This window comes from Manis javanica, chromosome 8, assembly GCF_040802235.1.
Source record: "Manis javanica isolate MJ-LG chromosome 8, MJ_LKY, whole genome shotgun sequence".
NCBI lineage: Eukaryota > Metazoa > Chordata > Mammalia > Pholidota > Manidae > Manis > Manis javanica.
The window spans coordinates 38484290-38628468 of NC_133163.1; the positions used below are offsets into that span (position 1 = coordinate 38484290).

At 36.7% G+C, this 144179-nt stretch overlaps 2 protein-coding genes and 1 long non-coding RNA gene across 4 annotated transcripts; 1 reads left to right on the forward strand and 2 right to left on the reverse strand.

The window, feature by feature from the left end:
* Positions 1-12241: 12241 nt before the first annotated feature.
* On the reverse strand, positions 12242-57317 carry SNAPC1 (small nuclear RNA activating complex polypeptide 1). Of its 2 annotated transcripts, XM_073242287.1 has the most exons (10): positions 57106-57317; positions 54741-54900; positions 54435-54575; positions 53684-53788; positions 45333-45491; positions 43731-43799; positions 42988-43050; positions 40227-40377; positions 19151-19249; positions 12242-15238 (listed from the first exon to the last, which is right to left on the reverse strand). In XM_073242287.1, exons 1-10 carry the CDS (start codon positions 57231-57233, stop codon positions 15186-15188), a joined length of 1128 nt encoding a protein of 375 aa, XP_073098388.1. In that variant the 5' UTR covers positions 57234-57317; the 3' UTR covers positions 12242-15185. The 2 variants fall into 2 exon arrangements, with proteins under 2 accessions (XP_073098388.1, XP_073098389.1); XM_073242288.1 differs by lacking the exon at positions 54435-54575.
* A 6119-nt stretch (positions 57318-63436) lies between these two features.
* LOC140850740 (uncharacterized) lies at positions 63437-87997 on the forward strand. The gene is made up of 2 exons (XR_012133802.1): positions 63437-66159; positions 87635-87997. It is a non-coding gene; the product is annotated as an uncharacterized lncRNA (long non-coding RNA).
* On the reverse strand, positions 68727-105765 carry HIF1A (hypoxia inducible factor 1 subunit alpha). Its single transcript, XM_017672141.3, has 15 exons — positions 105384-105765; positions 87664-87854; positions 87070-87215; positions 86902-86986; positions 83120-83232; positions 82303-82505; positions 78647-78753; positions 77358-77505; positions 75384-75604; positions 74431-74717; positions 72898-73020; positions 72353-72771; positions 71116-71224; positions 70548-70674; positions 68727-70064 (listed from the first exon to the last, which is right to left on the reverse strand). Exons 1-15 carry the CDS (start codon positions 105416-105418, stop codon positions 69913-69915), a joined length of 2466 nt encoding a protein of 821 aa, XP_017527630.1. The 5' UTR covers positions 105419-105765; the 3' UTR covers positions 68727-69912.
* Between the last annotated feature and the right edge of the window lie 38414 nt (positions 105766-144179).

Consider the following 144179-nt stretch of genomic DNA (forward strand, 5'->3'; position numbering starts at 1 on the left):
GGATCCCAGTGGGAATTAGCCCAGCCGTGGGCTAGACGCTGAGATGACACCCCAGGGTCTGAGGGAGCTCCCTTTTGACTGTGTGGGCCAAAGAACAACCTAGAACAACACAGGAGTCCTTACTGAACAGTCCTCAGAGCCCACATGAGGGAGACGCTGATGCTCTGACTGGGCACCACGTCCAGAGCCAGTACATCTGGAGTGGGACTTGGTGGCATTGGTTTTTTTGTTGTTTGTTTTTCATATTTGTCTGTTTTTAACACAAGTGATTCTGAAGCACATGTCTATCCCACAGAGAACTGGCTCTTTGGTCTTTCACAACAGCCCTCTGTGGTAGGTGCAAAAGCAGTAAGACTTGATATGGATTACACAGGGAAAAGGGGGAAAAGATGACCCTGGAGTTTTGAAGCAATTTGAAACTCACAAACCAGAGGTTAAGCTGGTTTGGGGGTGAAGATGGTGAGTTGGGTTTGGACCCATTTGAAGGATCAGTAGAACATTTATAAGGCTCTTTATTCATTCATTGAAGCTACTTTTCTAAGAAAGAGGAAAATGTTAAGTTCAATAAATGGTTTCTGAATGACTGACCTGTTAAGTGGCAGATTTATCAGCCTGGAGCCAGATGTCAGATGCGAAGGGGCTGAGGAATAAGGAGATATCAAAGAGGTGAAGGCCCCAAATACAGATAATTCTCACAAAAAGTTTCTAAAGGCAAGGAACAAAAGGGGCTGGAGAGCTTCCAGGGAGAGCAGGATTGAGCTAAGACTAGTTTCTGTTTGGTTTTTTTCATACAGAGAATTTTTTTAGCAGGAAAGATATTTCAGTCAACATATTCACATATGTAAAAAGAAAAAAAAAAAACCTGTTCAGCCCAAGTCTCCATTCTCTCAGTTGTCAGGAAACTTGATTTTAGTCAGTTCAGAGTAAACTCTGTCAGTTCAGGTTTTTCTTAGGGAATTTATTTTGCTCTTCCCACTTTTTCTTGGGGTTGCCTCCAAGTTGGAGGACAGGGTTGGGTAGCATCAGAGATGGTGAGATGTGTGTAACCCTCAGGCCTGTGTCCACACTGTGATGGACCTCTCTCTTCTGTCTGGACTTGGGAGGCCACCAGACCTCCTCAGTCATGCGTGGCCTCCAGCCGTCAGTCCATGAGCGCACATCCACAGCTCCGTCCTCTCATCCACACCCAGAGCCACTCCAGGGCTGACTTTTTCTCCCGGACTTTCCCATTCCTCCTGCAGGAGAGTATGACTATTTGCCCTTGCTCTTCTGAGGAAATGGGGAAATCTATCTGTGAAAGAGGTCTCAGGCCCTTTTGAGCAAGCCCAACAGCCATTCCTTTCTAATCATTCCCCCATTGTGGTGGTGAAACGGAACTCTGCATGGTTTGCCAACAAACCTTAAATATGACATGAGACAAAGGTCCCCTTAGGTCTCAATTTCCCCAGCCTCTCTGCAAGTTCTATCATCCACCAAGTTCTTGGCAACAGGAGTGGGAGGAGTGGGTATAGGATGTTTGCAACTACATGTACCTGCACAGGGGGAGCTTAAACAGTAAGAACATATTACCTCATGTAGCAAGGAATCCAAAGGTGGATGGTCCCATGGTGTGTTTAGCATCTCAGTGATGTCAGTGAGAACTCAGACTTCCCATCTTCCTACTCTGCCATCCGCAGCCTGTCAGCAGCCGTTCCACTGATGACCACAGTAAGAGCTCGCTCAGCTCAGGATGTCATAGCCTTACCTGACACTCCACAGGTTAGGGGAGAGTATTCCTTCTCATCCCTCTCTTTTTAATCAGGGAAGACAATCTTTGTAAAAAGTCCACAAAATCCTCCTCCATCTACTCTAGCCACAATGGGAGCTGGAAAAGCAAGTGTCTGTGATTTTCAGCTTCTGTGACAGGAGGTGGGTCCTGTTAGCCAGGAAGACAGGTAGAAAGGGCTGATGGGTATACCATCAATGTTTGCCACTGTCTTCTCACACCCCAGTAGAATCACAACTCATTGCTCCTTTATGATCCCTCCAGTCTCAATGGCTGAGGAAATCCATCTCCTAAGGGGCCAGAAAATTGACTTTAAAAGTGGACCTTATCTTCTGAAAGGCAAAAGCCAAGAGTTCAGCTCCTTTTGTTCTCTACATAAGATAATGCTGTGGATGCCAGGGTCTAATTAGAGAAGGGGAGACCCACGTGGGAAATGAAATTTCAGGAATGAAAAATACGTAAGTCAGTATCAAGCTAGGATTCTCTAGCACAGTACAAGAGGGAAAAAGGAGGCATTGGAAAAGCAAAATCTAAACTACAAAGAGAGGCAGAAAGAGGTGTTAGATAAGAGTGGCTGACATCACCAGTATAGGCAGAGTTCCACCTTAGAAAGGCCCAAATTCAATCTCAGAAACTTAAGTTGATAAAAAGAAAGTGATGACAGAGAAGACAAGTAGTGATTCTATAGCATCTCACTATGCTGATGGACAGTGACTGTAATGGGGTTTGTGGGGGGGACTTGGTGAAGTGGGGTACCTAGTAAACATAATGTTCTTCAGAAAAAAAAAAAAAAAGAAAGTGATGATGCCAAAGGATTTTGTGGTTGGAAGAGGGAGATTGAGGGAGTTCCCAGGTTCTCTGTGCTGTGTGGTCCCCAGGTTCTCTGTGACATAGAACATTTGCTTAGTTGCCAAGGAGGAAGGGAGCAAAGATGAGGTTGAGGGCTTGCAAGACTAGCAAAGGTTTTAAGCTGCCTCCATTAGGAAGGTGAGAGGAATCTAACGGATGAATAGAAGAGAAGGACTTCGAGCCCGCAGTGAGGCCCTTGGGTGCACAGGAGGCAAGGCGGCCATTTGGAAGCTTTCCCCAACATCGCTGGGAAAAGCAGGGGGACTTGAAGGCCAAAACAGGGAGGAGTTCTAGGTTACTTGATCCCTCAGTAGCCAGCCACAGGGGTGTTGGAGGACAAAGTGAAGCCACAACAAGAGTCAGGTGGTACTGGAGAATATAGAGGGCCCCAGGGATCTGGCAAATTGTTGGCGTCTAGGCCTGTATTTACATAAAGGGGGTGGGGACAGAGAAAGGACAGGACCCAGAAACTGCTTACCAAGTGTTTTAGCTAAGGTAATTTATGATGATTGCAGGCCCCTTCTGACTCATTATTTGCCGTAACTGAGATTCAAATGTCACCACCCACGTTGCTTGAGTCTATTTCCAGAATAAGACAGGACAAGTACTTCTTAGACACACTGTGTGGAAACTACCATATAGGCTCTCTGACCCTTGGTTGATGACCACATCCTGTTGTTGTTATTAACTCTGGCCATAAACCAGAAATGGACACAGAGAAAGGTGAGAGGCTGCATCACCAGAGACCATTTTGAGTTGAAATAACTATTGCTTTCTTTGTTAGAGTAGATGAAAATAAAAAAATTAATTTAACTGTGATTAGCACATGTAGCTTATGAGCTAATGAACATTTTATCTGACAAGAGAGGTTTTTATTGTTCTGTGGAAAACTTGCTTCTCATTTTCATTCAGTCTCTCATCAGAACATTCAAATATGACATAGATTATGGTAAGAAACAAATAAACCTTTTAAAAAATAGCCAGTAGGTAATAAATAGCATCATGTTCTAATTTAACCCTTGCACGTCACACGAGGAATGGGCAGAAGAAGTAAGACAGAACTAGTTAGGTGGAAGTCTAGTCTGGAAAGTGGAAGAAAAGGCCTGGATCATGGCCCTGCAGTTTGGTGCTTAAAATTCCAGCACTCACTGGGAAGATTCAATGGCTTAAAATCAGAAAACCATGGCGTTTATTGTTGCCTGTTTTCCACTGCAGGTTGCGTCTTAGTTGATCCATGCATGATGCAAGTAAATGTTTAAGGAATCTGTAAAGTATGAATTTTGAAGTAAGGAAAAATAACCAGTCCCAGGAAAAAGTAAGAGAATCTGGACACAAGCCAGACAAATAGGTCAAAAATCATTTGCTGTGTTGTTCAAAATTCTTTATGAACACAGCATTAATTTCTTTTGAAAGTTATTGCTTTTTGAAAGTACTTTTCAGCAGTCATTAAGAAAAAGTTAAAAAGTATGCAATCACCTCATTTCAGAAAGTAATACAGTTACAGAAATAGTACTAAAAAAATCTCAAGCAACACATACTCACCCTGGGGTCAAGTATGTCTGGAGGAGGGAGAGTGCATGGGCCAAGGAAAGCATCCTAATGGTTTTCTACATTGGCCAAAGGTAAGCCTAGGCCTGCGTTCACCAACTATGGGCCTCAGACCACCTGGCCCAGAACCACCTGCAGAACTTGTTAAAAAGGAAGATTCTCAGACCCCAGACAGCATTTACTGGATCAGAAGCTGTAGAAATGAGACCCTAGATCTGTAGTTAACTGACCACGCCAGGTGTTTCCAGTATAACCTAAAACTGGAGAACTTCTGACCCAAAAAACAGCAGGTTAATAAAACCACCTGGAGATCGGGAATTTCAGTCCTGGAGTCCCTTCTTTAGTCTTCTCCATCTAACAATGGAAACTGAAAGTATTGATAAGCTGCTAAATACTGAGAATTCTATCACTAGAAAGCAAATTCAGTGTTAACAAACATTTTCACTAAATGGCTCTTACTTACATCTAATTAAAGACATCCATTTAAAAGTTAAAGTCCATTCTTTTTCCATTCCTCACAGAGACCTAGTCACAATTCTCAATCATTAATTTCTCATATGGTAATAAAAAGCTCCAAGAGTTATGGGATCACATAGCTGCTTTTTTGCTCCAGGCTAAGTAACTTCAATACTTTGTCAAATGCTTGTTTGTTTTAGCTGAAATAATAAGATATGATTTTTCAAAGCTGTGTTTTATTTAAGGAGTAAACTGTTGGACAAGGAGGGTTTATGGTCACCAGGAAATAAAACATTTCACTTTACCTGTGTTTAATTTTTTTTTCCATTTGATACAAAAGAACAGAGCTGGGTAACTATAAGGGGAAATGTAAATTTTAAAGCATTGATCTGCAATTTATGGGTTTAGTAAATCATTTCTTGTATTATTCTCCTTAGTTTTATTTTCTAACCCTTTAAACATCTTGATCTCTCAACCTTGTGCTCCGCTCACTGAGCCATTCTGTCTGTTCCCAGGCAAACTTCAGCACAGAAAATTCCACTTTCCATCCGCCCTGCATCACTTCCAACTTAATCTGCAACCCACCTCTAAAATTTGCCCTCTATCTTAATCCATTTGGCTGCTGTAACAAAAATACCATAAACTAAGTGGCTTAAACAAACATTTATTTCTTACAGTTCTGGAGAACATAAAATCCAAGATCAAGGCACCAGGCACTTGGTGTCTGGTGAGACTCTGCTTTCCAGTTCAGAGAGGGTCATTTTATGGCTGCGTTCTCACAGGTGGGAGGGGCAAGGGAGCCCTCTGGGGTCCCTTTTATACAGGCACTAATTCCATTCATAAGGACTCCACACTCATGATCTAATCACCTCCCAAAGGCCCCACTTCCTGCACCATCACACTGAGGATCAGGTTTCAATAGATGAATTTGGGGGGGACATGACATTCAATCTATATAGCACCCTCAATAAAAGCAGTAACCTCCTAATGGCCAAACCTGAAAGGTAATTCTCAGTCTTTATCATATCATACTGCTGCATATGACACTACTTATCACTTGAGATTCTATTCCCTTGGCTTCTGCAACACTTCATTTTCCTAAATTTTCTCCTACATTTCACATCATTATCAGTAGTTCTTTCCCAAGGCTCCTCTCCTCTGCAGATTGCACTTGGATTTGGTGCTGCATCCTCAGTTCGTCCCATCTGACTCACTGCCTTGGTGTCCTATCATCTGCCATGGTCTCAGTGGCCAAGTCTTTGTAATACTCATGCACTCTCCCAAGATTCAGACTCATGTGGGGGTTAAAGTGTAGGTTCCACAGCCAGAGGATATGGGTGCAGTAACGGCTTCATCCCTCATGAGCTCTTGAGATCTTGGGCAAGTTACTTACCATGTTTGTACCTTTGTACCCTCTTCTGTAAAATGATGATAAATTAATACCTCCTGGGATTTCCATTTCTGGCAATATGACAAATCAGATTATTTTCAAAAGGTATTCTCATTCTTCCTGGGTAAATCACTACAAAATCATTTTAATGAATCCTTGTACTCACTAGAAAGTAAGGAAAATTGCAAGGGTAAAAAGAAAACAATGAACTGAAACTAGAGCAGGAGGCTATAAGTCCTAAGGGTGAAACAGAGTTGACATGGGAAGTCCTGCCAACAAGAGAGCAAACTTGGAGCCTAACATGAACCACCAAAGACTTTAGAGGATCCAGAACAGTAGTGTGCCTGGATCATAGCAGTAGCAAACATAAGTCCTCTTTGAAGGAAAGCATCCCAAAGTAGGCCAGTGGAATTCCCACATGTGAGATTCAAGAAAATATCAGTGTCAAATAAAAACCACCATGAGTGAAATGAAGCAGAAATTACAAATTATTGAGTTGTTGAACTATAGATATTGAAATTATCAGATAGAATGTAAAATAATTGCTTGAAATATTTAATGAAAGGTGAACTTAAAAAATTGATCAAAGAACAAGAGTATCAAAAGTATCTAGGCAGATATAAAAAAATCTGAAAAATGAAAAAAACAAGTAGAAATTAAAAACTGAATGGATAGAACCATGGCCTGGCTTGGACTTAGTTCCTCTTGGTGCCACAAATTCCAACCTAGAGAGGGTTATCTGGAAGCCCACACCTGCCTTGTTTTATTTCATATAGTCAACCAGACTGTATAAATTGCTAGAGGTACTCTCCTAATTTTATCAAAGTTGGTATCAGAAAAAGTATGTAAATCCACCAAAAGACAGAGATTTCTGACTGTACAGACTTAATTATGATCATATAACATTTTCCCCCCACTTCTACATTTTTCATTTCCTTCTCTGAAGCAATGAGTACCAGTTAGAGACCCAGAACCATTATAAGGAGATACAGTCCCTAAGTCTGTAGAGTGTAGTTTTGTAAATGAATTGCATTTGTAAATATAAGGGATTTTCAGAAAGAAGGCTAATAGTTATTTACTGGAGCAATATGTATGTGGGTAATTTTGTTTGTAATTAGTATTTGTTAGGTGTCAGTAGTAACAGTAAAGAAAATAAGCTGTATCTTTCAAATTGTTAATTAATCTTTAATTGTAAACAGAATGACTTTCCAGACATTTAGTCTCTAAATAAAGGACAGGGTATTTCATTTTTTAAGTACAATAGTAAGAATTTGTGCCTGGAAAAATTTATAGGCAACTAGTTGATGTTTACAGAGAGAATAACTTCAGCTAATCAAGTGTAATAACATGGTGTGTGAAGTTGGCAAGAGGGGCAATCTACCAATTATGCTCCAAGAAACTAAGAAATAAATCAACCATTAAAACATTAAACAAAGGCAGAAGAGTTAACAATTTGTGAGACTTCAGAAAAATTCATTTCATTTAAATTATACACTAACAAGTTCAACACATCTTGTGGGTGCTTTTTAATTATTTTTTAAATTGAAGTATCATTGATATACAATCTTATGATGGTTTCACATGCATATCACAGTGGTTCACCCAAATTATCAAACCCTCACCCCCTCTGTTGCAGTCACTCTATCAACATAGTTAAGATGTTATGTCATTACTTGTCTTCTCCGTGCTGTACTGCCTTTTCCATGACCTACCTATATTGTGAGTGCTAATTATAGTGCTCCTTAGTCCCCTTCTCCCTCCCCAACCCCTCCCCTTCGGTAACCACTAGTCTCTTCTTACTGTCCATGAGTCTCCTGCTTCTTTTGTTCCTTCTGTTTTGCTTTGTTTTTATACTCCACAAATGAGTGAAATCATTCAGTATTTATTTGTCTTTCCCTGCTTTATTTCACTGAGCATAAAACCCTCTAGATCCACCCATGTTGTTACAAATGGCAGGATTTCTTTTCTTTTTATGGCTAAATAATACCACATTGTGTGTGTGTGTGTATATATACATCTTCTTTATCCATTCATCTACTGGTGGATACTTAGGTTGCTTCCATATCTTGGCCATTGTAAATACTGCTGCGATAAACACAGGGGTGCATATGTCTTTTCAAATCAGGATCTGGTTTTCTTCAGGCAAATTCCTAGGAATGGAATTCCTGGGTCAAATGGTATTTCTAGTTTTAGTTTGAGGAACTTCCATATTGCTTTCTAGGTGGTTTAACCAATTTACAATCCAGTCAACACTGTAGGAGGGTTCCCTTTTCTCCACATCTTCACCACCATTTGTTTCTTGTCTTTTGGATGGTCGCCATTCTACCTGATGTGAGGTGGTATCTCACTGCAGTTTTAATTTGCATTTCCCTGATGATTAGCAGTGTGGAGCATCTTTTCATGTGCCTGTTGGCCATCCATATTTCTTCTTTGAAGAAATGTCTTTTCAGATCATCTGTCCATTTTTTAATCAGGTTATTTATTTTTTGGGTGTTGAGGCATATGAGTCCTTTATATATTTTGGATGTTAACCTCGTATCAGATAAATCATTAACGAATATATTCTCTCATACTGTAGGAAGCCTTTTTGTTCTGCTGATGGCATGCTGTGTGCTGTATGTGTGCTGTATTGCGGAGTATAAATGTTCTGTGCTGTACAGGAGCTTTTTAGTTTGATGTAGTCCTGGTGCTGACTTTTCTAAAAATAGTTAGTTGAAGTTAACATATAGCCCAATTAATTAAGTACTGTGGTAGTAAAGTATTTGAAACAGCCTATAAATAATGTAATTATATGAAGACTTTTTCATTTTTATTTATCTTAAAAATAAGACTCCTATTTATCTTATTTATCTTAAAAATAAAGTCTCTTTCCAAAGTGTTTGTAGGAAGACTGGTGCATATAAAAATATTATCCTCAAAGCATAATCTGTAATAAGCCGGATGATCAGATGATCAGGCTTTTTAGCTTGCAACCAAAAGCAAGTTAGTAACATAATCTGAGTATTCTGTAGTGCTTAGCATTTTGGGAAAATTAACTTCTTTGAAAAATCAGGATTTTTAATATTTTAGAAGTACACCAACTTCTTTGAAGTCATTAGGTTAGTACTGTTACCTGTGGAGTTGCTACTATTCATCCCTGAGATCATGTCTTGAGGATGACAAGAATGAAGCTGACAGACATGAGTACAGAGCAACCAGCAAAGCTTTTAACGAATGAAAGAGGGCAAGGAAAAAGGTTCCCGCTGAGTGGGAGGGGTTCCAAGGGTGGATGCTGTTAGGGCTGCGGTGTCTAGAGGTTCATGAGCACAAAAAGGGAGAAATTCACATGATTGGCTAAGGCTGTTGCTAGCGTCGGACTGGGATCAGAAGACTCACTTGTTTCTCAGGCTGAATTTTCCAGGGGGCGTTTGTTTACTGTGAAGCCTTGACCCTAGTTCCCTCGTGACTGCACCTTACCAGGGCCTTGAGCTCTATCTGCCTGCATCCCACAAACACCTGCCTCAGTATGACACTAAGTTGTAATCACATATCACTTGGGTGACCTAAATGACTTAATAAACTCCTGAAGAATACTAAGTAGAATCTTGGTAACCTAGGAGACACTCTGGGCACAGATCCACTGGAGAAGGTTCAGGAACTTCTGGATAAATAAGAGGCTACCCTCTCATTCCTCTCTGTGATAAAAATCTGTAAGGGATGCAACCCTTGAAAGACGGAGAGATCCATATTTGTACAACTTCACTCTGAGTGCACATTCCTGTCCATGGAACAGGAAAGGCAGAATTCGGGCAGAAAGCCTTAGTCCTACCTAAGCAGTCAGAGATGGAGTTTGGGCTATCATGGTGCTTAGGTGTCGAGACAGGAAATTCTTGAAAGGAACAATTATAGAGAGGGCAACACTAAAATGCAAGCCTAAGATCTGTGGCCTCAGATCTTAGGCTGCAAGCAGAGCAAGAACTCCAATGATTCAAGGGCAAATAAACCACTGGAGAGCTGAAAATGGTTAGCAGGTGTTTCAGCAGCTGCTCACTCAGGGGTCTCCTGAGTTCAGAGTTCAAGCCCCACCAGGATAGAGTGATGTGGCACTTTAGGCTGTGAAAATTTCAGAAGGGCTGCACCTTAGAAATAAGTCACATGCCAGGATTAAGATATTAGCCCTAAAGCTAAAGACAAAAGACAATTAGGTCCACCCTAACAAAGTCTACAACCAAACCTTTACAAGTTTAAGATGTCAGTAATTTAACTGCTTTCTAGAACAAAATCAACCCTTTAGAGGCAGATAACAGAATCCAGAATCTCTAACATGTATCATCATATAATAAAAAATTACTAGAAGAGAAAGAAGTAGGAAAATGTTACCCAGCCAACATAAAAAAATCAGCCAATAGAAACACATGCACTGATGACGCCAATGTTGGAACTAGCAAAAACTTCAAAATAACTAGGTTAAGTATACTAAATTATCTGTAATAAAAGACAGATATAATAGTAAAGAAATGGAGAATTTCAGAGGAGATATGAAAACTATATAAAAGAACCAAGGGAATATCCCTAAAATTGAAAAATTCAACAAAAAATTTTAAAGTTATTGGTTGAGATTAACAGCAGATTGAACATATGAGACGAAAGGATTTGTGAACTTGAAAACAAGTTAAAAGGAATCATCTACTCTTCAGCCTGGAGAGAAAAATTACTGGGGGGAAAAAGCCACAGTGACCTGTGGGACAGTATCAAGAAGTCAACACACATGTAATTGGAGTCCTAGAAAGAGAAACGTGCAGAAAAACACATACAATATGCTGAGAAAACAAACCATAATAGGCACATAATATCAAACAGCTAAAAACTAAAAAATAAAGAAAAAATCTTAAAAGCAGCAAGAAAAAGGTACATCATATACAAGGGAACAACAGTAAGAATGAAAACTCACCAGAAACAATGAAGGCTGAAGACAATGGAACAATCTTTAGAGTGCTGAACAAAAGCTGTCAACCTAGAATTCTAAATCCAGCAAATACATCTTTCAAAATGACGATGAAATAAAAACCTTTTCAGAAAAACAATAGCTGATAGAATTTTTCTCTGACACAACTGAGCCACAAATTAGTATTAAAAGCTCTTGAGACTGAGGGAAAATTATCCCAAATGTAAGCATCGACTTGCATGAAAGAAGAGCACCATAAAAAGATTCAAATGTGGCCAAATGTAATACATTTTTTATTTTCTTTCTTGTTTAAAACAGGAATAAAAATATATAATGAGGTTTATAACATAGAAGTAAAATATGTAACAATATCACAAAAGACAGAAGGGGCTTTAAATGGAATTATATTAAGTGAAGGGCATATATCCCTATTTACTACAGGTAAACTTTTAAGTCACAGGTGCACATTATATTTCCAGATGAATCCAGGCAACCTAATCCCAAGCAAATCTGACCCCTGAGCAATTCCTCTTAACCACTGTGCAATGCTGCTCTTTGTCAAGTGAACATTTTTGCCACTGCTTGATTACAACTTTGCAATTTGACAATAATGTATAACATTATTATCATTTCAATCAAATTATGAATAGACTGATAAATCCTTAAGATTCTAAAGGCCAGTCCTGCTCACAGACTCTTCGAAGGAAAGCTGCCAGAGTTGGGTCCTTCCACTTAATTTGCTGTACATTAGGGCTTACAATCCTGCTACACTGGCCACAGTTGATTGTACCAAGGATCTACACCATAGTTAAGGGCAGTTATCTTTTGGATGGACAGAAAGAAGGCCAAAATGACCCAGTAGAATAATCTCTGCTCATTCAGGTGGCTCTCTTTTGGATTATAACTAGTAGAGTCCATCAGACCCTCTTTAAGGGACAGTAAAAGCAGGAGAGTGGGAAATGTGCAGAGAAAAGATGGAAACACATGCATATTGTGACTATGTAGCAATGGACATCCATTTCAAAGATGAGCACAGAACCTGGCCACTGGAGCTGTTGTACTCACTACATGGCAAAGAGCCATTTTTTTCAACTTTAAGAAACTGTGCTTCTAATGAGATGGCCACTTTACTGTCCTCCGTATTCTTAAAATAAGCCTCCACCATTTAAGATAATGTGAATGGGCCTTTGTTCCTTGCAATCTAAAGAAGCCCATCCAAACATACCTTTTAAAAAAATCTAGACCTGCAGTATACATACAGCACATGAAGACAAAACACTTCAGGCATAAAACAAAACACAAAAAGGGGTTATACAGCCTGAAGCTTTTGCATTTACTTTAATAAAGAAAATTTTTTAAATGTTCAGTGAAAATTACTACATAGTTGTTCAAAAGTTAAATGAAAATGTGAATAGTTAAGCACCCACAAAGTCCTCTTATTGCCATTAAAAAGCAAGCATTCTTCAATATGTAATTTAATTCAGGAACCAGGGTAAAAATAACTCTGTTTTCCTAGGCTCTTGACATCAAAGCTAAAGTGATTTTCAGCTCATAAAGTTTTTTTTTTTAAATAAAAACCTTTTTTTTGTTGTTGACATCGTTAATGTTCAATTACTTGAACAACATTGTGGTTACTAGACTCCCCCTATTACATTAAGTTCATTTTTTTTCATTTTTAAAGATACATCAATTAAATATATTTTCTCTCTTTAAATACAGATGAAATCTCTTTTTGACATAACCAAAATAGGCCACTGGGAAGAGGATATATATTGTATAGTTAATTCAAATAGAAAAAAGGAAACAAACCATTAAAGACACTCATTAAATCGTCATTTGAGCCAGGAGAGTGCTATCTCATATCAATCTGAAGATCTGTGTAAACACATCAGCTTTCAATTATTATGACTTACAATCACTTCACAAATCACCACATTAAGCACTAATCACTCTGGTTTTCTTGGCATCCAAGTACTTTATAAAAGTTTACACTTTCCAGCCGTAATTACTTTGAAGTTTAGCATTCATAGCCCTCACATTTTCAAAGCACTATGCAGTTCTTAATATTTTTTCACAAGTTAGTAAAATAGTTAAGTATTATCTTGCATTGACAGCTGAGAAAAGGATTTAAACAAAAAGAAATGAATTTTTTAGGATACATAATGGCAGAACAAGGATACAAAATTTTGACTTTCTAGTTTCTAGGTCAGAATATTACAAGTATTCAAACCATTTAGATAAATGGGTTTTTAAAGCATTTCCCTATTATATCACTGCACTGGAAATCCCTATAGAAGACAAAGTCTTTGCCTAAAAGTTGCTTCATTATCTCTTTTGTTAGTAGAAAATACCTTGCAGATGGTACAATTGTATCTGTATCAGGGAATAAGCAATTTAATTGGGTGTTGAAGAGATTGGGAATGTTTCTCCACTTTGAATATATCCACTCACAGTTTAGAAAATCTCTGAGGCATTGAGACATTATAAACCCAGATGGGATCTAAGGTGTGCTTACAGCAACATAAACCCCAAACAGTACCATCAAAGAAAATGAAGACAAGACATTATGATTTCTCACAGAAAGCTGCACATTTCCAGGGTAATTTTATTGTAAGAAATAAATTATATATAAAAATATGTAATTATAAAATTATAAATTATAAAATATTTTCACTTCATTTTAAAGTGAAAAATATTCCCCTAATCAGCTCCTTTTTGTGTTCCACTTCTCTTATTCATGGCTTGTTTATTCAGACTTCATATAAACATGGTATATAACACTAAAACTACTATAATTCCAATTTTCAACTCTGAACATTACTTTCTATATTAAAATTTCTGAAAGTGGTATGGTTTTAAAATACACATTGTGGTTATGAACACTGCACATTCCCTCTTTCCTCACAAAACATTAACTTGGTAAACATTTAACATTACAATCATGTATTTATGACTTGATGCAGCTATTTGTTATAATCAAGTTGACAATACAAATGGCTTAATTTAATAAGGAGCTTGTATTTCAATACATTTTAATTCTGAAAATCCACTATAAACACAAACATTTCTATCTGGACTTTGTTCAATAAGCTTCATCTTCATGTTTAAAACAACTTTATCAAGTGATTCCCACCTTATATTCACAATATATTCACAAAAACTTTCTATTCAGCTAAAGCACTGCAACTGTCAGATACAATGACATAGCAACTCACATCTGCTGAGTACAACTCTGTTACTTTTATCTACCTACATTTTCTGCTAAGATTCAGGTGGTACTCAATTGACAACAGTTACAAAGACTGATAACAAGTATAAGGGAGGTATAGAGAGTCCCTCACAAATACTGTTAATAGGAATGTAGACTGGTGGTCTATTGGAGCCCAATTTGACAATGATTAACAAAATTGCACATGAACACACTATTTGACAAATCTATTCATGTGTAAATTTATACAATTTAATCAACATACGTGAGCCAAACAATATGCACAAAGGTCACATCACAGCACTGTTTGAAATACTGAAAATTGAAATGAACCTGTGCAGAAAAGGTGACACAGGACTTCAATATTCAAGTGTACTTTATGTATTGACTAATCATGATAGATGTATGTATATGCCGACACATGCATTGCTATACCTATACACATACATGTATACATACATAAATGTTAGACCAAAGGGAGCTTTAAAACAAGCACCAAAGAGTATTTAATTCATGGTGTAAGTAGAAACTGAGCTTCCTAAGTTACCAATCACATAAGTTAACCACGTAAGTTTCATATATTAAAAAGTAAAGCAAACAAGGCAAAAATGTCATTGCACTTAACCACACATCTATCACCAGACTGTAGATAAAAAACGATTTGTCATTTACATGTAATAAGCATTAATATTTCAAGAAAAAATATTTTAAATAGAATAATTAATATCAGAACTGCAGTAATAGTATAACAAAACCTTTTAGGAAATAGTAATAATCTGAAAATAGTATTATTTCTATTACATTCTAAATCAAATTTTATCTCTATTTATGTGGATTTCCTAAAAGAAAATGTTACAATTAAATTTTGAAGTATATTCTTATTCTCATTGTTTGTACTTTTATTCTAGAACTATGTTAAAGTATTGCTATTTCAAAGAAATAACCTACAGTTGCACAGATGAATTATTTTTAACACAGGCAGTCTTCCTTTTCAACACATAACATGTAAATCTTTTCTTCTGTCAGAAAGCTCAAAATGAAAGCTCTACACCAGTCTCTTTGTTCTGCATTTTCTTTTCCTCTTGGGTGCAGTGAATTCTAAAGACATAAAATAAATAGTCTGTCATGCCTAAAAAAATAATACTTAACTGATAATATATATTTTACCTATATAGATTTTTAATTGGTATTAAGAATGCCTTTACAAAACTGAACAGCTACATGCAAGAGAATTAAGCTGGATTATTTTCTAACTCCATACACAAAAGTAAACTCAAAATGGATCAACGACCTGAATGTAAGTCATGAAACCATAAAACTGTTAGAAGAAAACATAGGCAAAAATCTTTTGAATATAAACATGAGCAACTTTTTCCTGAACATTTCACCTTGGGCAAGGGAAACAAAAGCAAAAATGAACAAACGGGACCTCATCAAGCTAAAAAGCTTTTGTACAGCAAAGGACACCATGAGCAGAACAAAAAGGCATCCTACAGTATGGGAGAATACATCTGTAACAACAAGGGGTTAACATCCAAAATATACAAAGAACTCACATGCCTCAACACCCAAAAAGCAAATAACCTGATTAAAAAATGAGCAGAGGATATGAACAGACAATTTTCCAAAGAAGAAATTCAGATGGCCAACAGGCACATGAAAAGATGCTCCATATCACTAATTACAAGGGAAATGCAAATTAAAACCACAATGAGATATGACCTCACACCAGTTAGGATGGCCAACATTGAAAAGACTGGGAACAAATAATGCTGGCAAGGATGCAGGGAAAAGGGAACCCTCCTACACTGTTGTTGGAAACATGAACTAGTTCAACCATTATGGAAAGCAATATGGAGGTTCCTCAAAAAACTAAAACTAGAAATAACATTTGACCTGAAAATTCCACTCCTAGGAATTCACCCAAAGGAAACAACTTCTCATATTCAAAAACACATATGCACCCCTATGTTTATTACAGCACTATTTACAATAGCCAAGATATAGAAGCAACCTAAGTGTCCATCAGTAGATGAATGGATAAAGAGGTGGTACATATACACAATGGAATACTATTAAGCCATAAGAAAGAAACAAATCCTACCATTTGCAACAACATGGATAGAGCTGGAGGGTATTATGCTCAGTGAAATAAGCCAGGGGAGAAAGACAACTACCAAATGATTTCCCTCATTTGTGGAGTATAACAACAAAGCAAAACTGAAGAAACAAAGCAGTAGCAGACTCAAAAGCAAAAATGAACAAATGGGACTACATCACGCTAAAAAGACTCACAAACTCCAAGAAGGGACTAGCAGTTACCAAGAGGAGGGGTTGGGGAGAGCGGGTGGGGAAGGAGGGAGAAGGGGATTGAGGGGTATTATGATTAGTACACATGGTGTAGGGGAGAGGTCACAGGGAAGACAGTGTAGCACAGATAGGACAAGTGTTCACTGTGGCATCTTACTACACTGATGGACAGTGACTGCAATGGGGTATGAGGGAGGAGACTCAATAACATGGGTGAATGTAGTAACCACATTGTTTTCCTTGTGAAATCTTCGTAAGAGTGTATATCAATGATACCATAAATTAAATGAATGAATGAATGAATGAATGAATGAATAAATAAATAAAAGGTTTTCAGTGGAAAAGAAGAATGCCTTTACAGCAAAACTCCAACAAGAAATCTTAAGCTTGACATATACATGATTTTTTTCCTGAAAATTGGTACTGTAGCTGAAACTTACTAATATACATCCAAGTTATCCTAAATCCTACTCAATAATAAGATACTATGGAATTGTTTCATATGGGTATACCCTCTCTTAATTAGTATGGACCAGTGTGCCAAATGTGAAAGTATCTAGGCCAGTGCTGAGATAACTAAGATTTCCATTTAATTTCACTTAAGCCTGAAAATGTAATCCAAAACACAGCACCATCATCTTTTTGGCTACCACAGCATATGCCATAACTAACTCTCAAAAAGTGTCCTTCTAGAAACAGTTGCGAACTGTTACAGATCATTAAAAACCAAGAAAATAGAAGATACAAACATGAAAATTATTAAAGATATCAGAAATGTTTACCACCAATGACAAAAAGGGGAGTGACAGGAAAAGGAATGAGAAAAGACAAGGAAAAAATTAAGAGGAAAAACAACATATTCCTGGAAGACAGCAGTAGCTCGGATAGAGTGCAGCAGGCAGAGAGAGCAAACTGTCCTGAAGAAAGCAGGTCTGAGGTCTGGAAAGGATATTTTTAAAAAGATGAAAATGATACTATGCCTAATGTGTTTGGATATACCAAGAGGAGATATATACAACTGATGAAGAGTTTGGATAAATCGGTGATAAGTACATAGAAAAAAATAATAAGGCAAAAAAAATCATTAACTGTCTAGGGAAAACAATAAATGTAGATTAAGGAAGTATCATAGTATATTACATGGCTCTATTGCCAACAATGTTTTGTAAATGCTGAATATTGATATAAATAACAACAGTTACACTGGGAGGGTGGGGGCTGGGGAATACACAATGTTTGGTGTGGAGGTGAGAATATATTAAAGAGAACTAAGCACCATCTTCAGTGGTAAGTCAACAGATGATCCATAGAACTGAAATATGAAGAAGCAGCAATATAAATATTTAAATATTTATTTAGAGAGATGGAGGTTAAATTCCAAAATAATTAGTAAAGAGTTAAAAGTGGTTGTCTCTGGGGGTAAGAAACTAGGGTCAAAGTCAGAAGACTGTGGTTTCTTATATAATGGTTATTATAAAATTATTGGAATTAAGTTATATGTACATGTAGCTATGATTTAATGAAAACAAAATTTTTAAAAATCACAAGCTGATAGATTTAGGAATAGGACTTGCCTGGTAACCATAAACGTGTATGCGCATGTTAAATTATTTACTCACAATAAAAGTCACCAATCAAGACTAGATGGAAACTACAGTCTGAAACTCACCATAAGATTGTAAAGGACTGGTTTACTGACATAAATCTCAAAGGCACTCAGATTTCTGAGGGAACAAACAGTCCTTGTAAATTGGCTCTTCAGCGCCCTGTTTCTCTTTATATAATTAAATGGGTTATTTTTCTCCCACACTAAACTTAATCTTTGACCACATAGACTGATCTGATTCATTCAACAAATATTTACTTAGGTCCACTATGGGCAGCTGTGCTCAGGCCTACAATCACTGTAATGAAAATAAAATGGTTGTTAAGTTTTTGTGGTGGATATCTATACCACTGTACCTAACTAAATGCTTGAAACACAACAGGCACTCAATACATGCTTGCTGAATGAACATAGGGCCAGAAAGAAAAAAAAAGTCATGAGGCGTTTTTCTTAATATACATTATGTTCACCATCACTGATGGATTGCCAACTATCAAGCCTAGCTTGATATATATATATATATAGCTAAATATAACTTATTCTCTGTACTAGTGTAACACCAACATAGATAATAGCTAAACTGCTGTTTAATAAACACTACAAATTACGAAAACCACAACAAAAAAGGTATAGCTATTTCAATTCATGTTGTTCAATTTACCGTTATGTATTACAATCATCATTCCATAGGTGAAAATTTACATATACTAGAATATCAAATAATATTTTTTAACAATAAATCTTTTTTTAAGCTATATCCAGAAATACATATTTTGTGAACCTTGCCCTTCGTTAGGATACATATTCAGGCATCTTCATGCTTAGGGATATTACTTACTAATAATGTTATTTTCCCTATCTTTCACCTCTCACCTTGACTGAGCACTGCCTTTCCATATCCACTTATTTATTGTATTATTATTTACTTTAAATGTCAGGATTGACAGTATGATTAATACTGAAATCCTCCAATGGGTCAAAGATAAATGCATCACCAGAACACAAAACCAACCATCATACTCTTCAGGGTTCTAAACCTTGATGATCCACGAGCATAACTTGCTTTCCATTAATTTGACAAAATTTTTCCTTACCTGTTTCATTAAAACTTTCATTCTCCTCTTCCTCTTCTGTAATTACAGGCATACTCAGATTTAAAATTTTATCTTTCTTGTGTACATTCTGCTTGTCATCTGGAAATAGAAAAATGATTTTAGGTGAAAACAATGTTAATCTTTGAGAAAATTTGTTATACAAATAATGTAAATATTACAAAAAAATCAGATTTTGAAATTAAAAGCTAAATATGCATTTAAAAGAGAAATGTGCATTTTAAATATGTATCTTTTCTAAATATTAATGTATTTTATCTACACTTTGAAAATAGTCTCTAATTCTTCGATTACAATAAAGAAAATAGAAGAAAGGGGGAGAAACAAAATTAGCCAGACATCAATATCTTATTCCATCTTTAACACACACAGCATGGGTTAAATCTGCAGACAGCAGGAAATAATTATGTGGTTACTTCAACTTTACTAATTAATCACAATTTAAAGTTAATAGCATTGTTTTTGAATGCAGAGACACTTTCTTTTATCACTACAAATGCTCCACAAGACATAACTCTAGTCATAATTTGCCACTGACTTTCCATTTTCCAATATATTAGAGGTTTTCTACATCAAGCCTCTGGTGCCTGAAGATATATCCTAAACAAACTGATCAAACAGCATTGTCATATCAGGTCTCATTTACCACAAATATTCATGTCCCAAGAGCAATCTTCCACAGTCACTCTTTATTCTTTATGTTGCTTTATTCTTCCCCACAACATTGTATTACCTGATATATGTTGTTTCTTTATAGTCTGCTTCCTCCCACTAGAATGTAAGCTTCACAAGAATAGATTCTGATTTAAGTTGATGTCTCCCCAGCACTTAGAAAAGTGCCTGGCATATAGTAGGGCCTCAATATTTATTAAATATTAAATATGGATTCAACTCTTTTATAATATAATTGTTTTATACAGTACAGATGTTAGTAAGTACCAGACATCACAGGAGGTAAGAATTACATGAAAATAAGTTTAAGCTTTCTGTTCAGAACACATATACACTAGGATCTTAGTGATATGATTTTATGGAGTGAACAGATTAATCTAAAATAGAGTTGAGTAAACTCTAGCAATAACCTTCCCCTCTAAACACAATTCAAATTTACTAAATTAATACCAATTTCCCATTAAGTTATTAAAATAGAATTTTACCTTCACTTGTAAGTCTTAGTATTAATTACAATAATTTTGTACATGATTTTTAAGATGACAGATAATCTTTTATGACATCTCTTTCCACATGTAATCACATTTTTTAGCTGTTCACAAAATTATAATCAGTGCAATGAACTCCAAAAATTGCTAATACTGTTCTTCACAATCTTTCAGCGTTGTCCATATACATCAGTTTTTAATGGTTTTGAGAAATCCACATTTACAACCTAAGAGGATCTATCCAACAAAGCCAAGTTAAAAACTGACGGCTGAGAAACAAGCTTCATCTAGTCACGTGATTATTAACTACATCTTAAGAGTTATAGTTCTACAGTAAATAAGCAAGTTTAAAAAATAAGAAGCAATGTTCTCTAAAGCTTTTAAAAACAGATACAGTATAAACCAGTGGAACAGAATAGAGGGCCCAGATATAAACCCAAACATTTATGGTCAATTAATATACGATAAAGGAGCCATGGATATACACGGGGAAATGACCACCTCTTCAACAGCTGGTGTTGGCAAAACTGGACAGCTCCATGTAAGAGAATGAAACTGGATTACTGTCTAACCGCATACACAAAAGTAAACTCAAAAATGGATCAAAGACCTGAATGTATAAGTCAGGAAACCATAAAACTCTTAGAAAAAAATCTTTTGGGCATAAACATAGCAACTTCTTCATTAACATATCTCCCCGGACAAAGGAAACAAAAGCAAAAATGAAAAAGTGGGACTACGTTAAACTAAAAAGCTTCTGTACAGCAAAGGACACCATCAGTAGAACAAAAAGACATCCTACAGTATGGGAGAATATATTCATAAATGACATATCTGATAAGGGGTTGACATCCAAATTATATAGAGCTCACGCACCTCAAAAAACAAAAAGCAAATAACCCAATTAAAAGATGGGCAGAGGAGCTGAAGAGACACTTCTCCAAAGAAGAAATTCAGATGGCCAACAGGCACATGAAAAGATGCTCCACATCACTAACCATCAGAGAAATGCAAATTAAAACCACAATGAGATATCACCTCACACCAGTAAGGATGGCCAACATCCAAAAGACAAACAACAACAAATATTGGCGAGGATGTGGAGAAATGGGAACCCTCCTACACTGCTGGTGGGAATGTAAATTAGTTCAACCATTGTGGAAGAAAGCAGAGTGGAGGTTCCTCAAAAAGCTCAAAATAGAAATACCATTTGACCCAGGAATTCCACTCCTAGGAATTTACCCTAAGAATGCAGCAGCTCAGTTTGAAAAAGACATATGCACCCCTATGTTTATCTCAGCACTATTTACAATAGTCAAGAAATGGAAGCAACCTAAGTATCCCTCAGTACATGAATGGATAAAGAAGATGTGGTATATATACACAATGGAATATTATTCAGCCATAAGAAGAAAACAAATCCTACCATTTGCAACAACAGTGGATGGAGCTAGAGGGTATTATGCTCGGTGAAATAAGCCAGCAGAGAAAGACAATTATCAAATGATTTCACTCATCTGTGGAGTATAAGAGTAAAGAAAAAACTGAAGGAACAAAGCAGCAGCAGACTCACAGAACCCAAGAATGGACTAACAATTACCAAAGTGAAAGGGACTGGGGAGGGTGGGTGGGAAGGGAGGGATAAGAGGAAAAAAGGGGCATTACAATTAGCACACATAATGTAGCCACTGGGGGGACACGGGAAAGGCAGTATATACAGAGAAGACAAGTAATGATTCTATAGCATCTTACTATGCTGATGGACAGTGACTGTAATGGGGTATGTGGTGGGGACTTGATAATAGGGAGAGTCTAGTAACCATAACGTTGTTCAAGTAATTGTACATTAATGATATCAAAACAAACAAACAAACAAATAAACAAAAGATACAGTGTCTCACCCACCTATATGCAGCCAAGAACCAAAAAGTGAACATTTACCTCAAAGTGCATATATTAGCTAAAAATAGAGAACTTCACTCAGAGGTATGTTCCTCAGAACTTAATTACATTTATTTTATATAAAACTGAAATGAATGGCCAACCAGTTTCTTAAACCATTACACTTAAGAAGATGCAAAGGGCAAAAAAAATTGCTACAAGCCTGCACGCTGGGATCAGAAAGAAGACACCCACCACAACAAATATGACAGAGAAGCTTTTTAGTAAATAAAAAAACAGTATGAAAAAATAAGACAAAGTCTGATTGCAGCATGAAGACATAAACTGCCCTATACACTGAAGATACTTCTTGAGAGAGAAAAAGATGGCGACATGAGTAGGGTGGCAGAAATCTCCTCTCAAAACCATATATATTTTGAAAATACAGCAAATACAACTATTCCTAAAGGAGTGACCAGAAGATATAGTACACCATCCAGGCTACATCTGCGAGAACCCAGCATCTCACAAAAAAGGTAAGATACAAAGCCATGACCCAGAGGGACCTGAGCACTATCCCCACCCCAGCTAACCAGCGAGAGGAAAAGAATCAGAGTGGGAAAGGAGTGGAACTGCAGGACTGCTAAATAACCAGCCCTAGTTATCTGCCCCTGGAGCACAGACACATATTACATGGTGCTCTGGATTTTAGAGGAGAAGAAAAGCAAAATCCAAGACTAAGATTGTGAACAGGTTCCCACAGCCGGCTGCCCTGGGACAAAAGAAAAGAAAGCACATTAAAAGTCTTAAAGGGACAAGGGTTTAATAGGTGGACAAAATAGTCCTGGCATGCTCAGCCCAGCAGGCTGGGAACTTTAAGGAACTTCAGGTACGCTAACCTCTTGGATGGCAATGCAGCCCCGAGACCCTCACAGTGATAAGCAGCCTGTCATTCATTCCCCCCACTGGCACTTCAAGCAAACAGGCTGACCTGCCATTGCTGCAGAACAGCCAGGGAGCAGCCCCACCTACAGCAACCACACAGCTTAGCAGAGGCTTCTCCCTGCACACGGCTAACTGGCCCAGACCCAGGGGCTGCTCCGTGCTCGCAGTTGACTGGCACAGACAGTGGAGATGGGCACAGAGTACAGAAGGCACAAAGGGGCTCTGTTCTTGGAGCAGAACATGCACCACTCACCTGCAAACCACGCCAGTGCCCTAGGCCATCCCGAGGACCACCCTGCCCCCAGCAGCTCAGGGGATTAACCCAGAGGCTACTCCATGCATGTGGCTGATCAGCACACAGACAGTAGAGACAAGCAAGGTGACCAGCAAGCAGGAAGGGACTTTGTTCTCCCAGCTGACACATGCACCACTCGCCGGTGACGACTCCCATCACCATGAAAAGGCAGAAGAACTTTGTTCAATCCAAAATCCCTCAAACACCAGAGAGAGGGCTTGGTGAGACTGAAATCACCAATCTTCCTGAAAAAGAATTCAAAATAAAAATCATAAACATGCTGATGGAGCTACAGAGAAATATTCAGGAGCTAAGGAATGAATTCAGGAGGAACATAACAGAAATGAAACAAACAATGGAAGGATATAAGAGCAGACTGGATGAGAATGGAAGAAGACTGTTAATGGAATAGAAATCAGAGGACAGGAATACAAAGAAGATGAAGAAGAGAGACATAAAAGGATTTTGAGAAATGAAAGAATAGTAAGAGAATTGTGTGACCAATCCAAATGGAACAATACTCTCATTATAGGGATACCAGAAGAAGGAAAGAGAAAAGGAAAGTGTTTTTGAAGAAATAATTGCTGAAAACACCCCCAAGCTGGGGAAGGAAATAGTCTTTCAGACCATGGAAGCCCACAGATCTCTCAACACAAGGGACCCAAGGAGGACAACATCAAGATCCATAATAATTAAAATGGCAAAGATCAAAGACAAGGACAGGGTATTAAAGGCAGCCAGAGAGAGAAAAAAGATCACCTACAAAGGAAAACCCATCAGGCTATCATCAGACTTCTCAGAAGAAACCTACAGGACAGAAGGGAATGGCATAATATATTCAATGCAATGAGACAGAAGGGCCTCGAACCAAGAATACTGTATCCAGCAAGACTATCATTCAAATTTGAACGAGGGATTAAACAATTCCCAGATAAGCAAAAGTTGAGTGAATTTACCTCTCACAAACCAGCACTCCAATGTATTTTAAAGGGACTGCTCTAGATGGAAATATGCCTAAGGTTAAATAGTTGTCACCAGAGAAAATAAAACCACAGCAAAGAAAGCAGACCAACCAAATACTAACTAAATGCAAAATAAAATCAGCTATCCACAAAATCAGTAAGAGAAACACAAAGAGTACAGAATAAAACACATAAAATATAAAGAATGGAGGAGAAAGAACAAGAAGGGAGAGAAATAAAGAATCATCAGACTGTGTTTATAACAGCAAAATAAGTGAGTTAAGTTAGATGGTTAGATAGTAAGGAAGCTACCCTTGAATGTTTGGTAACAACAAATCCAAAGCGTGCAATAGCAATAAGTACATATCTATTGATAATCACCCTAAATGTAAATGGACTGAATGCACCAATCAAAAGACAGAGTAACAGAATGGATAAAAGAGCAAGACCCATCTATATGCTGTCTACAAGAGACTCACCTCAAACCCAAAGACATACACAGACTAAAAGTGAAGGAATGGAAAAAGATATTTCATGCAAACAATATGGAGAAAAAAGCAGTTGTTGCAGTACTTGTATTGGACAAAATAGACTTCAAAACAAAGAAAGCAACAAGAGACAAAGAAGGACATCATATAATGATAAAGGGGGCAGTCCAACAAGAAGATACACCCATTATAAATATCTATGCACTCAACACAGGAGCACCTACATATGTGAAACAAATACTAACAGAATTAAAGGAGGAAATAGAATGCAAAGCATTCATTTTAGACTTCAACACACCACTCACTCTAAAGGACAGATCCACCAGACAGAAAATAAGTAAGGACACAGAAGCACTGAAAAACACATTAGAACATATGGACCTAAGAGATATCTATAGAACGTTCCACCCAAAAGCAGCAGCAGGATACACATTCTTCTCAAGTGCACATGAAACATTTTCAAGAATAGTCCACATACTAGTGCACACAAAGAGCCTGAATAAATTCAAAAAGATTGAAATTCTACCAACCAACTTCTCAGATCACAAAGGTATAAAACTAGAAATAAATTGTACAAAGAAAACAAAAAGGCTCACAAATATGGTGGCTTACAAACATGCTCCTAAATAATCAATGGATCAATGACCAAATTAAAACAGAGATCAAGCAATATATGGAGACAAATGAAAACAACATCACAATGCCCCAACCTCTCTGGGATGCAGAGAAGGCAGTTCTAAGAGGAAAGTATATAGCAATCCAGGCCTATTTAAAGAAGAACAATCCCAAATGAATAGTCTAACATCACAATTATTGAAACTGGAAAAAGAACAAATGAGGCCCAAAGTCAGCAGAAGAAGGGACATAATAAAGATCAAAGAAGAAATAAATAAAATTGAGAAGAATAAAACAATAGAAAAAATCAGTGAAACCAAGAGATGGTTGAGAAAATAGATAAACCCCTAGCCAGATTTATTAAGAGAAAAAGAGAATCTACATACAATCAGAATCAGAAATGAGAAAGGAAAAATCATGACAGACACCACAGAAATACAAAGAATTATTAGAGAATACTAAGAAAAACTAAATGCTAACAAACTGGATCACCTAGAAAAAATGGACAACTTTCTAGAAAAATACAACCTTACAAGACTGACCCAGGCAGAAACAGAAAATCTAAACAGACCAATTACCAGCAATGAAATTGAATCAGTAATCAAAAACTACCCAAGAACAAAATACCTGAACCAGATGGATTCACCGCTGAATTTTATCAGATATTTAGAGAAGACATAATGCCCATTCTCCTTAAAGTTTTCCAAAAAATAGAAGAGAATGGAATACTTCCAAACTCATTCTATGAAGCCAACACCACTCTAATACCAAAACCAGGCAAAGACACCACAAAAAAGGAAAACTACAGACCAATATCCCTGAAGAACATAGATGCAAAAATACTCAACAAAATATTAGCAAACTGAATTCAAAAATACATCAAGAGGATCATACACCATGATCAAGTGGGATTCATCCCAGGGATGCAAGGATGGTACAACATTCGAAAATCCATCAACATCATCCAACACATCAACAAAAAGAAAGAAAGAAACCACATCATCTCCATAGATGCTGAAAAAGTATTTGGCAAAATTCAACATCCATTCATGATAAAAACTCTCAACAAAATGGGTATAGAGGGCAAGTACCTCAACACAATAAAGGCCATATATGACAAACTCACAGCCAATATCACACTGAACAGCGAGAAGCTGAAAGCTTTTCTTTGAAGATCAGGAACAAGATAAGGATGCCCACTCTCCCCACTTTTATTCAAATAGCACTGGAGGTCCTAGCCACAGCAATCAGACAACACAAGGAAATAAAAGGCATGCAGATTGGTAAGGAAGAAGTTAAACTGTCACTGTTTGCAGATGACATGATATTGCACATAAAAAATCCTAAAGAATCCACTCCAAAACTACTAGCACTAATATCTGAATTCAGCAAAGTTGCAGGATACAAAATTAATACACAGAAATCTGTGGCATTCCTATACACTAACAATGAACTAGTAGAAAGAGAAATCAGGAAAACAATTCCATTCACAACTGCATCAAAAAAAATAAAATGGCGGAGCCAAGATGGCGGCGTGAGTAGAGCAGTGGAAATCTCCTCCCAAAACCACATAGATCTATGAAAATATAACAAAGAAAACTCTTCCTAAAATAGAGACCAGAGGACACAGGACAACATCCAGACCACATCCACACCTGCAAGAACCCAGCACCTCGTGAAGGGGGTAAGATACAAGCCCCGGCCCGGCGGGACCCGAGCGCCCCTACCCCCGGCTCCCGGCGGGTGGAAAGAAACGAGCGCTTTTTTTGGTGTGTTTTTTTTTTTAGCGAGTGCTTTTTGGAAGCCTTAAAGGGACAGGGACCCCAATACCAGTGAAACAGGGCAGCAAGATCGGTCAGCGGGTGCCTGAGACCGGCGCCTGAGGACAAAGAAAATCACGTGTTTTTTCCAGTACGGGGGAGGCAGGGTGGCAGGACCGGTGAGTGGGTGCCTGAGACGGGCGCCTGGGGACAGGGAAAATCGTGCGTTTTTCCCTTTTTTTTTTTTTTGCCAAGTGCTTTTTGGAAGCCTTAAAGGGACAGGGACCCCAATACCAGGGAAACAGGGCAGGAAGATTGGTGAGCGTGTGCCTGAGACCGGCACCTGGGGACAAAGAAAATCGCGCGTTTTTCCCAATACTAGGGAGGCAGGGCGGCGGGACCGGTGGGCGGGTGCCTGGGGCTGCGCCTGTGGACAAAGAATATCGTGCGTTTTTCCCTTTTTTTTTCTTTTTATTGGCGAGTGCTTTTTGGAAGCCTTAAAGGGACAGGGACCCCAATGCCAGGGAGGCGGAGTGGCAGGACCGGTGAGCGGGTGCCTGGGACCGGTGCCTGAGAACAAAGAAAATCACACGTTGTCCCCTTTTTTTGGCGAGTGCTTTCTGGAAGCCTTGGAGGGACGGGGACCCCAATACCAGGGAGGTAGGGCAGCAAGACCGGTGGGCGGGTGCCTGGCGGACAAAGAAAATTGCGCATTTCTCCCTTTTTTTTTCTTTTTGGCTAGTGCTTTTTGGAGGCCTTAGGGGGACAGGGACCCCAGTTCAAAGGGAGGCAGGGCGGCAGGGCCAGTGGGCAGGTGACTGGGACCAGCGCCTGAGGACAAACAATGTTGCAAGTTTTCACTTTTTTTTTTTTTTTTGGCGGGTAATTATTGGAAGCCGTGAAGGGACAGGGACCCTGGTGCTAGGGAGGCAGGGCAGCAGGAACAGTGAGTGGGTGCCTGGGACTGGCACCTGAGGACAAAGAAAATTGCGCAGAGGGAAACTTTTTTTTTTCCCCTCTTTTGTTGTTGCTGTTGTTTTGGTTTGGAGAGTGCTTTTTGGAAGTCTTAAAGGGGCAGGACAGGACACTTAGACCAGAGGCCCAGAATCTGAGGATCTCTGAGCACTCTAACCCCCTGGGCAACAGGGAGCACAGAGGACCCTTATGGAGATAAATAGCCTCCCGGCCGCTCCCCGTCCAACGGGGCTCCACCAATTTGGAGGAGCATCCCCAGCAAGGCCACGCCCACAGCAAAAGCAGAGATGAACTCCATAGCAAACGGGCAGGTAGCAGAAGTCCTGTCTGCGCAAGCTGCCAAGCATAGGCCACTGGATGTCGCTATTCTCCCAGGAGAGGAAGGCTACAAACCAACAAGAAGGAAAGTTCTTCCAGCCGTCACTCATACCAGCTCTGCAAACTATCTCTATCACCATGAAAAGGCAAAACTACAGGCAGACAAACATCACAGAGACAACACCTGAGAAGGAGACAGACCTAACCAGTCCTCCTGAAAAAGAATTCAAAATAAAAATCATGAACATGCAGACAGAGATGCAGAGAAAAATGCAAGAGCAATGGGATGAGATGCAGAGAAAAATGCAAGAGCAATGGGATGAAGTCCAGAGGGAGATCACAGATGTCAGGAAGGAGATCACAGAAGTGAAACAATCCCTGGAAGGATTTATAAGCAGAATGGATAAGATGCAAGAGGCCATTGCAGAAATAGAAGCCAGAGAACAGGAACGTATAGAAGCTGACATAGAGAGAGATAAAAGGATCTCCAGGAATGAAACAACACTAAGAGAACTATGGGACCAATCCAAAAGGAATAATATTCATATTATAGGAGTACTAGAAGAAGAAGAAAGAGGAAAAGGGATAGAAACTCTCTTTGAAGAAATAATTGCTGAAAACTTCCCCAAACTGGGGGAGGAAATAATTGAACAGACCACGGAAATACACAAAACCCCCAACAGAAAGGATCCAAGGAAGACAACACCAAGACACATAATAATTAAAATGGCAAGGATCAAGGACAAGGAAAGAGTTTTAAAGGCAGCTAGAGAGAAAAAGGTCACCTAAAAAGGAAAACCCATCAGGCTAACATCAGACTTCTCGACAGAAACCCTACAGGCCAGAAGAGAATGGCATGATATATTTAATGCAATGAAACAGACGGACCTTGAACCAAGGATACTGTATCCAGCATGACTATCATTTAAATACGATGACGGGATTAAACAATTTCCACACAAGCAAAAGTGGAGGGAATTTGCCTCCCACAAACCACCTCTACAGGGCATCTTACAGGAACTGCTCTAGATGGGAGCACTCCTAAAAAGAGCACAGAACAAAACACACAACATATGAAGAATGGAGGAGGAGGAATAAGAAGGGAGAGAAGAAAAGAATCTCCAGAAAGTGTATATAACAGCTCAATAAGCGAGCTAAGTTAGGCAGTAAGATACTAAAGAAGCTAACCTTGAACCTTTCATAACCACGAATCTAAAGCCTGCAATGTCAATAACTACATATATCTCAATAGTCACCCTAAATGTAAATGGACTTAATGCACCAATCAAACAACACAGAATAACAGAATGGATAAAAAACCAAGACCCATCTACATGCTGCTTTCAAGAAACTCACCTCAAACCCAAAGACAAGCACAGACTAAAAGTAAAGGGATGGAAAAACATATTTCAGGCAGACACAGTGAGAAGCAAGCAGGGGTTGCAGTACTAATATCAGACAAAACAGACTTCAAAACAAAGAAAGTAACAAGAGATAAAGAAGGACACTACATAATGATAAAGGGCTCAGTCCAACAAGAGGATATAACCATTATAAATATATATGCACCCAACACAGGAGCACCAGCATTTGTGAAACAAATACTAACAGAACTAAAGAGGGAAATAGACTGCAATGCATTCATTTTAGGAGACTTCAACACACCACTCACCCCAAAGGATAGATCCACCAGGCAGAAAATAAGTAAGGACACACAGGCATTGAACAACACACTAGAACAGATGGACCTACATCACAGACATCTATAGAACTCTACATCCAAAAGCAACAGGATATACACTCTTCTCAAGTGCACATGGAACATTCTCCAGAAGAGACCACATACGAGCTCACAAAAAGAGCCTCAGTAAATTGCAAAATATTGAAATTCTACCAACCAATTTTTCAGACCACAAAGGTGTAAAAGTAGAAATAAATTCTACAAAGAAAACAAAAAGGCTCACAAACACATGGAGGCTTAACACCATGCTTCTAAATAATCAATGGATCAATGAACAAATCAAAATAGAGATGAAGGAATATATAGAAACAAATAACAACAACACAAAGCCCCAACTTCTGTGGGACTCAGAGAAAGCAGTCTTAAGAGGAAAGTATATAGCAAGCCAGGCACACCTGAAGAAGGAAGAACAATCCCAAATGAATAGTCTAACATCACAATTATCAAAACTGGAAAAAGAAGAACAAATGAGGCCTGAAGTCGGCAGAAGGACGGACATAATAAAGATCAGAGGAGAATAAACAAAATTGAGAAGAATAAAACAATAGCAAAAATCAATGAAACCAAGAGCTGCTTCTTTGAGAAAATAAACAAAATAGATAAGCCTCTAGCCAAACTTATTAAGTGAAAAAGAGAATCAACACAAATCAATATAATCAGAAATGAGAATGGAAAAATCACGACAGACTCCACAGAAATACAAAGAATTATTAAAGACTACTATGAAAACCTATATGCCAACAAGCTGGAAAAGCTAGAAGAAATGGACAACTTCCTAGAAAAATACAACCTCCCAAGACTGACCAAGGAAGAAACACAAAAGTTAAACAAACCAATTATGAGCAAAGAAATTGAAACAGTAATCTAAAAACTACCCAAGAACAAAACCCCAGGGCCAGACGGATTTACCACGGAATTTTATCAGACACACAGAGAAGACATAATACCCATTCTCCTTAAAGTGTTCCAAAAAATAGAAGAGGGAATATTCCCAAACTCATTCTATGAAGCCAATATCACCCTAATACCAAAACCAAGCAAAGACCCCACCAAAAAAGAAAATTACAGACCAATATCCCTGAGGAATGTAGATGCAAAAATACTCAATAAAATATTAGTAAACAGAATTCAACAGTATATCAAAAGGATCATACACCATGACCAAGTGGGATTCATCCCAGGGATGCAAGGATGCTACAACATTCGAAAATCCATCAACATCATCCACCACATCAACAAAAAGAAAGACAAAAACCACATGATCATCTCCATAGGTGCTGAAAAACCATTTGACAAAATTCAACATCCATTCATGATAAAAACTCTCAGCAAAATGGGAATAGACTGCAAGTACCTCAACATAAAAAAGGCCATATATGATAAACCCACAGCCAGCATTATACTGAACAGCGAGAAGCTGAAAGCATTTCCTCTGAGATCGGGAACCAGACAGGGATGCCCACTCTCACCACTGTTATTTAACATAGTACTGGAGGTCCTAGCCACGGCAATCAGACAAAACAAAGAAATACAAGGAATCCAGATTGGTAAAGAAGAAGTTAAACTGTCACTATTTGCAGATGATATGATACTGTACATAAAAAACTCTAAAGACTCCACTCCAAAACTACTAGAGCTGATATCGGAATGCAGCAAAGTTGCAGGATACAAAATTAACATACAGAAATCTGTAGCTTTCCTATACACTAACAATGAACCAATAGAAAGAGAAATCAGGAAAACAATTCCATTCACAATTGCATCAAAAAGAATAAAATACCTAGGAATAAACCTAACCAAAGAAGTGAAAGACTTATACTCTGAAAACTACAAGTCACTCTTAAGAGAAATTAAAGGGGACACTAATAAATGGAAACTCATCCCACGCTCATGGCTAGGAAGAATTAACATCGTCAAAATGGCCATCCTGCCCAAAGTAATATACAGATTTGATGCAATCCCTCTCAAATTACCAGCAACATTCTTCAATGAATTGGAACAAATAATTCAAAAATTCATATGGAAACACCAAAGACCCCGAATAGCCAAAGCAATCCTGAAAAGGAAGAATAAAGTAGGGGGGATCTCACTCCCCAACTTCAAGCTCTACTACAAAGCCATAGTAATCAAGACAATCTGGTACTGGCAGAAGAACAGAGCCACAGACCAGTGGAACAGATTAGAGAGTCCAGAAATTAACCCAAACATATATGGTCAATTAATATTTGATAAAGGAGTCATGGACATACAATGGCAAAATGACAGTCTCTTCAACAGATGGTGCTGGCAAAACTGGACAGCTACATGTAGGAGAATGAAACTGGACCTTTGTCTAACCCCATATACAAAGGTAAACTCAAAAAGGATCAGGGACCTGAATGTAAGTCATGAAACCATTAAACTCTTGGAAAAAAACATAGGCAAAAACCTCTTAGACATAAACATGAGTGACCTCTTCTTGAACATATCTCCCCGGACAAGGAAAACAACAGCAAAAATGAGCAAGTGGGACTACATTAAGCTGAAAAGCTTCTGTACAGCGAAGGACACCATCAATAGAACAAAAAGGAACCCTACAGTATGGGAGAATATTTTCATAAATGACAGATCCGATACAGGCTTGACATCCAAAATAGATAAAGAGCTCACACACCTCAACAAACAAAAAACAAATAACCCAATTAAAAAATGGGCAGAAGAACTGAACAGACAGTTCTCTAAAAAAAGAAATACAGATGGCCAACAGACACATGAAAAGATGCTCCACATCGCTAGTTATCAGAGAAATGCAAATTAAAACTACAATGAGGTATTACCTCACACCAGTAAGGATAGCTGCCATCCAAAAGACAAACAACAACAAATGTTGGCGAGGCTGTGGAGAAAGGGGAACCCTCCTACACTGCTGGTGGGAATGTAAATTCGTTCAACCATTGTGGAAAGTAGTATGGAGGTTCATCAAAATGCTCAAAACAGACCTACCATTTGACCCAGGAATTCCACTCCTAGGAATTTACCCTAAGAATGCAGCAATCAAGTTTGAGAAAGACAGATGCACCCCTATGTTTATCGCAGCACTATTTACAATAGCCAAGAATTGGAAGCAACCTAAATATCCATCGGTAGATGAATGGATAAAGATGTGGTACATATACACAATGGAGTACTACTCAGCCATAAGAAGTGGAAAAATCCTACCATTTGCAGTAACATGGATGGAGCTGGAAAGTATTATGCTCAGTGAAATAAGCCAAGTGGAGAAAGAGAAATACCAAATGATTTCACTCATCTGAGGAGTATAAGAACAAAGGAAAAACTGAAGGAACAAAACAGCAGCGGAATTACAGAACCCAAAAATGGACTAACAGGTACCAAAGGGAAAGGAACTGGGGAGGATGGGTGGGCAGGGAGGGATAAGGCAGTTAAGAAGGGGGTTATTAAGATTAGCATGCATGGGGGGGAGGGAGAAAGGGGAGGGAGAGCTCTACAACACAGAGAGGACAAGTAGTGATTCTACAACATTTTGCTATGCTGATGGACAGTAACTGTAATGTGGTTTTTAGGGGGGACCTGATATAGTGGAGAGCATAGTATACATAGTATTCTTCATGTAAGTGTAGATTAAAGATTAAAAAAAAAATGAAAGAAAGAAAGAAAAGGGGGATTACTCCTTGATAGGATAAAACTATTGGTAAATCAAAGATTAACACATGCTTTAAATATCCTTAATGTTGATCACTTAAAGGGTGTCAGATGATCAGCTATGGAGGTACTCTTTTCTGATAATATGCCTTTCTCTTAATTAAAAAAAAAAAAAAAAAAGCAGGTCCTGTGTGCTGACCTCCAATGAGTTCTACATAGTGGTATAGAGGGCATGTCAAAGTGTGGGCAAAGGGTCTGTTTGTTTCTATGCAGAAGATCAAGGCCTAGTTTGGCTACCCAGAAAATGAACTAAGATACGATATGAGGAGGAGCTTCCAGCATCAGCACTCTCTGGAGGACTTGTGCCGGGGGATGATCATCAAAAAGCCTCCACAGGGATCCTGGCGATGCTGCGGTTGTGGCTGCATCCAGCCCACCGTCTCCTGGACTTGCCATAGGAATGAGGAGATGTCTAGGCTGGCATGTGCATACAGTGAGACAACGAATTTGACCGGATCTGTACTGTTGGAACTCAACCAGGAGTTGGGAGGGGTGCAAGTTGTAGCACTCCAAAATCTTACGACTATAGACTATCTACGGTTAAAAGAACATATGGGATGTGAACAGATCCCAGAAATGGGCTGCTTTAATTTGTCTGATTTCTCTCAGACTGTTCAAGTACAGTTGGACAATATCCATCATATCATAGACTAATTTTCACAAATGCCTAGGGTGCCTAAATGGTTTTCTTGGCTTCACTGGAGATGGCTGGTAATTATAGATTTGCTTTGTTTATGTTACCGTATTCCTATTATGTTAATATGTGTGCGCAAGTTAGTTAGTAGTTTAAAACCTATACATGCTTAAGGTACTCTACAAGAAGATATGTCAAAGAAATAATCAATCCTCCCATGTTTTCTTCCATATGCTACCTGTATAGCTTTTCTTCTTCCTTCCTAATTACAACCCTTAAATAGAATTCGTGCCTTATATCGAATTTACCGAGTATCATAATTCCTCCAGGTGGTAAAGATACCTCGAGACAAGTGCTGGGTATAGAAGCCACAGGGCATAAATCTGCAAAGAAGTAAAAAGCTAACATTTTCAAACAATATGGCTTCTCTCTCACTTACCAACTTTACATTTCCCTGTATGGTCCCGGAAGATGACTGGTTAGCCAGAGATGGGTAAGATTCCTCAAGGGAGGAACAACCAAAGACAGGCACAGTTGCAGGGGGGCCATCAGGTGAGAAATCGGGGAACAACAGTGGTGAAGCTTAGAACCTCACCCCTGTTTTGAGAGAAAGCTTCTGCATCCGTGGATGTTTTATTGCCCTTGTCTAGCTCGGATTAGCACATAGTCTACAGGCACACACCTGATCATCTACAATTGCTCTCTTACAACACTAAACTATGTTTTCTACCTTTATCTTGCATCTACCTACCACTTCAGCAGTTTATTAAAAATAAAAAAAATAATAATAATAAAGGGAGAAATGTGGGATCCACATATAAATCAAGTATAAAAATCAAACGAATATTCATATTTGACCTGATTGTTTATAGTTCATAATGTGTGATCAAAACCAAAAGTTTCTGTGATGACTGCCCTTGTACTGTTCACCATGTAAGAACTTATTCACTATGTAAGAATTTGTTCACCATGTAAGAACTTGTTCGTTATGCTTCAGAAGATTGGAGACTGACGAGAATTAGGCTTGAGATGGATTAATGATTGTGCATTGAGCATTGACCCCCCATACAGAATTTTATTGTTGTTAACAATCATTTGATCAATAAATATGAGAGATGCCCTCTCAAAAAAATTAAATAAAATAAAAAATTAAATTAAATTAAATTAAAAAAAAGAATAAAATACCTAGGAATAAACATAACCATGAAAGTGAAAGACCTATACCCTGAAAACGACAAAACATTTAACATGAAAAGGAACTTCCATTTTATTTCTTTACTATCTTGTACTTGCACCTCCTTTGTTACTTAATCACATTTTTAAAAAACCTGTTTTTCAAGGATGTAAGAAAACAGTTTGATAACCTTACCTCTCCACTGTACTTGTATGAAGTAATGTTCATTATTTTAAAAAATGTTTGTGCATGTTTCTAAACCTAAGTATCTTTGATACCTTAGAAAAAACATTTCAATCTACCAGAAGTTAATTTTTTATATATAATCTTTTCCTCATGTCCTCTGGTTAGGTTCTTGTTGTTAAAGAATTACTAATATACATAGTAAAATTCACGATTTTTAATGTACAGATCCAGGAGTCTGGACAAAGGCACAGTTATGCAATCACCACTGCAATCAAAAACTGAACAGTTCCATCACACCAAAAATGTTCCTTGGGCTCTTTTACAGTCAACACCTCCCTCCACCCCTAGTTCCTAGCAACCAATGATCTGTTCTCTGTCCCTATAGATTTGCCTTTTCCAGAACTTCTTGTAAACGGAATCAAGTAGGATGCATCCTTTTGTGTCTGGCTTCTTTCACTCAGCACAAAGCATGTTATTGCACCTATCTGTAGTCCATTATTCCTGGGCAGTATTCCACTATATGATTATACCACAGTTCATTCAACCCATGACCAGCTGAAGGTATTTAGACTGTTTACAATTTTTCAGTTATGAATGAAACTGTAAAAAACATCTGCATACAATTTTTGTGTGAATATGAGCTTTCATTTCTCTTGGTTAAATATCAAGGACTACTGGGTCACATGGTCATATGGTAAACGTATGCTTAACTTTATTAGAAAGTGCCAGTTTTCCAAAGTGACTTGACTGTACCATTCTGAACTCTCACCAGAATGTCTGAAGGTTCCTGTTGTTCTGCATCCTTATCGGCTTTTGTTATTGTCAAATTTTTTGTTTTTTTATTTTTGTAGCCATTTTTATAAGGAATAGTGTAATGTCACTATGGTTTCAACTTGCATTTTCCTAATAAGATGCTAAGCATCTTTTCATGTATTTATTTGTCATCCACATATTGTGTTTGAAGTGTCTGTTCAAATCTTTTACCCAATTTTTAATTGGTTTGATTATTCATTACTAAGTTTTGAGAGTTCTTTATATGTTCAGACCTCTTATCAGGTTTGTATTATGCAGATTTTTTTTCTCCCAGTCTGTGGCTTATCTTTTCATTTTCTTAGCAGTGTCTTCCAAAGAATTTTAATGTTGAGGAAGTCAAACTCATCAATATTTTTTTTCTTTTATGGTTTGTGTTTTTTTGTTATAAAAATCTTCACACAACCCAAGATCACATTTTCTGTTTTCTTCTCCAAGTTTTACAATTTTTGGTTTTATACTTAGTTCTATTATTCACTTGGAATTAATTTTTATATATGATAGGAGGTATGAATCAGGAATGTGTTTTTAACAAATGGATATAAAATCGTATCAGTAACATTTATTGAAGAGTATCCTTTTTCTACTGAAATGCTTTTGTACCTTTGCTGAAATAAAATTGACCATACATGTATGGATCTACTTTTAAATTCTCTATTCTTTGCCACTGATTTGTGCCCATCTTTTCACAAATAGCACATTACACTGTCTTGATTTCTGAAGCTTCATGGTTATTTTTCAAAACTGTTTGGGCTACTCTAGTTCATTTGCATTTCCATATAAACTTAATAACCAGCATTGTTAATTTATTCAAAATCCTGTTCAGATTTTTCACTGGGATTGCGTTTAATCTACAGAATAATTTGGGATTAGTTGATATCTTAATGGTACTGGGTCTTCTAATACATGAAAATTTTAGTTTTCAGCACACAGACCCTGCACATTTTTTGTTACCTATATACCAAAGTAATTTGTTTTTGCTGTTTTCATGTTTTTTAAAAATTTCAATTTCTAGTTATTCACTGTTAGTATAGAGAAATACTAATACTAATACTAATAACCTTGCTAAACTCATTTATTAGTTCTGGTAGTTATTGTGCAGATTTTTTGAGATCTTTCTGTGTATAAACTAATTTCATTTGTGAGCAGACATAATCCTTTCCAATCTAAATGTCTATTATTTCCTCTTGTTGCCTCACTTCACTGGCTAGGACTCCAGTATGATGTATAGGCAACAATGAGAGCAGTCATCCTTGCTTTATTCCCAATTTGTGGGGAAAATAGTGTGTCACCCTTACGTATAATACTAGTTGCAGTTTATCACAGCAGTCCTTTATCAGGTTTAGGAAATTCCCTTCTATCTCTAATTTGAGCAGAGCTTTTATCATGAATGGATGCTGGGTTTGTCAAATACTCTGCCTATATATGTTGAGATGATACACAGTTTTTCTCCTTTATACTGCCAATATGGTGAATTATATTCCTGGGATAAACCACAGTTTTGTCCTAATATATTGTCCTTTTAATGTCCTGTTGGATTCAATTTGCTAATATTTTGTATATGATCATGAGAGATATAGTCTTTGTCTTCTCTTATAATTTCACTAAGCTAGTAACTATTCCCTCTTGTGTTTTCATAAAGAACAGAATTAACATTATTCCTTAAGCACTTGCTAGAATTCTCAGTGAAGCCATCTGGGAACTTAATTTCTTTAGTAAACATACAACTACTCAGATTTTCTATTTCTTCTTGTATTGGTTTTGGAAGTCCATGTCTTTTAGAAAATATATCCATTTTATCTAAGCTGTCTAGCTTACTGGCAAAAAGTTACAATTTTCCCTTATTATCCTTTTAATTTCTGTAAGGTCTGTAGTTGTATCCCTTACCTTACTAAATTTTTTATTCATAATTTTTTTCAGTGAATTATCTTTAGGATATTTTTTAGGCATAAAATCAGTCATTTGCAAATCATGATAATTTTGTAGCCTTTCTTTCTGGAATCATTATCTCACTTCACTCTCCTGTCTACATTATATCAGAATAGCCCTTCAAGAGCAATGTTAAACAAAACTGTGATATTTTTATGCCTTGCCATCAAACATAACGTAGCTTTTGGTCTAATAACACACACAAATATACACATCCACTTTTACAAATTAAAGATACAGCCATCTATTTCTTTATGTGGAGCTAGAATCAGCAAACTATGTCCCCAGGCCAAATCTGGCCTACTGCCTATTTTTGTATATATAATTTTTGGGGGAAAAAACCCCACACACATTTATTTATGTATTGTCTCTGGCTACTTTCACCTTACAGTAGCACAGTTAAGTCACTGTGACAAAAGGTCATAGCCAAAAAGCCTAAAATATTTACTATTCAGCCCCTAACCAAGAAACTTTATTTTTCATCAAGAATGGGTGCTGGATTTTATCAAATGTGTAAACTTGGTTTAACTATTAAAATAAATTCACATTTTCCCCTTTAACCTATTTAAATGGCAAATTATATTGATAGGTTCCTAACTGCCCTGTATCCTAGAATGAATGTACTCAGTCAAGTTGTTTTGTACATGGGATTCTTTTGTCATCTATAATTTAGGATTTTTTAGTAATACTTATAAATGAAATTGGTCTAACAATTCTCTTCTCAATATCCGCTAACTATGTAAAAAGAACTAACAAATCCTGCTTTTTAAGTATTTCTTGATTATCCTTATTATGTTTGGCATCTCCTCTAAATTCTCAGTGCCTGTCAGGCAACTGTCTAAGAACTTAGTCATATCTGGACTGTATTAAAGATATTTAACTTCAGTTCTCCCTCTGCTGCTTCAATACAAGAAAAACCATGTTAAAAGGCTATAACGTATCTTCACATACTACTGTAGTAGATGGGAGTGTGTTTTATATTAGGCATTAAGTATTTACTAATGTTTCTAACATTTTTTTTCTTGAGCTTACTAATCAGATTCCAAACTTTACATATGGTGAATCTATATTATTCATGTAATTTTAAAAATTCAACTATTACAATACATAATTTCTTTAAGAACCAAATACCAAAGGTAATTTCATAGGTACCGTATTTCAAAAGAAAAGCAGGGACAGCTTAATTAGTGCAGCTAAAGGGAAATCTGGTTTACAGAATATTACTCAGCATGTCTTATTACACATGATTCAGACACAAAAATCACTAATAAGCTATCCTCTGAATAATTCTAGACTGATTCAATAATTATATAGCTATATCACTTTTGGATAAGTTATTTAAATCTGTATGAGTCTAAACTTCTTTATCAATGAAATAATAAATTTGATGACTCCTAAAGCCCCTTTAACAAACAGTGAGGGGAGGTTGTAAATACGACCCATTTTCCCTCATTGAGTTGCAAAAAAGACTTTAAAATATTACCTCTGTTTCTGGAAGACATCTTCCTTCCTGCTGATTTTAATGTTTCTTTGTTCCTTTTTTTTCTACTTGCTTTGATCTGCCCTTGGCCAGATGCAGAATCAGAATCAGAAGAGTCAAGTTTGACTTGACGATGCCTTCTTGACTTAGACGCCTTAAGAGTTAGAAATCCAATTAACCACAATGAATCATAAATGAATCCCAAGTGACAGATAATTAAGGGAAAGACAAAATACATAAAGATGAGGAAAGATTTACAGAAATGGTTGACATGAAGTACCTTAACATTATCTGACTTAATTCTTGTCACATGTACATACTCTACCCATAAAACAGGAAAAGTTCCCTGCAGCTGTCATCATCATCTACTTATGCTGGGTAAAAACTTAGTTGTTGAGTTAAAATATGCTTGCAGTTACATGACTGGGAAATGGAAGTATAAAGGACAAGTACTGTGTTTACTGTCTAATACCATTCTCCCTTTCTCCTAATAATATTTTAGGCTCCTTAGTTACCACCAGGTGTTTCAAATGAACTACTTTATGTATGGCTCTAGGTATGGTCATGTGGCCCCATCAAGTCAAAATAAGTTTCACCTACCCATGGCCACTGGGATTTGTTCAGGGCTGGGCATATGATCTGTATCACAGCTGATATGATTCAATCTTAGAATTCTGTGTAACTATCAGGAATAATTCTCCCTCTGCCCTGAACCTAAGGTAGGAACATGCAAGACTGGAGCTGTCATGAACAGCACATGAAAACCGTGAAAGCCACACAAAAGGTGGGAAGTGGAGGGGCAGGTCAAAAGCTTCTCCGTTGCATCCAGCATTCCTTATTTGCTTAAGCAGAGTCCTGACTGACACAGGAATTTTCAGTTAAAGCCATACATGCAGTGCAGGTATTAACAAGTGTTAAAATGCTACAAAGCGTTGTCTACCTCAATAAAGAAAAACCCACAACTGGGCAGTAACACACCCTTACAACAATTTATGGGGATTATAATTTGATGACTTAATGATTTTAAAGTATTTCATAATGTTACATTATGATTAATCATAATATATATTAAACATCAATTAGCACTATAGTATGGAAATAGTTCTGGTTAAAAAGAATTTGGAATAATTAATTTATCAGCCTTGGTGCTTTCATTCAACAATAATTTATAGTCAGTTTACTGTGGCATAGTGAATATGAAACACTTAACTAATCTATAGTCACTTTTAATTTTTTATTTATTCCTTTTTATTTCTACAACCAGAAAATGAAAAGTAATTTCCTACAGAACAAAGACATTCTTAGACTCATGAACAAAATTCAAGAAAAAAATAAGGGATAAGGTATAAAGCACATAAATTTATCAGTGTTCCCTCCTAAAACCCCACCAAAATGACAGTAAAGGAATAAAAATGAATAAACTCACAACAGAGATAATAGGAAACAATGCAGTTGTAAACAAAACAATAAAATTTTGGAAGTGCAAAAGTGACAGCTTAACAGAATGAAGGAAGCTGAAACCTAATTACCTGAATTGAGGAAGGTACTACAAAGCAAACTGATCCAAGGGGATCAGAAATTGGAGTCATCAGAAATGAAGCTAAAAAAAATGGGTAGGTATACTGAAAATCTACATAGGTTACAGTGTCCCATTTCCCAATCTCCAAACTAAACAACTGACCTCCTATAAAAAATGGGTTCCTCTTTGGAGAGGTAATAAACCAGAGAAGCTGTAGGCTTGACGAAACTGGCTTAGCTAAGGGGATAAGTCCTCCTACTGAAAGTAGAGAGGGTAAGTAGAACCTGAATAAGGAAGGGTAAGTCCCTTGCCGGGGTGTGTAGGCTCCCTTATTGGCAGCCAGACTTATTTACCTTTATCCTCCACCAGATAAGGAAATGGAAGGTTGCTCTCTGGTAAAAATGACTAGATTCCAAGAAAAAGAAATACTGAGGTTAAAAAGCTGATCACCACATGACCCCTCTTAAATATGATCTGAGGACCTTCAAACATTTGAAAAAAAGCCTTCAAAATGAAAGACAGAAATCACAATATACAAAAATAAGAACTCTGAGGGGAAAGGAGGAAACTTCAAAAAACATTTGTTAACATTCTCAAATAAATAAAGATACATATTGCATCCAGAAAAAATATATGTATTTTTTAATTGAGACTCAGAGAAGAAGGCTAATAATGAAAAAATGTCAGCAGAAATAAAAAATTCAATGTAATGGTTCAGAAAATAATCTCCTGAAAATATAAAGACTGAAAAAATAAAGGTTCAAGAAAAGAAAAAGACCAAAAATGCGGCAAAGAATACTATCAAAGAAACAAAAAAAGTCCTCAGAACTGAAGGCTATCATATATAAAGGATGCCCATCATGAGAGCCAAAGACAAATGATGGGAAAAGACCTACACCAAGTTACATTACCATGAAATCTCAGCTCCTGGGACAAAGAGAGAATGCTAAAAATTTCCACAATCAGGAATACTAGAAGCTGGGCAAAACTAAAGAACAATGGCATCAAAATCCAGGTAAATACCAGAAGAAATAGCTAAAGAAAAAAAAACTGAAGATGGCTGCCTAATGAGATTAGGAATAGTGGTACAAAGTGGTGGAACAGGAGATTGTGGGCTAATATAAACTAGACAGTAGTATTAGACTTTCTAAACTATGTACATGTATTACTTTTATGCAAAATAAAAGTGTAATTTAAAAAGCAGCAAGTCAATTTCTAAATTATCTTACTAAAGAAATAACTTACCTGAGCAACAATTGAAAATGCTCTTGATTTTATTTTTGCTAATGATTCTGCCCTTTCACATCTCTGGAAGTAGAAATAAACAAAAAGAGGAAAAAGTTAAAGCATAAACATTAAGTGAAATTACGAGACCTGAGACAGAAGGTAGGGTAAAAGAAATGAACATTTCCTGGACACATGTTGAGTACAGACACATACACACACATCACATTCTCACAGCAGGTGTCATTAAACCATTCCCATAGCTACTGATGGTTTCATTCAGGATCGAAGGAGAATATGAACAAAGCCTTGGAGATCAGGCCATTCCACCCTTGTCTGCCTATAGCCAAAGACGGATCCTTGTCTCATCCACTGAGATGGGTGAAAACTCTGGAGGCAGGAAGTAGTAAATAGTAGCTTGAATGCCACATTAGTTGAAAGGCTGACAGGAAGTGAGAAAAGACATTAAAAAGCCTTACTCTGCCCCAGTGAGGAACAAGGGCACCTTCCACCATCACCCTTCCCTTTTCCTGCGTAAAGCCGTTATCATCCTCACTCCCAATCTACACCTGATGGGAACTTTCACAAGGTTTCCAGTAAAGAACAGACTAGCTCTTCAGAGAATGCATGTTTCAGAATTTTCTGAGATATTTATTAGAATACTGACCAAGGCTCATGTTTAGTAGACAGAATCACAGCCACACATGAAAAGAAGCTAACCAAACTATTGGCCTGTAAACAATCATACAGTGCATTTTTCTGACCTCTGATTCTTGTAAATTTCCTTCCCTCTTTTCTTCTCCATCTTTGACTTTAGATTTTAAGGATGGATCCTGAAAAAGCAAAAAAGTTATATATACACATTTACGATTCAAATTAACTAAAAATTGCAAACCATTTCAGAACAATGAGAACCATTTACTTTTAATTACTGAAAAACTGAAAGATTATTTCATGATATTGCAGCATGGTTTACCACCTGAATTAAGAGCATGGTTAGATTTCAGAATTATCAGTTTTAAAACTCATCAATTAAAATGCCTAAATCCTCCTAACTAACGAACATGCACTTTATGTGTTAGTAAGAAAATTCATATATTCTCTGTTCCTTCAGGTTTTCAGGGTCTTATTAATGTTCATTAAAGACAGTTCATTTATTACAAGAGTACCATAACATTTTTAGAGTAAGTGTCTGGGTCATTCATGTAACTGATTTGTAGCACTTAAAGTATTCAAACATTCTAAAATACACTCTCTTATTAAAATAATATTTTAATTTTATTTTAAATTAAAATAAAAGTTATTTCCTTCTGCCTAACATCTTCTCATCACTTTCCTTGTTTATCTTTTTTAAAGTTAAGTTTTGAGCCAGCTGCCTTTATATAATGAAAAGACAAAAAGTGACAGCAAATCTTTCTGAGAGACAATAGGTAAGATAATCATACCTACTTAGCATTTGTGGAAAACACTAACACATTATCAGATACAGAGAAAGTCATCAGAAATTGCTTATTTTTCACTTTTATTTCTTTCGAGGTATTTACTAAGATAGGATTGAGAAGTGGTTTCAAGGGTAAATTTAGCAAGGCTGGGGGAGTTTAGGTTTCCAGAGGAACAGCTTCTCTAGCTGTAAAGGTTAATGTGGAACATGGGCAGCTCTAGCATCAGTGTTTGGATCAGAAAACCAAATTGAATGTTTATATTGATGAGATCTGTAGCTAAACCAAGGCAGGTAGAGCTTGTGGCAGAGAGCACAGACCCTGTCACAATGGGAGAAGCCATTATTCAGGTCTTCTGTCCACTGCAATGCAGAAAAGTGGAACTAGTGTTACCAAACCTCTAATTTGGATGTCTGGAATTTTAAGTGAAGTCCACAAATATTTAAATATTAGCAATTAATTCAAAATTTTTAAACAATATTAGAATCAACACATGCCAAACAAAATACATGTGTGTGTAGGATTTGGCCCAAGGACTACCAGTGTGCAACCTCTGGAAAATGCAAAATTTTAAAACTTGTAATAAATCTGTGGTATACGAAGACTACTTATTCCTCTATAATTATATACATTTAATTATAAAATTACATAAATTTTTTTAAATTATAAAATTATATTACATTATACAATTCATATTGTAATTATTTAATTATATATATAATCATATATAAGATCCACCTGTAAGGATAAACAGCATCACTTAACTAGTAAGCAGGAAAGCTGAAACCAGCAAAGTAAAATCCTCTAAATCTTAGCTCTACAGGAATGCAGCCACTCAACTAGGCTACCTCTCAACTTACCACCCATGTCTAGCCTTTCACATATAAACAAACATAAAGGTGAGATATCAAACAAGCAGTTGCATACCTTTCTGTCTTTGTGCCACTGCTGATGCTCCAAAACTATGTTCTTAATATTGTCAAAAAAATCGTCCTTTATCAAGCTGAGGGCTTTGTCTGGATTGGATTTATCAGCAGAAATTGTATGTTTCATGTTCTGATAATGATCATGAACATTCAGCATTTCCTAAAAGTGAAAAGATAAGTTCTTTATTTAATTTTTGAGGAGAAACTTACTGGCAAAACCAACACAAAATAAAATGACCTTCCAAAGTGACTGAGTTAATAAGGAATAACATGCTACCATATACTGAAAATAATATAATCATGCAAACAAAATAGTACAACTTTATTAATGAACAGGCTGCTTTCCAGAGATATGGATTCATTGAATTCAACTCATCAAATGTTAATACACACTGTATGGAGAGATGCTGGCGAAAGATTGATTAGTAAACATAGGATTGCATACCTGGATTTAACAAAAATTATTTGTAGTATAACATATCATTACATATCAGTAGTGATAACGAAGATCACATTTTTATTTGATATTGTCATGTCAAAGATATTTACCAGTTTTTTTTTGTTATCATTAATCTACAATTACATGAAGAACATTATGTTTACTAGGCTCTCCCCTACCCCAAGTCCCCCACACATACCCCATTACAGTCACTGTCCATCAGCATAGTAAGATGTTGTAGAATCACTCACTACTTGTCTTCTCTGTGTTGCAAAGCCCTCCCCTTTCCCCCACCCCCCACATTATAAATGCTAATCATTATACCCGCTTTCTTCTTCCCCCCGCTTATCCCTCCCTACCCTCTCATTCTCCCCAGTCTCTTTCCCATTGGTAACTGTTAGTTCATTCTTGGGTTCTGTGATTCCGGTGCTGTTTTGTTCCTTCAGTTTTTCTTTTGTTCTTATACTCCACAGATGAGTGAAATCATTTGGTATTTGTCTTTCTCTGCTTGGCTTATTTCACTGAGCATAATACCCTCTAGCTCCATCCATATTGTTGCAAATGGTAGGATTTGTTTTCTTATGGCTGAATAATATTCCATTGTGTATATGCACCACATCTTCTTTATCCATTCATTTACTGATGGACACTTAGGTTGCTTCCATTTCTTGGCTATTGTGAATAGTGCTGCGATAAACATAGGGGTGCATCTGTCTTTTTCAAACTGAGCTGCTGCATTCTTAGGGTAAATTCCTATAAGTGGAATTCCTGGGTCAAATGGTAAGTCTATTTTGAGCATTTTGAGAAACCTCCATATTGCTTTTCACAAAGGTTGAACTAATTTACATTCCCACCAGCAGTGTAAGAGGGTTCCCCTTTCTCCACAACCTTGCCAACATTTGTTGTTGTTTGTCTTTTGGATGGTAGCCATCCTTACTGGTGTGAGGTGATATCTCATTATGGTTTTAATTTGCATTTCTCTGATAACTAGCGATGTAGAGCATCTTTTCATGTGTCTGTTGGCCATCTGAATTTCTTCTCTGGAGTACTGTCTGTTCAGCTCCTCTGCCCATTTTTTAACTGGATTATTTGCTTTTTGTTTGTTGAGGTACGTGAGCTCTTTATATATTTTGGATGTCAAGCCTTTATCGGATCTGTCATTTACGAATATATTCTACCATACTGTAGGGTACCTTTTTGTTCTATTGATGGTGTCCTTTGCAGTACAGAAGCTTTTCAGCTTGATATAGTCCCACTTGTTCATTTTTGCTTTTCTTTTCCTTGCCCGGGGAGATATATTCATGAAGAAGTCGCTAATGTTCATGGTCCAAGAGATTTTTGCCTATGTTTTTTTCTAAGAGTTTTATGGTTTCATGACTTACATTCAGGTCTTTGACCCATTTTGAATTTACTCTTGTATATGGGGTTAGACAGTGGTCCAGTTTCATTCTCTTAGATGTAGCTGTCCAGCTTTGCCAGCACCATCTGTTGAAGAGACTGTCATTTCCCCATTGTATGTCCATGGCCCCTTTATCGAATATTAATTGACCATATATGTTTGGGTTCATGTCTGGAGTCTCTAATCTGTTCCACTGGTCTGTGGCTCTGTTCTTCTGCCAGTACCAAATTGTCTTGATTACTATGGCTTTGTAGTAGAGCTTGAAGTTGGGGAGTGAGATCCCCCCCCACTTTATTCTTCTTTCTCAGGATTGCTTTGGCTATTGGGTTCTTTGGTGTTTCCATATGAATTTTTGAACTATTTGTTCCAGTTCATTGAAGAATGTTGTTGGTAATTTGATAGGGATTGCATCAAATCTGTATATTGCTTTGGGCAGGATAGCCATTTTGATATTAATTCTTCCTAGCCACGAGCATGGGATGAGTTTCCATTTGTTAGTGTCTCCTTTAATTTCTCTTAAGAGTGACTTGCAGTTTTCAGGGTATAGGTCTTTCACTTCTTTGGTTAGGTTTATTCCTAGGTATTTTATTCTTTTTGATGCTACTGTGAATGGAATTGTCTTCCTGATTTCTCTTTCTATTGGTTCATTGTTAGTGTATAGGAAAGCCACAGATTTCTGTGTGTTAATTTTGTATCCTGCAACTTTGCTGTATTCTGATATCAGTTCTAGTTTTGCAGTGGAGTCTTTAGGGTTTTATGTACAATATCATGTCATCTGCAAATAGTGACAGTTTAACTTCTTCACCAATCTGGATTCCTTGTATTTCTTTGTTTTGTCTAATTGCCGTGGCTAGGACCTCCAGTACTATGTTAAATAACAGTGGGGAGACTGGGCATCCCTGTCTTGTTCCCGATCTCAGAGGAAAAGCTTTCAGCTTCTCACTGTTCAGTATGATGTTGGCTGTGGGTTTATCATATGTGGCCTTTATTATGTTGAGGTATTTGCCCTCTATACCCATTTTGCTGAGAGTTTTTATCATGAATGGATGTTGAATTTTGTCAAATGGTTTTTCAGCACCTATGGAGATGATCATGTGGTTTTTGTCTTTCTTTTTGTTTATGTGATGGATGATGTTGATGGATTTTCGAATGTTGTACCATGCTTGCATCCCTGGGATGAATCCCACTTGGTCACGGTGTATGATCCTTTTGATATATTTTTGAATTCGGTTTGCTAATATTTTATTGAGTATTTTTACATCTACGTTCAATCAGGGATATTAGTCTGTAATTTTCTTTTTTGGTGGGGTCTTTGCCTGGTTTTGGTATTTGGGTGATGTTCGCTTCATAGAATGAGTTTGGAAGTATTCCCTCCTCTTCTATTTTTTGGAAAACTGTAAGGAGAATGGCTATTATATCTTCTCTTTATGTCTCATAAAATTCCAAGGTAAATTCATCTGGCCCAGGGTTTTTTTCTTGGGTAGTTTTTTGATTACCGCTTCAATTTCTTTGCTGATAATTGGTTTGTTTAGATTTTGTGTTTCTTCCTTGGTCAGTCTTGGAAGGTTGTATTTTTCTAGGAAGTTGTCCATTTCTTCTAGGTTTTCCAGCTTCTTAGCATATAGGTTTTCATAGTAGTCTCTAATAATTATAATTCTTTGTATTTCTGTTGGGTCCGTTGTGATGTTTCCTTTCTCATTTCTGATTCTGTTGATGTGTGTTGATTCTCTTTTTCTCTTAATAAGTCTGGTTAGAGGCTTATCTATTTTGTTTATTTTTTCAAAGAACAAGCTCTTGGTTTCATTGATTTTTTCTATTGTTTTATTCTTCTCAATTTTGTTTATTTCTTCTCTGATCTTTATTATGTCCCTCCTTCTGCTGACTTTAGGCCTCATTTGTTCTTCTTTTTCCAATTTCGATAACTGTGACGTTCGACTATCCATTTGGGTTTGTTCTTCCTTCTTTAAATAGGCCTGGATTGCTATATACTTTCCTCTTAAGACTGCTTTCACTGTGTCCCACAGAAGCTGGGGCTTTGTGTTGTTGTTGTCACAATTTCCATATATTGCTGGATCTCCGTTTTGATTTGGTCATTGATCCATTGATTATTTAGGAGAGTGTTGTTAAGCCTCCATGTGTTTGTGAGCCTTTTTGCTTTCTTTGAACAGTTTATTTCTAGTTTTATGCCTTCGTGGTCTGAAAAGTTGGTTGGTAGGATTTCAATATTTTGGAATTTACTGAGGCTCTTTTTGTGGCCTAGTATGTGGTCTATTCTGGAGAATGTTCCATGTGCACTTGAGAAGAATGTGTATCCTGTTGCTTTTGGGTGTAGAGTTCTATAGATGTCTATTAGGTCCATCTGTTCTAGTGTGTTGTTCAGTGCCTGTGTGTCCTTACTTATTTTCTGCCCGGTGGATCTATCCTTTGGGGTGAGTGGTGTGTTGAAGTCTCCTAAAATGAATGCATTGCAGTCTATTTCCTCCTTTAGTTCTGTTAGTATTTTTTCACACATGCTGGTGCTCCTGTGTTGGGTGCATATATATTTATAATGGTTATATCCTCTTGTTGGACTGAGCCCTTTATCATTATGTAATGTCCTTCTTTATCTCTTGTTACTTTCTTTGTTTTGAAGTCTATTTTGTCTGATACTAGTACTGCAACACCTGCTCTTTTCTCCCTATTGTTTTCATGAAATATCTTTTTCCATCCCTTGACTTTAAGTCTGTGCATGTCTTTGGGTTTGGGGTGAGTCTCTTGTAAGCAGCATATAAGATGGGTCTTGTTTTTTTATCCATTCAGTGACTCTATGTCTTTTGATTGGTGCATTCAGTCCATTTACATTTAGGGTGATTATTAATAGGTATGTATTATTGCCATTTCAGGCTTTAGATATTTACCAGTTTTTAATGCTCAGTTAGAAATTCCTATATAATGATTCTTACCCACAATCCTCTACAGAGATGTGGTGAATTTCACAAATCTCAAAGCCTGTGTGCCTGTCTCCATAAATTTCATCTTACCTCAGTGATAAGATTGAGGATTAAAAGAAATAGAGGGTAATTTATGAGACCATTTGAGGCATTATTTACTAATTAGACCTTCCTTCCCCAGAAACCTCTAGCCAAATGGACAGGGCCATGGGATAAGGAAAAAGATAGCACACTGCAGGCAGACTTAAGAAATTGTATAAAACCTGCACTGCAACCTGGCTTGAAGACCAGCAAAGAACTATTGACACTTACAACACAGATGGCCACTGCAACACCTGAGTCATCTTCTATTCACTTCTGGTAGATTTTGGTGGAAGAGAAACATCTGTTCAAGGAGTCAGAAACACCTCAAGAGTGGTGAGTGCTCCCATATGCAGGATCTTTAAATGGGAACAGTGTGCAGAAATAGGAAGCCCCTAACTTTTTACAGTTTATAATGTGCTATACTCCCATTATTTTACTACACGCAATATAATACAGGGGGAAGACCACCAGCTAGACCTAGTTTTGAGTCTGACTTCTACCACTTGATAGATTGTGACCTTGAGCAAATCTCTCAATTGGAGAATCACATTCCACATTTGTACAGAATTAAGTAATGCCATCTAACCTGCTATAAAAGTATGAAGCAAGCTTATAGAGTATAATGTAAAGTGCTTCAATGTATAAGCTTATAAAATGAGTATAATGTAAAATGCTACAAGTATAATTATACTGCATAATGTAATATACAATGTATAATGTAAAGTGCTACAAAATTAAAGGCTTAGGAAATAAAAGAAAGTGCATGGACTTAGACATTCAAATCTAGGGTCTGCACTTCACTGTACCTTACTTAATGCAAACTAGTTAACTTCTCTGAGCCTTGGTTTCCTTTCTTTTTTTTTTTTTTTATTAGGAAACGACCAACTCCTCTGCTGCAGGGTTACCATGAATGTTAAAAAGATAACATGTAGACCAGCTAACATTGTTCCTGGCACATGTTAAAAACTCAACACATAACAGTCATTATTATAATTGTATAAATGAAGAAACACACTTAAAATTGAACTCATTGACTCAAGGTCATATTTAAGTAGCAGAGTCAGAATTTAAAATCAGATGTTTTGATTCAATCTTAATCTCTTCACTTTGTTATGTTTCCTGAATCATCACACAACTAGGAGTAGTGAGGGGCAGAATCTTGGACAGTAGTAAAGTCCTAAACCTAAGGATTATCAGCAAGAATGGGTCAAAGGCTCTTCTAGGATGAATAGAGTCAACAGGCAGTGAGAGAAAAGGCTCTCAAAGCAAATCTGTGGCAAGCCAAAGAGCCTAGAGAAAGTCAGGATGAATTCACACAGACTGCTCTGTTCCTAGATTCTGGTAGGATGTAATAGGCATCTCATAGCCTGGCTCTTCTGATTCTCCTCTCCAAACACCCTAAAAAAATACCTCTTGTGCATCACCACACCTCTATTCTCTAAATCTTCCATACCTTTTTGCTGAAAAATAAGAATTTTTAAAAATAGAAGAACCTTTAATTCAACACCTTCAGAACCTCTAATTCTTGTAGTAAAAGAGCTTAAAATAATAAAACATGTTTAAGAATGTATGTTGAAAAAAGTCAACAATCAAAAATTATAACCAAATGGAATCAAACCATCTTTTTTCATCAGAAGAATATTGATAAGAACAATGTCTCACTGTTTAAAATACTCTCTGCCTCTCTTCTTATAATTCACATCAGTGCTTCTTAGCAAATCCCTTCTGGTATCCCAAAGTCTGTCATTCTCCACAATGGCTATACCAAACTTTCTTAATTCTCAGATCCTTGAGCCCCCGTAGCCCTCTCTTAAAGTTCAGGTTATCAGGTCTGTCTGCTTTCTGTTTCTCTTATTCACAGCAAATTATATGAATCCATTTTCACCTCCTTCCCCCAAGTTTCAGAGGAAAAAGTATGCCTTCTCCTGCTCAACACTGATTTTTCCACTGGGCTCTTGATCACAGTAGACCCACTGACCTCCTCAATAGAAGGAACCTTGCTCCCCCTCTTTGACACACCCTCTCCTTCTGTCTTCTTAAATATATACTTTGTCTCTCCAATCTACAAAACTTGTAAATGATTCTCCTCTGCTAAAAAAGACAGAATTCAAATTCCCTCTGTTTTACAAAGTTCTTTTATAACATGTATTTCTCACTAAGCTGCTAGAGGACAAAGATCCTAATTCTTGTTATACTTTACTCAGATGTCTGCTAACTGATATATCTTTCTACCCGAGTCCCAGCTACGACAAGGCCTTTGCTGTCCAACTAACAGGCCCTGCAGCCACACAGAACCTTAGCTCCTTCATTTCCTAACTCAGTGTCCTCAACTTCAAATCAGGATAAAAACACTTACTTTAAAAAAACTAACAAATAATGAAAACTATTTAAAACATTTATTTTGCAGGGATGTTGTGAGAAGTAAAATAATCTACACAATACATCCTGTATAGCTCCTGCACTATACTATTCTTTAGACATTGAGTAAACAATTTCCTTCTAATGCAGTAATTCTTAGCCTTTTTTGGGGTATGAACACCTTTGAGAATCTGTAGACAGTTACAGTACACCTCACCCTATGAAGCATCCATTTGTATGACACTCAATTTATCATACAATTAAAAGGGGAGGGGGTAATACATAGACCATCTGAAGGTCAACCATAGACACCAGATTAATAATTCTTGCTCAAAAATAGTCATTTACAGAGCAGATCCAATGTGCTTTTAAAAAGCAATTTGCCACCTGAATTACAAACATCACAGATGCAACCTGACAAGCTGAACTAATAGAACATGGCAGCATCTAAAGCAAACAGAGACATTTGAGCAAATCAAAGATCTGATCCCTCTTTCACTCCTGATACAGAGAAAGACTGAATAGGGTTGGGGGGGAAAAAGCAACATTTATTAATTAAGAGTCTACTATGTGCCACATGTCATACTCAGCACTATTTAAGCATAACTAGGTTTCAATTCTTACAATTGGATGAAATAGGACTGTAATCTTAGTATTAAAGACAGAGAAACTAGAGCTCAAGAGATTAAAAAACATGACCAAGGTCTCCCACCTGTTCACACTCACTCGTGAGCTAGCTCTCTCTCTCTCTCTCTCTCTATATATATATATATATATACACACACACACACACACACACACCCATGCATATGAATTCATTCTTTTGAAATGTGAATCATTGACTAGAAGGGCATAGCCCTATAGTGGAGCTTAACCTCAGAGTAATATTTTTCCATGCATGTAAAACTCTGTATAATCACTTCTTACCCATCTGAAAAAACTTTTCTCAACATTGCACAATTCAGCATATTTTGATATATTTAGGATGTATTATTTGTGATACTTTAGAGAAATAATAAACATTCTATGACTGGTTAAAGTCATTAGAAAAATGTCAGTACCCAGTAGGTAAAGATATAGCTTCAGCATATAGTTAACAAAACAATTTTTTTTAAATTTCAAAAGCATAAAAGCAAATTTACCTCTAATACATCAGAAGTGATAAGTTTCATTACACGATCATTCGGGTCCTTAAATTCTTCTGTAACTTCAGCTCTTTGAATTTTTTTCTTCATTCTATATGACAGCTATATGACAATGTCTTTTAGTGGGTATTTCATAAGTACTGATATAAGACAGCAATACAAACTGTCAGTAAACATGGATGAAATAAAAGCAGCTCCAAGTATATACTTATGAGATAATCCATTTTACAAAGACTACTAGACTTCTGAAATAACTCCTAAAATGCCATGACACATGCTTACAAATTCAGACAAGATTCAGAAAAGATACATGATTTGCCACCTGATGGCAGAACCAGAACTAGAACCTAGGGGTCTTTCAGTCTAATATTTCCATTGTCATAGATTGATTGAGGAAATATCATATTATTGGAGGTTTCAAGTTTTCACCAACTGATACTAAAATTCACTGGTCTTCTTTCAGTAACCTCTGCTGTTTGTAAAAAGGAATAAGCAAATGCAGATGCCAAATCTAAGTTCCTCTTCTATCAATTTACTTAATAGATGGCATCCAGAAAAACTGCATTTAAAAGCAGAGATTGAATTTTTGCTTGCAAAAAAGAGTTAGTAGAAAGCACTTTCTCCTATTTTAAGACTTTCTACAAATATTAGAAACTCTATTTCTTTCCATTTTGTGGAGACTGAGGTCCTTTATGGACAATATAGCATAATTTCTCATTTTGAAAACAATCTGTTTTGAATAACATACCAATTTGGGCATCGCTGTAAAGTAAAATGCATTATCTATTCGTAGCTTCCTAAAAATATAAGCTGCATCAAAATGTTGTGCATTTATCAAATCTTGCTGAAATTTTAAAACTTCATCCCAATCCTTCAGGGCAACTCTAATCTACAAACAAAAGGAATGAAAAAGATGTTACTAAATGTAAATCTTTTTTCACAAATGTGTTATAATTTTGAAACACTGGCATTTCTATTTATATCAGTATATTGTAAAATATTGTACACATTTCATATTTCTGTTGAGGGAAAACAACTCAACAAGTATTATTACCTTTTGTTTTGGTTGACACAATTGGGTGTTATATAACCCATACAGCAGATACAAAGCACCAACTCTGATCTGGAAGGTGTAAGGAGGTAAAAAATATCTCCAAGCCAAAGCTAAAGCTTCTTTTGTAAACATGTTCTTTTCTAAATTTCTCATTCTACCACTGGAAAACAAAAAGAAAATGTATTATAACTCTAAGTAAACCAATAATGAACAAAAATTAAAGGCGGTATATTCTAGCAGCTGCTAGAAACCGGGCTTTCCACCCTGATCCTTTCATGGTTCTAGCAAAAAGACCAAATTTTCTCCTGTGCTTCTTATTCTTACACTGAGGCACAGGCATACACTAAGTAAACATGATGCATCTTCCTAAAGCATCAACTTTACTTTCTGAATTGGGGAACAAAAGGGGAAGGGTTATGAACTATTTCCGGTTAAGTATTTAAAACATTTAATATATTAAAATAACCATTGTTATGTTACAGAATAAGATACAAAAATCATATGCATTTTAATATATAATGGAAATTGTCCCCAATTCTCTCAGGGATCCATACTAAACTTCATTTTGTCCTTGGAACACCTAGGTGAATAACTTAAGAGAGCCACAACACCACATAATCCCTTTCCCACCCAATTCTGCAGGGCAAAGCTCAAGAAAGTAAAGGACCACAGCAGGAAAGCAAACTCCACTACACTCCCCAAACCTGGGCTCTTCAAGAAATAAATATACTAAAAGGATGTAAAATTTCTACTGTAGTATTGGCAACTAAAGCAATTTCTAAAGAAAATCCACCAATCCTCAAATGGTATCCACTTTTGCTCCTATTTCAGTTTTTCTTCATTAGCTAAAAACTGAGATAACCAGAAAATTCTTCCCTGAACTGCCACTTTTCAGTGGGGAATACAGTGAAAGATCATGTGTTTTGGATAGAGGCCACCTACTAGCTGTGTGATCATGGAGAAATCACTTAACCTCCTTAAGCCTCAATTTTCTCACCTATAAAAGGATAGTTACACCTGCTTTTCAGAGTTCATCTACATTAAGCTACAGATGTATTATATTTAGGAACCATTTTTAAAAATTAGTTCTCCTTTCATTAACTGTGCCCTGCAATGTACATACTTATTTAACATCAACAGAGAGAAAAAAACAGAACCTTTACATCTTATACAGCAAAACATAGTTTTAATCACAAGAACTCATTCAGCCAATTATTTAGCCTCTTCAATATTATATGCTAAAGGATACCCTATTCATCCAGTCACTATCCTTACAGAGCTGTCTAGAGGTAATAATAATAATAATAATGAACACTTAACTGAGCACTTAGAATGCACTTAACATATATTCGCTTATTTAACCCTCGGAACTACAATCTGCAGTATTATCATTGTCCCTATGTCGCAGATAATGAAGCTCAGGCAAGTAACTTGCCCAAAGTCACTGTTAGTGGACTCTGATTTCAATTCAGGCAGTTGGGCTCCATGACCTGTGCTCCTAACCACTCTACTATATATACCACCTTTTGAACTACACACTTAAAATAAAATGTGTTAAGTCGAGAGATAAAATAAGCAGAGTGCTATAGAAGAAAAAAAGTATGAACACCTTATTTGGTCTATAAAGGCAAAGGAAGACGCCTTCGAAAAACTGTCATTTGAGCTTAAACCTGAGTGAAGAAGAAGGAAAGGTCAGGTAAAGGGAGTTAGGGGAAAGCTCCAAGCTAAGGAAACGCCCTGAAGAGCCACAGCAGATGCTGGAGCAACAAAATGAGTGCATTGCGGCGGCGGGGGTGTGTGGGGGGAAGGGCTGTAGATGAAGCAGCAGCAGAGATGGGGAAAGGCCAGTGGCGTAGGCCCTTACCTACCATGTTAGGGAATTTGAGCTTTATCCTAAAGGCAATGGAAAATGGTAGGCAGGGGGGTGACAAGATCAGATTTGCACTTCAGAAAGAAAACTGGTTGTTGTATGTAAAACGAATTCAGTCGCGCAGCATTTTACCTTCCTTAGGTGTTGGCTTTCTTTTAAATGAGTTACTATAAGAGCAAGACTGGAGGAGGGCAAATGATGGTGACCTAGGTCAGGGTGACAAAGTAGAGATGGGGAGTTAGTGTAGAAGGGCGGCCAAGCAGAAATAAATATTCGCAAGGAGGTCGCAAAAGGATGCAACCGAAGCCAATGAAGTCGCCCAGGCAAAGCGCGCCCCACGGCACAGGATAAGGCGCAGAGAGACCGAGGCAGCGATCAGACACTGCCGCTTTTCTCATCCGTTGCCAGGCACCGCAATGCGCAAAGGGAAGGAAGCAACTTCCTAAGCCGCCTCTGAACAGGGAGAGAGGCGGATAGCGGACGAGGAACACCCACCAGAAGATGGTCCCGAACTTCATGCTCCTCCATAGCTCCGTGAAGTCCTCGAACCGCACGCTGTCCGTCTCCTGGAAACGGCTGAGTAACGCCTCGCAATCTGTCTGCAGGCCAGGCGGAACCCCCATGGCTGCAGAGCGCGCACACCAAACGCCAAGCCGACGGCGGTAGCCGAGGAAACCAGACTTGACCTCCCACCCCGTACGACGTGACGCACTCGCGCCCCGTGACGTATATCCGGCCGCTGCGGCTCCGCCTCCAGCCTTACGTGCTCCCGCTCTCGCAAAGCTCCCTGATGAACCTGATTGGTGTATGATGTGTTGCCAGCTTTGTTGTCCTTAACGTAAAGGGCTAGGCTTAGCCTTTTTAATTTCATTGAAAAGGTTTATATCTCAAGTGTCCTGCGAGCCCAGGATTTTAGGTCCACATTTGGCTAGCTTGTGCAAATTGGCTTTACCCTTACTACAGCCTCCTTTAAAAAGTTGACGGTTTAACTTTTATAGGTAACCTCGACCCAACGCCTCGTGGAAAGAGGAACCAAAGAAGAGGATTACTAGGAAACAGACTGGACTCTTCCTTTATTAGCCAATACCCACAAAATGTGGTGCTTAATGTGTCTCTCGCTGTAGCCCAGGCAATCTTATGCAACTACTTGAGAAGCCTTGTAAAACATCTCACCACCACCACCACTACATCCCCCTACGCTACAGTCTATCACTGTACTAAGCAGAAAATACTTATTTCATGCATTCTACCTATTTGGCTGAACTGGCTTTCTGTGTACACCACCTCTTAGTTTCTCACTGGAGCTAGATACAGAGTATTATTTTGTACTTCTTGCCATTTCTCTAATTGCAGGACATGCCATTTTTATTTAAGAAAATTGTCCTAATAAAATAGAAATGCATTGTGCTTTCTATCTGTAGATAGAGGTTCAAATCACTTAACTTTCCTGATGACAGAACTATTTCAATTTTTATATATTTTTTTACTTTATACAGAAAAACTTATATAACACTTTTGAGATAAGTATTGCAGTAAAAAAACCAAATATCTGGGTATCTTCTACCTTTGTAGGAACCAGAACATTACCAACACCGTCACATTAATCTGTGATTTCCTTCTCCATTGCTATTCCCCTTCCTGCACCACTACCTTAGTAACTATTACCTTATTTTGTTTCTCATTCTTTTGTATACTTTATCAGATGTGTATGGTTCTCTAAACAATATATTGTTTAGTTGTGGTTGGTTTTGAGTTTTATGAAAATGGTATTGCAATTATATATTTTTTGAATTACTCTTAATTTAATAATGCTAAGATTCATTTGTGTTATGACAGCTGTAGTTCATTTCATTTTCATTGCTGCCTAATATTCCATTATGTGAATGTACAGTTTATCCATTTCCTCAATGCAAACTTACATGAATTCCAAGTTTTGCTATTACAAACAGTGCTACTATGAACAGTTTTGTACATGTCTTCTTTTATTTGTAGGATTGCCAGATAAAGCATATAAACCCAACTAAATTTGAATTTCATATCAATAAAAAATTATTCATTGTTTATCCTTAATATAGTTTAACTGAAAATCCCTTATTTTTGTTTGCTAAATATGGCAATTCTATTTATATATTACAGCAGTCTAGAATATATATACACTTGAGTAGAATTGTTAGATGTTATCAGGTACAAATGTAAAACTTTAAAAGATCACATCAAATTGTTTTTCTAGAGTGGTTCAACTATTTACACTTCACTACCTGTGTATGAGAGTTCCCAATTCAGCCACATCATGTCCAAAACTTGGTATCTAATTGTGGTCTTAATATTCATCTCTCTGATTATTAATATGGTTGTGCATCTCCTCAAATTTTAAATTTTTATTCATATTCTCTCTACTGTGAAATTCCTGTTTATATATTTTGTCTGTTTTTCAATTGGGTTGTTTGATTTTTTCATATTGATTGTAGGATCATCTTACATATTCTGAATACTAAAAGGGTATTTGTATTACAACCTCCTTTTCCAAGTTTAACTTTTTATTTTTTCCTTTATGATGATTTTTGATGTACAGAAATTCTTATTTTTAATATAGCCAATTTTTAAATTCTGATAGTGTTGATCTTAGGGCCATAAGTATCTTCCCTGTATTTCATTTTTAGTTAAGCAAATACCAATAGTATCACTAATCATGAATATTCAGTGGCTTAATACAAATGAAATTTATTTTTCTTTCACATTAAGTTCAACTGATGACAAGATGGGGTGTGAAGGGTTTGCTTCAAGAAGTCTGGGGACCCAGACTGATAAAGCCTCTGCCATCTTCAGCCATTTGCTTTTAAGGCCACGCTAAGCAGACATTTAGCCTATAGATAGGGGAAGAGAGTGGGAAAGACTGCATGAGATTTTTATGGGCCATGCCTGGAAGTGGTGTACCCTCAAAGGGTGGTCTGCTGACCTCTGCTTGTCTGCAGATTGTTTATTATCTCTCCATCACCCAGTGGGACAGAAATTGAGAAAAAGTGTTTGTAAGCTTTTAATACCAGTTTGAAGGAGTAACTTTATGTCTGTTGAATCTAATAATTTTTAAATGGGCTTATATTTGGTATGACTTAAAAATTCCAATTTTCTGGTAATTTTTTAGTTTAGTTTACAAAAGCATTGGCCCATTAGAAATTAGGGAGAAATGATCCATTAGCACAGATAGTTTGAGAAGCCCTGGTGTACTCCATTTCAGTCCACATTCCATTGGCCAGCACTCATTCACATGGCCTCATCCACAGGCAGAGAGACCTAGAAATGTGGTTCCTAACTGGGCAACTTCTTCCGAGCACCAACTCCAACCTATGGAAGAGGTGCACAATCTTTGTTAAACTGTTAACATCACTGCCAGAATTTTATTCCAAAAAACTTAAAGTACTGTCTTTTACTTTTAATCCACTGTTTTCACCTAAAAATTATTTTTATATATGGTATGAGTTAAGAATCCAATTGTACTTTTTTGCATTGTTTTATTCATTGTTTATCCTTAATATAGTTTAACTGGAAATCCCTTATTTTTGTTTGCTAAATATGGCAATTCTATTTATATATTACAGCAGTCTAGAATATATATACACTTGAGTAGAATTGTTAGATGTTAATAGGTACAAATGTAAAAGTCACATATTAAGTGTGCAGGGTTAATTGAAGCCAGTACATAACTCCATGGCTCTGTACCTGTTAATATACCAAAATATTTCCATTTCTGTTAGTATATAGTTATTATCCTGAGCCTCCTTAACCCTCAACCCCACTACCCTGTCCCCAACCCTGGAATCCCTAAGCTCCCCACAACCCAAATCTGAAATAGCTAAGCCTGGCACAAAAGAGGCCTCCAGTACCCACTCCAGCTTCATTCTGTATCCGGGGTTACCATCTACTCCCAAGGGCCGATACAGATCTCACCACTAATTCCATACTCTTAATTACTACAGCTTCTTTTAAAAAAATATTAATTAAGAAGGAAAATTCTCTCATTTTAATTTTCAAGAGAATCTTGACTATTCTTGGACTTCTGTTTTTTCATCAAATTTTAAATTAAACTTGTCAAATTTCTCTAATAGCATCATTTGCATTTTGACTGAATTGCATTAAATCTTAAGTCAGTTTGGGAAGGAATAACATCTTTATCACATTGTGTCTTCCATACATTTAAGTCACCTTTAGCATCTTCATTAATGCTTTATAACTTTTCTCCAGGAACTTTTTACATGTCTTTTATTGGATTTTATTCCTACATACCTTAAGTTTTCCTATGGCTATTGTATTTGGTATATTTTACTTCCTTACATTTTTTAACTGCTTAATTCCAATATATAAAAACGCAATTGAATTTTATGTATTGATCTAACACCCATTCCTATGTTAATTATAATAGGTTTTCTGCAGATCATTTAGGTGTTCTATAGAGACTGTAACATCTGTGAATGATAGTTTACTCTTCTTTTTAATCTTTATACCTTGTCTTTCTTTTTCTCCTCTTATTTTATTTCCCTGGCTAAGCCCTCCTATACAATGTTAAATAAAACCTTTAATGTTAAATATAAATACCTTCCCTTCCCCAACCCTAGAGATTTGTTTACAATGTTCTGTAGGGGAGGATGGGCAGATGCCCTGGCTGCTATATACAAGCTCCAAGTCTCACAATTTGGGGGTTCCTCTCCTATGGTATAAACCCTGATGCACCTAGCAGTGAATATCTGGCCCTTCTTGTATAGCCCAGGGAGAGTTGGGGTATGGGGAACCAGCATCCATATGCTGTGTAGTAAATGGGCTGGTGTTTAATAAAAGGTCTGGTGTTTCTATCAGTGTTTCTATCAGACCCTTCACAGTTTTGGGCTTACTGAATACAAAAACACTTGAAATCTCATCTGAAGACAATTAATAGTTACTAATTTTTAAAAAGTTCTTGTTCTGTTAACAATTTTTATTGGTCATTTAAAATGTTCTGAGTCACCACTACCTTTTCTTTTCATGAGTTGCCACTAGCTTGATAATCTGTATCCAGGCCACACTGCTCCCCACAGGCATCTCAAATTTGGCCTCTTAAAAACTAACTTTTCATCTGTCTTCCAAATGGCTCCTCCTCCTGCATTCCCTGCATACTCCCTAGAAAATATTACAAAGATACAGAAATGCAATGCAGGAACTAGAAGTCCTCTGGCATTCCACTTCCCAATTACTGTTTTACATTCAGTCATTATACTATTCCACTGAAGAAATTTAAAATACGGAAATAACATCATCGCAGTTTTGTTTTAGAAAGGCCAGTTTGACCACAACGCAGTGTGGCAGGGATGGGGCAGTAAGAGGGGAGGCAGAGGAGCCTCAGGAAGAACTGATGAGCAGTGTTGATGGACATGGAGGGAAGGGGTGATGAGAGAATACCTAGAAACAAAAACAAAAAGACTAAGTTGTTGACTTTGAGGGGGTGATGGTACTAAATCATTGTATTTAATTTTTAGGTGTGAGAAAAGTATTGTGGTTATGTCAGAAAAAAATGCAATTTTTAGACACATATACTGAATTATTTACAAATGAAATTCTATAATGTCTGTTATTTGGTTCAAAATAATGGGAATAGGGACCGGAGGGACGTGTGAAAGTACAGATGAGAAAGCCACTAGATGATGGTGGTTGTTGAAACTGGTGCTATGATCAATGCTGAGACAGCGACATGTCGCAGGAATGGAAGACTTGCTCTCCTGGCCGCTGGGCATGCAGCAGAAGTGGTCCCTAGCTGTCAGTCTTCTTTGGGCATTGTCTTGGCTGCAGACAACTACCTCACTAAAGGGGGCATCCCACATCCAGTGACTATCAGCATGGGGGCTCTGGGTCTCCCTGTTAACTTGGGAGGAGATTAGGTCATGAGAGTAGAACTCTCAGGGCTTACTTAACCCAGGTCCAGAGCTCTCCATGTGGCTGCTGAAAGCCTTTTGGGACTGCATCTCAGCTCAGTTTCTCCCTCTGACCACTTCTGTTTTTCCCTTTCCACATGTGTTGTTCCTTAGAACACTCCCTAATAAATGACCTGCAATCTCCATCTCTGAGTATCCCAGGAAACCCAAACTGCAGGGACACTGGGGCCTCATTATACTATCCTCTTTATTTTTATTTTTTGCACACTTTTGAAAGCTTCCATAAGGAAAATTTAAGTAAAGAAAAGAACTGAGTCAGACTGAAGGTGGTGGATAAGGGTGTGAGAAGTGACCTTTAGGGCTCTGGTTTTGGACACTGGGTGGAACCATTCACTGAGCAGGGAATGCAGGAGGAGGAGCCATTTGGAAGACAGATCAAAAGTTAGTTTTTAAGAAGCCAAATTTGAGGTGCCTGTGGGGAGCAGTCTGGCCTGGATACAGATTATCAAGCTAGTGGCAACTCATGAAAAGAAAAGGTAATGGTGACTCAGAACATCTTAAATGACCAATAAAAATTTTATTTAGCCTTCAGTTGTGTTTGTCCAATTACAGCTGAATGTATTAGTACCTCCATACCATGGGAATTAACCAAACTTGTAATGGCAGGCACTATATTCTAGAATATTTACGTCACCCACGGGTCTTCAAGTAACATTGTCTTAGTTGCTGTAACAAAATACCATATACTGATTAGCTTAAAAACAACCAACATTTATCCCTCACAGTTCTGGAGGCTCAAGTCCAAGATCAGAATGCCTGCTAGCATGGACAGGTTCCAAGGTGAGCCCTATTCTGCTTGCAGATTGCTGACTTCTTGCATCCTCACAGAGCCGAAGGAATGATGGAGCTCTCTGGAGCCTCCTTTGTAAAAGGCATGAATCCCATTCATGAGGGTTCTACCCTCATAACTGATCACTTCCCAAAGGCCCCACCTTCTAACACTATCATCTTGGAGATTAGGTTTCAACATATGAATTTTGAAGGGACACAAACATTCAGAACACAGCAAACATCTTGGACTCACTCAACCCTCAGTAGTTGTTCACTGAATGAATGGATTTCACTGGAAGAGCTAGAAATTTGTCCTCTTTCCCCATTCCATTCCTCTGATCATAATTCTCTGCTCCCCAGGTCACATGAGATTCTCTTCTACCTTCCAATCATGCGTGAGCTGTCCTTGTGCAACCAGAGTGGAAGCTTCCAGAAACAAAGATAAATCAAATGGGAACTGTGCTCTGAAAATACTACGAACTTTGTAGGGGAGATAAGACATGCATAAATGATCACAGAGGGTAAAAATATGGGAAGTAATAAAGCTAAAGGTGAAGTGACATGAAGTTTATAGGGGCAGCCAATATTTGCAGCTAATTTTGCCCAGGAAGAGGCAAAGCACCTACCCAGGCTGTGCTGGCTCTTCTTCAATTTGTGGTGTTAGCAGCTCATTTGATTTGGTTTCTACTTAAAATATTCTACCAATGGACTGGGGTGTCAGACAACACTTTATTAAGACTTACCCCATGGCTTGTTCAATGCTCCAATTAAAGAGTTGTCTTAGCAGTTGTGTGAAAAGCCATTTAAAAAAAAATTTGTTTCAAAGAGCAAATAATGTTACCCAGAAATACTTGGGAAGGATTACTACATAAAATAGTGTTTCTTAATGTTTTAATACTTCAAAGGTCTCTGAAAAATAGATTTGTCTTAACAGAGCCCTAGTCTACCTGACAGGCTATATATGAAGTTTCTCAACTTTTTTAAATGCCTTACCTTTTGTGCTAAACATTACAGCCCCCCAGCCTGCTCTTCTCTGTGGGGAATCACCAGTTTATGATTTCTTTCGCATCCATAAGGCCAACATGAGTTGCAGTACACTCCTTAAATGGCACCTCTCTAATTAAACAAAAACACACAAGGTGACTGAGGTACAGATCAGTTTTTATTAGTAAAAAATATTTTAAACACCTCAACCACTTCTTTAAAAGATAAACCCTTACTTTCTAAGAAATTCTATTTGAAAATTTTCCAGGAGAAAACAATTAAAATGTAGTCAGCTGTGGATATGCAGAGGCCAGGTTATTTATTCTAAACAATACCTGGCTTTGTACTTTACAACAAACTGTGCAATCACATTTTAATTACAGATTAAGTTTAAGGCCCCAAGCTTTTCCGTATTCTGTAAACTCACCTCCTTTTTGTCCAACAAGATTATTTTCACCCAGAGGATTCTCAATAGTTGGTCTCAGTAAGATGTGGGTACACAATAAATTCAAAATACACGACAAGCCAAAAACTAAAACTGAACACCTGAGGCGGCTAAGGTTTACATTTACTTAATCAGGGATATTGCAAAGTGCTTTATATATTTATTTACTTATTTTTATTTTTTATTTTTTAAATTTTTTATTAAGGTATGATTGATATACACTCTTATGAAGGTTTCACATGAAAAAACAATGTGCTTACTACATTTACCCATATTATCAAGTCCCCACCCATACCCCAATGCAGTGTTCATCAGTGCAGCAAAATGCCACAGATCCACTATGTCCCTTCTCTGTGCTACACTGTTCTTCCCGTGACCCCCCCACACCATGTGTACTAAACATAATACCCCTCAATCTCCCCAACCTGCCCTCCCCTTTGGTAACCACTAGTTCATTCTTGGAGTCTGAGTCTGCTATTTTGTTCCTTCAGTTTTGCTTCGTTGTTATATTCCACAAATGAGGGAAATCATTTGGCACAACGTGCTTTGTATCAACTAAATCTTCGAGTGCCTTAAGGAGAACGTATTTAAATAATTTATTTAATATAATAAACATTATAAATAACTTAAATATAATGAGTATTAATAACGAACAACTCTATTTTTGACCGGATTAGTAGATAACGAATATTTTTTAAACTGTTGCGCAGTCAAGCAAACTCCAATCTGTTAGGAGACTGCAGGTACTTTTCGGTTCTACAAAGCTCAGCTTCACACCACAAAGCGTTTGCTTGCGAATTCGGGAGACAGCGCTACAGCAACACATCAAATTTCATTCCCTGACCCACGCACCCCGCCAACCGGAAAAACAAAACCACACTGATGAAAAGCCAGGCATCAGAGCTCGACAAGTCACGGAAGACAGAAGGCAGCGAGGACCCCTGGCCCGGGAGGGCCGCGCCTCCCACGTGCGCTCTCACACGTAGGCGGGCGCCCCGAGCGGCCGCCCCACGCACCACACGCGGCAGCCTCGCTCCGGCACTCAGCCCGGGGGCCGCGGGGCCGAGGGCGGCGGCGGCGGCCGGGGCTGCGGTGCTGCGCCCCAGCACGTACCGGGGCGTGACCTGCAGCGCGGTGGGCGGGGCTTGGGGAAGTTTCTCCCGCAGGCTCGTTTCGCATCCTCATCATGTAGTAGCCCCGGCACCAGGGACGGGGGGTATCCGGTCCCTTCCGCATCCTTGGTATTTTCCCCGCAGAGGTCTGATCGCTGCCACTCTCAGGCACCTGTCTTTCCTCTCCGTCCCGGAATGGAGTCAAGGGAATAAAAGAAATTAAATAGTACAAGGAGATCGGGTGTCTGGGCAGCGTCTTGGATAAAACCGTCCACTACAGGTAAGAATAAAAATTATGTCCAAACTTCTGAAAGGTGTAAACACAACAAAGTTCCAGGAGACGTTCACAGGAGAATATGTGGCAAGGTGAATGTAGCTTTTATACTTAGGGAGATAATTTACGTTATCAAATTCTATAGACTGAATTAATTCTCTGTAAAATGATCTGGGACAACAGGTTCAGCGCTAAAAGTTTGAAATATGAGCAAAGTGATTAGTGACATTTAAAAAACACGCGAGTGAGAGATTTTTTCCTTTACATTTTGTGTGGATTCCAGCTAGCAGCATGTTTTCAAGGTTTGATTTAACCAAACCTGTTGTTAGAAAAACAAAAAAAGATTCTGGATTCTTTACAACTTGATTTTAATGTTGCTGTTAGAAATTTGAACTTTTACAATGTTTAGTTTTCATAAAGCCAGTAACTTTAAATTCATCTTTTGTGTACTTCAGAGATTTGGGAGAAATTAAGATTTGTAATGGTAGCTGTGAATTTATACAAAGTTTGAAGAAAAACGTGACTATTCAGCCAGCCAGCCAGCTGTGGGAGAACCACACCACACAGCTTTTTAGTTTATCGTGCTTCTTATACACCACTTCATTTAAACTGTCTTCATAACCAGATACCCAAATCTCTAGTTCAAATTCAAACCACACCAAATAGCATTTTAGTACACTGCTTTTATTCATTTCCATTTGGCCTGACATTCCTCTTAGAACATCTGTGTCCCCTTATTTCATTACCTTCAAGGGACACAGGACCTGAGTTCCCTACCGTCTCATTACTTTCTCCTGTTTGCTACTTAAACAGATAACAATGGGGAAAAGGTTTTTAGTGGACTGGCTAGCACTGCACAGCAGCATCCAGAGAAGCACTGATGGCCAGCTCAAATGCCCTGAACTTTAGGCCCGACTGTTTTCTCATCTACAAAATGAGGTAACGTGAAAATGCTTAGCACAGTCTAGCATATTGTACTTGATAGCTGTTAGATTCATTTTAAGTCCTAATCTAAAAGCCATTGTACTCAGCAGTGTACTCTGAGGAACTACTTTTTAGTTCCCAAGTTAGTAGTGAGACTTAGAACAAATGAACAAAATACACTAGTCCTTTGACATACTTTCTTCAGGTGCGAAAATAATACTGTGGTCACTCACTAACATCAGAACCAGAGAAGGGAAAAGTGTAGGCAGGCACAGGAAAGGGAGAAGCGCTATTACAGAATTATAGCTGCTAGGACAGGGTTATACTTCCTGGATAAAAGCATTATAAACCAATTTGATGGTTTCAGAAAGTGCACAATGCTGGGAAGGAAGGCTTGTTCTGCTATCTCAAAGAGCTTCAAGCACTCCAGGTTTATTGTAGGAATGACGAAGAAGTGGGTACTTGTTTTCTTCCAGCTCTACGGTCATCTAAAATATCTTTCTCTTCTAAATTATTGTTCTCATGAGTCATTTCCTGACTTCTTGTCATTATATTCTCTGGCCACTTACTAACATTTGAAAACTATACATAAAACTCTAGTTCATGACCGAAGCTAATTTACTACCAAAATAAGCCAAATTTTTGCTATTTCAATCTAGGAATATTAAACAACTTTATTCTAAAATACCTCTAGAACTACCTGTAATTAAATGCTGAAGATCATAGTATTTGTGGTGAAGTATACATGTGCCTGCAAAATTTTGGATTGAGTCTTAGTTATTTTCTTTTCTTCCCAAATTTTCATGTAATTATAATCATGTTTTCTTTATTCTAAGATAAAAACAGCCACCTAAGATCTGTGGCTTAGTTCATTTTGTTCAGGATATGTTAATTCTGTAAACTCAGGCACAGGACTGAAGTCTCTGACACTGCTTATGTAATTTGTCCATAAAAAATAATTTCCTGTTTATTACCTTTAGGAGCAGGAATTTAGTGATTTTTGTTTCTTTTTTTTTATCTTTATGTGATTTTTTTTAGAAGTAAGAATGTATTACTTTTATAATCAGAAAAGAGATACAGCTATTTGTACTTTAAAAGTACAGGAAAAAAAATGAAGAAAGCCATTTTTGAAAAAAATAGTATTAAAACAGAAAGCAAGGTTTGCTGTAGTGTCTGTCTTATTAGAGTATAAAGACTCAAGTTTAAATCTTTGGTCTGCCACTTACTACCTTTAAGGTTTGGACAAATCTGTTCACTAAGGGTCTGAATTTCTTCATCTGTGAATGGGAATAGATTAGAAATCTTTAGAGGAACTCCTAGTAGCCCTTATAATATTATGTGACTACACAATTTGCTTCACTCATCCCATTTATGTTAAAACATTAAAATTTTGTTTTACTTTAATAGGTTATTAAATTTGTAAATGACAAGTTTCTTTTCTAAAAGCATAGTTTTTACAGTGGAACATGATAGTTATTTAACATAACATTTAGAGACACAGTATACATAAAGGTGATGGCAATAACATAAAAGGAAAAGTAATCAATAGCAATGTAATTTTCATAAAATAATTAAAGTTGTTTAACAATTTTATGAGTTGGAGGTATTGAAACAACTATAATTTTAACATATAAGCTGATCAAAAGGGGCCTGGTCCACAGAAGATGTTTATTTGATGTAACAAAAACGATACAGTTAGTGTTAGATCCAGCCACAAAAAGCAAAAGGAATGAAAATTTGTACAATGCACATAGAAAAACAAGATGTTTACTGTGACGACTAGATATTTCTAAAATAATGCTTCGAAAATTACTCAATTATTGAAAATTACTCAATTATTGAAATCTACATGAAAACAGAAGAATGTTAATAGCGACAAAGTGCATAAAATCAAACATCAAATTTTGAGCAAATTAACACACTAGGCAACTTTGCTAACAAAGCATGGTTTTTTTTTCCTTGTTCACAATCTGCTCAAAATATCTTTATACCAACAGGGTGGGCAGAACATTTAGGCATAATATCAATTACACAATATTAGCATAAATTTCCACAACTACAGATAGGATATTTTCTTTTGAGCTGGCAAAGTAACTACAGAAACATCAGATCATTTCTCTGAATTGAGAATTTTATCCAAATAAATGCCACATACCTTCCAGATATATGCATATCTTTCTATATCAAGTAAATGGCTTTACCCATTTAAATAATAAACCATACAAGCATTTAAGAATCATTATTATATGATTAACAATGTCATGTTTCAGGTTTACCAATTTCATAGGCCAAAAAAAATTTCTTCTTAAAAACTAGTTTATAAATGCAGAATATATTGCATGAGTAACTGCTGGTATTTTTTTTAAGAAAATATATTGTGCAATTGTGGCTACCATGTACTGCTGGCAAATCATTACTGTTTATGTAAAATGTGAAAAAACTGAGTAAAAATTTTTCAAACTCATCATGATGAAAGGTTACTGGCTTCTTAAAAAAAATTATATTGGCATCTTATTAAAAATAATTCAATAAGGGACAAACTCCCTAGCCCAAAATAAATAAATAAAAAGGTGCATTTTAAAAATGATGCTACTGCAATGCAATGGTTGAAATAACAAAGAACTGTGAAAGTGTGCTGTCTGTGATCTGGCATTAAAGAACATGCTAAAAAAGAGAATTAATGTAAATTAAGTAGAAAGGAGATCAAAATTGAACTAACCAAGTTTGTGCAGTATTGTAGCCAGGCTTCTAAAATTAGATATAGAAAATATAAATAGACTGCTTTAGGTAATGAGCCACCAGTGTCCAAAAAAAGGAATGAGATCATGAAAAAGCTCAGTTAACTTGATCCAAAGCTCTGAGTAACTCTTCACCCTGCAGTAGGTTTCTGCTGCCTTGTACAGGAGCATTAACTTCACAATCATAACTGGTCAGCTGTGGTAATCCACTCTCATCCATTGATTGCCCCAACAGTCTACATGCTAAATCTGAAAAACAAAGAGATGTGTAAGTAAGTATTCATTCACCTAGTCAATCAATATTGGACACCCACTATATGCTAGGTATTGGGGAAAATAAGACAAATAAGCTATGGAAGGGTTTTTAAGTCTAATGGGCAAAACCACAGCTCTAAGTGCAATGAGGTGTTACTGGTGCTATTTCCTTTAAACAAGTGTTTAAAGGATACAATGAAGGCACAATGGAGTAATCAATTTAGAAGCATAAAAATGTGTTGCAGCTTCTGTTCAGTACTGATAGCACACAGATATATCAAAGATAATTACTAAAAATTTAAACTTACGTTTTGAAATAGATATGCCTATGTTCCAGCCATTAGATAAAATGCTACCTTACTTTTTAATCTTGCTAAGAAACAAAAATCACTCCCACTTGGAGTAAAGCTCCTAAATTTAAGTTTCATATATTTTAAGTTTTTCTGTGATGTTCACGAGTAGAAAGAATGGACTAACCAGAGGGTATTAAAATAATTGTCTTTTGCTCCATTCCATTCTGTTCACTAGATTTGCATCCTTTTACACGTTTCCAAGAAAGTGATGTAGTAGTTGCATGATCATCAGGCGGCTGTAATAATGTTCCCTAAAAACAGTAAAGTTATTTTTCAATCAAAAACTTTGAAATTGGTTTAAGTTGAATAATATGTTGGCAGGTTTCTTAAATGATATTCTGTCCTAAATTATGTTTAATGTTTTCTCTCAACACTGCTATAGTAGTCATTTTGCCACTCATTTTGGCAACTGTGGCATTTATAGCCTTACTTTTTACTCAAAATACATCTTTATACAACCTTACTTTTTACTCAAAATACATCTGCATTCTTGGGAATTTTTACACCAAGAATGTATTCATTAAATGTATGTAGTTTTAAGAAATATCATGTACAGTGAAAAGAACAAATGTATAAATTTCTGAAAATATAACTAGTATTTGCAAGAAACAAGGAGTTACCTATATACATATAAAACTCACAAACAGCACATTAACTAGACTAGAAAAGCAAACATACTCTCTCACACTTACAATTCCTACTGCTTGAAAAAGGGAACCATCATGTTCTATTTTTCGCTTTCTTTGAGCATTCTGCAAAGCTAGTATCTTTGGATTTAGTTCTTCCTCAGGAATGGTAGATCTGAAAAAAAATTTAATAATGGTTGTTTTATTTTTATTTAAAAAATATCCAACTAGCTTTAAACAAAATAAATAATGCCTGTTTTCCATCATTAAGGAATATGTTATACGTAAGAGAACTTTCCTGAATACTAAAGTTTATCACCTTAAAAGTCAAAGCTCAATTTTTAAAACAGAAAATTTCCTAAAATATGCATTTCCCTATTTATAAGATAGAACTGAGTCGACGTTTGTTTTTAAGTCAGAAGATTGAATACTGGCCTTTCATTCCACCTAATATAATATACAGATACTCTTGGGACTACTGGAATGCAGGTTATGGCAGTGCTTTATCCTATTGCTGTTGATACCTAGGACTTGGTCTAGGCATGTAGAGAAGGAATCATGTATTTCCTCCACACACTATACCACTGACTGGTTAAAAGTGCTTCCTTTGACCATGCCTTAAGTGTAAAGTATGTCAAATCCCATTACAAATTATATACAGAAATTGTAACTTAAAATGTAAGTGGTGTACAGAGTTTGCTCAAACTAGCTCCACAGAAGCAGTGTCATCAATCATGCTTAGATTTCTACTGTAGCTCTTAAAAACCTATTCAACCTATAATATAGCTAATCTTCTATTAAGCATCTAATGAAAAATAAAATTATAACCATACATAAAATTTTAATAGTCAACTTGTAAATACCTACACTGAATACTGAGGATTAAAGACCAGCAAACTCAACTGGGAATGGGGAACTGGAAACACCCTTAAGTGGGAAAGGCCTTTTTTCAGATAAGCTTAAAAAAGCTCCAAGAAATGGAAGCACTGAGGATTATTAACTAGTCTGATTTAACCTTCAAGAAACTAGGCCAATTTTTATATATTAACAGAACTTATTGGCTGGTAAAGGAATTAGAAGACCTTCTACCCCCTATATTTAGATAGGTTATATGATTATAGAAAATACACAAGCCAATTTAGAACTATGACTTGAGTACTGTTTTAAGTTCAGAATTTGTATGTCAATTTTATGTTTCTTAAAGCATATACTTCAGAAAGTTTGCTATGTTATAGTTTACCATCATGTAAATTTCTCTCAAAAATAATAAAAGAACTGTAACTTTAATGTTACATATAAATACCTTTGACTCAAAGTGACAGATAACAGGTTAGGGCTCCTTGGATGAGGTTTTTCTGTCTGTTCTATGACTCCTTTTCCTGCTCTACTTGGTGAAGCTGTCCGACTTCCAGTATCACTATATAGTGATGTTGTGGCACTAGTAGTTTCTTTAGGTACATGAGTAGGAGATGGAGATGCAATCAATATTTTAATGTCTTCCATACCATCTTTCGTCACTGTTTTTAATTCATCAGTGGTGGCAATGGGAGTGGCGGTAATAGGTTCCTGCATTGGAGTCGGCTGGAATACTGTAATTGTGCTCGCACTTTGAGGGCTTGCAGAACTGCTTTCCAATGGTGACAACTGATCGAAGGAACGTAACTGGAAGTCGTCATCCATTGGGATATAAGGAGCTAACATCTCCAAGTCTAAATCAGTGTCCTTTAAAACAACAAATACATGAGTTTTTACAGTGGTCATACCTTACAAAAGAAAAACAAGTTAAACCCAAAGTCACTTTCAGACTAAAAATTAATAATGTTTAATAGAAAATATAAGTTCATATACCTGAGTGGAAAATGGATTCTTTGCTTCCGTGTCTTCAGCAAAAAGTTTCTCTACCAATTCCAACTTGAATTCATTGACCATATCACTATCCACATCAAAACAATATTCACTGGGACTGTTGGGCTGTAAAAGGTATTAAATGTGTTCACTTTTTCCTGAAGAAGCTGGCATATTTTGCTAGTTCTTTCAATTTTCAAACCAGATCTCAGAGAATACACGACAAAGACACTATCATCTACCACACTTTATCTAACTGAGAAGTTAAATTTTTGAGCTTACACTTACAACAACTGACTTTGCCAATATGTACTTTTCTTATTGTATACAACATAACATCACTTATAAAATTAAGATTAAAAGATGCATTTATGTGCTTACTCTACAGAACAAAATTCATCTAGTGATTATACTCCTATATGGCACTTAACTGGCTAATAACTAGATGACAGATCCAGTGGAATCTACTTTTGTACTGAGAGGCCACATTCCTATAGTGACCTTAAGAATCTCATATCTACTCTGGGGTTGGGTAGGGGTGGAGACTTAAGTTCTTTAACTTGCATTCACCTTAATGAATATAGTACTATTTTAGGAGTTCTGAGTAAGAATTCTAACTAGAAAACTATAGCTATGTATTCTAAGCGTAAGATTTGATTCCCCCATCTTAGCACTTTTATTAGATTTACTTCTATTACATTAAAATAAAACAAATCAAACATTTTCGTGCTAGGCTGGGCAATCAGAGCTTAGGATATATTTTCCAGAAAGCTACGTGATTTCAAATCTCTGGCTATTACTGCCAGCTTGTATCAATAAGTATTTCGTGTAAATGTATTTACTGCTTGTTTCTCATTTATGCAGTCATAATATTCAAATCTGTGTTGCCCTACTCCGAGCATATTTTTAGACATAAGAAGCTCTGAAATTTAATCCATCTAGATTTAGAAACAGAACCTATGCCACACCTTTAGTCTTGGCCCAGCCTGGCTCTAAACGATTATTTTTATTGTATTTATAGGAAAACTATTTTAAGACAGAACTTGAATTAAAAATAGCTATTCAGTATTTACTATGTTAAGACTTGGTATTTTCATGTTATACTTATCCAGAAATTTACAACAGTGATGGAAATTGGACTAAATTGGGCAAAGAGCTTAGTTAGGGTCCTTTCCTTTTTAAGCCTTGTTATTGCCACTGGACAATTCTCAACTCAAAGGGTAGTAATGTGGGCTTAGAGCAATCAAAGGCATACACAGTACTGTTCTTTGTGGATGTCTAAATTCAAGACTTCTTTTGTCCTGTTGATACAGAGGAGAAACGTTAAGTTCTACTTTTTGACTTCTGTTAAGCCAGTTCCTTCCCAATGTTCCAGACCATCTCTGAGCCTAAAACATGCACTGAGGTCTGAGTTAAGCACATGATAGCTTTTGTAGTAATTCTGTGCTAAAATTCATATAAACCCATGATATCAAGTTCACAGATACATCTTGAACACTAAAACCTAAGTTATCCTTATTATACGATAATACCTACCTCCGGTGAACTTTGTCTAGTGCTTCCATCAGAAGGACTAGCTGGCTGATTTTGAATCTGGGGCATGGTAAAAGAAAGTTCCAATGACTCTGGATTTGGTTCTAATTTTAATGCAACTTCCTGATTGAGTGCAGGATCAGCACTACTTCGAAGTGGTTTTGGAGTTTCAGAAGCAGGTAATGGAGACATTGCCAAATTCATACTTCGCAGTTTTTCGGTGGATGAGGGGAGCATCACATCATTATACAGCGGAACTTCCTCAAGTTGTTGATCATCAGTTTCTGTGTCTATAGGTCAAAAAATTAGTGTAAAGAATATCTAGATTTCAACACATATAGTTTATACCTCCTTTTACAAAAGGTCTACTTCACACAAACAAAAATATTACCAAATTTTCCTTAATCAGAAAGTTTACAGATATTATGGTATAACTATAGTCTGAATTATCTTTCCAATCTACTATTAACAACTCCTGTTAATCTATATGGGAAAAAAAATCTCTGCAATCTCAACCTCTTCATACATTTTATTCATCGAACTTTAACAGACTTGGAAATTATACTTTTCCGTTTTCAATGTCTGATATTGTGGACTGATTGCTTATTTATCCTTTAAAGCAACTATACCTACTGCCATGTAACTGCCAAATTGTGGAGAAAATATAATAGTGGGATACAAAAATTGCAGGGCAGCTGAGAAAAAAAAGTGGGAAGAAACATCTTAAGGACACTTTAAGCAAAATTTCCAACAACTTAGCAAAAACAGGAATGCTGAGAAATTATAGGGGCAAAAATATTTAAGCAAATACTTTGAAGACTATGAAAAATGAAATATGTAAGACCACATGTCCAAATGATCACCAACAAAAAAATGTCAGAATAAACTTCAGTTAAAAATGGGCTCGCAGCAATTAAAACATAGTTGAGGCATTAACAAAACAAATAAAGACCCACCACTGCCGCCAAAATCTAAAGATATGATTGTGTCTCCAGCAGCTGGGGCCAGCAAAGTTAAAGCATCAGGTTCCTTCTTAAGTTTATCAAAAAGACTACTTGTATCTTCTGATTCAACTTTGGTGAACAGCTGAGTCATTTTCATATCTGAAGATTCAACTGGTTTGAGGACACATTCTGTTTGTTGAAGGGAGAAAATCAAGTCGTGCTGAATAATACCACTGTCAAAAAAAAGAGATTAGTAATTCTTAAATGGGCATTTGACACAATTAGGGGGTGGGGGTGAGTGTGGACTCTGAAATGATCTTGTCTCTTAAAAACTTCTGCTTTATGAAAAGGAACCTTTTAGGATGCTTTAACCTATTCTCTCATACACACTTGGTTACATTTAGGGTTTAAAACACCAATATGAAATAAAGATCTATTAAAGTTCACTAAAATATTTCATTTTAATGAATAAACTTCAGCTTTCTCTTTGGGAAGAGTGGTGGTGATGACAAAGAAATGTAATACATGAAGGATACAAACAGATCTTCAAGATTTTTGTGCTTATTCATATACAATGAAATTGGCACAGAAGAACTCTTTGGCACTGATACATGAGGCATGACCTAAGAATGGGCCCAGAATATAAAGATACATAGATGAATGACCAAAGTCTTTCTAAGAGGGGTGCCATATTTTCTCTGGTGGTAGGAAACTGATATATGTTGAACCACCTACCTACAGGATAGAAGTTGAAGAGGGATGAACAACAGCTCTATTTTCATGTTTGACCTAAATACAAATTTTACTGCTCCTTTAATCAACAAATATTGTTTACCATGTGAAATGAACCAAGGACAAAGTTTAAAATACCTAACCCTTGCCTTCATGAAGATTATAACTCAGTGTAAAAGTAGATGTGCAGTTAATTGAAGTGGTAATTGCTAAAATGTGTGCCAGAGAAGCCAACAAACTGTAACTCAGGCTTAAGTAGGATTTCTTAGGCGGATTGGGGTAGGGGGAAAGGAGGACATTCCAAGTGGGTGATTCTTACATAATGGGAAAGTCACAAAAAGAACCCTTTGACACCCATATTAAAACATTAAAGGATGGTGTGAGAAGTGGCAAAAATAAAAACTGATGACCAAAGTCTTCCTAATACACAGGGCCATCGATTTTAGAAAAAGGGCTAAATGTATGAAAGCATGGGAGTACAGAAAATAATTACAATAGTCCTACAAGTAGGCAGGGGTTTATCTTGGGGGGTAATAAAGGATCTTTGAAACAATTCTAAGGAACTTGAGATGATCAGATCCATGCAAGAAAACAGCCTGGTGGTAACATGGCAGATGGACCAGAAGGGGGCAGTCACCTACTGAAACATATCAAATGAAAGAGTAGTTTATGACATCTGTAATATTCACAAGCCAATCAACTAAGAGAAGAGTTCATGAATATATGAGCCATGTGTTATGATATAGCCTTTTATAGTACTCTCACATAGAATTTCATTTAATCCTCATTACAACCTTTTGAGGTAGCTATTATCGTTTCTCCTTTGGATAAAATTCAGAGAAATTTCATTTCCCCAGTGGTCACAGAGCTAGCTAATCAATGACAGAGCTATGACACAAACCTAACTATTCTAAGGCTAGTATTCTTCCTACAAAATTCATATCTGCTTTTAGATAGCATGCACATACTAATAGCTGTATGACTAGAACAAACTAATCCATAGGAGATCTGGTATTTTTTTCAAGATATTTTTAAAAATGAGAATGAAAAAGATAGGGATAATTAGCTACTGGTAGTAGTGTAATCACTGTAGAAAGCTGGCCTGGAAACTCAGGTCAGTTTGAAAACCATTATTAAGTAGAATTCTAAAGTAAAATAAAATTTAGTTCATGTTTATAATCTTTTCTTCCTATAAAAGAACAGAGTATCCAAAGAAGTTACTTGTTCCCCCAAAATATTTATTTCCAAGCTTACCTTACAACATAATTTACACATACAATGCACTGTGGTTGAGAGTTCTTAGTGTTATATATGACAGTTGCTTGAGTTTCAACCCAGACATATCCTCCTCTTTTGGCAAGCATCCTGTACTGTCCTGTGGTGACCTGTCCTTTAGTAAACACTAGGAGTGAAATGGAAAAGGAGTCATACAGAGAAAATAACTTTGAATTTTCAACTGAACAAATATTAAATGTTGGTCATTGTTTTAGAAATGGGGAGAAATGTTTATTTTAATGGCATCAGTTGTAATTGTTTAAACTGAGAGGGAGAAAAAGCCCCAACATAGCTAAAAATGTACCTGTTTGATTCTCCTAACTCCCTAAATAAAGTCCTTTCCTGTCTGTCTTCACTTTAAATAAAATGAATGCCAGGAATGAGGGACAGCAGTGACTAAATTCCTTTGATGATTGGTATGTTGACAATATCAGAAGGACTAAAGAATGAATAATCTTGATTCCAGAAAATATTCAAGAATGTGGTACTGCTATCATTTCCGTATATTCCTGTTATAGTTTCCAGCGAACAAAAGATGCTTCAAATAGCTGTGCTCATCTCAACCAATATGCTGAGGTCTTTTGGCAACTTAGGCAATCTTAAATAATTACTGATTTGGAAGAGAAAATATTAGGTTAAGTAGTAATGATTATATCACAACTACTAGGGCCCTGACTGCAGACTTGGGCCCATTCTGTGGCTCAAGGCTAATCACACTAACTCACTGACATTCAGGCATCCCCAGTCATGTTGGGAAGTCATCATGGTTACAGATCAAACAGGCAAGTGAGAAATTTCTAAGTTTTATTTACCATGGAATCTTCAAATATACTCATAAGAGTAAAATTGAATATTATATCTCATGTCAAGTACACTAGATAGAATACATGATGTTGGTCACTTTCATATTCACTGACTGAGCAATTATTTTCTGAATGTCTTCTTTATGCCAACCTTGCTCCGAATACTTAGATATGAAGTCTGAAATTCATGCTCCAAGTCTATGAAACTTTTTTTTAAATTCTTTGTGTTTAAAATGCCAGGGAAATTTTAAGTATTAGTAAAGGATCCTGCTTTAACTGGAATTGATTATAACAAGTACAAAACATAGATTTTATGGTGAATATTCCTTATGAGGTGATCAATTAAAATACTTAGTGTAGGAAGACTGGTTAATTTTAACCAAAGGTTAGATGTATAACTGAACAATAAAGAAATTGCAAGAGTTAAATAATTAGAATATCAATGAATCCTTCCATTGTACGTACTATCATGATGAGTTTTGGTCAGATGATCAGAGTCCAAAGCATGATAATATTCATAAATTGAGCGGCCCAAAAGTTCATCTGGCTCATAGCCCATCAATTCAGTAATTCTGGTAAGTAAAGAATAAAAGAAGTTAAAAGAGAAACTAACTAATAAAGAAAAATTTTGCATCTCCAGAGAAACTTATATGCATTAATTTTATGGACAAGTGAACTGTCAAAAAAGAAGGGCATCCTTTTTTGCTTATAATAAATTTACCTCTCACCTTTAGTAACAAAAAAAATGCGGCACTATGCATTTCATTAAGTCCTCTGGATGCAGCCTGCTATCTGATCCTTTTTTTATCCCCTTCATCCAAACTCATTACCTATTTTTATCATACTTTATTGTACATAACTCTTGGTGAAAAGGGTATTAATAGGTAGAACGTACTGCTAAATTAAGTAACAATTATAAAGGTAGTCATTTAAAATGTAGATTAAACCCATAACATTATTTTCCCATAAAACCAGATTCTTTGTGTATGTGTACATGTGTGTGTGCAAAACCAGATTCTTACATACCAGTTTCCCTAAGTAAGGTTTCACTTTAGGGGATTGGTATCTACTGTAAAATTTTAGTATCAACCAAAAATATCCACACTAAGAACTAATTAAGAAATACCTATTATGTTGGTTTTGGAAGATGCTCTTATACTTAGATTTTGAAATTAATTACATAAAATTTTAGGAATTCGTTTCAGATGACATAGTATCAAATGGACTAGAAAGTAATCCAGTTACCCCTTCTGGTTCCCTGGCAGTTCTTAACAGGACAGAGACTAGATTTTATTACTCTCTATAACCACAGTCTGAAATGAAACCCATTTCACAAGAGAAAGCTGTTTTCTTATAACCATGCTAAACAGAAATGTTCACTTCTTTCCTGGGAGCAAAACATGAGTTAAGCTTTTTGATTTCTCAGACTTTATATTCCAAAGCACTTTCTAATTGAAATTCAAGCAAAAATTATATCATGTACTGTGCCCAAAAAAACAACTCATTATAGAAAACACAAAGGGAAGATATCCTTCTAAGAAATATTAAAAGTAATAGTGTTTGTGTTTCACACTCTAAGGCAAGATCTGCTAGTTTACTCCAAAATAAATAAATAAATAGATAAATAGAAAGATATTTTGTAAAAAAAAACCAAACCATGCCAAATTCTAGAATTCTTTACAAAGGGCTATCCCTGAACACATTTACACTAGGTGGCAGCATTACAAAGGAAATTACTGTTTTTTTAAAAATGCAACAATAGTACTAAGTCTTTAAATTATGCTTTAAAAATTATTTTATTTGGTCTTATACAGGTTATATGTTTAAATAAAATTCCTATGGAATTAAAAACCTTTCATTATTTAAACTTTATATGCCTATGTTTGGCATTTTTCTGGGTGTGAAAATGCAAAGAAAGACAAAACTCAACATGTAGCTCATCTTATGGTGTACTTACCATACTACTTATGAAATGATGTAGTATCTGCAACGATGGAGAGTCTGTTCAGGAATCAGAGAAACCACCCCTATTTGTAAGTAGGAATAGTGTAACAATGGGCAGCTTCTTATAGAAAACTTATATGAGTTGAGTATACAAGAGAATCAAAGAGAGAAAATCCATTTCGGGAAGAAGGTACATGACAAGCATAGAGCTGAGAAAATGCCTGACATGGTACAGGCAACAAAGACTCTTATGTGGTAAGAGGGGTCAAATGGGGAGAGGTGAGGCTGGAGAAGCAGGCAGGAAGATGAGATTAATGAGGGCCTTGTATAATAAGTTCAGAAGCTCTGATTTATTTACATGTCAGTCAGTGCTTCTCAATCTGAGTTGAGCTACGTCTATTGCTAAGGAATGCAAGATGTGAAAATATAAACAGCTTATTTTCCTAGAAGACCAATTTTATTTTTATATAAAAGAAGTATTTTTAATGGACTAGGCAATCTGTGATCTAAAGCAACTATGCAGTATACTATTCATTCATTTTAAGTGTCTCGAGGGCAAAGATTGTTAATCTTCATTTCTACTTTTGCCAGTTATAATACCACAAACATAGCAGATGCTCAAGGAAATGTGCAGAATGACTATAAATGTAAATTAGTACAGAAAATACTACAGCTATTTGTGGGATATGTTGGATGTTAGAAGACTGATACGTGTATTAGATTGTCTCAAAATTGGGCAAAAATTTTTCTGAGTCTTGGTTCTTAGGAGTTATAAATGTGAGAATTTCCTAGAAAGAGTTCTAACCAGAAAACATAGTAGAAAAAATGCTATGACAAACATATGTAGAAGGAACAATATAGTTTTGGGAAGGAACAAAGAAAGCCCCACAAAGAAAAAGATGTAATCTCTGGCTCTTGGAAGGTTAAGTATGTGTTAGGAGTTGAAAATCTCATTGCAGAATGGGAAAATATGTGCAAAGGCACTAAGAATAAACCAACATGTGGAGCTCGCTGGCTGTAGGGTTTTGGGGGCCACAATGGAAGGGACCCCGCTCCTCCTGATTAATTTGGAGAAGTGGGCAGGGGCCAGATTGTAAATATCTTTGTTTGCCATGCTAATAAAAGTTTAGATTTTATTGTGCAAGTCTGTTTTTCTTTCAGCATTTCAAAATGCACGCCTTCTTTTGATCAATAAAAATCTGCCCTTCTCTAATATTTTTATAAATATAAGTTTTTGTGTGTGAAGATGAAGGGAAGCAATTGAGGCATTTTCAACAGGAGTACACAATCTGATTTTAAAATTAGGAAGTCCACTTTTTGGAAACCTGGATGAAAGCCTAATAGGGCACAAATCTATTAGAAGAGAGGCAGCTTAGGAGACTACAGCAACAGTTCAAGCCAAAGGTAATTATGAGCTGAAGAATTCAGGGGAGGAGAGCAAGCGTTTAAAGTAGAGAATAGATCAAGACACATTTATAGATAATAAATCTGTTAGATTTAGAGACCAAATGAGTATAGCTAACAAAGTAAAAGTTAAGGATGTCTTCCAAATTTGTTGCTGGAATCATGTGTCTACAGTGGTATATTAACCATGATAGGCATTAGAAGAGGAAAAGCTGTTTTTGAAATTGTTTTTTGGAGTAGCAGTGGTACAGTTCAGTTAGAGAAATATTTGGTTTATAATACTGAAGAATACCTATCCAGATAAAAATACCAAATTGGTAATTAAATATAAATAGTTAATGAACATGAATTTGGGAAACAGCAATAGAAATCACAGGCAAGGATGAAGCAACACAGGGAAAATATGTAGAGTAATATGTCCAAAGTTTTCCTTACTAGGCCATAACCCAAAGTAATCTACCTTCCTCAAATTATGCATTGTCTATCTTTAAAATATATTTATTTTCTCTTAAAATAAATTAGGAGCTCTAGAGGAAAAAGACCCCATCTTAATTTCTGTATAGCATCTGGTAGAGTAAGCATCCATAACACATAGTAAATGTTCATTAATAAATAGAGCTGAATTAATGTACAACCTTGACCTAACTTTACTGAGTTCTACAATGTATCATTGAATGCAATGTTTGTAGTGGAAGGAAGCCTTAACTATATAGTGTAGAGTTAAAAAATTCTATACAGTAAAAATTTCAAGTTATATTTTGTATCTCACTTACCTTTCATCACAATAAGAAAATTTCATATCCAGACTGTGACGACTGAGAAAAGTCTTGCTATCTAAAGGAATTTCAATATTTGATGGATGAGGAATGGGTTCACAAATCAGCACCAAGCATGTCATAGGTGGTTTCTTATACCCACACTGAGATTGGTTATTGTTGGTATCATATACATGAATATGGCCTGTGCAGTGAAGTACCTGTGTATGAAGAAAACAGGAGTTTTTAAAAAAAAATACAATGCTAACAAACAAAGTGCAGAGATAAAAAGTTGAGTTCTGACACGGCAAGTAAGCTTTGCTAAAACTTACTGTCATTACTAGATTGACTACAGTTTTGAAAATAGTAAATGTTTTCCCTACACTACCACCCATGACCTACTTCTCAGGTATATTAGAATAACTTGAAAAAGTTTCCTTCATACAAATCTGGGTTGATTTTTCATTCATCTGGTCATCGTAGCTGTTTGATGGTTATTTCTTGTTTGATGTTTTAGCACTGAGCAAAGAAATGATACAATGATGAATAGAAAATTAAGCTTTATAAGATTCAAATACTAAGTGATTGGCAATACCAACTGATTAAGTAACTTGATATACCAGTGTCACAATGTGCATGATTTTTAGTTTATGCCTCCAACGGTAAAGTACTAAATACTACACTTTTTTGTTTTGGATGTTAAATCTGCAAATGCCAAGGAACAACTGTTAAGTTTTCCATCACAATTCCAGTGCTATCTTAACACAAGCAATGTCAAGATATACAAATTTATCTATAAATCCAGTAATCACCATTCACAGGTCATTTTACTTACTTTCCATGTTGCAGACTTTATGTTCATAGTTCTCCCTCGGCTAGTTAGGGTACACTTCATTCTGAGGAAAAAGCTTCGCTGTGTATTTTGCTCTTTACCCTTTTTCACAAGGCCTAATGGAAGCATGAAATAAATTTAAAAACATTATTAAAACATTCAGATTTGTTACAGTAAAAGTAGCACAGTACCCAGCACCCAGACGCTGTTCAATTAAATGTCTCAGCATGAATACAGCGATTCACATCCTCTTGGCCCACTCCAATACATCCAAGGGATCTAATACTCTCCAGTCAGTAACAGAGATTCACAACAAGAGTGATTCCCTGAGTTGGTGGGAGGAGATCTGTATTTGGGATAAGTTAATCATTTCACATTCAAGCCCGTAAAGTTGGCCAAATTACAAAGAAGCATAAATATGGCATGAATTTGCCCTACAAGTGTGCTATTATTGTACAAACACACCCCAAGAAAAGAACTTCCAATTAACTCCTCCGAACCTTTACTAAATGTGTTAGCTCAGTTTACAGTAAGCAGTCCATGTATTTATAGAACTTTTAAAATAGAAAATTTCAATAGCAAAGAACATTTTTATATATATGATTTTTCCTTAAGTCTTCCTGAAAAGCAGGCAGGAAATTATTTCTACTTTGCTACAAGGAGAAAAAAAATATACTGAATGGCTTTTTAAAAAGCAATGTTATAGTTAGATTCAAGTCAATTTATTCCCATTCCAAACCTCATGTAATAAAAAATGAGATAACAGGTGACTAAGCAAATAGTCACTTGATTTATCTTCACTGATCAGTCTCGTTCAAAACAAATAAAAAATGTTCATTATTCAGGACCTGGCAATACAAAGATGAGTAAGACATACTGTTTGTCCTGATATTGCACCCTTAGAAAGATGAGTAAGCCATATTGTTTGTCCTGACATTGTACCCTTACAAAGGTGAGTAAGACATTTTGTCTGTCCTAAAGAAGTTAAAAATTTAGTAGACGTAGTGAGGCCAATGACAACAATACAATGCAGAGTAAGTGCCAAGACTAACAAAAACACTTTAAAGAAGTATAGAGAAAGATTAGAAGATAACTTCCAGTATAGAGGAAATCAAGAAGTGCTTCTTAGAAAAAGATACATTAGAATTTCAGTAAGTAGAGATAAATTAGGATATTCCCAGTAGAAGGAAGAGAATGAAAAGCACTGATGTGGGAGAACTGTACATTTGGGGAACAAGTAGATAGATAGTCCAGTTTGGCTGCAGTATAAAGTACATATAGCAAAGTAACAGGACCACAATAGAAGGCAAAATTAGGGTGCTAACCCAGAGCCTTGGGATTCTGAGTCAAGAAGAAAAATCAGGAACTTAAGGGACGTTAATCTAGCAGTAATATATGTATAGAATTAAAATACAATGGTGGTAATGAGGGGCAGAGCAGTAGCAGTAGGAGTGAAAAGAAGGGTGACCAAAGACGAAGAAGCAGAATCCATAAAACTTGAAAACTGATGGAAATAAGGGAGAAGAGAATTTTTTAAAAATCTGTAGATTTTAAGACAACTATATTGAAAGGAAAGTGTCAAGTAGAAAAGAAACAAGGTAGTAAGTTTAAATTTAGGTTTACTTAGTAGAAATGCTGGACTTTTGAGGAAGATGAAGAGTTCTAGCTCATACTCATAATGGAACCAGGCAAGCTAGGGCAGCCTTGGTGCTGATACAAGTTATTTGAGTTCACCTTTAAGGATTGAATTTGCCCTCCCTAGAAGCATCTGAAATGGGTTTTTAAAAGATGCCACAAGAATCATTCTGGTCTCGTTAACTGTGTGCGTGTTGTGGTTGTGGTGGCAGCAGAGATCCACATGTAAATTCTTTGAGGTATTTTCAGTCCTTCGTTATCTAAGCTTGAACTGGACTGACCTTTGTAAAGCCAACACCTTTGGATTGGGGTATCAAGTTAAATTTGAAAACAAAGGTAATTGAAAAGTACTAGCATTTTCCTAATGGAAGAAATCTTTAAAAAAACTGAATTTTCAGCCCTCTAGAAATAAATCCTACTTTATAACAGTTTAATGAACTCTAAATCATCATTTTAGAATTTAAATGAAAGAATAATAGGACTATGCTGTGTAAACATACCAATGGCTCTTAGTGCACCGTGAAAATGTGATGCATTCCTGCATTCCACAGATCTTTTTTAAAAGTGCAAATAGGCATTTTTGTTTCTCAACAAAACTTAGAATATTCATTAACTGCATTAGGAATGATTTTTAACATGTTCATGTGCTTTTAAAAAAACATTTGATTAAAAACATACATTTACATGATTTTAAGTAGACCTTATCTGATTTAGAATAATGCATTAGCATCAATATCCAAATCAAAATAAGACTTCCTAAAATCCATCCGTTTACAGTCTAGCCCAAGGGAAGCACTAAGCAGCCAAAACAAACCTCAAATTTTAAACACTAGAAGCCATATAATAAATGCACTGGCTGTCCACTTAGGTCCTTGTCCAGAGTGTATTTACTCCTCCTTTACAGAGAATTCTAAAAAGTATGCATCTGCATTTCAAGTTCACAGTAAACAGATGTTATGAAATTAAAAAACAGGAGAGGCCTTTATTGACAAGGTGAAAAATGACAGCAGAACGCAGTCAGAGTTGGTAAAAATGAAAAGAGCTCTAAAGTACTAGCAAGTGTGCGCCTGAGCCAGTCCACCTGAGTTTAACCCACACTCTGCCTTTACTAACCACAAAATCTTAGGGAAGTTACTCAATAACTATGTGCCTGTTTCCTGGTAAACCAGAAATAGTTTACTTCACAGGATTGTTGAGAGGAATAAAGGAGGTAAAGCACATAAAATGCAGAAAACAGATTACTGGCAGAGTAATCTTTCACAAGAGGTTAACTATTATAAATAAGATGAAAAGGAAAACCATTTAAAAAATTATTCAGAAAGTACTGTAATTTCAGGAGGAAACAAACTTATACATTTAAATTGGAAAGCTGCAAAAAACAAGTGCAGAGCATAATGACAAATTGTCACAGTGGCAACATTCAGTCATAAAACAAAGGTTAACTTATGATCAGCACCTGTTTAAGAAGACACAGGTGTAAAAAAAGACTTAATTCTTTAATTGTTAAGTTATTGTAATCAAGAAATACTTTCTCAAAATCTTGGAACATTTGATTATTTTTAATAATTCATTCCTAAGAGTTAGAGGTCTTTGTAGGTCTTTTTTGTTCTTCCTAAGAATGTGGGGGCATCCATAATGTAATAACTTTGTAATCTAACTAGACTCGAACTACTGTGAATATCCTGAGAGGTCAAATAAGCAATTATTATGCTGTTTATAAGCAATTATTATGCTGTTTAAAATTTGGTAAACTTTTTCTTTTCTTTTTCTTGGGCCTTTAAAAAGCCTGAACCCAAACTGACACCTCAATCTTAATAACTGTCTAAAATCCTATCATCTGTACTGTGACTGCCCCTTGCCTTGAAGTTGTATGTTACAAATTAACTTCTATGGTCCTGATTTTTATTTATTTTTCCATTTTATTTGATCTAGTGTTATATCCATATAATACCTATGTATGGTATTAGGTGGGATTAAAAAAATTTTTTTAGGTATTTTTATGACAGATTTAACAAAAAACAGGGTAACATTTTATTAAACATGAAATGTTTTGCCTTAAGTCAGTAAAATAGCAAAATTTAAAAATTATTAACTGATTAGGTTAAAAACCACCTATCACATTAAATCAAACAATAGACTTTTCTTCTCACCATTTCTGTGCGTAAGCATTTCTCTCATTTCCTCATGGTCACATGGATGAGTAAAATCAAACACACTGTGTCCAGTTAGTTCAAACTGTAAACATATTTTTAAAAATTAGATCTGTATTATAAAATCATAAAAAACATATACAGAAGGGCTCTTAACGTGTATTTTACCTGAGTTAACCCCATGTATTTGTTCACATTATCAGAAATGTAAATCATGTCACCATCATCTGTGAGAACCATAACAAAACCATCCAAGGCTTTCAAGTAGAAGCAGTTCATCTGTGCCTTCATTTCATCTTCAATATCCAAGTCACCTAAAAAGGGTGAAAGAGGAAGAAAATAGTTTAAAAGCTATACTTAAATCATAGTAATATTTAGATGTTTCAATACAGTTTCCCAAGATACTTTAACATATTCATGTATTTTTTTTCCTGTCACTCTCCTTTTAACATAGAATAGTCAAAGCCAAAGGATAGGGAGACAAAAATTAGATTTGCCAGTTGCTTTTAATGATTATTTAAAGTAATGCAGCAAGGCAAACCACTGAAAAAGAAGGGTCATGTAACATATATTAAGTAGGTAACTACAGCAAGAGAATAGGAGGGAAAGGCCAATACCTTAAAAACTGACTGAAGCTTTAAAAGCAGGTAATAAAAAGGATATTATCTTAAAAACTGAGAGTTGACCACTTTCTAAATATAATTGCTAATTATTTCTAATTTCTGATTTTTAGGCCTATTATGCCCTTGTAAAACCACTCACCAGCATCCAGAAGTTTCCTCACACGCAAATAACTGATGGTAAGCCTCATAACAGAAGCCTTATCAAGATGCGAGCTCACATTATGGGGAAGTGGCAACTGATGAGCAAGCTCATAAAAAACTTCAGACTCTTTACTTCGCCGAGACCTCGCTGCATCTCTAGACTTTTCTTTTCGACGTTCAGAACTTATCCTATTTAACAAAAAAGAAAGAGGAGGAGGAAACAAAAAAGTCAGAAAATTTATTTTAGTTTGCCTTTGCTTGAATAAAACTTTTTAGATGGTTCTTACCACAGTTGGAATAGAAGATTCATGTAATTAAATTATATAGAAAGACTTGTCTACTGTATGAATACATTTTTATAAAAACTACACAAACTTGTGGATTACTGCAGACATAAGGAACTCTCACAAGAAGTCCAGGATGAAGCTTTAAGCCTGTCCAAAGTAGGTGTTTCCTCCCTGACATATCAAATTGGAGAGGATGTTTTTGTTCTAGCCAAAATCTTAAAAGTGGCCTAATCAATAACCTAAGGCTGCATCTACATAGTAGTCTCAACATAGAGAAACGATGATTAAGTCTAGGGTTACTAAAGCTGTACACAGTAACTTGAAAACAAAAGTTGTTACACAGGCAGAACAGTTATAGCTACAAACTACTTTTGACTCAAGTTTCTTTGACTCCAGTACTTTCCCACCCTCTACCATACCACATGAACAATACTGCCTATAAGCTACAGGAATTTATACTGGCACCTACAATAAGCTGCTGTTTCAGGTGTAGCTTACTCCTTTAGCATCTCCTTATGTATTACTGGCACAACTGGTACCAAGTAAATGTGGAGGTGGGGGTAAGGAAGAAAAAAAGATGTGGCAGTGTACCAAGAATTTAAAGGAACAGGTTAACAAAAATTGATAAAGGTGTCAATTCAATGGTATATCTTCCCTTTACTCTTCTCCACTTTACACTTCTTTCCTTTACTCTTCCAAGAATAAAGTCAGTCAAAAAGATTTTCATAAGTCATACCAAGCAGGACTGTCTTCTTTGCTTAACTGTGTAGTAACATCTATTCGTCTGATCCAGTTGAAGGTAAACAAGGCTAAACCTTGTTCAGACCTTGGCTTAATAGCTATTGTTTATTAAAGCCTATGTGCCAAACACTACCATATACTAGGTGTCTAGTTCTCTCATACCAACCTGTAATGTTATCTGTACTTTATACATGAGGAAAATGGGATTCAGTAGTTTAAATATAGCCAGTATATAACAGTTGGGATTTAAACCGAGGTGTTTTTCTACGCCAGTCTTTTCCACAATGTTTTACCTTTTTAAGAGAATGCTGTTTCTATGTCAAATACTCAGCTGCTCTCCTATGACCATCAACCTAATCCTATTAAGTCAATTATTTATTAAAGGCTGAAAATAGCCATTACCATTTATTGAGCACTCAGCACTATGCTAAGGACTTTGCCAGCATTATTTCATTTAATTCTCCTTATATGAATGAAGTACACAATTATCTCCACTTCAAATCCCTCCTCTTCCCACATGATCTGCAAAGCTGAAACTTTCAATCACAGAAGCAACATTCTCAAACACAGTGCATGGTTCCTGTTATGTTATACAACAAGTTAGTATTTAGCAGTTCTACTGGGACAATAGCAATAATAGTGTTAGTACTTGCTTGTGTGCTTACCTGACTTTTATAAGAATGTGAACATTAGCTATTGTTAGTGAGAACTTTGATACAAAAATTTCAGTTCAAACATCTGTATCAACCTAGCTTGAGTATCTTAAGATTTAAAGTGAGCTATTAAACCTATTACTACTTATAGTGATCTATATGAATCAATTTTCTCAATACTTTATAACTAAAAGATATTTGCTGCTGAAGCTATGAAAATGCAACAATGTCAACAGTTCATTTTTTATGTGCATTAGAACTGCCTCATTGTTCTCACTGACTTTATGTAAACATTTTAAATTTGAACTTAAAAATAAAATGTGCAATAATAAAAGTTTTGAAAGTCTATTTTATGCATAAAATGGAGATCCTGGAGGAGAGGGGAGAGAACCAGAGTGTCCCCATTGGCTCTAGCATTTCAGATAAGCTTCCCTCACTTCTTTCCCCTCTTGACTTGGTGGATGAGAGAGCAATGGCATGGGAAACAGATTCCTATCTGGTTCAAGTAAAACCAGCAAGAAAGGAGTGATGCTCAGTGATCTCATGATAAATCTGAATATTAGTTCAAATGCCATAATTAGTTCAGGTGATCAAATTTTATCAGCAACTTTGATTATCCCTCCTTCTCAACCAAATCTAAGCTACCAACAAATAACTACCCAAATGAAACCCTTGGAGAAAAGTTTACGTCCTTGTATTACCACTTAATGCTTTAGAGATTATCTGATCGAGCTAACCAGGCAGTGGATTATCTCCATACCTTTAGTAGTGTTTGTGTTGTCCAGACCTGTGAAGATAATGATTATTCAAGATGTGGCAACTCAGTTTATAGAACAAGTCGATTAGAAATGTGAGCTTCAATAAAACATTTAAAGGACAATATATTTAAGCTGTGAAGCCTGTGAGAATAAGAATTTCCATGAGCCAGACTTTTGTAAGAATAATAAGCCTCAATAAAACAAGTAATATGAAACTTTAAGAGTTGACAAACCTAAATTAGATGAAGGTGATGAAAATCAGTACATCCCCTATTGCATAATAAATCTAGAAATAAAGCAATCAGGAGATCTGTACTAAAGATTTACTGAAGAAATTTATGAATTCCTCACACGTGACTATGGAAGCTCTTAAAACATTTGTAAGCTTAAAGCTAAAACCTCCAAAGTTCTTATGAGTTTCAGCCTCTGAACTGCCCAGCTTCTTTGTCTACCACAGAAAGGCTTTTTATTTTTAAATCAGATCAAACCCCACAAAATTACAGTAATGACCAAGAATTATTTCTGGTAGACCATGGGGTCTAGGTCTAGGTCCCACAGAGATGATTTATTATTTAGATTGCATAATAAACATCTTGTAGACCAGAGGTAAACAGGCAGTTTTCAGCATGCAAATATGGTATCTCAATTCCACCTGTGTTTTTTGTATGACGTAGAGACCAAGTTCTGCTACTAATATGTCTATGTAAAGTGCAGTTTTACAGTCTGCTAATCATACTAGAAATCAGTTAACAGTAAAGATTCTATCTTTTGAATGGTTTACTTATCTATTCCCATGACTGTTCTGGAACTAATGTTTGAGTAAACTAGCAAAGTAGCTCAATCTTTGTGGTACTCTAGCTTTTACATACTTTTTATTATTATTAAGCATGCAGTACTAGACAAGAAGCTAACAATTATATCTTGAAATTATTTTGTATAGGAATATGTTTAGAAAAATAATTTAAACCCATTGTCTTACTAAGCTTCTTAAATGCAAAGTTCATGAATAAACAACAGCTATTAGAGAATATTTAGATTAATAAGAACATAAAATAACTGCACATTTTAATTCACATTATCTCTGTTGTCTACCTAATTGCACAAGAAAAGCTAGTTAGCATTCCTACTGTAAATATATGACTTTTAAGAAGAGACATCAGATCATAATCATTCAAAATATTAACAGTTGATCAGACTTATTTCTAACAAACTTATTTCTAATAACGTGGCATTGAAGGTACATGTTATCTTGCATTTCTTGTGCAGTATTTCTATAGGACAGACATTCTGAAATGAAATTCTATGATCTAAAGACGTGGCATTTAAATTTTCCTTTCCAAAAAGGTCTGTAGCCATTTTTGTTTCTTCCAATCCATAAGTATGTGTACCTGTTTTTCCTCATGCATGTAGTAATATATACTATGCATCTTTTTTATCTTTTTAATTTTTGCCAAGATCATAGGTGAAAATTGTGTTATCTAATTGTTTTAACTGCCCTGCATTTCTTAAAGTCTCAGGCCAGAGGAAATTTCATGGAAATCTTCATGTTCTTTAGTCAGCATCTTGGCCTTAGCTTTAAATCCAAATGTATACACATGGTGCTTACTATGTACACAGCGGTATTTCAACATTTTTCATCTATTTACAGCGGTATTTCAATATTTTTCATCTATTTACTTATTTAATCTTTATTATCACTGTTTTAGATAAGGAACCTGGTTAAATAGCTCACCAAGTTTACACAATGAATAAATGGTAGAGCCTGTATTCAAACTCAAGCAGTCAGGCTTTAAAAACCATCCTATTAAGACTAGACTAGGCTGCCTCTCAGAAACTCATTCTAACTACCAAATAAGTACTGTTAAGTCCAGGCCATTATTATAAAGTTCAAAGTTTGTCTACTTCACATCTCCAAAGACATAAAAAGAAAGACATAAAGGTTAGATTTGGAATTTAGGACTTGAACCTAAAACTATTTAAAAGGACTCATGGCCAAGCTCTTCCCTGCAGTCTGCTTCTGAATCCAAAATCCTATTGGAAGATACTTACAATGGCAATGCTACCTCTGTTCACTAGCTCTTCAAAGCAGAACAATCTGTAACAGGTATAGCCAACCACCAACGAGAGAGAATCCAAAGACTGTAATTCAATCTACCCCATATACTGCCACTAGACTTTATTTTTACTTTGTACAGAGGAGCTTTTTGAACATTTTAGCTCACTACTGTTGGTGTTTTATTTGCGTTAACATCTGGATCCCCACAGTAAAGCCAATCTGCATACTCACCTCAGGAGATCTCACTTGGCATAAGTCAATTGCCAAGACACCTAATCACACAAAGTACCATGAGAGTAAAGAGGAAGGGAATTTTCCCCTTCTAACATTTACTGAGCACTTACTGTGGGTCAGGCACTGTGTTAACTGCTTTCCTGTATTAGCTCATTTACTTATCTTAACAATTCCCTTGAGAACCAAAAAACTACATGGGAAGTAGCCTTTCCTGAACCTCAGAATAACCTCTTTTATTTAAGAAATATTTAAGAAATACTTACTGAGCATCTATCAAGTACCATACACTATGCTAGGTATTAGGAATACAGTGATAAGCAAAATAGTCTTCACGGAGCTTAGCCTCCTACTTAAGTCTACTGAAATAATAGTTACCACATGCTGTATTCTCAAGTGCTGGGTGGGCTGCATTGTTAACTATTTGGGGACATTCAACATTTCAAACCTCTGGTTCTATCTTTGTAAATTCTGAATCAGTACATCTGCAGCAGGGCCCCCAAATATGGGTTTTTAAAAACACCCATGATGCATATGATATACAGTAAGATCTGGGAACCACTGACTGAATAGTATTCATGTTACGTGGCTTTAATTTCACCCTCAAATTACTACCACAACAATCTTTCCAAAATAAGAAATCTGATACTAAGTCCTGCTTAAAATCCCATCAAAAGTACACAGAACAAAGTTTAATTATTTTCAAAGGAACCCACCCTCTCTTACCCAATTCCCAGTCCATCTTTTCGTCCTCATTTCCAACATTTTTTGACCTCAGTGCCGTTACTCAAAAGTTTAAAATTTAATTCTTTCTGGCTCACTCACCGTACTTTCTCTGCCTGGGGTACTCTTCTCAGTATGTGGCTTAGTAAATTTATGTGAGAAACTCTCAAGATTCAACTCCAACATCACTCTGTCCTGTTTTCCAAAACTCTCTTCTCCCCTAGCTTTGACCACTTTGTTATTTTTCTGTATTTATCTTCCTCTACAATACTTAAAACTTCTTGAAGGCAGGAAACTGCCTCATCCATCTCTGTATTCTTGGTGGGAATGTGCATAAATTCTACTTGGCTTCGGTGTTTGATCCAAGTCTATTTGCCTACGACTTCAGCCCATGAAAGTTGACTGACCCTTTCAACATTCTTCTTTGGATCCCTGAATGTGTACTTCATCCATGCTCCTGTGATCCTATAGATTACAACCATAATTAAACAGCATAACTATGCCAGTACTATGGACAAAGCATACTATTTGGATTTACTGTGATTATCTGGATATACACTTTCACATAAGTAAGCATATCCTTACCAGGAGTATGTTAAAAATGAAACATTTTTAAAGTTATTGATTAAAAAAAAATCACCAAGCAGTGTAATACCAAATAGCATCAATATCATACCAAGGAGATCATGATCCTACCAACCAAAGAGATTTAGAGGCATAGAGAGAGAGCTGAGAAACTAGAATACCAATTTGCTGAAGGGGTCTAACGTTTAAGATTATTTCCTTTATCACTGCAATCTTTAATGTCTTTTATTGTTTTGTCCTAAGCTAACATGGTCAAGAAAATGTATGAGTTATAATTAATGTTGTTAACCAATTAAAGCAACACCTTTTTCACCTTTATGTCTTCCTCACCCAGCTGGAAACAGGAGAGTTGACTCATTTTGCTTTCTACTATCTTTTTCAAGAAAGTGCTGTAATTTTCATTGTAAGACAAAGGTTTTCATTAAATTGATTTCTAATCCTATTTTTTTTTCAAGGGTGTTACCCTTAGAAGTATTCTATATTTGTTATCAGGAGTATTATTATTATTAATAGGACTTTGTTATATTTTCCATCTGATAACTGCTGAAAACCAGAATACTTCAAACAGATAATATATAATTTTAAAAATCTCTACTTAGTGGAAAAAGTAGCTAAGATTTGACACTGCAAATTGAATATAAATTACATTTTCAGGGCAGCTAGCTATTTATTACTTGTAATTATTTTCTCTGGGAAAATGTCTTCTGAGTTCTAATCAATTAACTTAAAAATGCACCTTGAGGATACTCATGTCAGAGAAAATCATTCATTTACTCAGCAAGTACTTCTTCATCATCTTCTATGAGCGAGAAACCATTCTCAACATGGAGCACAGTACAATAAGCAAAACAGACCAAGTCAACAAAAATTAATCCATGTTTATAGAAGATGTGACAATATGTTACTATACGAAAAAAAGCAGTTTATATAACAAAATGTGTGAATCCATTTTTATATACGCATATATATATGTACACACCTACATGTAGACATATAACAGAAATGTACAGATAAAAGCAGAAAGACACAATGATATATAGTGTTGGCAAAGTTTACAAATATTAACAGCAGTTTCAAGATGGCAAGATAAGAGATACTTTGTACTTTGTCAGAGAACTGACACTATCAGCGCACCTACATTTGTCAGAAAAACCAGAAAGTAGTCATCGAAGTTTTAAACTTGTTTCCCATAAAGACCAAAAACAAGTTAAAATTCTTCTTCATTTTGAAAATAAAGCAGGAATGATACTATTTCTTTCCAGGAAATAGAAAGTAAAGACTGAGTAAGCAATATAATTCAGTATTTTCAGTCTCTCATTTTAATCTAATTTTCAGAATTTAAAAATTCAGCATTTCATAACTTTGAAATTAAAAAATGGTGAAATAGCTTATTTCTAAGAAAGAATACTCCGAATAAATTTCATTTTTGAAAGCAATTTAAATTTCTTAGTTTGGATGATCATTATCTTATTAGCTTGGCGTATCTCTTTAATATCCACAATTAAAGAAAAGATGGGTTATTCACCTGGTAACGTAAAAATGCTTACTCAATTTTCTAATGCTTCAATAAATAGAAAAATTTTTTTAATGTTTTAAATTTGAAAGTACATCCTGAAAATGAAATCTATACCACATTGAGGTAGCATTAAGGCATAAATGTTCTATTTTATATATTAAACTTATTAACGGATTTATATCTGTTTACACTATTATGAATTGAATTTGTTTGTAAAGAGATTATGCTTTTGTTTTTAGATTATTCCTAACTAGTAATTTAATTCAACTCTCTCCTGATTCAGAATTGGTATACTGAGCATCTAAAAAAAAAATCTCTGATCCCCTACTATATATAAAGCACTAGATAAATAAAATAAAAAATGTGTATGTGAAGATTTTACTTTAAGATGGAAGTTCTCCAACTTTGGTTTGCACCACAATCACCTTGATGGATTCTTTAAACCATAGATTACTGAGTCTTGCTGCCAGCGGTTCTGATTTTGAAGGGCTGGACCAGACCTGAGAATCCAAATTCCTTACAAATTAGCAGGAAGTACTAATGATGCTGGGTCTGGAGAACACTTTGGGCCCCTTTGCTCTAAGAAGATAACTTCTTTAGGTATCCTTCAAAAATGCCCAGAGACAAAAAAGATTGTTCATCAACAGTCAAAAATGATTTAGTATTTTCCCTTTAAAAATCTGCCCAAATGCTTTACAAATATAGGAAACATATCCAACCTCCAAGACATTAACATTGTCACGTACTTAGATTCATTAACTATAAATAAGGACTTGGGGCTTAAACTAAGGACTTAGACTAGATTATTCAATGGTTGACCTATGATATACATCACAATCACGAATGGAACTTTTTTCCTAGCTATTTGTTTGTAGATCACAACCCTGGAAATTCAAACCACAGGCTTGGCAATGTCTGTCTAAAAAACAATCTCCCGGATGATTCTGATGAGCACTCGTATCTGTTCAAGGTTTTTGTTTCATCTATGGGTATTTGTAAAGTTTACAGATTCCTGAAACTTATCCCAAAGTTACCAAATCAGAATCTCTGGAAGTGGGTACCTGGAATCCTTACATTAACTGAAGAGCCAGATGATTCTTAAAAATTTGAGAACCATTTGCAGGTCTTATAGCAGAGATTTATTAACAGGTTAGCAAGCAAATTTTGAAAAATAAGGAAATTTATTTTTAGCTACAACCACTTACACATACTACAACAACTGTTTGTCAGGCAGAACACTGAATCGAGTGTTGGTCAATACTATGTAAAGTATAATTGCTGGGAGTAATGAGCTACAGGTACAACTCAATGGTAAGCAAGTAATAAATGTGTAGTTAATAAAACCCATTAGCTTTGCCTAAAAAATATTAGAGCACGACCAGGCTTTGAAGGTGACCAAGTGAAAGAAAAACATGGTAACTGCAGAATGTTTTTTCAATTCTGAAACATCTTTTAAAAAATCACCTTTAAAATCTCTTCACGAATGCCATAAACATCAAAAGGTTGAGAATCACCGTCAGTGGTAACAGTTGTGTATTAATGGCTTTCCCCAAATCACATCACCTACTCTATCCTTCTCCCTTTGCACCACTTCCCTCTCAATTTGTAAATGCTTTTCTGTTTCCCTTATATGCTTTCCAATAGTAAAAGAACTAAAATAGAACTTAAAGAATCAGTGGCATTAAACATGTATGGATGTGTGTATTCAGAAGAATGTGTCCTTAATTATTTGCTTAAATATAAAAAAGATACCCAAGTCATAATTATCAACTACTTATATAATAGAAAAATCATATATATCAGAATAATGGTATTGAGTTAAACGCACAGAAATAATACTTTGAAGACTTTTCCTATTCTAAACCCTGACCATGATGAAGATTCTAGAAACGATTACAAAGAAACTCTCCTGAAGCAAATGTCTTGGTTCTCCACCTACACTAATCTATTCCATCCAATGTTGTACCAAATAAGTTTTCCCAACTAACTCTCTGATCCTGTTTCTTCTCTATAAAAAGGGGACAAGCAACACTATAAGTATCAGGTCTGATTTCACCTGAGACTGAAGCCCCCATATTTAATATGGCCTGTACTTTTCTACAAATCAGATGCTCAATATGTTAATTTTTAAATGAAAAAATTAAAGATGTTTGAGGATTTTTTACTTAGGAATAGAAATAACTACCTTCAGATATTTGAAAAGGATGTCATACACAAGGCAGATTAGTATATGATTTATGCAACTCTAAGTGGGAGTTACATGAGAGCTTTGCTCAACATGATTTAAAGCAGTGGTGAAGAGAGAATTTTTAAATGTCCTCTCATTTGGTGGTAATGTAAGAAAGAAAAGGGAAAGAAAAAGCATATTCTAGATCATCTAAATGGTATCTGCATATGTCTATGTTCCCACTACAAGTCTTCTGCGTTTGAAGCTGTGGTTATTTATGACCAAATTGGGGTCAAATGATCACTAAAAGGAACAGGTTCACATTTTTTTAATGTGGTATATTCACACTGAGGTCACTGGGCACATCTCAATGGTTCACAGGAATTCCTCTGCTCCAAAAGAGATCCAAACATTACTCAGGGTGGAGAAATACTGGAATCAGAACTTTCTAACATTTAAAGCAGCCAAAAACAAACAGTTTTATGAGTGTGCATTTTGCATGTGTCTAAGAAAATCCCCAAAACAGACTTGCTAAATTAGTATACACTGGTACAAAGGATGCTCCTGTGATGGTTAATATTAAAGAAACAAAATTTAAATCCTAAACTCAGTATTTTGCAAGAGCCTCAAACTTGAAACTCCTGTACTAAAAAATAAAAGATGAAATACATAATGGACTAATCAATTAACAGCAAAAACAGAATATTCAGTTGCGGTCTGGGCCCTCAACAATTCAGTGCTCTTCTTGACAAATTAGACACACAATATCTATTGACTAAATGAATGCAAAATAATCTGTTATAGGTCACAGAGGTTAGGTGTTACAGAAGCATCTTTGGTTAAAAAAGTTTCTGAACCACTGAAACAAATCGCCTGTTCACACTATCCAAGAAAATACCCCTTCCTCCATTCACAGTGAAGGCTTTGAGTACTGATTTGACATGTAACCCATTTACACATTTTAGCTGTTATGTGCAAAAGCAAGCAATTCCCAACTCTTCTCTGCAAACAGAATAAAGACATTTAATAAATTCTTGACACCTAAAGTGTAAGAAAAAGTAGACTTTCTTGATCTCCCATCCTAACAGCCAAATACCCTTAAGAATATTTTTCTTCTTGTACTATTATCAGTATGGAAAATGATTATTTTAGTATAACATATGTATACCAAAAAAAAAAAAATCTTCATTTAATTTGAAAAGGCCAGGTGCTTTTGGGAACAAAAACCAACATAGAGGAAAAGCAACACTAATGCTATTATAAATTATAATGCTATTATAAATAGCCAGATAGTTTGGCCCACTGACATCCACCTTGGTCAAGATTGTCCCAAAGATTTGAGTGGTTCTAAATATATGAGACTTCAAAGGAATAAAACAATATATGAATAACAAATATAATATAGCTATAGTATTATGAATACTCAGTGTTCTGAATATGAATAAGAGTATGAACATGAAACTCTCCAAAACTTACAATAATATGAATATAATGATAGGCTTCTAGTTTACTAAACTAAGCCCTGACTTTGTGCCAAGAACTATTCCAAGTATTTCACAGGGTTTTCTTCAAAACAATTTTATAAGGCAAATATTCTTATCATCCTAATTTACAAAATTAGAAAGTGAGACCTAGAGAGGCAAAGCAACTGTTCAAGAAGACCACACAGCTAGTAAGTGGCAAAGTAGACTGCAAGTCTCTAGGGCCTAACCTGTTAGCCATCAGTCATCACTACCTCTTGCTTAAGAAATGAAATGAAAACCCTAATCCAAAGTAGAAGGACTTTTAAGCTTCCCAAAAAGCACAGCAAGAACAGTTGCAGAACAACTGTGCTTGGCAGAAAACTCTGTAGAATATTAATTCAGGTGATTTGCAACAAAAATCTATAGTTCATTCATTATAATACCAGCATTAATCAAGAGTCCTGTATAAGGAGATAATTAATAATCTACATCAAAACAATCAAATAATCTATAATAAAACATTGGATTCCTGTAATCAGGGAACCCCACTGACATGGTTAAAAATGAATAGTCCAAGCTGGGCAAAGCGGCATTCATCCAGGAGACTGATATATGGATGCTAGAAAAAAGAGTTTCATTTTTTTAAAACCACAAACTGTATGGATGCAGGTATGGGGATGCTAAGTGACCATCTTTCATATCATATAGATAGCCTATCAGCAGCAGAATTAAGGCCAACAGGCAAATAGGCCAAAGGTATATAAACCAAGTAATATTCAAGAGAAAATCAGGGAATCAAGTCATGATTACACTCCGAGGAACTCACTCATGACGCTGGATCTAGCTGTCCGTCAAACCAAAGCTAGACTGTGAGCCAGTAACTGCCTTTCATCCTCTTAAAACTAGTCTGAGTTGTGTCTCATCACTTGCAATAAAAAGAATCCTAATACACTTACACTTGCCAGTGTTTCTTACTAAAAACAAATTTTAATGGTGATGAAGACCATTCCCAAATACTGCTAGAGAATATAAACTGGTCCAAACTTTATGGAAGTTTAGAGTAGACATAAGAAATGTTTGCTAAAGATGAAACAAAGGTAAAGACACTTCCCACACATTTACCTGATTTTTTGCACCCATATATGTCTTTCAGTAAACTTATTTATTGTTCTGAATATACAGAATTTGACAGGCACTTTTAACATACCTTAAAATAGGACACTGAGTTATTTTCAAGGCCTAATACATGTCACACAACTATATTTATTAAGAAATTATGCTTTCTAGCCTGGTTTTAATAGATACTATAAGTATTTTGGTCACCAGAACAACTAAAAGGTAATATCTTGGAGACAGTTTTTCTTATAAAAATAAGTCATTTCAGTTATTGTTTTAAATTTTTTTAAGTTTCTAATTAAATGGGACTTCATTAACAATAAAACAGGTATAGTCCATTTGAAAAAAATGAATCTTTTTCTGAAAAAGTCCTAGCAGATCAAATCTTTCTAAGTCACTAGAAAAACTTAATTCTCATGTTAGAGGTGCTTAACTTCACTTCTGATGAAGTTTCCACTGGCAACTGTTCTCAGTCATTAGCTTTAAGTTGGTTAACATTCCAGAAACAAACCCTTAAAAACACAACCACTCCAACATATTCATTAAGCATGGCTACTATCATTAAAACAAAAAATAGTAAGTGTTGGTAAGGATGAGGAGAAATAGGAACTCCTGTACACTGTTGGTAGAAATGTGAACTGGTACAGCCACAATGGGTAACAGTATGGTAGTTCCCTAAAAAATTAAAAATATAATTTCCATATGATCCAGCAACCCACTTCCAGGGATATATCCAAAAGAACTGAAAGCAAGATCTTGTAAGTAGTTATATTTGCACACTCACGTTCACAGCAGCAATATTCACAATAGCCAACAGGTGGAAGCAACTGTGACCACTGAAAGTGACCACTGAAAGATGAATGGATAAACAGAATGTGGTATACATTATTCAGCCTTAAGAAGGAAGATTTTCAGACATGTTACAACATGAAAGAATCTTGACATTATGTTAAGTAAAATAAGTAAGCCACAGAAAAGACAAAAACTGTATGATTCTATTACTTACTAAGTAACGTCAAATTCATAGAAACAGTAGAATGAGGGTTGCTACATGCTAGGAGGAAGAGGCAAAAGGGATAGTTGTTTAATGATTATATATAGTTTTAGTTTTACAAAGTGAAAATATTTTGGGGATTGGTTACAAAACAATGTGAATATACTTGACCCACTGAACTGTACAGTCACAAGTGGTTAAGATGGGAAATTTTATGTTATGTGTTTTTTTTTTACCGTAATTTTAAAAAATCCCACAATTACTTCAATCACTATGGAAAAGAGGTCATGAGGTAGTCACTTAAATTTTGCTTTTATAAATTTACACTTTATACAGTTTTCTAAAAAGGTCATGTCTGGCAAATAGATATGGTTTATTACTTTTACTGCAGAAAATACAGATTTTTATATAAAAATGTACATACAAAATAATTTGATGTTCCAAAAGATAGTTATTTTTAAAATTCCAAGACATTTGATTAATTTAACAATTCTCATTATATTTTTACCAAGAATACTGAACAAGAACATTGACTTGGTTTCAAATTATTTTTTTTAATGCTCTAGTTAAGCAGAAAACATACATTACACATACACCACAAGTAGCAGAAGGCTGGGTAAAAGCCACCAAATGGATAATTAGTTCTAACATTAAAAAAAACATTCTTATGAATTAATATCAGTTGCTTAATAGAAAACTAATCTAATAACACATTTAATTTAGATTATTTTCTCCTACCTATGTTAACAATGTTCAATAAGAATATTAAGTATCTACATTTTTAAAAATTGTATTTTAAGAGGACACGTTTGTCTGTGAACAAATACAGTAATCTAACCCAACTCTTTAGCACCATGCATAATTGTTTATTTCACCACAACAGAATAAACTACAAGTTCTTCAGAAAGAAATCAGCCAAGAGACTAATCCCTCTCAAGCTCCTACACACCATTCTTAACAACAATAGAATGTAACCACAAAATCTTAACCATGAGCCCAAACACCATTAGAGAAGCAAAGAGGAAGTCAATAGGTAAGAAAGACTGGATGTTCTCCAAACTGCACAGTGCTTTGCTGTGGATCACAGGAATGAGCTCCACACTCTAGCAGTCCAAAACAACCTCACAGTTCAATAAATACATACATGTGGAAGAGTGCACTAATACAATTTCATACAAATCAAACCACAAAAATGACACTAATAATACAGGCTTGAAGCCTTGCCCTGACATAGAACCCAAGGTCTTAACTCTGCAGAAATTCATGAGCAAAAGATAGTTTTCCTACCAGGTAAGTTCATATGCTTTCCTGGGAGTATTTTTTACGAACTCTTCATGTTTAGCAATGATAAATATTTATTAATTGTCTACTTAAACTGTGACGTCTAGACAAAAAATAAGTTTTAAGTTACTGCCAGTCCTAAGACTGTAGTGTCTTGCACATACCTTGCTCTGAAATGAGCTGTTTAGACTAGTATATGTATTTATGACTCTAGTCCCTATCTGGGGTGTAAACAAGGGGGAAGCTACTGTGAAAATGGGGCTTTGAGCAGACCGGAACTCAGATACTCAAGAATAATTGATGCTAGGCATCAATATAACCCAGGGATGTACTGTTTTACCTGGAAAGAACTCCCCTTAAGCTCTGAATCCGGTATTAGTTTTTTCATTTTTAGGAGGTATAGAAAAGATGTATGAATGTGGGGGGCAGAGGAACGCAGAGAAATACTTGCAAAGACTTGCAAAAAGGAGTTTTTAAGTGTTGTGAAAGTTTCGAATAGAAGTTTAACAGACAATGCTTATTTTCAAGTATACAGTGTTAGAAGAAGACTCCCAAACCAGGCACTGGGCATTATCTCATTTAATAGTCACAATAACTGATAAGATGATTGCTCTTATTTTCTTATCATTTCAGAAAGAGGAATCAAGCTCAGAAGCATTCAGTAACTTGCAGAAGTTAACAAAGCTAACAAGTTAAGACGCTGGACTCTAACTCAGAGATATCTGGGTCCAGATGCTATGCACTTCACCACTAGGTATGCTCTTCAAACAAGAGGAAAATCAAAATAGAAATGTAACAAGAAAAAAGTTAACTAATACAGAGAGATTATTGACTTTTAATGACTGAAGTTAAAGAAGAAAGTTAAGGAATGTCCATTCTCAGAAAATTCACTTGAATGATCTAATAACTGTTTTGGAAAACTCTGAAGGAGTCTGTCTGATCTGAAACATGAAATGGAGTAATAAACCTCTTACCATTTCTTTGAAATCTAAAAATCAATATTAATGTGCTATTAAATAAATCCAGGCCCTACCACTACAGGAATCAACATGAAATTCCTTACGTTAAATCTACTATAACCACACCCAACCCCGTTCTGATTTCTTTCAAATCTTTTGGCTTTTGAATTTCCCTTTCTTTAAAAGAGACAAATTTGTCTCCATCACCTGGACTCTTTTAAATGATAAAATTCTAAGGAGAAAATCCCTGCCCCTATATCTGTTTTCTTTTTAAAAGCTTCTAAAGTATTAGTTAGAAAAGGATAAAATCCAGACATCTTTAACAAACAGTATCTAAAAGCTGTTGCATTGCCACCATTTATTAAGCACTTAATAAAGCTTAGTTTTTCATGTGTAAGAATCTCTATATTAAGAAATAAGATTCAACTCAAGTGTGTTAATTTTCAAATGAGAGTAATCTGAAAATAACAAACGGGACTGAAGGAAATCTAAGAACTAGTTTAGAACGGGTTGATGCACAGTAGCTAATAAACTCATTTACATTAAAGCTGCTTATGATATACACAACTGAGGAATTGCAAAGGATAAGTGTAATATTGCATATAAAAAGGAAGTGATCGGTGCATAACAATGTACAATATTAAATATGGTTCAGCATATAATAATGAGAGAAAACTGACACCACACAGAGGTAATCTGCCTTTAGGTTTACAGTACAACAGCCTCATCATTTCATAAGTACTGTAATCACCTCTGCAGAAGTAACTGCAATTTCCTGGCAATTCTTGGAAGTAAGTCTAGACCTGTTTACTCTTTGAATTTTTTAAGTGCCTCTATGGTATATACAGACTGAGAATGTACCATTCTACTGAATAAGGCCCGAAAAGGGATCTACAAAATAGCGAGAACATAAGTTTGTTTATCTTCTGCTGATACTCACTAGGGAAGTTAATCTCTCCTGGAAGAGTGGAAGGACTTAACAGTAAAGCCAGTCTACGAACCGTAACTCTTACTATAAATATTCAATTCCTTAAAATGATTTCCTCAAAGGTTAAGATACCAAATTGAACCAAATTTGTGTTTGTGGGGGAGGGGGTCTATCCTAATCTTACTGGTTCAACTCACAATTCTTAATTCTATAATGTACCACTTAGATTAAAACTTAAAAGGTGTTTTTACAACTTGCTTTAGGTTATAAAAGAACGATTATTTACTTCGGATATATTTTGAAGGTCTTCTTTAAAATCCTTAAACTTCGAGAAAATGAGACAGGCCTAAAATTTTTACAACATTTTAGCGCTGCATTTCATCTGATCACAACATTTTTTCAATCTCGTTAAAATTGTTTGCCTAAATTTAGCCAACCGCTACATTTTCACTAAGATATCATCAAGAATGAATGAGGTATCCTATAATGTCTGGGCTCTCTTGACAGGTGATATAAACACAAGTATCCAATTCCGATGTTCTCTTTAAAATGTTGCTAAATTACTGCGGCTCTCGGTCTAGGCAAGTTTTTCAAAGCTATTAAAACAAAACAAAACCTACACGTGCAAACTAAAAAGTTAGCATCTTTAGGCCTTCCCGGCAAATCCCTAATGCACAAAGGCAAAGACACCCGCCGCGGCTGGACAACTGCAAGGCAAGATCGCATGCGACCACGCGAACCCCTCCGTGGGAAACCCAGGACCGCGAGCCCACTGGGAAGCCAGGACTGCCTTGCAAGGTCCGCCCCGGGGCCGACTTTTCAATGGAACCAGAGAGGCTGGGGGCGGGAAGGAACGGAAGCTAGGGTGCAATCGGCGGCCACCCAACTGCGGCTTTCCCTTCCCGGGGTTTTCAGCCTGGGGGAAGTCCACCCGCATGCGGGCACCAGGCAAGCTGGGTTTTTGAGGCGGGTAGGGAGAGCGGTGCAAGGCCCGGGCGGCCGGGAAGGGGCGGGCTGGCAGGGTTCAGCCCCCGGCCCCTGAAAGCACTTTCGATGCGTCTCCCACCCCCCACGACAAGATGGCGACGTGGACAGCGGGGGAGCCCGGCCAGCGAGGCTGGGGGAGCTAGCGGGGAGGGGACAAGAGGCAGAAACAAAAAGGCGCCTCCCCGCCCCCCCCGGGCGGAACGCCGCGGACAGCCTGCTAGCCCGGGGCGGGAGCGCCGGCGGGAACGCGGTCGGCGGACGGAATAGGCTTACTTTTTTTTGTCGTTCGCGCCGCCGGCGCCCTCCATGGCTAATCGGTCCCCGCGATGCCTTACGGCCGGCGGCCCCCAGGCTCGCTCCGGCCTAAGCGCTGGCTCCCTGCACACGCGCGGAGAGAAGGCAAGGCACGTCCAGACGTGGGAGGTGCGAGGCGGGAAACCCCTCGAGAGACCAGGAGCGAGGAGAGGCAGGAGCAACCGCAGGGGTCCAGTTCCGGCTCAGAAGGGCCTACCCTTGGGCTGCTTGTCAGGGCGCAGCGCGACGCACCGGCCGAAGCGGCGGCTGGGGCGATCCTCGCGTCCCCTCCGACCAGGCGGCTGTGTGCAATGAAGAACTGAGGCAGCGGCAGGGGGCGGGCAAAGGCGGGGGCGCGCGCAAGGGGAGGAGAGTGTCGAGGGCGCGCCCGCCCGCGGAGCCCGGCGCGCGCTCTCGCAAGCCCGCCTCACCTGAGGGGGAGGCGGGTTCCCTGAGAGCCAATGGCGAGCGACGCAGGCGACCAGTCCCATCCCAGCCCACGTCTGTCTCGGCCAATCAGGAGGCGGTCAGCTGAGGCACAGCTGGGCCGCGCGGCCGCGCTCACGTGCTCTTCTGTGTGCAGCTGTGGAGGAAAGAGAAAGGGCCCGGGGTGCGGCCAGGCTGGATCTGGGGTCTCTGCGCCTTCTCGTTGGGAAGGCAGTGGCTGGCTTTGGGAGACGCTGCTGGAAGGAATTTCGGTCTTTGGGTCCCAGGCAGGCATCACATTTCCTGCTCCTCATGCAGCAAGTTCCGCACTCTCTCCTCTGCGGCTGTGCCGTGCAGGGTTGTCGCCAGCTCTGCTGAGTCCCAGTTCAAAAAAGCAGGCTTCCCGTCGTGGCAGCAAACCCTTTAGTCCCTTTGCGCAGATGTGTTACAATGGGGTCTTTCTTGCCACGTTACCCAACCGTGGTCCACGTTATTGAGCGCACTCTGCCGTAGCACACAAGGGTGCTCTTGTTTACTAAGTTTTTTTTTTTGAAGTTTGATTACTGGGTAAACGCAAATAAAAACAAAACAAACTCATCGTGCTGTAAACTTCTCAAGGTTTTCTTAAAACAAGGAAATCTTAAAATCTGAAATTATTTTAAGCGTTACAAATTGGTGTAAGTGGCCTTAATAAAAGTATGAACCAGAATTTCAGGAGAAGAATAGGAAAAAATAGCACTAGGTAGACTTTTATTTTACTTTCTTGTTGCTTTTAATAAATAATCTTAGATGGGTTCTGAAAAAAAAGGGGAGAACAACCCTTAATTTGAGACTTACCACCTTGAACTGAGTTCACTGTGTGGACTGGAGAGAGGAAAGATTGTCCAGCGCCCCAGCGAGGCACCTGGGCAGGAGACTGCTGAGCCAGTTAACTTGAGGCGGCCAGTATTGCCTGTTTGCTAACATGACTTTGCAAGCTACTGAATAAGACTTAATCACTTTTTGGCTTTGGAAGCATATATTTCAAGCTTGTCAGTCTTTTAAAAGAAAGAAGGATTTATTTTGTACACAACAAAAGATTACTGCACGTGCATCTCCACACTAGATTATTTTACTTCTTTACTATATTGTTACAATGTAGTTTCAGGTTGTATACTAATTAATGTGGATATCTGTAGCTTATACCGGTTTGTAAAAACAATGGCCTATGTAACATAGCATTAAAATCTGGTAAGACAACAACTGATTCTTCACACAGCACCTCTTTTAAGTGGCTGGTAGACCCATTGAATATATGGTTAAAGATTGATCTTAATGCTATTTTTTTCAGATTTATAATGCTGAATAGTATGTCTTCTTGAAAAGTACTGTGGGAAAAGTGAAGAGAAAGGAGCAAAAATAATTATTCATGTTTTCTTTTTTAATTAAGGAAAAAACAAAACAAACTAAAAATACAAACTTACACATTTAACATTCTGAAAATTCAGTGTTAAGAACACTGATTGCAAGAGTCAGAGTGAGCTTGCATACAGGCTCTGACATTTACTAACAAATCATTTAACCTCTCTGTGCCTCAGTTTACTTATTCGTGCTAATGTCACAGAATTATGGGATTAGTCAGTGAGGTAACACATGTAAGTACTTAGAACAATAACAGACACATAGTAAGCAATCAATAAATGTTAGCCACTAGTAATACTCATCTTGTTTTCATTATTCTTATCATTATTATTACACCCAGATTTGTGCCTCTGCTAGCAGTAATTGGTTTTCTGCTACAGTTCAGCCAGTTTTAACAACCCCAGAATGTCATTTTGTGAATATAAATCCACATATATTCTCTATTTTCAGTTTGGAGGCTGCCCACAGTATTCTTGTGTATGAGTATGGTTGCAGAGATCTTCAAGCATTTCCTTTCTCATTATACTTGGAAGAAATTCTCTCTAGGCAGTGGTTATAGTTTCAGTGTACAAAATCTGTTGCATCAAAAAAAAATGAGCATTTTGTAATACCAAATTTAACTCATTAAAAAAGTATTTTAAGAATTTCAGAAGTTTAAAACAAGGATAATTCAATCAGAAAAATATATTTTTGCACATTAAGTTTATTCCAATTTTCCCTTCCAAAAATGTATTAAATATATATTTTATATGTGTATGTGTGCATATGTATTATATGTATTATATGCACACATACATCTATGAACGTGGCAAACAATACTATTTAACCAATTCGATTTCACATGACAAAGGAATGAGAGTATTCCCTAATTCAATCAGTCCTGTTAACAGAATTCTTAAGAGCAAAATTTTTTTACTTTAAATCATCCTCTTTACAGCACCTACTAATAAATGCACTTATATTATTACATGTAAACAAACCTTAATGGACAGTCTATTCAATCATTTCATAATCTTTTATGTCAAATTTCATTTCAAATCACTTTGCAGAACTTTCTAAGTAGACTGAAAATTGCTAGCAAATGAGTCGGTTGACCTTTAACCCATATTTAGTAGGAAGTTGAGCAGTGATTCACGAGGAGGCAAGGCAAAACTTGACATTTGGATTACTACTAAATGTAGAGCATTGAGACTTTTTAAAGAGTGAAACACATCAGATTCAGATAGTTTAGAACGTATCAAACTATATAAGAAGATCTAGTGGTCAATAGTGATTCCTGGTTTACTATCTTAGTTCTCCTCCTCCCTTTGAACTATTCTATTTCAAAAACAACCAAAAAAGTGTATCATTTGGAAGGAAAGTGCTTAGAAAACAATAGACACTAATTTTTTTTTTCAAGGATCAAAGCAAAATGAATATATTTGCCTGAGTTTATGGAGAATAAGAATGGATTGAAATTTTGACACTAGCATTTTTCAATTATGATAGATTCTTTAAGCACAAATGTACAAAGGAATGCCAAAGGATTTTCAGTTTCTGGTCTACAGAAAGAGCTTGGAAACTCATACCCTCACAATGAGAAAACAATCTGAACAATCTGAAAACCAACAACTTTTCTTAGATCCATTCAGAGAATTGAGGTCATAGGGCAAACTACTGCCCTGAAAACTGGAGAGATGGATAGATGGATATAGGGAATCACAGCTGACCAGAGGATCACAGTTTACCAGGAGAGAAAGCCAGCAGCTGAAGCTAACATCACAGTAGGAGCCAATACCAGTAGAAACATTTTAAACTATGATTGAGAAATTGTTGGAAGCTCTGTGTAGACCAGTTTAAAAATGTTAAACTCCACGAAAGGTTGGGCTTTGAAGGGCTCCACAGTTTCCCTGAGTTTTACCTCCAGGAGCCCTAACAGATTGTCACTGTGAAGACTTGAAATAAAACTCTTCTTTTTGTAGAAGGGGGGGAAAGTGACCTTTTTGAAATAATCCCAGAGCACTCTGTACTTCATAACAAAGTCTGCCCTAAAGAGAAACTTTTTTTTTTTTTTAACAGAGCCTAACCAAACTCAGGGAAGGGAAACACCTAAGTCCAGCCCCTGCTAGCCTTAAACATGGGAGAAGGAAAATATTCGGCTCAGGTTCATTAAAAGACTAAGACCTAATCATAGGACTATAGAATGCCTTTCCTCCTCCCACACCTTACCATACTACAACATCAACAGGCTCTTGTGTAATAAGAGGTGATTACAGCTAAAAGAACTGCAAACCTCAGACCCTATTTAAAGAGGCACTAGGGACATCCAGAGACAATAAGAGAAATGAAAAAAAGGGCACTAGAGGAAATTTTAACCTCAGACACCACCGCTACAGCAAACAGTGAGTATAAAGCCTAACTCACAGCCATATAAACATAGAACTTCATAGTAAAGGCTTATCTACCTAAGTTCCCTTTACCTAATAAAGCGTGTATCACTTTCAATTAAAAATTTACAAGACATGCTATAAGGTAAAAAACACAATCTGAGGAGATAAGCCAAACATCAGAATGAGACTCAGAAATGGGAGAGATTTTGAAATAATAACTATGATTTTTATGTTAAGGGCTGAAATGAAAAAACTGAGCAACATGCAAGAGCAGATGGATAATGTAAGCAGATATAGCAACTCCAAGGATAAGTCAGAAGAAAATGTTAGAAATGAAAAACAATGTAACAGAAATGAAGGATGCGTTTGGATGGGCTCATCAATAGACTGGACACAGGTGATGAAAGAAGGAACTTGGAAGTATGTCTAAACTGAAATGCAAAGAAAACAAATTAATGAAGCACATGGAACAGATATCCAAGAACTGTAGCACAATTACAAAGGTGCAACCTAACTGTAATGGGAATACCAGAAGTGGGAGAGAAATAAAGGAACAAAAGAAATATTTGAAAAATATTTTTAAAATAATGGCTAAGGATGTTCCAAAATTAATTAAAGACATCAAACCACAAAATCAGGAATCTCAGAGAACACCACAAAGGATAAATACCAAGAAATCTATAATTACATATATCATATTCAAGCTGATGAAAATCAAGGCCAACAAGAAAATCTTGAAACAAACCAGGGGGGAATGGGAATGAAAATACCTCACGTATAGAGGGAGAAGGATAAGAATTACATTTGACTTCTCTTCAGAGACCATGTAAACAAGAAGACAGTAGGGTGAAATATTTCATGCAAAAAGGAAAACACACCAACCTAGAATTCTGTACCCAGTGAAATTATCCTTCAAATGTAAAGGAGAAATAACATTGAAGAAATTTGTTGTCAGTAGACCTACCTTGCAAGAAATGTTAAAAGAAGTTTTTCAAGGAGGAGAAAAATAATACAGGTTAGAAACTCAAATCTGCATTTAAAAAGCAAGGTGTTATAAAAGGAATAAAGGAAGGTGAAATAAATTATTTTTCTTATTTTTAGTTGATCTAGCAAATAATAGTTCATTCAGAAAATAATAGTAAAAATATACTCAATGTATATACCTTATGGATAACTGAAACGAATGGCAGCCATGTGTAAAAGGACAGGAGGAGGAATTGGGAAAATTCTCTTAATAAGGTTTTTTCACTACTTATGAAGCAATAAAATGTTAGAGTGGACTTGTAATAGTCATACATGTATATTGCAAACTCTCAGACAACTACTGAAATTTTTTTAAGTATAATTGATATACTTAGTAGAGAAAAATGTCATCATATAGATACATATGAATGCTCCTTTTTAAAACCAAAGAATGCAGAAAAAGACAAGAAATAAACTAAGAACAAGGACAACAAATAGAATTCCAAAGAATTGACAAAACAAAAAACAAAACAAGCAGGAAAACTCCTGAAATGAATAAGCAATTATAGCAAGTTTGCAGGATGTATTCCAAATATACAAAAGTCATTTGCTTTCCTATATACAGAAATGAGCAATGGTAATTAAAATTAAAAACACAATACCATTGACTATAATTAACCATACTGTGTTGTATACATGAAAGTTGCTAGAGAGTAGAGCTTTAATGTTCTCACCATAATAAAAACAACAACATGGTAATTCCATGAGGTAAAGGATGAGTTAACAAGCCTTATTGTGGTGAGCATTTCACAATATATACAAATATCAAATCATCACATTGTATACCTTAAACTTACACAATATTATATGTCAATTATATGTCCATAAAGCTGGAGGAAAAACACACCATTTATATTAGTACCAAAAAAATGAAATAGTATAAATCTAACTTAATATGTACAAGATGTATATGAGGAAAACTATAAAACCTTCACAAAAGAAATCAAAGAAGATCTAAATAAATAAATTTCACATGAGGAAACTCAATATGTTAAAATGCTAGTTCTTTTCCCAATTGATCTATAGACTCAATGCAATCCAAATCCCTGGCAAGTTAATTTATGATCTCAACATACTGACAATAAAGTTTAGAAGGAAAGGCAAAAGGTCAGAATAGCAAACCATATTGAAGAAGAATGAAGGAGGAGGACTAACACTACCTAACTTCAAGATTTTCTATAGAGCTACAGTGATTAAGGCAGTGTGGTATTGGCAAAAGAAGAGACAAATAGAACAATGGAATAGAATAGATAGCTCAGAAATAACCCCCCAGAAAAATAGCAAATGATGTTTGACAAAGGAGCAAAGGCAATCCAGTGGAGAAAGAAACAGTCATTTCAACAAATGGTGCTGGAATAACTGGGCAGCCACATTGAAAAAAATGAAGCTGGACTCTAACATTACACCTTCACAAAAATTAACTCAAAATGGATCCTAGGCCTAAATATAAAAAACAAAACTACAAAATTTCTTGATGATAACATAGGAAAAATTCTTTAAAAGTATGATCCATGAAGGAAAAACCAGCTAAGTTGGAACCCTTTAAGTTAAAAAGTTTTACTCTGCAAAGACACTGCTAAAATAATGAAAAGACAAACTACATACAGGGAGAAAATATTTGCAAAACATATATATATAATAGGGGACTTATATGCAAAATATACAAAGAACTCTTAAAACTCAACAGTAAGAAAACAGACAAGTCAATTAAAAAATGGACAAAAGACCTGAACAGACAACTCACAAAGATATACAGATAGCAAACAAGTGTAGGAAAAGATGGTCAATATCATATGTCATTGGAGAATTGCAAATTTAAATAACAATGAGATACCACTACACACTTACAATGGTTAAAATAAAAAACACTGACAATACTAAATGCTGACAAGGATATGGAGCAATAGAAGCTGTGATTCATTGCTGGTAGGAATACAAAATGACACAGTCACTCTGGCATACAGTTTGTCAGTTTATTACAAAGCTGAACATAGTTTTACCATTCAGGGTAGTAATAATGCTCCTAGATATTTACCCAAGTAAGTTGAAAACTTATGTTCACATTAAAACCTGCACATGAATGCTCCTAGCAACTTTATTCATAATTGCTCAGAATTGGAAGACACACCAGTAAGTAAATGAATAGGTAAACTGTGTAGCATTCAGACAATGGGTTATTATTCAGTGCTGGAAAGAAATGAGCTCTTAAATCACCAAAAGACATTAAATGCATATGTAAGGAAGACTTTAAATGCATATTGTTAAGTGAAAGTAGTAAATCTGAAAAAGCCTTCATGCTACATGATTATATGACGTTGTGGAAAAGGCAAAGCTATAGAGAAAGTAAAAGGATCAGTAGTTGCCAGGAATTTGGGGGAGGGGAGGGATGCATAGGTGGAGCACTGGAATCTTTTAAGGGTAGAGAAACTGTTCTGTGTGATACTCCAATGGTAGATACATCACATTATGAATTAGGCAAACCCAAAGAACTCTACAACACAAAATTTGAACCCTAATGTACACTATGGACTTTTTGATATATCAATATTGGTTAACTGATTGTAACAAATGTACCAAACCAAACCAATATAAGATGTCAGTAACAGGGAAAACTGTGGGTTTGCAGGTGGGGGAAGAGGGAGTATATGGGAGCTCTCTTAACTTTGTTTAATTTTTCTGTAAACCCAAAACTACTCTGAGAAGTAAAGTCTATTAATTACAAGAGAAAAAAGGAATACTATTCCAAACCCAAGTCTTTGTATCTTCTTGAATAAAGCAAAATTATATTTTAAATCATTAAGTTTACAGAAATGAATCTTGATGTAACATCCCTTTGACTAGGAAGGAAAGTGATATTTGAATATTTTTCCAGCATCAGAGTCAGTTGGAAGATTCTGAGAAGCCATAGCTCCATAGATTCTCCATTTTTAGAAAGGAAAGACAGAGGAGAAAGGAGAATAGAGTCTTATCTTTGAAGACTAATAGTAATACTACATCCTGATCCAAACACCTCCAGGACTTCAGCATCTTTTTTCACCTGTATGTAAGTTGGTACATTAATAAACCAAAGAAAGATGCTTATTATGAATCTGCCTTGCCCACTTTCTACCCCCAACACCAATATGCTAGCATACTTAGAGTCTATAATTAATTTGGTATATTAATTTGGTATATATTATGTCCATTCTATAATGAGACAGATACATAATTTTTGTTTGTGTGCCACTGGAGAGTGTGAGCTCCTTATGGACAGGAACACTTTAATCTTGGCAGCCCCAGAATCTAGGATGCCCAGCACACAAGAATAATCACCTTTTGAGCATCTGGTGTAATCTAAACACTGCACTAAGCTTTTTTAGATCTGCTCTTTTATTTAAGCACTTAAAACAGCCCCGTGAGGCAGGAATTCTGGTGATCCTATAATGGAATGGATAAGCAAGTTCATGGTCAAAGAGGTAAAAACACAATTCATTTTTCTAAAGTGTCAATTTCAGAATGAGGAGAAGTTGAATAATATAACTGCATGTGTGTGTTGGTGAGTATGTTATGCCTTTGGTCAGAAAAAATTCAAGTACAGAAAATGAGCAAATATAAAAAGTTCTCTTGACTTCCCTTGCCTCTTCCTTACCTGTAGAGACCTGGCTGTTACCAATTATCTGTGTGTCTGTCCAGAGATACTTAATTATTATACTAAAGGATCTGTTCCATGTCCTTTCCTTTTTGCACAAATGATAGCCTAGTACACACTTGGTCTACTGGTATTTATTTCATATGATGATGTTTTTCAGAGATTATCCCATCAGTTCATATATATCTCATAATTTTAATATTTATAATAAATAGATGTACAATGAAATAGAATGCAAAATCACAAGAATTTTTAAATTTTAATGCAACATTAATATATATGAACAAAGATCTTTTAAATTTGATTACAAATAAAATTGAGTTTCTCTAGGCAGGTTAGAAAAGAGACATTTACCATCCAGAAAGACAAATTTTTATACTATAGTTTAATTTGAGAAAATTGTACCATATCAGTTTCCTTATCTGTGAAAGCTATCAACCTTAAATGAATTACAAATAGAGAAGATTGCTTTCTACCTATATTCACTATTCTAATCATTTAAAAAATTACTTTTTCCCTTTGATTTTACTATACTTAGAGAAGCTACTCCGATTTTGCACATCATACATGATTTTTTCAGCTACAAATTTCCTTCTTAGCTAGCAATTTTAAAATTCAGTTCAAATCAGCTTAGCTCTATCTGATTTTTATGTAAGAGAAGAATAAAAAGTACACTATGAATCTAAGAATTCTACAGTAGGAGTTTTAAAAACTCAGTTGCTAGATTTCTAGCATTTATCATTGTGATATGAACTAATATTATATAGTATTCTTTATTTGGGGCCCAAATTCAGATTTGCTCACATAACTCTTGAGGCAAAACATCTTCAAGTTCTATATACAGTTTGCTGAAGTTCTGCTAAAACCCTGCTTATTGATAAGCTCTTGCTAGACTATAACCTTCTGGAATTTCTGACCCTCTCCACCCAACTTTGTTTCAATGCTATAGGGAAAGCATTTTTTTTTCTATACAATAATACAGGCAGTTAGATGATGGAAGGTAGGTGAGAGAATCTCAAAATAAATCTTATGACAGAAGTGCTTACTTTTATAAACTATTTGTGTGATAAAGTCATTCTCTCCAAAACAACTGTGGTTTCTATCAGAAAGAAAACATTATCAGAACATTAAAACTGCCAGTAAGCAAGGTATTTAAAAGGTATTTTTTGTCTAGATATTAATTTCCACTATAAGTTATATCTTTTTTTATCCAGGGATTTTAAAATAACCATTCTTAAATGGAAAACTGTTATAGAAAAATTAAATCCTAAATAAAAAAGGATCCTACACTGCTTAATATTTATCCTAGTTTGTTTCCTTTCCCTGTGCACTAAACCACTAGCCACTAATATTTTCCAAATTTTGGGTGGCTAGTTTTCCCTTTGATTTTTTTGTGGGTAATGCACAAACATTAGCTGTTTGGCTCTTATACTGGAAAACTTATAAAGGTTCCTTTGGTTAAGTGTGTCAGAACTTGCCTATGAAAAACCAGAGGCAGTCACAAGAAGTTGATTAATTTTATACCTGGACTTGCAAAGACAGGTTAGGTACTCACTCCTGTGAGTGTAAATTATATAGCAATACCAAATAAGTCAAAGCTTCACAGGATTGTCTTATTATGAGGGTTCATGGTATTAAACAAGCGCTGTGTGCCAAGATTTAGGGTAGATCTTGGGAATTACAGACATTGCCAATCACTTCTTCAACCAACACCTTCTGGTCCTGACAGTCCCCTCCACTCTGCACTTCCTGTCTACTCTTTTGGGATTGTGTGGGACAAAAGGCAGACAATCCTGTGAGTTGTTAAACTTTTTGTATTTGGACAGACAAGTGTGTGAGTTCACGAACTGACTGTTTCCTCCACACTCCCCATGTGGCCAGGCAGTGGAAGATCTGTGATGCTTGCTGCGTAGACATTCTCCAAGCTCTTTCCAGATGCTGTAAACAAGACCTGTGGCAACTAGGTTAAGGGACAAGAGTCTTGTCCCTTAAGGTCTTGTTGCTACTGGTAGTTCACTGATACTTTCTGCTAGAACAAAGACAAGTCCCAAAACCTGGTTATTCTGGGACCTGCAGGAGGAAGTAGCTGAGAAGATTATGTGATGGGAAAATGGTAGTCCATTCTGAACCACTATCATATTGGTGTGATGGTGGATACACAAGTGTATCTACATTTCAAAACATGCCAAACTCACATAAAATGGGTTTATTTCATTATATGTAAATTCTATCTCAGTAGAATTGATTAAAAGTGGCACTATCACAAAGGGGCTGACCACCTATTCACTGTGCCACTCTTCTATTTTCTAACCCTTTCCTTGGCATCATCCTCACCAGGCTATATTTCAACTATCAATAGATCACCTGAATGTTATTTAAATCCTAACCTTTGGTTGTTAGTCTTGGCTTTATCTATGGCCATTGGCTCCTGGATTTCAGCTCCATTTTTCAGAGCTTTACAGCACCATTCTCACTGTTTCACTCAGAAGAATATATATAGTAGCTGAATGTCAGTTGGCATAAAGAAGAAGAATTCAGGAGGATAAAATAGCTGAATGAATTCTCTCTGTTCCAAAGTGAGGAGGGAAAATGAACTGGCCAGACAGAATTGTTAAAGGCTATCTCTGCTCCTTCCTGCTCACCCAAGGGCTGCTCCATGTTTAGGAAATGAATGCCACTGAAGATATTAGCAAAATAGGTGTGTTGCTAAGTATGAGGCAGACATCTGAGACATATTGCTGGTTCTCACCTTGTATGTGAGCTTCCATAGGTACATTGTTAAATGGCTTAAGGTCTTGAAAACTATCTCTAGGAGATGAAAACTTGAATATTAGTACAATACAGAGAAGATATGTTCTAATAGAGCCTTCCAACAAAAAAAATGCACTGCCAAGGAAAGCATTAGCTGTGGATCCTATAAACTTGAGACAACAGATTCCTTTTAACACATGTATTGCTTTTATGCCTAGTATTTCATTAGAAGATAAGTTCTATTATGACAGTGATTTGTTTGTCTTGTGAAATGCTTTATCTCAATGCCTTGAATAGTTTACAATAGAAAAGGAGCCCCCAAAATACCACTTGTTGGTTTTCTAAAAACTGGGCTCCATGAACCCTCCTAGTGTGTAAAAGCACCAGGAAAAGGAGTTGTGTGAGTAAATATCACATAACTTACTTGGAGATCTGGTGCATATGCATGGTGGACAACCATTCATGTTGAATAATCTCTGCAAAGCAAGATGTAATTTGAGCTCCCTCTTCTTTGATGTAGAGAAGTGGGTACTCTGTATGGTTAGGGTCTTGGGTTCTTGATGTTTCACACCACCTACGATCTAGGTAACCTACCCTTGTTTGGGTCTCATTTTCTTTATCTGAAAAAATGAGACTTGAATTATATAATCTTCAGAGTCCCATCCAGCTGTAAAGTTTTATGACAAAACTCTTCTAAAATAATTTGTCTCACACTGCCTTTAAAGGAATAAGACTGAGAAACACAGAATAAATGCCGTAATTTTGTAAGTAAACAATTAAAGTCAAAGCCGAAAATTTTAATTATAAAAATAAGAATCCTTTGCATTTGAATAGTACATTTAATATTTCAAAGCACTTTCACATCTATCACCCAATCTGATATTCAAAGCCACCTTGTGAAATGAATACATGCACTAAGAAACATGTTCATGGTATGAGAGCACACAGAAAACTAGTGACAGAGAAAACTAGAATCCAAATTTCAAAAATCCTAGGTCTTTTTTTTCCTTCTAAATCTATATCTATATCTATATGTATATTTTAAGTTGCCTAGCAAAATCTTTTACATTTCCTTTGAGAATGTAATAGGGAACCCTAGCTTTGGCTAAATCTGAGATTCTAATATAGCTATGGGCAGAGATAGAGATTCCCCCTGCATTTATTCCATTTGATTTGATTTATACAGATGCTAGTATATACATTTTGGCAAAATAATTAAGATAGCACCAGTTATTGGATTTCAGGCACGTACAAGCACTTATATATTACAAAGAACTCAATGGGAGCAAATTACTATGAAAGGACAGTTGTGTCTCAAAGACAATTTATCCTCTAGGGAAAAAGTCTAGTGTGGATTTGATTTAGCAACATAATCTAAGAAGTTTAAGAGACATTCTGGATTGTTTTTAAAAAACACATTTGAGTTTAAGAATATTGCTGTGAAACCCTCTAACTCACTTAGCAGTTCACTGCTGCTATACTATTATGTGCAGTAAGGGCTGGGAGCACTGTAGTAGTACTGCCAGGTTGTGCAATGATTTCTGCAATTTTATCAGAGCCAGTCATTGCGTTGTCATTCACTTGTGTGTTCTTTTCTATGGAAATGGCAGTGTTACATAGCTCAAAATTCTGTTTTAAATTTTGAAATATTTATCAGGATGTTTCCTTTTCAAGTTATCCAAAAGTCTTAATGGTTTCATAGCCTCAGTTGGAAAAGAACTATCATAATGTATGACATACAGACTGTCTAGAGTTGAAGGAGCTTTCAATAAAATCGTAGGCTGATACTCAATAAGATATTGTCAACATCTTTTCTTTTCCACACCCAAGATAATTAATGACGAGTTGAAAGGCTTTTATAGAATTAAATAATAAAACATAGCTATTTTTACTTAAATGCTTTACCATCAGCTACAACCACCATAGTCAAATATGCAAACTTGGTTTATGACATTATTTTTGTTGACTTCAGATAAAATAAATGTTTAATGGTTAATTCCTGTTTTAGGAAATACGTTGTTTCTTTAATATGAAGTTTACATACATGAACAAGCACAACAAATATTTGTAGAAAAGGAACAGAGCTTTGCAGAAAAATACAAGTGTTTATAACTTAGTTGAAAGTTGATTTTTAGGGGGAAAGAGGGTGATGTGATGTGGGTGAAGGGGCAGAAAGGAGGTGTTCTCCTTTCGTCTTTTATTTCATGTGTTGATTTTAAAATGAAAGCTCTGGTTGCTGATGGCTGAGAGAAACGTATTCCTCATTTAAGTTATGTAAAGAAAATGAGATACTCTTAGACTTAATCTAAGACAACATCTTATCATTAAACACTTCTAATTTTTAAACTTAAGGCTTATAGGTTTATTGTTCATTTAAAAAATACATTCTTCAGCTTTCTATCTCATATTTATCCATAAGAAAGAAATTAATTTATAGAAGAGATTGACCTAAATGCTGTCTGACTTTATATTCTGTGCTGTTTAGGAGGGAGATTACTGAAGGTCACATGCACTGCATTAGATTCTTAGCCCAGGGGATTTTATGGCATGCTAAATGAAAGCTATGTTAATTTAAGAAATTCTTTGAATGCCTTTTAAGAAAACATCATCAGAAACACTGCTCTGAGACCAAAGTAGCACACTGCATAAAGCAAAGGCCCCTCACATATATTAACCACAAGAATTGAGACCCATCTGGTTGTGGTCTGAGCACCTTGGTTTACAGATGAGCATAATGAAGCCGAGGGAGATTATTTTTATTCACCAGCACTTCTTCAAGCAGACTTTACTGTAATTATGATTGATATCTGTAAAAATAATCCTCAGGCAATGAAAACCTTTAAGAAAGATCAAATTACATTATGGATAGTTTATTATAGTATTGATTACATTTTACCCTACAGTTCTCTAATTACATTAAAATTGGTAAACATGCACAGTACAAGGACACTCTACTAAGCAGATGGTTCCATGAAGTCACTTTGCTGTTTGGGTTGTCCCTCCCTATCTCTATCAGCAACTGTCCTTGTCAACATTTCACAGAGAAACTAGAGGTGGTTGGACAAGACCTCACTCTACTTCTTGCATCCCCCTTAACATGTTTACCTGCATCTAATCCTATCCTTATCGCTTTGTCTCTAGGGACAGATGGATCTGCTGCTGCCAGCATCTTATCACTGCTCTTGTGTTTGGATTTCATCCCCTGCCCTTTCTTCAGGGATCTGGAGACAATATTTATCTTCCCTCTCACCTGTATCTTCCACCTCCACTCCTATTCTTTCCCCTCAGAGTACAAACAGGCTCAGTGCCTCCCATCTCAAAAAGAGACTCAATAGTCCCTTCTAGCAGTCACCTGATATTGTCTTCCCTTCACAGCCAACTGTTCTTAAAAGACTAGTCTATATTCATTGTCTCCACTTTTCACTTCCTGATCACTGTGTTTTCCCACTGTCTTCTATACCCATCACTCCAGGAAACTGCCTTTACCCAGGTTTTAAATTGCTTAATTTGGTAAATGATTTATAGTTCTTATCTCACTTTACTGACCTACAGAATTTGACACTGTTAATTCCTTCCCCCTTCTTGAAACAATTCCCTTGATTCTAGAATCTTGCCATTTACTGGTTTTCTATCTGGCTTTTGAGTTGCATCTTCTATATTTTATTCTGTTCTATCCTAGTTTTGTCTATTTTCATCAGCCTCTTCTCACATTTTCTCCAAAATACTTTATTATGGAATTTTTCAAGTTAAAGAAAAATTGGAAGAACTTTGCAGTGAACATCCATGTATCTACATCTTTTCTTACTTGAACTCTTACACTCATAGCCACTCCCATCTGATATGTCCAGTTTAGATCTTGGTGAATTCAAACCTATTTAGTACAAATGGGTATTTCTACCTGAATGGCCAAGAAGCATCTCAAACCCAGCATGGTAAATTGAACTCATAATTCCAGAATCACACTTTATTTTTCCTCCATCTCAGTTACCAAGTCCTGTCAATTCTATTTTCTTTCACATGTCTTCACTTTTCCCAAGTTCAAGCCCTAATCATTTCTTGTCTCAACTACTCTTTCTGCAGCCAGCCTTGCTCATTTTAATTCACTCACCACACAACTTTCAGAGTATCATCTGTAAATGCGATTTTTGTTAAAAAGATTCCTTGCTTAACATTATCCAGAAATTTCAGTTTCAGCTCTTAACCCTTTGGCAAGACCATTCATTACTCCTAATTAGCCTCATTTTTCACAATCTTTCCTCTCAACTTTATGAACCAAGCTACTTAAAGTTCTTGGAATGGGCCTCTGTGTTCAGGTCATAATGATTTTCTCACTGCCATGCTTTCCTTTACTTTTTCAACTAATTGTTTGTCCTTCCAACTTTCAACAAGTTTGCCAAGTTGTCCTTCAAAAATACAGCGTAGGCACTACCTTCTCAGGGAAAATTTCCCTAACCTTCCCTTCCTACCATTCCAGTGCCCCAGGTCTGGGTGAGATGCTTCTTACAGGGCATCTTCCCATAGCACTTTGTGCTTATTAGCTAATTGATTGAACCATTTAATAAATATTTACTGTGTAAGGTGATGGGAATATAGCAGTGAATAAATGCTTATGGAGCTGACACATTATTTGAGGGTTTAGATCAATAAAGGGCCCGTTGTGATAAAGTGTGGTTATCTTATAAAAGAAGTATGCACAAGGCACCTTAGGGAACTAAAGAGGGATGCAGGTCCAGATCTGGAGAATGAGCATGGCTGCTTGGAAGAAGGTTCATCTAAGAATATGAAGGAAGGATAGAAATAAGCTGAGGGAAGGGAATGGACAAAGGAGGGAAGGGCTGGGGAAGAGGAAGGGAGAGGGAATGTGGTTCAAGGCACTGGTTATTGAAAACCTGACTCATTTCAGGATAAGGATTGTCCCCAGGGCTTGGCCCAGTGCCTCACAGAGTAGGTACTCAATGAACATTTATTGATCAAATGAATACATGAACAAATGAATGAATGAATGAGGCTGAAGGAAAAGGGGCGAGATTAGGAAGACCTCAAATAAAAAGGAATTTGGATTTTATTCTGAGGATATTCCATTGGTATTCCATCAAAAAAAGGCTTTGAGCAAGATATTGACATGATCAGATTTGTGCTTTATGAAGATTACTCTGGGTAAAATGAACTGGAAGGAGAGCAATAGGCAAGTCTAACAGCAGATCAGTTAGCAGGCTGGTCGCTGACATAGAGATGATGGTCCCCTGAAGGATGGACGTGCAGGGATGGAGAATGACTGTTCTGAGATTAAGAAGACAGAGTCAAAGGACTTGGTGACTGTCAGAATGAGGCTGAGAAAGCAGTTTAGGATGATACCCAAGTTTTTGGCTTGGGCAGTTGCTGGCAGCAATCCTTAAGGCAGGAAACGGAGGAAGATGAGGAGGTTTCTAGGGAGAGGGTTGGGCTGTGAAGGAGATGCAAAGCACAGTTTCAAACATTCTGAGTGAGTTTGAAGCAGGTATTTGTCCTGGGCCCTTTTACCCACAGATCATTTTCCTTGCTCTTTCTCTGCTGTGCTGCATATCAGGCGGAGCTGACTGGCTGGTTATAATTCCCAGATTCCCGTGTTGGCTGGCTTCTGGCTTGGTTTTGCAACAGGAGGCACTGGCAAGCAATGAGAACAAGAAGGGAAAAGTCAAGATACTGTTCCTCTTCCCTTCCTACCTCCGGCAGTGGCTCTGGCCATGTCCCGAGCAGCGGCTGCTTCTGCTCTGTGGCTCAGCTCCCTCCTGACAGGCCCGTTCCAGTCTCCTCCAGTGCTGCCACACCTTGTATTCTAGTGACATCATCACCTTCCTTTGTCCCTGAGGCAGGGTGGTGGGGAAGTGGAGAGGTGGTGGTGGTGATAGTGGCTTCCTGCCCTTATCAGACTCAGGCTTACTTCAGTCTCGTGTTCTGCCTCTCAGGTCTTCTCTCCCTTCTATAGGAAAGAACTCTGTTAAATACTCAGAGTGGTTTCTGTTTTTCTGAGGAACATCCAAGTGGAGATATCCAAAAAGCAGCGGAGTATGTGGAAGAGATAACAAGTTTTATCATAGCACTTACATCTCTGAAGGGCAATTGTCTCCTTACCCGTCTGTGCCCTGCAGCAGCCCTGAGAGATCCTTACCTGCAGAAAGACGATTTTATCTCTGCCCATATTCCCAAGGCCAACTCAACATATGGCAAAGAATAGGCACTGAAATGCATAAGCCCTGTAGATTATTTTTAGGTGATTTTACTTGTGGATACATTTTTACAAAAATGTTGAACACAGTAGACCTGGGCAGTGCCCAAACTGAACTAATAAATCTGAATCACTGAGTATTTGTTAGCATATGCAGTTTTATTGCCCTTAGTGATGTCATGATACAAATAAATGAACAGCAGTAAGTTGCCCCCACTGTTAAATCATTTACTGAGCAGATAAGAATAATTAGAAATCACTGAGGTTGTGTATACAACTGTGTATCTAAAGGGTATTGCTAAATAAACTGAAGATATCAGGTTGATTTAAATGGGTTAAACATTCCCCCAAACCTGCTAACCTTGGATACACAACCAGTTTCCTTGGCAATGATCTGTAGAGGTGACCTCAGCCAGGGTCCATATTACTGACTCTCAACTGTGGCTGAATAAAATGGATGTTCCACAAGGGGTGTTACAAAGTGTAGATGCTGATTTTGGCCCAAAGGAGAGTCAGGTATGTCCTTGAGTGCAGTGGATTCAGCTTCCCTTCCATCACCAGCAGGAGGGGCCATGTGGGCTCCAGGGCAGTGTGAGTTGCTGGCTGCTGGACCCTTGGAGGGGAGAAAAGGAGTGAAGCCAGTGACAGCTTCACTTTATGCTCTGTTTTCTGATGACTGAGCACCCATTAGAAATATTTCCTCCTGCTTCCGCTATCAAAAAATGGAAGTGGCAGTGAGAAGCTAAGGGAAGTGAATAGTTGATATCTTACTTTAAGTAGAAGTGATGAAGCTGGTATTTTACAAATATTTTAATTTTGTAGAAAAACAGCAAAGTGGATTTATCACAAAACTAAAAACTACAGACAAGAACAAAAATGAAACTAAATAATTCCTTATTCCACTATGTTGAGCCAACCTCTTCTGACAATTTGGAAATTCTAAAACCATTGTCACACAAATTGCTGTAGACTGAATGTTTGTGTACTCCAAAATTCATACATTGAAATTTAATCCCCAGTGTGATGGTTTTTGGAAATGGGACCTTTTGGGGGTGATTAGGTCATGAGGGTGAAGGCCTTATGAATGGGATTAGGGACTTCATAAGAGACCCCAGATTGCTCCCATGCCCCTTCCTCCATATGAAGACACAGTGGGAAGGCAGCTCTCTATGAACCAGGAAGTAGATTCTCACCAGACATTGAATCTGTGAGCATTTTAATTTTAGACTTCCCAGCTTTCAGAACTGTGAGATATAAATGTGGTTTATATGCTACTCAATCTATGGTATTCTGTTTTAGCAGCCTGAATGGACTGAGACAAAAATATGTATGTTTAAAAGTATCTTCATAGTATACATACTACTCTGTGACCTGCTTTTTCCATGCAAAAATGTCACAAGCAGTCTTCCATGCAAATACATAGTTGCACTTTTGATGGTTGTATAGTATTCCATTTTAAAAACTTCACCATCATTTATTTAGTCAATTATCCACTGAGAGACATATGGCTTGGCTTCAGTTTTTCACTACTGCTTACATATGATGAGCCACGAGCAACCGATCATTAATGTAAATCTTTAAGCACTTGTAATAAGATATTTTGGGGCAGGCTGTGGGAAACATGGAATGCAGACATGAAGGTGGCCTCAGGGATGTAAGTGTTTATGACTTGATATTGTTCTTGATATAAAGGACATTGGTTAACAGGAGAGGGGTTAAGGAGGATGGCATGAGGTGGAAGAAAGTAAGAGAGGGAAACATGACAGGTATGGAGAGAGAGAAACACAGAGTCAGATATAGACTGAGAGATAGACAGTTAAAAGGAAAGAAAGAATTCTATATGGACAAATAGAAAGAATGAAATAATTGCCAAGGCTGCTCAAAGTCTTGTGATGATTGCCAAAAAGGACAGTGGCATTTATACCATTCAAGTGATGATGTATCATTGAATGAATGAAAAGGGAAACAAATTGTCCAAAGCCTGAAGGGACTTTGGTTATCATGGTAGATACAGACTCAACTTTTAGAAACTCCGAAACAATGAAAGAGTAGTAATTAAGAATCTCATTCTACTTCACATAATTCACCAACCCACACATGTGCACCTATCGTGTTGGTCATAAGCATTAAAAAGAATAGCTTTCTTTGACTCTTGTCTCTGCTACTTTTCATTATGTTTTCTCTTATGGTGATTGACTGGGGTTAAAATATTTTGCATCATTGCTTTGCATCACAGCTCCAGAGAAAACCAAAGAGGAAGGAGTTAACTTCCCCTTTCCCCTCCTGTCATGCCTGCTTCCTGTTTTAGAAAAATTTAAATAAGGTGTGAACAGCCACTTTCTCCTGAACATCATTCTGCTGTGTATTTTGGTCATAGGGTGGTGTGTGTATTTGTGGGGGCGAGAGGATGGTCTCTATTGCAAAACTTCCTTTATACACTTGAAGGGAACACTGAAAAGCACTTGCATAATGAACATTACGTGTACACATATAACAGTGCATTCGAAGTTTTTAAAAAATCAGCTTACATAAAGACAACAATCCTGACATCTCATGGGATACCATGAGACAGAAATGAAACTATTTATGTGAAGGTGTTTGGTAAACTCTAAACGTCTGTACAATTGTGAGGTCTTTTTAATTACTGGAACTTGGTTATACTCTGGCATCAGTAGAATCTTATTGAAGATAGAAATTTCTGTTACTTTCCCATACATAGGGGTTGGAATGGGGGAATATGTCCATAAATAGCCTTGCTCTTTGTTCTCCCCCAGTATGATTTTTTTTAATTAAAATATTTTCATTTTATTTAAGTGAAAGAGTTGATATACAATATTATATTGATTTCAGGTTACAACATCGTGATTTGACAATTATATACATTACAAAATACTCACCAGGATAGTGAACCACAGGAAGTGTGGTGGTTACCATATGTCATCATACAAAGATATTTTAATATTGTTGACTATATTCCCTATGCTGTACTTTCATCCTTGTGACTAGTTTATTTTATAATTGGAATTTTGTACCTCTTTATCCCCTTCACCTTCTTCACCCATCCTTACACCACCCTCCCTATGGCAACTGCTAGTCTGTTTTCTGTTTATAAGTTTACTTCTGTTTTGTTTATTTATTTGTTTTGTTTTTAGATTTCACACATAAGTGAAATCATATGGTATTTGTCTTTTTCTGACTTATTTCACTTAGCATAATACCCTCTAGGTCCATCCATGTTGTCACAAATGACAAGACTTCATTCTTATTATATGGCTGAGTAATACTCCACTATACTATACTACATCTTTATTCATTCATCTATCAATAGACACTTAGGTTGCTTCCATATCTTGGCTATTGTAAATAATGCTATGATAAACACAGAAGTGCATATATCTTTTGGAATTAGTCATTTTGTTTGCTTCAGGTAAATTCTCAGAAGTGGGATTACTGGGCCATTTGGTATTTTTATTTTTAGGTTTTTGAGAAACCTCCATACTGCTTTCCAAACTGGCTGCACCTTTATATAACCACCAGCAGTGCATGAAGTTTCCCTTTTCTCCACATCCTCACCAGCACTTGTTATTTCTCATCTGTTGTTATTAGCCATTCTGACTGGTGTTAAGGTGATATCTCATTGTGGTTTTGATTTGCATTTACCTTATAACTAGTGATGCTGAGCATCTTTTCATGTGTCTGCTGGCCATCTGTATGTCTTTCCCCCAGTATGATCTTTTGCGTGAACAGAAAAATTAGGAAAATGTCTTTTCCTTTTTCAACTCTATAGGTGGTCAGGTTTCCCTTCTTTTAATTGAGAAAAAAAATCTACTCAGGGCTTGTTCATATTAATCACATCCTGTGTGGAACTCTGTCCTGTGTCACTGACACACACCCAGCAAAGAAGGGAGAGGGTGGGTTATTGCTTCCAAATGCTCCTAAGGGCACTTTAATTAAAGCACTAATGCTACATGCCCAACAAGTTTAGCATGATTCAGCAAAGTTAGTCACTTACACCATCCCACTCAAGGAGTATATGAGCATGTCCAATCATAAGACCTCAGAGAACAGTGGTACCAAATCATACTGATTTCATTTAACTGCTTGCTGGAATCAGTCCAGTTTCTGATGATAATCAAAGGAGTTCAGCAGAGCAGGGCAGTTTAGATCACCATGGCTCCTCTTCACAGCATTTCTCTGTCATGTTGCCTTGTATCTAGCTGAGTATAGCTACAGTGTATCGCTCTACCTTGTATCTACAGGGGGGCAGAGGCAAACCTCCTCCAAAGATTCTGATTTGTATCTTTTATTTGGAGAGGATTTTTATTCTGTTTATATTCATGGATTTTCTTTGTTCCATTAAGGATTGATACATTGTATGAGTGGAAATATTTTAAGTGAAAAAAAGCTCCAAGCTTCACCTTCACAAACTACATACTACCTCATCATTTTTTCATGGTATCTGCACATAATTTAGTACTTACCAAGCATATGTTCTTCCTGAAAGCATACACACTGTATGTGTAATTTGCTTACCTTGTCATTCTGCAATCTTTTATGCATATAGTTTAGACATCCTGACTGTTTAGCATGTGCAGTGCTGACTTATTTACAGTAAAAAACATACTTCTTTATTCTTCTGGATAAATTGGAAAATTAAATGAAGCACACACATTTTAGCTATCCCAGTGTTCCAGTCTAATACAGAGGCTGCTGCCGCTGAAATACTCAAGGAATTACACAATCCTGTTGACTTTATGGTTTTATATTGCTATGGTTTTTAAAATATGGCGTCTTGCTATATTGCTACAGTACAGGGTAGAAGGACATTTTTGGTGTCTGAACGTTGCAGTCTCTTCACTCACTTTGGAAGTATTAAAAGTGGACAATCTGAAAAGTGGAAGGGCTTAAGAAAACTAACATATGTGGTCATTTGTATTTTTTATGGCTCAGCTTTGTGTTTCAGAGATATCAGGGACTCAGAATGAAAACAAACATACGTGCAACTGTTCCAATAATTATTGCATATATAATTTTGGGACTTCATAATCTGTGTGATATTACTCATGCATATTGGTGTGTTTAGCTTTGGATGTGGGAAGGATGTCACATGGTAAAAATTGTTTTCTTTTGCATCTTGAATTTTCTGTCTTCAGCTCAAAAATCACTAGTATCTGCTCCCTTGGGCTTTAGATATCCATTGAACTCTACATTTATATTTCTTCCCTTTTTTGCAGTAAACTTGATAGATGTCCTCTACACAAATTCACTTTCCTATGTTGCAGAGAGATTTGCTTCTTTCTACTCTCTTCCAACTTGATTTTCCTTAAATAAGTAGCCTACAAGCTCTACCTCAGAGTAAAGCCTCTGGGGTAGATAATATTTGAAATTCTCTGTATGTACACTGATTCCTGAGCCCTTGGAAAACATGGTCCTTGAAAAGGAGTTGAAACCCACATAAGACTTTCAGATGCTAGGTGGTTTCAAAAGCAAAGTTGTTTCCTTTGACATTGCTGCTAGGAAATAATTTGAGCAACAAGTCTAGTCATCACCATATCCTGATAACCTACCAGGAACATCAATTACTTCCTGTATGTTATGACATTTCACCTCCACCCATGGTAGTTCATTTTATTACCCAGGTGTCTTTAAGTAAACTGTATGTCTGAAATAGTTAAAAGGAATCCAGCATAAAATATACTTACAGGCACTCACCTAAACAGAAAGACATATAGTATTAAAAAATAAATTAGTAAACACAGCCTTTTTCTCTCTTTAAATGGGTCAGTTACTAAGGTTTTTTTTTAAATAGCACCTTGATCCTAAAAGGAGTCTCAGAAAGCCACTTAATCCATTCCCAGACATCTGGGCAGAATAATTAGCATTATGCTAGTCTCCTACTAATGTGGCTAAGGCTCCTTATAGCCTTTACAGTTTTGCTTTATTTATGGCTTTATTTTGTTCTCTCTCAGTTGAGTATATCTGCTTCAGAGTATTGGGTCAATGACAAGTCTCACTTAAAGCAGTAGACAAGAGAAAAATCTTCCAGGACAAACTTAATGAGAGCAATCACCATATTTAATTTGAAAATTGCTCTCAGACCACACAATATACAAGCAGACAATGACATGTATATTATTATGAAATTGTAAGTGTGACCATTAAAATACTTTTCAGGGATTCCATAGTCTGGCTATTCATCTCAATCAGTTCAGAAACAGCTTTTACAGCTCCCTTCTAACAGTCATGCATTGATTCCAGCTAAGGAGTGATCTGACAGTAGACTAATGTTACAGTGACTCAAACAACGTGCATGTTTTAGGAATGGAACAGACAGGTCATTAAATATATAGCAAATTTATTCCTTCCCTGGTCCAGTGAGTTAGGCAGGACTAGGGCTACATCACAACTGTATGTGTTTCTTATCTCACATAGTTTCTTTTGCCTGCTTGAACCCTTTCATGGCTTTTCAAAGTCCAAATGTAATTTAGCACTTCTTGACAATTATACTTTTTTAAAAAGTGTATGTATTGTGTTTGTTTTTTTCTGTAATTTAATTGCTCAATCATTCAGAAAGTCTTTGACCCACATATCCTGTTATTTAGGGCAAGTTTATTCCCTTTGATAATATATGTTGTTGCTGTCATAAAAAACATTGTATTTTTATCTTAAAGGGAAATCTATCTAATTTATTCCTCTCATTTCATGGTTAATAAAACTGAGCCAGAGAAACTAAGTGAGCTCCTCTAGGTTAATAGACCCTGGGGTAGTTGACAGAGCTGAGATTAGAATCTAGAGCCTTTGAGTTATAGTCCAGAGGTTTTTTTTTGGTGGGGTAGGAGGGAAGAATTTTTCATCACCTTATGTGTTTTGTCATTTGGATTTCAAAAATTCTAAAGATAATTTAAATGAATGGCTAACCTCTCTGATTATTAAGATTATGTCAGTAGTTCTTTAATGATTTAAAATTCAGTGTGAAGTGGGACTTTCTCCCAGTTGAAATAAGGACAGCATATTCCAGGCTCACTTTTCTAGAAGTCACTAAAAGAGAAGCAAAATATTCACAATTAGATGGATGGTGTGGTGTTATATCATTTAACCTTCTAGTTGTCAGCCTGGACTTGTACTTGGAACAGCTATGTTCCCATTTATTTTCTCCTTCCATAGAGTGTCAAGAGTGCAAAGCAACTTCCACTCATCTCCTTGCTTAAATGTACAATTTCAGAAAAACATGCAAATACACAGTAGTGAGGAATTCAAACTACATCAGCAAAGTAAGTATTTCGTGAGACAATCAGAAGGTGGGAAGAAAATTGGAAAAAGGAAAACCTGCCTCTGCAGTGTCCTCTCCTGCATGGTCATCCCCCCCACTATCCTGGGGGCCTCTGTGCTGTTGTGTTAATGCACAGAGCTCATGCCTGCTTCAGCACCTTCTCACTTGCATTCCCCTCCGCTGGATAGATTTCTCCCAGATCCTTCCAGAGCTCCCTCTCTCAGCGGCCTCTACTCAAATCTGACTTCTCAGAGAAGTCTTCCCTCACCGACCACAGTCAGTAAAATAGCTGTCATTCATTCATTCATTCATTCATTCATTCATTCATTCATTCATTCAGTTAATCTCAGTTAACTTCCATCGCCATCTATTTAACTTGCTTCCTTTCTTAACAGACTCCATTCCTCTCTGAATGGCTGGGTTCTCTTTGATAAATGACCAAAATATGTAATTTGTTACCCTCTTGCTAGTGAAATAATATTGTTTGTTGTGGATAGTAGGATTAATTTTTTGTGAAAAAGAGATGTGCACATGCAAAAAACACAGAAAAATATACAAAACGTCTCAGCCAGCCATTTACTCTCCAGGTAATGGGAGTTTTGATGATTTTCATCTCCTTTGTTGTACTTTTCATTGTTCATTGATTTTACTCCTTATAAAATCTGTTTTTGTTGTTGTTTTTTTTTGTAGTCAGAGAAAACAGCAGTGCTAGTTCCATATGGAAAAATGGATGCTGTTTAATATTAACACCTCAGCACATTAACCTAGGGAGCCAGTAAGAATAAGGGCACAGAATCAAGTCTTGTTTAGGCGAATCAAGTTAGTGAGAGAAATTCTAGTCTATGAAGCTACAATTTAAATCCTTGGCTCCAGGCAGGCATTTTATAAACGGTTTTCTTTCGTTGTATAAGGTGATCATGGGTCACACGGAGTGCTGTTGGAAAAAGAAGTCAGGACTTCTGTCCCACTGATGGTGGGTCAGGTATCTTTCTCCTCCAGGAAGACCATTCTACAGGGCCAAGAAGCTTATCAAGTGTTTAGCAATCAATACTTCCCTCTTCACTGGGCCAAATTCTGCTTGGAGCATTATAAGTCCAGCTAGTGATCCAGATAAAATTAGGATCTGTTGAATTAGTGATTCCATTTTCCCAATTAAGAATTCATTTTGCACTAGCAAAGTTGAACTATAGCCTTGTGTGTTTATCTTTAATGCAGGAAAATATTAGGGAAGCAAATTTGCCTCTTTTGTTTATCTATTTGGAGCAAGGTTTATTTATACTCAGTGAAATGATAGCTTTTCTGGTACCCGTTTTCCCAGCAAAGAAACCTTAATCTTCTCTCTGAAAATGATTCTATCTGAGTAGCAAATCCTACGTTGAAAATTGTTCCAGATCTCACATTACGTAACCTGAACAGATGGCGGTTGCATGGCTTTTACAGGTCAGGCTGCAGTCATAGGACGCTGAGGAACCAGCTCTGGAGCCTTCCTGTGGATGAGCAGGCAGATCCTGACAGCAAGTAGGCAGTGTGACTGAGGAATTAGGCTGCGTTCTGGCTCAGCTTCCCACATTCACGACCCAGGAGCAAATTCCTCAGCATCCTGAAAGAGATACAAACAGTCCTGGAAAAACAAGTGGTAAATCTGGTTGAATCATAAAAATAAACAAATCTCTCCTGTAGCAGAAAACAGAGTCTCTCAGAGAATGCTGTATACCAGAGGACTGATTTCATTTATGGTAATAGTTGAAATACCACAGGCAGATAGACCCTGAACTGAATGTATTCTAAATGCACCTTTGGCTTGGAGCACAAAGGGAAAAATGGATAAAAAGCCCTGTTTCCCAAAGCTGGTAATTTGGTGGGAAAGAAAGACAATCAATCAATTAATAAACAATGAGCAAACACACACACTTACAAGACTGGTAAGTGCCAAAGAGGAAAAAAATAATGCCAAGAAGAGGGGTAGGGAGAGGTGTACATGAAATTATAGATTGGGGGGACCATAGAAGTCATCTTTTAAAAGGACAACATTTGTGTAAAGCCCTGAAGGAAATGAGAATAAAAATCATGTCTATGTCATGGGGAGAGCATGCTAGAGAGAGAAAACAGCAAGAACAAATAAATGCCCAGAGTCAGGGCCATACCTGGGATGTATAAGGAGCCACAAAAAGTCCAGTGTGGCTGGAACAGAGTACACCAGGGCTGTGCACGATGAAATTTGAGAGATAATGCGAGGTCAGATCATATAAAGTGAAATAGGTGAAGGGTAATTTAGAAAAATCATAATTTGGAATTTGCCTTTGTTCTGAGTGAGATGAAAACCACTGGGAGGCTTCCGAGCAAAGGACATGATTGAATCATTATTTATCAGGATCACTTTTTGTAGGAAATAAACTGTATGGCTGTAAGGACAGATGCCAAGGGTGGGGGAGTGAGGGGCAGGGAGGAAGCATTTAGGAGGCTAGGAGAGGAAATGAGGTGAGAGATAGTGGGGACTTGAAGCAGGCTGGAAGCAGTTGAGGTTGGTCAGAAGTGGGCAAATACTGGCTATACTGGGAAGGTAGAACAAAAAGTTCTAGCTGATGGATTAGGAGTATTGTGTAAGAAAAAGAGAGGGGTCTAGGATCATTCCAAGGTTTGGGGGCTATGCAACTGGAAGGATGGAGTAGAGCTGAGAAGCTTAGTGAAAGGAGAAGAATGTGAGAGGAGCAGACTTGGGACATCAGAAGTTTGGTTTGGGATACATGGTTTGAGATGTCTATTAGACATCCAAATGCAGATGTTGAATGAGTAGTGGGATACACAAGTCTGATGTGCCAAGAAGAGATCTGGGCTAAAGATATGAGTTTGAGAATCATGTGGATATACGTATGGTTTCTAAAGCTTTGAGGCTTGATGAGTTTACCTAGAGAGAGAGTCAAACTGGTAGGTAGGGGGAGTGTGATCATATGTTTGGATTGCTGCTGATAAAAAGAGGCAAGTTGACAATTGGATGTAGCCATGTGCAAGTCATCACTAATCTTCGTAAGAGCGGCTATACAGCATCTAGGGCAAAAGCCTTGCTGGAATGGGTTCAAGATAGAGTGAAGACATTAGAGACAGTGAATGAAGACAATCCTTTCAAAAACACTTGCTTTAAAGAGGAGAGAAATGAAGTGGTTGCTGAATAGAGAAGCAGGGGATCAAGAGAGAATTTCTAAAAACTTTTTATTAAAGTATAATGTACATAATAAAAATTTATATTTCTTAAGTGTTTACTTCTATAATTTTCACAACCAAATACACTGAGTAGCACCCATTTATCATTTACCAGCCCTAAGAACACTGTTCCCTCCCAGTCATTGTCCCCACCCCACCGAAGGGCAAAAACTATCCTGACTTCCAAAACCATAGATTCACTTTGCTTGTTTTTGTACTTCACATAAATGGAATCATAAAGTCCATGGTCTTTCGTATTTGGCCATAGTTATGGTTTAGTTGTTCTTATTGTTGTATAATAATCTGTCATGTGAATATACCAATGTTTATTTATCTGATCTACTGTTGCTGAGAAATTGCACATTTTCAAGTTTTACAAATAGCACTGTTAGGTGCATTCTACATTCTAGTATATGTCTTTTGGTGAGCATGTGTACACATTTTATTGGTTATATTTCTGTGAGTGGAATTGCTGGGGCATAAAGTATTCATATGTTCAGCTTTGGTTTTGCAAAGTGGTTGTACCAATTCATTGTCTCACCAGCACTACAAGGGAGATTTTATCAGCAGTAGGAGCGATATTTGCTCCATCTGTCAATCCTTTGTCTTTTATCTCAATTTGTTGAGAATTAAGGGCTGAGGCTTATTGGGCACTCTCAAAATCTTAGGGAGAAGACTCTACTGTGCGTAGGGTTGTCGTGAGGAGTGACCAACAGGAAGGAGCTGGCACCTGGCCTGGCATAGGATGTGTATCCAGTATGTGCTAACTGTGGCTCTTGTGGGTAGCTATCCTCTCAGACCTGCTTCCAGGCAAAGAAAGGTAAGGTAAGTAATGATGACTGCACATGGCTTCTCCTCCAACTCCCACTTATCTACCCCATCTTGCGTTATAGAGGTGGAAAAGAGTGAGGACTCAGGATGCTTCACTGGCTGTATCACTGCGGGGGCAAGAGCAATGCAGAGGCTTAGATACCTGTGTCTGTGACTTCTACTGCATCCTTTCATCAGACTAAGCATTTCACTAGGTTGTTAGAAGGGCTAAGGAACAGTAATGCCCTGTCTATGTTGGGTTTTATTGTAAAATAAATGATCTAATAAACCATTGCTAGGATGGATACTCAACCCGGGAACTGAACTTCTAATGGCAGTGATGCTGAGGAGGGCTAGTTGTACAGCACAGGTAGTTCTTTGTCCTTTTCAACCATGTAGAAATGATTATTGTTTATCTAATTTCTGGATATAAGATCTTTTCCAATGTGGGCACACCTTGGAGGTACTGCAGATTCAGTTCCAGACCACCACAATAAAGTGACTATCCTTATAAAGCAAGTCAAATGAATTTTTTGGTTCCCCAGTGACATAAAAGTTATGTTTACAGGGTTACTGTAGTACAGTAAGTGTGCAATAGCATTACATCTGAAAAGAAAATGTGTATACCTTAATTAAGAAATACTTTGTTGCTAAAAAGTGCTAACCATCATCTGAGCTTTCAGCTAGTCATAATCTTTTTGCTGGTGAAGGGTCCTGCCTCAGTGTTGATGGCTGCTGACTGATCAGGACTGACTGGTGGCTGCTGAAAGCTCGGGGGCTGTGGCAATTTCTCCTTCAAAAGTAAAAACAAAGCTTGTCACACTGATTGAGTCTTCCCTCCAATAAAAGGCAGTTTCACCTACATGGAAACTCTGCTCTTTAGTGTAGCTATCTTCACACATCATCTCAGAAGCCAGACCTTCTGCATGACTTGCTGCAGCTTCTGCACCAGCACCTGCTGTCTCCCCTGCACTGTATGCCACAGGAACAGCTTCCCTCCTCCACCCTCACAGACCAACCTCTGCTGGCTTCCAGTGGTCTTCTGCAGCTTGCTCACCTCTCTCAGCCTTCACAGAATTGAAGACGGGTAGGGCCTTGCTCTGGATTAAGGCTTTGGTTTAAGAGAATGGTGTGGCTGGTTTTATCTCTCTAGACCTTTAAAACTTGCTCCAAATCAGCAATAATGCTATTTGGCTTTCTTATGATTTATGTGCTCCTTGAAGTCGCATTTTTAATTTCCTTCAAGAATTTTTCCTTTGCATTCACACTTGGCTAACTGTTTGACTCAGCTTTTAGCCTGTCTCGGCTTTCACCCTATCTTGCTTCTGGACGAGCCTTCTTCACTAAGTTTAACTGCTTCCAGCTTTTGATTTCAAGTGAGAGATGGACACTCTTTCTTTCACTTGAAATATTACAGGGCATTGTAGGTTTATTAACTGGCTTAATTTCAATATTGCATATGTAGGAGTAGGTAGGCTTGAGGAATGTGAGAGAGATGGGGGACCACTGGATGGTGGAGCAGTCAGGACACACACAACGTTTATCAATGAAGTTCACTGTCTTATATGAGCATGATTCATGGCCCCCCACACAATTATAAAAGCAACATCAAAGGTCACTGATCACGGGTCACCATAAATATAATAATAAGGAAATGTTCAAAGTATTGCAAAAATTACCAAAATGTGACATAGAGATACAAAGTGAGCAAATACTGTTGGGAAAATGGTGTCAGTAGACTTGCAGAGTCATCACAAACCTTCAATCTGTAAAAAGTACAGTATCTGTGAAGCTCAGTAAAGCAAAGCACAACAAAAGGAGGTGTCCCTGTCACAGGGAAGACAGTATAGCACAGAGAAGGCAAGTAGTGACTCTGTGGCATCTTACTATGCTGATGGACAGTGACTGCAGTGGGTATGGGGGGGGCTCGATAATATGGGTGAATGTTGTAACCACAGTGTTGCTCATATGAAACCTTCATAAGAGTGTATATCAATGATACCTTAATTAAAAATTAAAAAAACAAAAACCAGTGGTTCCCCATCTATATCAATTTGAATGGAGTGTATGTGGCTGAAATCATCATTACATGCAAGGAGATAAATTTTTTTACTATATTGTGTTTTTTACACTTTTGTCCCCACATTGAAACATTATTTATGGAGTTGCTGAGAAGCAATATCTTTCAGTGATGTGATTTTCTAGGTTAAACCAAAACCCGCCTTATTTTTAAGAAAATACACTGCATATTTTAGAGAAGTTTTTATTTACACAAAAATTGCAAAGATAGTACAGAGTTATAATATACTCCATACTCAGTTTCTCCTATTATCACTATCTTATATTAGAATGGCACACTTCTTAAAATTCATGAAACAATATCAGTATATTATTATTAACTAAAGCCTATACTTAGATTTACTTAGCATTTGTCTAATGTTTTTTTCTGTTCTAGCATCTCATTCAGGATACCACATTATCTCCTCAGGCCTGTTTTGGCTCAGACTTAATTTGTTTTTGAGGAATATGGGTTAACATTTTGTAGAATGCATTTTAATTGGGATGCATATGATTTTTTCTCATGATTAGACTGGGTTATGTGTTTTCAGAAGAAATACCACAAAGATAAAGAGCCATTTGCATCACCTGTATCAGGGCTTTATTCTATCAACATGGCCTGTTACTGTTGATATTGATGTTGACCTTGATCATTTGGCTGAAATAGTTTGTTGTGTTTCTCCACTGAGAAATCAACCCCTTTCCACACCATACTCTGTGTATGGAAGTCACCATGCCTCACACTAAAGGAGTAGGAAGATAAGAGCCGCCTCTTTAAGAGTGGGCTATCTACACAAACCATTTGGAATTCTCCTCCGTGGGAGAATTGTCTTGGACTCATAGGTATTTATTTTTAATGCTTTGGATTATAGTCCAATACTACCTTATTTATTCTATTGTTCAAATTGTTCTAGGTTTGGCCAGTGGGTTCCTTTTCATTTGCCTCTAGTATCCCTGTGACATGCCCCTATCAGTGTGTGTGTGTGTGTGTGTGTGTGTGTCTGCATGTTCATGTGTATGTGTCAATACTTCTGGCACTACAAGATGTTCCAGGACCATCTTATGTATTTCCTCACCTGGTTGTAGAATCAGCCATTTCTCCAAGGGCCCTGGTGCCTTTTATGGACCAACAGTAGCAGAAATAGGAACCACCATCTGGGCACCAGGTGTGCACCTTGCAACTGGGGTGTCATTGCTTCTAGGCTTTCTTAGCTGACGGAACAAGGAAATATACTTGTGTCTACTAACCCTGTATGTACACACACATATAAATATTTCTATAACCATGTGTATCTTTGTTAAAAACTAAACATGAATTCGTACTGAAAGCTCCAAATCTAATCCACAACCACATACAGCATTCTAAATTGCTTATCATGAACTCGCACTCCAACAGTGAGAAATCTTGCTCTCCTGCCTCCCCTATCCAAAAACTATTTACTTAATTGTTCAATTCCATTATACACATATAGCCATATCAGAACTGTTAACCTGAAACCCCACGGGAAACAACTTTATTCAGCTGAGTACAGCTTGATGTACATTTTCTTTTGCCTTTAGTCTTACAGACTCCACCCATTTCCAAAATTACTTCAGTTGGCACCTTTCCCCTACCTCCTTTAGTGAAGTTGTTTCACATATTTTTATATAGTTAGGTCTGTCATTTCCTTCATTCCATCCTGGGATCCCTCAACCTCTTAAATAATTTTTAAGTTTGCATGCATTAAGGTTCACTCTTTGTGCTGCAAAGTTCTGTGGATTTTGACACATGCATAGTATCACGTATCCACAATTACATAGAGAATAGTTTCACAACCCTACAAAATTTCCCATGCTTAATCTATTTAACTCTTCCTTCTCTCTCTCCCTGAACCCCTGGAAATCATATCTTTTTACTGTCTCTACAGTTTCATCTTTTCAAGAATGTCATATGATTGGTATCATACAGTATATAGCCTATTCAGCCTAGCTCCTTTCATTTAGCTTTATGCACTTGAGATTAATTGATGCATTTTTGTTACTTGAAAGTGTATTTCTTTTTATATCTGAATACCATTCCACTGTATGGATGTACTATAGTTTGGTTACCCATTCACCTTTTGAAAGACCTTCTGCTTGCTTCCAGTTTTTGGTGCTTGCAAATAACTCATCTATAAACATTCATGTACAGGTTTTTGTTTGTGCATAAATTCTCAAATCAATTGAGTAAATATGTAGGAGTGCACATGCTGGATTATACTGTAAGAGTGTGTTTAGCTTAGCTGCCCTATTTAGCTGACATGCGCCACTCTTCAAAATCAAGTGGCTACCACCCCTGCAATGATCGACAGCCATCACAATCAGTTATCTATTTCTTCCATCCCCATTCCTATTTTGGGCATATGAACATTTACTGAGTTTCCGTCCTGTGTCAGAGTAATCATTCTTTGTAGTTTTCAAAGTCCTTTCACAGACATGATCCAGTAGCACCATAGTTACCATCCTGTTCAAGGGAGAAGCCTGGCTCTGCCCTTAACCTATGAACTGAGCCCGGGGAAATTTCTGAATCCTTTCCCTTATAAAAGGGAATACCAGTGGCACCTATATAAATCTACCTCCATGTGTCGTGAGGACTTAATGAATGCTTAGAGCAGTATCCCTCTTTGACCAAGTCACACTGCTGTGTAAAGGCTCTGCCAAGATTAGAACTTGAATCTGTTTATTCCTATTCCTATGCTTCTTCCACTAGAGATAACACTCTAACTCCATTTTCCTGTCACCTAGCCAGTATGTGGACCTCACTGACACCAAAGCAATTGATTTAACCAATGTAGGAAAGCTTCTGGTAATTTTTGTGCATATGGGTGGTAGGCAAGGGATCTGGTTTTAGTTTAATAAGATGATCCAGTAGCCATTGACAGAAATACTTAGTTTTTTCTTATCTTTGATTGGAATAAAAAGAACAACAGACCTCATTTTAATGTATAGGCTCTTAGATCAATGAATGGGCTAAGCACTGAAATAGTTTAATGATCCATGAAAATTAAAGTGCATGAGCATGAATTAGTGCATTAAACTCTACGGACATAAAACGGATCTGTTCAGAAACAAGTTTGGGCAGTTCACATCTGGTACATAGTGCTTTCAGAGTAAGGCTTCATTTCTTTAAGAGGTTTTAGAGTTCTGTACCCCAGCCAGAGAATGCTTATCTGCTTTATGCTAGTTTTTACCTGCAGAGTTTTTGTCTCTGTGACATCATTTATTTGTTCCTGTATTTTTAAATGCATTACACAATGGTGGGAACTGATCCAAGAAGGTTAATCATACCCTGGCAATCCTTGAGCGTGCTGGCAATTACTGAGAAAATTTTAAGAAGGGTGTTATTTCAAGATACACTAGGCTCTCTTCTATATATTGAAGTTGACTTCCTACAATCATTTGGTTACTTACATAAACAGTGAATGGGCAAAAATCCTGGACCACTGACAGGGAGAGGTTAATATTGTGTTAGCAAAATAAGCAAACACAAAACAAATCCACAAATGCTTTAACATACACAACACACACAAACACACACATTCACACACAAACATACCTTTGCTGCAATCTGTTTGGCTGTGCTAGATGTATGTGTGGGACGTGACTGGAACTTTCAAAGAGGATCATCAGATTTCCAAATCGTTTGCACTGATTTGTATCAGTTAAAAAGGCTTCAAATTATCTATTGATCAGGATCAGAGTCTAGATTGGAAACCACTTATAGATAAAATTACATTCTAGACACAGAAGAAATATTTAAATATGTAGATATCTTTTTAAAGATGAAAATATTTTAATTAAATGCTAATTGCATCCTAAGTCTTTAGCAGGAATAATGATCAAATCATCAAGTGTTCTGTATACTATTACAATGTAAAGGATAGCTCTCTATTGGTTGAGTCAAATGTTTGTATCTTGAGTGTTGGTGTCAGAATTCAAAAGTATTTACTGACCTAAATACTCCTATCAGGAAAAGTAAGAGGTATGGCATTTTTTGTTCATTAATTTATTTGACTCATTCATTCTACAAATATTCAGCACGTACTGTGTATCTGGCATTGGAGTTGGTACTGGTGATCAGTTAATCTGATGAGTTTGGGGGAACTGAAACAGTTAGAGAGTCAAGTGATTTGACTGACTAAATGTTTCTATTTAAAGTTGAAGACCGAGGCAAATTAAAGCAAACAAAAAGTTTTGACCAGTTTTATCTGTGCACACCCAATATGCCCACACCTACCTTCCACTAAATCTCTCTTGGTATGCTTTCTAACCATTGCCTATTGACTATAACTCCTACAGATATACTTACTATAATAAAAAAACATAATGGTTTATAAATGCAAGCTTATTCTATTCACTGCAACTATTCTTTAAATACAAAGAGAGTCAAATAAATGTGTCCTTTCATACCAAAATATGAGGCATGAGGTTTTAAATTTTCATTTAAAAACTATAAAATGGACCCAGAAGTGAGCACAGCAGAGGTGGGTGGACATTCCTTACAACCTCTTTCTCCTGTCCATTTTCTAGCACTGTTTTCCTATAACTTACTCCTTCATTTTTTAAACACAGATGACTATTTGGTAAGTTTGTTTAACTCCCCTGCAATTAGATTTGCAGAACATATTATTTCACTTTAATGAAAAAGCTTTTGAACTGTAGCCAAATTGCTATAGGACAAGCAGATTTTGTTTTCTTACAATTTCATCAGTATGAATGATGACACCAATATTGAAAGGTCACAAATATAGAGTTTTAAGTTAAATATCTGTGTTCCCTTAAAGGAGAGTATCTTTTCTGAAGCTTGGGAGCTTCCATTAGTGAACAAATCAGTTAAACAGACATTTGCAATGAAAGAAAATTTCCATTAGTTTGGTTGATTTCCTTTTGTCTTACTGCAGGTTTATTTCATTATTATAAAAATAGAAACAAACACATAAAATTATAGGAGAATAAGAAAGAAAACAATCACTTTGGTTCCACTGTGTAAATAATTCTGATGTGCTTCTCTGAACACAATATGTAACTTGAGCTTTTCCCTGGCTTGACAGAGCATCTGTTTCTCACAGATGCCTGGAAAAATACCCAGCCCCTCTAGATTGCTGGAGCTCATTTCTGGTCATTGCACTCCCGTAGCAAAGAGTGTAATCACATATTCTGTAACTAAGGGATGGGAGGCTGCAGGTGGCTGTGTTGAGGGGACTTCAAATTCTATGTATGTTCAATGCTATGCACTGAATGTTTGGGTCCCCCCTAAATTCCTATGTTGAAGTCCTAATCTCTAATATGATATTTCCAGGTGGGACATTTGGAAGGTAATTAGGTCACGAGGGTAGAGCCTTCATGAATGGGATTGGTGTCCTTATAAGTTTATCTCTGACTCTGCCATGTGAGGACACAGCAGAAAGGCAGCTGCCTGCAAATCAGGAAGTGGGCTCTGGTGGGGGGCGAGAAAGAACCAGCCATGTTGGCACCCACATGCAAACTTCACAGCCACCTGAACTATGAGAAATAAATTTCTGTTGTTTAAGTCACTCAGCCTGGTGCTTTGGTATAGCAGCCCAAGAAGACTGAGACATTCTTCGACCAATAAGAAAAATTACCCTTAATTCATGGCCCATAGTTATACAAACAATAAGGAATATTGTGTCTAGTACTGCAAAAAAGCAAGTGAAAAAAGTCCTGTATTTAGGTACAGTAGCAAAGGCGCATATACAGTACAAAGGAAGGGGTATCTGCTCCTCTTAAATCTGAGATTGCTCTCAGCAATAACTTCTGACAGTTATGCTGACAAGCCAGAAGGGGAGTTCATGACTGTGTGCCTACTGAATACACAGTCCTGGTGCAGAGCACTCAGTGGGCGCCCACAGTTTGTTGAGTGAATGACAGGAAAGCAACTAGAACTGTGGTGGAATTCTAAATCAGACCATGTGGTTAAAAAAAATAAAGATGTTTAGCTGGGGAGGAGGACATTCAGGAGGGAACAACAGCTCTCTTCAAAGCATCTGAAAGAAATTTTCACATAGAAGACAGACCCAATCTAGGGAACATAAGTGACCATGTAAAGAGGCATTTTCAATCACAGCTGCCCTAAAGTGGAAGAATAACCACTGTAACAGCTCTTGAGAAGTCTTGACCACTCTAAGTCTTAATTAGTTCCCACCTCTTTCTGGCACTGCAGTTGCTCACTCATGAATCTATTCATTCAAAAATATACATTGAGCATCTCCAATATACCAGGTACTCTATTAGCTGCTGGAGAAACAACAGCGAACCCAACAAACAACCTTTGTTAAGCTTATAAACTAGTGAAGGGAACAATGATCAAATCAGACACACAAAGTAACCTGCTTAAGAGAAAGTGTATCATTTGTTAAGGATAGCAAAAAGGGAAATTCTGAAACACACATAAGGGCTGGACAAAATGATTTTGCTACTCCTTCCAAGCCTTGAGACTCCTGGGATTCTGTTTTTCTCCCTGTGTTACTCTCTTCTGGGGACCCTACCTGACACCTGGGAGTCATTATGTTCACCTTCATCTTCCTGATTGCCATGTCCAAGTCACCACCGAGTCTTGACCCTTCTAATTCTAGATCCTACTCCCAAATCACAAGGTCCTCCTCATGGCCATCGGCATCTCCTAACAAGGCCCATGTCTCCAGTCCAGTAGTGTGCAAATGACAGAGGGCAGCATTTCAGGAGATCCTAATGGCAGCTTTTCTGCTAATCATAAGTTGAGAAATGTAATTCTTCTGTGTAGAGGGTTAAACAATGGTTTACCAAAAAATATGTCAATTTCCAAATCCCTGGAACCTATGAATGTTACGTTCTTTGGAAAAAGACTTGTTGCAGACATAAGTCAAGGATGAGACCATCTTGGATTCCCCATGTGCGACCTAAATACAATAACAAATATCCTTATAAAAGACAGAAAGGGAAAAGATGAACAAGGAGAAGGTGAAGACATAGGCAGAGACTGAAGTGGCATGGCCACAAGCCAAGGAAGCAAAGGAGGCTGGAAGTGGCAAAGAAGGGTTTTCCCAGAAAGCCTCCAGAGGGAGTGCAGCCCTGATAACACCTTGATTTTGGACTTCTGGACTCCAGAAGTGTGAGAAAATTAATAATTAATTTCTGTTGTTCTAAGCCCCCAATTTGTAGCATTTGTTATAGTAGCCTTAGGAAACTAGTACATTATGCCTCCTGCCATCCAAAACAACCAGTTCTTCACAGTGCTGTCAGGGGGATATGGCTCAATGCAAATGTGACTCTCTCACACCCCTGCTTTATACCTTTTGTTGTCTCCATGTAGCCTGTAGCAGCATTTCCCTTCCTTGCAGTGACTCCAGGAAAGAGTGTTCTCTTGAGTGACACCCCCCACCAGAGGGTATACAGGTGGTGCTAAATTCACATGATGAATTAATGCCACTTTCCCTCCCACTCAAGAATTTTTATCAGAATGGAACTGAGTGAGGTGACTGGTATGTGATGATTAAGGAGAGACACTCTGATTTATTTGTTAAACATAACAAAGACAGAAAAGCAACCATTTGCAAACCGCTATGTGCCATTAGATTACTTGGGATGTATCCCTACTGATCACCCTTTGCTGACAGCCTGG

What these genes read in the sequence shown, in the direction of transcription:
- HIF1A (XM_017672141.3), bottom strand. Translation starts at nt 105,418, where the DNA reads ATGGAGGGCGCCGGCGGCGCGAACGACAAAAAAAA. An exon ending in TAAAGTCTGCAACATGGAAA is followed by an intron (nt 82,506 to 83,119) that starts GTAAGTAAAATG and finishes CTTCATACACAG; the next exon opens with GTACTTCACTGCACAGGCCA. An exon ending in TTTTCTTATTGTGATGAAAG is followed by an intron (nt 78,754 to 82,302) that starts GTAAGTGAGATA and finishes TTTACTTACCAG; the next exon opens with AATTACTGAATTGATGGGCT.
- SNAPC1 (XM_073242287.1), bottom strand. Translation starts at nt 57,233, where the DNA reads ATGGGGGTTCCGCCTGGCCTGCAGACAGATTGCGAGGCGTTACTCAGC. An exon ending in TTACAGCGATGCCCAAATTG is followed by an intron (nt 53,789 to 54,434) that starts GTATGTTATTCA and finishes ATTGTCATATAG; the next exon opens with CTGTCATATAGAATGAAGAA. An exon ending in GAAATTTACAAGAATCAGAG is followed by an intron (nt 43,051 to 43,730) that starts GTCAGAAAAATG and finishes TTCTACTTCCAG; the next exon opens with AGATGTGAAAGGGCAGAATC.